At 42.8% G+C, this 144,179-nt stretch overlaps 1 protein-coding gene across 1 annotated transcript; it reads right to left on the reverse strand.

Annotated features, from left to right (window-relative positions):
• Window positions 1–1,826: 1,826 nt before the first annotated feature.
• Window positions 1,827–112,279, reverse strand: SIAH3 (siah E3 ubiquitin protein ligase family member 3). The gene is made up of 2 exons (XM_075591124.1): window positions 112,007–112,279; window positions 1,827–2,884 (listed from the first exon to the last, which is right to left on the reverse strand). Exons 1-2 carry the CDS (start codon window positions 112,139–112,141, stop codon window positions 2,294–2,296), a joined length of 726 nt encoding a protein of 241 aa, XP_075447239.1. The 5' UTR covers window positions 112,142–112,279; the 3' UTR covers window positions 1,827–2,293.
• Between the last annotated feature and the right edge of the window lie 31,900 nt (window positions 112,280–144,179).

Consider the following 144,179-nt stretch of genomic DNA (forward strand, 5'->3'; position numbering starts at 1 on the left):
TTGGCTCGTACACCCAGATATTCACCAGGTGGAGGAACTGAAACGCAAAAAGAATAAAGTACATACAGAGAACTACAAGACGTAGGGCCGAATAATACTTTACTCCTAGGATAAAGAATTCTGGACCGTTCAGTTCTAACGGTAAGGGGAAGGTATTGGAACTCATTGATGAATGGGTTGGAGGAGGTACCTTTATTATAAAAAATTAACCCCTTTCTTGCCCCCCACATCATTTCTACCTTGTGGGTTAGTGAGAGGTGCAATCATTGTTATCTAGTGGGTCACCGATCACTGTGGAAGCCCCATCTAGACTCCCAAATGCCGAGGCTATCTCTGTTGCCAGTGCTGAGCTTCTCCATGTCTCCCTCACTACTTAGTAAAAATAAGCCTTAACATTCTTCATGTGTCTCCATTCCACTCAATAAAAACAGTTATTCATTTAGTAGGGTTTGTATAATTATTTATTAAACTTTTATGTTTATCTGATTTTTCAGTTCAAAATTGGTCATGTAACAAAAGTATTACACAATACTGAGACATGAAATTGATATAAAAATAGAACATAATATGCATAACATATAGCAAATAACAACTTCATTGTACATCGAGCAATGCTTATGTCATTCCTTTTGTCAACTCTGGAGCCAATCTATTGCATCACGGTTTCTGAATGATGAATATCAATCCATGCTTCCAGAATAGTTTTTTTTAGAAGAACAAGTGTCACTTGAAGGATAAAAGTGCCAAAGAGCAAAGGGGTCACATAGTCGGAAACTGAACATAGGTTATTATGATAGTAGGATATTCGTTTTTAAGGAGGTTATTCATCAGTGTCTCCCTGCTGAAAATGTGGGAAACAACTGTACCAGATTAATCAAAGAAAAGGTTTTATTGATTTTAATATTATTCTTTTTTTTGTGTATAAATGTGGTACTATTTTGCACCAGTTTTGGAGCTGGGAGACTTTGATAAATAACTCTGTAAGGATAGAGGGGAGAGCATACACAATGTTCCACTGCTGTAACATTTTAGCATTAATTTTTCTGGTTGCACAATACTGTGCGAGCATTCAGTCCATGAATGGTGGTTGTTGATGTCATTCGTTTCAATGTTAAAGCACGGCTGCACCATGACAGTTTTAGAATGCTGACATTTGTTATTTGTGCAAGACACCACTGCAATTAACATTTTAATTGGACACTATTTTCCCCCTATTGTACTTGTGCAGACAATACATCTGTAAAATACTCATCCGTTTGTTTCTGTTCAAAGATTAATTTCCTTCTGAAGGGTTGAAATGTTAGTGGTGGTACAGTACTGTATGCATCATAATACAGGCTGAAACTGAACTGAGTATACCCTTGATTTCACCATTTTTTTCTACAAAAACACCACTGCATACACACGTGTGTGTGTGTATATATATATATATATATATATATATATATATATATATATATATATATATATATGATACTGTTTTTACACGAAATCAGAGGGCAGCACTCAGGTAAGTAGGCAAACCACCTTGAGAAAGGTCCCGTCGGTTTTTGTGTCATTCTCTAATACAAATAATTATTTGCCTACTTACCTGAATGCTGCCCTCTGATTTTGTGTAAAAACGGTATCCTATATCTTATTATTACTTTATGGGACAAGCACCTAACTATATATATATATATATATATATATATATATATATATATATATATATATATATATATATATATATATATATATCAGGAGCAAGGACAAATATTGTTTTTTAATCTAAACTGCAACAAATAAGTAAATCAGCTTTAAAGAAGGAAATGTGGTGTAAAAAATACTTAGCATCACCCAGTTAGTATTTATTTTAATATTATAAACTGTGTATATATATATATATATATATATATATATATATATACATCTGCGTGTGTTTATATATGATGTGTATCTCTCTCTCTCTCTCTCTCTCTCTCTCTCTCTCTCTCTCTCTATATATATATATATATATATATAGTGCAAGGTATAAAAATGATTTGAGTTTGCATTATTTAAAATCACTTCACAAAGTAGAACTGCCATTTCTGTTAATGTGAAAATTGATTTTTCATTAGTTCCTTTGATCCATTTCATAAAAAGTTGTCATGGCAACTAACTCTAAATACATTTTGAAGGAACTTCAATCACACATTTCTTACAGAATACCCCCAACTCTATGTACAAGCACTAAAAATCCCTGTCGACTCAAGTCCAAGCATAATAAAAGCCCATTCATTCGGGTCTTCATGGTTAGAGGTTAAAATCTTTACATTTCCGATTCAACAGCACAAAGTTTGCTTCCAGTTATTGCAATTCCAATAGCCAGACTCCCATTATCAGAAAAGAGCTGAGCCAGTGAGGCATTAAGCACAAGGCAATCACCATCTGCAATTATGGAGTCAACACAGTCTAAAACCGAGCGAGGAGTGGATTCCCATGTCAGTCTTCTCCGGTTTCTGTGCAGCTCCAGCTTGTAGTTAAAATTTTCTGCCTGTGCGGGTGTGCCAATCATCAACATGGTAGCGAAAAACTGTGGGTAGCCTTGATATTTTTCTTGCTTTCTGAGAACCAACAAAAAGTGGTGGTCCAGACAAGAATGTGTAACAAGCCAGTCCACTGGCGCTGGAAAGTGCATGTCAGTCGCTAGAAAGACAATTTCTGTTCCTTGCAGTATGCTAATTCTGTGGGCCTGTGTCAGATGAGAAACAACGACCTCCAAGTGACCCTCCCATTTGCAGGCATACAAAGGGCAAGTGCAAGAAGTTAGCTGTGGGTCATAGACCATTTCATGATGACTGTGATGTCGAGTGGTTTGTGGAGAGGAATCCTCAGGGACTTCACATTTCTCTGAAACATTCTAAAAGAGAGAGAGAAAGAGAAAATTACTGTACACAAAATAATATTTTGCTTTCATAATGTTCCTGACTACTGAACTAGCCCGAAAGACAAAAATATTCAATAAAACAGTGGGACAATCTGATGCCAATTCTGTAAAATATAAAAGCATGGAATGTACAGTAATTGATGGCAGTTTTGAAACACGTGGCTTATCTATGCCTAGTTTCCAAAGATTCTGTAATACACCTTTTCAAAAACCATATAGGTGATATAGAAATTCTGTAAAACCGCTGAATGGACCAATAGAGTTATTAGAAATGGTTGAAATTTTCAAAAAAGTGTGCAAAAAGGAAAACATGTGCCGATGTTCTGTGAAAAAATTACAGATTCACTTCCAAAACTTTGCAAGGTCATATTTGCATTGTTCTTTTTTTTGGGGGGGGGGGGGGGGAGTGAGCACATTTTTAAAATAAATTGCTAAATATTTTGAAATGTTGCTGTTTGTCAATAGAAAATAGAAATTTGGCTATATACACTGGCGACACACTTTATTCGAGCTCGGCTAGTCCCACGAATTCGGGTATACCCGGGTGTATTGAGGTTTGTGACTGTTTTCTGCCCGAGTATATTGGGTTATTTTCCAGGCAGGGATTGAAGCATTTTATTCCCGCTGGCTGCAATACTGCACAGTATATATATATATATACTGCATTACAATTCATGAATTTATGCCATCTGGTAGACACGCGAAGCATTGCAGCCTATTAAATCCTAATCATTATCATTTAACAGATCAGCCGCCCGTCAGCCAGGCATGAACCCAGGCTGGGAAGGCAAATGCAACGGGGCTTGTCAGAGGTGAGGAGCGGCGCATTCCAGGTATCTGCCAGGTACATACTGGGTATTTGCTCGAATAAAGTGTGTCGGTGCAGTATATATATATATATATATATATATATATAAAAAAAAGGAAATTTCCTGAAACTGCTAAATCTTGGTGCAAAAAAGTAAAACAATCACAAACTGGAAAGCGACAAGTTGGCACATCTCTAATTGTTATAGTGTAAAAGACTTTCAAAACTTCACATGTCTCATCTTCAGGGGTACTCAGAGGTAGACATGGAGAAGACTATTTGAGCAATTGAAGTAGAGACTTGTGACATTTCAGAAGCTTTATAAAAGTGTTAATGCTTTAAGCAACACTCTTGTTGGTCCATTGAAAGGTATCAAAGCCTACAAAAAGAATCTGCACTTTTCAATTCCTGTAATACATTTAACCCCATTTGGCACTTAACTTTTTAATTATTCAGAGCTCTATAAATCTATGTTAAAAAACAGTGGGGCTGATTCAATAAGCCAGTGTTTTCAACAGGGGTTAATAGGAACCCTTGAGTTCCCCGGGTGTCCCTAAAGGGATCCCTGTAATTTCATTTCATGTCATTTGAAAATTATACCAAATACTGAAGAATTTATAATGCATCTGATCTCAGACACGCTATTAGAGGGGGTTGGGGCTCCTTACAAAGCATCTGATCTCAGACTGGCTATTAGAGAGGGTTGGGGTTCCTTACACTGCAGCTGATCTCACACACACTATAAGAGAGGGTTGGGGTTCCTTACAATGTATCTGATCTCAGATGCGCTATTAGAGAGCATTGGGGTTCCTCAGAATTTCATTAGGGTTCCTTCACCAAAAAAAGGTTGGAAACTACTGCAGTAAGCTGAGATAATGCTGATCCGGTGCTATTGCACAGCAAGACAGGGCTGGCGCTAGGTTTTTAGGGGCCTATGTGAAAAAAAAGGAGGTAGGGCCACCATCGCTCACCACGCAACACGCCCTTTCCCTGCTCTGCCTCTGGACTTTCCCTCTGAACAGAGTTATAGGGAATTATTCTAGTAGCCCGATAAGTGACTTATCAAGCATTTTGGGCATTTCATGAATGAGTTTGCAAGTGTAGCTATTCAGAAAGCTTCGATAACATGCCAAACTCACGCGAGAAGTACTTCTTCCAGATTGGTAGCACTCCCACACAGACAAACCGTGCTGGAGCTCAAAACATTATTGAGCAATTCTAGTAGCACCAAGATGCACAGCGCGGATGCAACTCGCAAGCAACTCGCAGGTTCTCATCCGCAACGTGACTCTGAAGAATATTTTTTGACTGCTTCGGATTGAAGTCGGGAGTCTCTGGAGTGGACACACATTAATACCAGCTCCGGAGACCCCCAGCTTCAATCCTATGTAATAAAAATACATTTACAGGCAGTTTCATTACCTTAGCAGCTAACCGCTAAGGTAATGAAGGGGTTAAATACCAGTACACAGTTTATTGGGGGTAGAGGGGGTGGATGAAGGTGGTATTTGGCCCATGGTGGGAGTTTAAGTCTATCGGGGGGCTTGTGGGAGAAGTTAACCCCTTCATTACCTTAGCGGTTACTACAGCTATGGTAATGAAGGAGTTTACCACTCCCACTATCCACCGGTAGGCATAAACACCCACAATGGACCAAATACCACCTTTATCCACCCCCTCTACCTCCAATAAACATTAAAATACAATACATACACCAATGCTAGCCAATACACCCTTTGATTGTCAATGTGGTTATTTATGCCTTCATTGGGAGGAAAGATAACCCCAATGGCAATGAATGGGTACCCTACTATTACTCCCCCCTCTCCCTACTCTTACACATATAGTACAGTAATGGGCAAAATCCCTATTATCCAGATCTGGATAATAGCTCATTTGCCCATTAAAAAAAAAACATTATCCAGCCAACATAAAGTAAATTAAAGTTATACTTTCCCCCTGCCAGGATGAATGCTGCCCTCATCTTCCTCTGCATCCTTTGTGTCTACTGTGGGCAACAACATTAAAATAAAAAATGAACTAAAATGGGCCCCTAACCCCTTAATTACCTTAGCGGTTAGTAATCGCTATAGTAATTAAGGGGTCAACCCATACCCCTCCCCCCGACCCGATACCCAACCGGGATGCCTAACCACCCTCCTCGGGGCAACTACATGAACCCCCACCCCCTCACATACAAATGGGCAAAGGCACCAGTAGCCAAAAATGGCTAAAAGCATGTTTGCCCACTTGATTGCAAAACAAAATAAATACACAATAAAATAACATTGGCATAACAGTACACTTGCCAATAAACCCATTGATTGTTACTGTGGAAAACCATGACCACAATATGGGCTTGGATTGTCACAATGGCAATAAATGGGCAAACTAAAAATAAAAAGAACCACAAAATGAAATACATTACATTTAAATTAAAAAAAATTGTTTGTGTGCCGAGCACGCACATTTTAAGTGAAACTTCTTTGTCTTTTGTCACAGAAATTGCATTTGTGATGGTGATGTTTTTAATTAAAATCAAAACACAATTGCAGTGACATAACACAAAGAAGTTTCACTTACAACGCGCATGCTGGGCATACACCCCCTGTGTAGCTAATTGCACTTCTATATTTATAGTAATTGTCAATTCCTCGTGTTTGTGTGTATGTGACTCTCTATGTGTGTCACTGTTTGTGTGTGTCCCTATGTGTGTGTCACTATTTGTGTGTGTCACTGTGTGTGTGTGTTCGGTCTCTCTTGCGTGGCACACATGAGTAGAGTGTACAACTAGTTAGTATAAGGGTTTAACAGCCATAATGAGTTAACTGTTTGGGATCACTCAGGATACCCCCTACCCCCCATCATGTGATGCAGTATGACTATGCAGAAAGGGCTAGCCACTCCTTTGTATGTCTTGTGACCAGTGGTTTCACTATAGGGAGAAAGAAGAACATATAACTCCACTCAATGTTCAAGAAACAGATTCTTCAGAGTTCAGACTGAAGCCGCACTGCCCTGACAAGGGGCCACTTGAGATGGGTCATTATTGAAGCTAAGAAGATGGCCAATCTAACCAATACTAAGGAAAACAAGCATAAATACCTCCCCAGCGAAGGAGTAAGAGCTATCAGGGTAAGATGCACAGAGTAACCATATTGTTTGACACCAGTTACATATGAGCATTATGAACGGCTGTGAATAAAGCTCTTGATTGTGCTATAAAAGTTCCTGGTGCCTATCATTTTTCTACATACAGTAATTGTCCATGCCCAGTCAGCATGGATCCAGCATCCTGAAAAGGTATAAGAGACTGAGCACCATCATGTATATATCCAACTTGATGTAAACTCCTTTAGAGCAGAACAAGGAGCGTTACAAGTTTAAGGTTTCTGGTGCTGATAAAATGTGTTAGATTGTATTCACATATTAATGTATTTACATCTCATTTGACCTAAGTTTAACAAATGATCCTTTAATAATAAGGACAGGTAAATATCAACAGAAATACATAGCAGAATGACTCCATCTCTGCCATGCCCTAGATAGAAAAAAAAAATGTTGCTAAAATATGATTATTCTTTGCCTGCTTGGTAAGCATTGAAGATATGATTGATTTAACATCCTTGGTAAACAAAGCAGTGGCTGTAAACCACCAGAGATATTTTCAACTTCAAAATGTTAATAATGTCACAATATGAATGCCAATTCACACATCTAATAAACAGGCTGTAATTACTTACACTAACCAAACTCTTAATGCAACATTAACAATTATACTAATTAAAAATAATGAACTTTCGCAGGCATTCTACTAAACATCTTAGTGCAAGTCAAGGTACTTAAGCACTGTAGGAATATAAATGTTTCTATTAAAAGGCATATTTGGAAATGCTCTTTAAAATGATGTTGAACATTAGATTTGGAAATGTTATCTTCGATACATTAATCCTTTGAAAAAATGGATAGGATTCAAAATTCTCACTTAGGGAACCATTAAATATGTTAATAGATTCAGCATAATTCTTTAACCTACTGTATAACAGAGAAGCTAATTGTAAGTATTGACAAGGTAATACAGTACTTTGTTCAATGGTCGTTGCTTCAAAGTACTTTCTTAATACGGAATATTTGCAAATACATTTATGACATGAAAGAAATGTAGCATATCCTACCATATGTCATATTACTACTGTACATATATGTGTTATCTTAAAGCCGTAATCACATCAAAACAGAAATTCAATTCTTACAGTATTCAAACTGGGGGCTTCTCAGAAGCTTAACTGAGCTGTTAGGGACCCCCCAGTTACAGACATACTTAGTCTTAGGTGCCGGTGCACTTCCAAGGTATTTAAACATGGTGGCCGAGGTAATCCAAAAGGAAGCCACAATGTTGTCCATTGTAGGTTTCTATTGCCCCTGGTTTGGTATCTATTTTGTTTTGGAGAGAAGAACACTGGCACCTAAACAACTGTAAGTATCGGAACCAGGGGGTCCCTGTTACGGAACATAGTGAGGGTAGTGAGGGTCAACTCCAGAGGACCCCCGGAGCGAATACTGTAACAAAATAATATATATTAAAAAAGGGCAGTCAGGATTGCTTTTTTAACTTAAGATCAATTTATGAAGGTACAGTAAGTCAAGTTGGAAGTGCAGCTTTGAATAAACTGCATATACAGTATTATGCAATTATCATTTAATAATAATTATATTGATGGGTGCTAGTAGCCTTATTTGTCCTGGAAAGAGAAAGACACTTTGTGCGTTGGGATACTTTTGAATGGACCAATCAATCGTATAAAGGTTGTCTTGTGCATAAAAATTGGAGACTACAGATGTATGGGCAAATCTTTGCACAAAATGCCATCCAATTAATGGAGGTATTCATGAAACTGCAGTTGTGCCCATTTGGACACTATCGCACATAAACTTCCTTTGATGTCAATGGAGCTTCTGTTCAATAGTTCCTCCAGCAGCACTATAACATGTGAAAGAATAACCCCCAATGTATACTCTAAAACATCACCTTGTTGCCGTCTTTTTTTTATATATATATATATATAAAGGATCAAGGTCTAATCTGAATGTCAATTCCACTGAAACAATGTATGGAAAAGCAGACAGAGGATTGTAATTAATCTTAGGTATATATTCAAACCACAAAAGGACAATATCTAGACTTCCACATCATAAAGATAGAAAATATCTCATGGTCTCAATATAGAACTTTAAAATGCAGGATTTATTTTATCTGTATTATATGTCTGGATATTGTTCTGTGATTATATATATTTTTTCTACTTGAAATTAATTGTCATTCTTCGTAAGCTTTTTCATTCTTTCTTTTTAGAGAAAAGCAACATTTCATACTGTAACTACAAATAGAAAACCTTCAGATACATTAACCAGTTTATCATGTCCATTTGTACATCTCTACTGTATTGCTGGTCAGTAACATCTGAAAAAAAAAGAACTGATGTAAGCTAGAATGCTCATTTACAACATCTCTGTGTATATTTTGATGGACTTATGGGTGTACCTAAAAGGTGTCAGGTGTACCCTAACATGTTAATCCTTTTCAATATTTAAACCCAGATGACTGGCATTTGTGTCAGAAATGTTGTTTTTTGTTCTCTCTAATTTAGAAAACCTGAAATGGCTGTTAAGTATAAAATATAATATATGTCATTTATTAAACTTTTTTATTTCAGAGTGTTAGTGAACTTTTAGTTGGAACATATAGTCACTGTAGGACTCCGCTATAGTACAGTATATAGGAGTTATATGCTTAGAAGATTTTGTTTAGAAAGTATATTGTATTACTGTTTCTCCACATCTGGCAAACCTCTGGGCTCGCTTCAAATAAAAGAAGCAGCTCCACGTATACTTAATAAGGGCCATAGGCGGCCATTCATTAAACTGCTGATAGTGCCAATAGATTGCTAGTAATGTCTATCAGGGTGATATTGCACAGAAATGCTATAGTGCCCTGATCATCACTATCACAGTTTAATAACTAACCCCCATAGTTGCAGAGGAGCGGCTGCTACATTTCATCCTTGAGAGGCAATTTTTCAGCTTGGATTTTTAAGTTGGCAAAGTTGGTGGTAGATTGGAGATGGCTGGGCGTTCCAAAACTTGGATCATGCAAACAAAAATGCTTCCAGATGGGAGATGCAGAAGAGAGGAGCAGAAAGGGCATGCCTGGGCATAGTTCCGAAAATTGGCAGACTTTTAAGGACAGTGTAGAGATCAGATTGATTATTGACTAAATTCTTTCAGCTGCATAACTACAGTAAAGAAGTAAAACAAGTGCATCAGATTAACCTAATGGGATACATTTTCTTTGATAAATATGGTGAAATATTTTCACTGGTTTTGCCCCAATTTTTACACCAAAGAGAATTTAGTAAAAAAAAAAAACAACAATAATAATATCTAAAGATACTTATTGGTATCAGATTAAAACAACAAAACAAAAACATATACATCATACAGATGTATATTTTACAACCTTTTAATTTCATTGGTTCAATATGGCTTTACAAAGGGCTGCACCTTTACAAATTAAGGAAACACTTCTCTCAGGGGGTAATTCATTAGGCTCTGTTTGTACACTTAACTTGACATTTATCTAAGTTAACATCTCATATTTACTAAAGTCAGTACCATAATAGCCCTCGTAGGGCTAACCTCCCACCTCAAGGAAACCTACCCACACCCCCTACACCAACACCTCCTCTATAAGAATGGCTAACAGCCAAAGGTGGTTAATAGGACTGTAGGTCATTGTGCCAAATAAAAAAGATACACTACCGACACACTTTATTAAAGTGTGGCCGGTACCGCAAGCCGGGAGATTTCCCGGCTTGCTAGTGGCCGCCCCTCGGCGTGCCGCGCGTCATAGACGCGCGGTCACGCGTCTTCGGGAGCGTGCGCCCCCTGCACGCGCGTCCAGGGGCTCCCCGAGGGAGCCCTGGTGTCCCGCGATCGCGGGACAGCGGCAGGGGGTTCCGGGGGACCCGGCGGACCCGGCAGCGGTAGGGAGAGCGCCCCGATCGGAGGGCGCTCTTCCGCTGCTTCGGCACGCGCCCGTCACTCTCGGGCGCGCGCCAGGCTACTGCTGCGGCCAAGAACGGGCAAATGCTCGAATAAACTTGGCCGCAGCAGTAATATAAAATATATACATACTAATACATACATTAAAATCATTACAATATATAATTATATATATATATATATGAACTACCCCCCCTCCCCCTCCTTGGGGCTATTATATCATTTAATAGGTGTGTGCTCACTTAGGTTTCTTCTCTTCCTATCTCTTCCTATCATATGATATAGGATGACTATGGAAAAAGGATTGCCACTACCCAGTATGTCTTGTGATCAGGGATGTCACTATAGGGAGATAGAAGAGTATATATATATATATATATATATATATATATATATATATATATAGCTCTACCCAATGTTCTAGAGGTAGGTTCGTTCTGACTGGGGCCTCACTGGGAGTCCTGTAAATAAGTTTGTGTGATTGCTACTGCCGCGGCAGCTTTATTCTAACAAATCGCCGTTTTTTCCCTGGCTTTTTCATGGAATGCGATGCTCTTCACCTGGCGCATGCCGCGTTCATTTTGCGTTCCCAGCCACGGGTCATGCGCGGCTGACGTGCGGTTGATGCGTTTATTGAGAATGGTTCGGATTTAGTAGGTTGCAATTCTTCGCGTGTCCACCAGATGGCAGATATTCATGAATTGTAATGCGCATGCGCTTCAGTAATGTGTCGACTTGCTTGTGTTTCGTTTAAAAAAGATACCACAGTGTGCTATTGTAACTTGGCCTTGAGACTGAAGGAAGAGGTTGCAAAAATGTATCAATTTAGGCTTTTCATATTAAAGAAAGACAAAGACAGTTTCGGTTACAGTATTCTCCAGAGACCCACCCGCCATGAGTGTTCAAGTGCAGCCCGCTTTACAAAAACCCGACAGAAGTTACGCGTATTTGATATGGGCCGCGATTAATGCAACAGAGGATAAGATGGCAACAGTTGTTCAAATGTATCAGTATTTTATCGAAAACTATGACTTTTACAAATTTTCGTCAACTCCTCATACGTGGAAGCGTGCAATAAGGAAAAGGTTATGTAGTGATCCCTGTTTTTATCGTATTGAGCCACAATTTGTTGGAAGGTATTGGTGTGTATCACCGGCTTTTTCCTGTATCTATGATCATGATGACAGCAAAAGGCGAAGGGTTGTGTTAAAACCAACTAAGAAACGACAGTCGCTGCCAAGCAATGCACCAGCACCGGCTTCCAATGACGGTCCCGCCGTCAGTGACAACCCTGAGCCTGAGCCGTATTTCGCGTGCAGTTTCGATCAAGCTTGCATGTACCTAAGCAATTTCCAGCCTCATCAGCTGACTACAGGTGGACTGTACACTGCATCTTCTGGTGGAGGGGGTGCGCTTGGTGATGGAAGGAGGTCGAAGGTCCCATTCATCACATCCATGTCACCCCCCTGCTCCAGCGTCGGGGAAACAGCGGCATTAACACCGAGCAAATAATGTATGCCCGCTATGTCTGCCTCTATCTTCTCCATCCGTCGATCCATCCGTTGATCCATTTGTAGCATCCGTTGCTCCACATTTAGCATTGTCTCCAGAAGCAGATCTATCTTTGCTAGCACAATAGAATTCCCGGGGAGATCCACACTTATCCCATTCAGCAGCCGGTCTAACGAGCTGCTTCTTGTGCATGGCGTGTGAACATCTGGGGGAATGGGTGCAACGGAGGATGAGATGGGGGTTTCACGGAGAGAAGTGGCAGCGACATCGAAGAAGAGTGGAGGAGGTGACCTGTGGATATCCGGTAGAGGAGAAGCGGCAGCGTCGTCGAAGAGGGATGGAGAAAGTGACCTTTGGATTTCCAGGCGAGAAGCAGAGTCGTATAAGAGCAAAGGAGAAAGTGACTCGTGGATTTCAGAGGCAGCGTCGTCGGATAGAACTGGAGAAGATGGCCTGTTGGTTTCCGTGAGGGTGGCGGCAGCGTCAAGGACGAGGGGTGGAGAAGACGGGCTGAAGATTTCCGGGACAGCGGCGGCAGAGTCGTCGAAGCATATGTGAGGAAGTGGTCTGCGGGTTCGATGGGTTGGCTGCCAATCATTTTGCGTCGAGAGTTCATCACCGTATATCTTCTTGACATAATAAGGCTGACGTCTATGAAAACCCTTAGCCTTTGGGGTCAGCAGAAGGTTTTCTTTATTGGCCTTAGCCTGTCGCTTTTGCCATGGCGTGGAAACGGCAACCGCCTTTCGCTTTTTCTGCTTGACAGGCACGGCAGTGGCGAGTGGGTTCCTGCGTCCGTAGAATCGGGGTTGCTCCATGGAAGCAGGTGGCACAATGCAGTATCTGGACAAGGCCAAGTTCAGATAAAGATCATCGAGTGGTGGGCTATGCAAAGTGTGTAACCTTTTATGCATGGCGACCAGGTACAGGTGTTGAAAGTGGGCGTACTCTAATGTGAGTCATTACCGTATAAATACACCATCCATTTTGTGGATTCACTGCACATTGAATACACATCGACTAAACATCGAATATACATTCTTGTGTTTGTATTTCTTTCTACTCGCAGCAATGCCTGTTAAAAAGATTTCCAAGGAGCTCAGCATGCGAATTAAGGAGATGTACACGAGCAGACACCGAATTGCTGCTATCCAACGCTGGTTAACTACTTCTGGCATTGTTGTGCCAGCAACCACCGTGAGCTATCATGCACAAGGAAAAAACAGAGACTGCAAAAGGGCACCAAGGGTAACTAACGCGTAAGTATATTTATACAACTTTAAAATAAAATTAATTTTAATTTAAATCTAATAATTTTGTTATTTCTGTTGATTTATATTACAATAGTATATATATTTTGTATATTTATATTACAACATTATATATATTTTGTATATTTATATTTATATCAGTACAGTATATATATTTTGTATATTTATATTACAACAGTATATATACAGCTAAACCCCGTTATAACGCGCCTCGTTATACCGCGATTCGGTTATAACGCGGTTTTCCCGTGGCTCCCGTTTTAAAAAAAAAAAAAAAAAAATGTTAAAAATTTTTTTTTTACATTTTTTTTTTGCACACTGCACACACTGCACACACTCACTGCACACACACTGCTCATTGCTCACACTGCCACACTGCACACACACTGCACACTGCACACACACTGCTCATTGCTCACACTGACACACTGCACACACACTGCACACTGCACACACACTGCACACTGCACACACACTGCTCATTGCTCACACTGCACACACTGACACACTGCACACACACTGCACACACACTGCACACTGCACACACACACTGCACACACACTGCACATTGCTCACACTGACACACTGCACACACTGCACTGCACACTGCACACTGCACACACACTGCTCATTGCTCACACTGCACACACTGACACACTGCACACACACTGCACGCACACTGCACACTGCACACACACTGCACACACACTGCACACTGCTCATTGCTCACACTGCACACACTGACACACTGCACACACACTGCACACTGCACACACACTGCTCATTGCTCACACTGCACACACACTGCACACACACTGCACACACACTGCACACACACTGCACACACTGACACACTGCACACACACTGCACACACACTGCACACTGCACACACACTGCTCATTGCTCACACTGCACACACTGACACACTGCACACACACTGCACACACACTGCTCATTGGACACACTGCACACACACTGCACACTGCACACACACTGCTCATTGGACACACTGCACACACACTGCACACTGCACACACACTGCACACACACTGCTCATTGCTGACACTGCACACACTGACACACTGCACACACACTGCACACTGCACACTGCACACACACTGCTCATTGCTCACACTGCACACACTGACACACTGCACACACACTGCACACACACTGTACACTGCACACACACTGCTCATTGCTCACACTGCACACACTGCACACACTGACACACTGTACACACACTGCACACTGCACACAATTATTATATAGAAATAAACAGACAACTGCACTTTAACAGATGTATTTTGCCTGTCTTGTGACTTTTGTTTCACAAAGTTAAGGGGGTGGGAAGTCATTGTGCTGTGGGGGTTGGGGGGGTGGCGGGGCCCTGCGCTGCGCTGCGGCTACGGCGGTCCCTGTACTGCGGCGGGGGGGGGTTAGCGGTCTGTGTGTGTGAGTGCGAGTGCCTGTCTGTGTGTGTGTGTGAGTGCGTGAGTGCCTGCATGTGTGTGCGCGCGTGTGTGTGTATGAGTGCGTGAGTGCCTGTGTGTGTGTGTGTGTGTGTGTATGTGTGTATGTATGAGTGCTCCAGCCCGAGTCCGTGGAGGGAGGGGGGGGGGGGGGGAGAGTAGCGGGTCCCTCCTGCAGCCAGTGGAGGGAGGGACCCATAGAAATGAACAGCACTTGTGTTACCAAAAGATGAAGATGATCATCTTGGCAATGAGGCTAGGCAGATTTCTGTACCAAAGATAGATTACATGTCAGCAAGATTGTCATTTGTTGTTAAATACCCCACACGTTGCACATAGTGTTAGCATATTAAAGCGAGGCCTTTTTACCATGCTTAAGTTCTACATACCTGGTCCCTCCTGCAGTCCGGGGAGGGGGGGGAGAGTAGCAGCTCCCTCCTGCAGTCCGTGTAGGGAGGGGGGGGGGAGAGTAGCAGCTCCCTCCTGCAGTCCGTGGAGGGAGGGGGGGGAGAGTAGCGGGTCCCTCCGCTCAAGCCACGCCCCCCCTCCCTGTCAAACCTCCCACCTCCCGCTCCGGCTCTTACACTTACTTACACACACACTCAGACACTTACACACACTCACAGACACTTACACACACGCGAGGGCCCTGTGCTGCGGCGGGGGGGGGGGGGGGGTTAGCGGTCTTCCGGAGACTGCTTACCTGTCTCCAAAAGCAGCACACTTATGCAGGCACCCCTCACGTTCGCCGTGCGCATGCGCATGCGCCGTGCGGCTCGTGAGGAGTGGATGTTGCCTGCCAGTTCCCGCGGTGACAGGGGGAAGCGGGGACAGGAGGGACATCCCCGCTCCCATCTCCTGCCCCGCGGCCTGTCCCGCGGTGACAGGGGGAAGCGGGGACAGGAGGGACATCCCCGCTCCCATCTCCTGCCCCGCGGCCTGTCCCGCGGTGACAGGGGGAAGCGGGGAGCGGAGGGACATGCCCGCTCCCATCTCCTGTCCCGCGGGATGAATATGCGCTAAAGCGCGGCGGCCATTTTTTTTTCTCGCGACCCCGTTAGTAACGCGGTGGTCTCGGGGTGGACCCCGAGACCCGCGTTATAACGGGGTTTAGCTGTATTTTGTATATTTATATTTATATTACAACAGTATATATATTTTGTATATTTATATTTATATTACAACATTATATATATTTTGTATATTTATATTTATATCAGTACAATATATATATTTTGTATATTTATATTTATATTATATATTACAACAGTATATATATTTTGTATATACAGTATATAGTACAACAGTAAACAGTATATATATTTTGTATATTTATATTTATATATTAATTTTATATTGCTGCATATTAATAAAACAATATATTTTCTTTACATTGTAGGGAGACAACTCTTCTGGTGGACAAAATAAGTGAGGAGAATGATGAGAAGAGTGCATTAAGGGTCAAAAACACTTTGCAGGAAAAGCACAATCTGACTGTATCCGAGAGCAGCATAAAGAAGATGAAACGCAGCATTGGATGAAATATGGACGTGTGAGGTTAGTACTGGACAGTACAGGAGGTAAAAGTGTTGTTTAGGAAACTGTACTGTACCGCTAAAATTATTTATTCCTTGTCATTACAGAGCATACCCCACGATACGGGACGCAAACAAAATTAAAAGAGTGGTCCAGGCCCAGGCATGGATCGACAATGGGGAGACTTTCCAGGATTGCGTCTTCACTGATGAGTCTACTGTGTCGCTGGAGAGATTTGCAAGCATTGCATTCCACAAAAAAGGCCGCGTATCTTTTAAGCCGTGGCCAAAATACCCCGTGAAGCTGCATGTGTGGGGTGCCATCTCTAGGCGTGGACCAGGATGCATTGTCATCTTTGAAGGTAAAATATATCAACTATAATGTAGCCTTATGCACTGTACTTTACTAGTGTAACCTTACTGTATGCACTGTACTGTACTATTGTGCAGTTTTTTGAGGACTTTTCTTTTCTTGCTATAGGAATAATGAATAAAGCTTTCTTCCAAGACAACATTGTCCCTGAGATAGTGCAATATATCACACGCGAGTTCCCCAATGGTCACCGCTTCTACCAGGACAACGAACCGAAGCACACCGCGTCAACAGCGCATATCCTTGAGCGCGGTATCAACTGGGAAAGACGCCAGCGAAGTAAGTGCAGTAGACCGTGTCTCATTTTTGTCCCCACTGTTTTTACTGTGTACTGTATCTCTTAAAATAATTGTCCTTTTTTTCCAATGACAGATCGCCAGACTTCAATCCGATCGAAATGGTCTGGCATCAGCTGACGGACCATATCCGGAAAGTGGCGAAACCCTCCAAAAAGGATGAGTTGTTGAAAGGCATAATGAGTTTTTGGAACGATGTTCTCACCGTGGAACGCTGCAATAAATATATAGACCATATTGCCACTGTGTTGCCCATTGTCATCGCGCGTTATGGGCAAGCATCAGGAAAGTAGTACTGTGCTGTAGTATTGTAAGTACCGTATGATACAGGTAAGTATGGCACAGATTTTGTCTTTCCCAATAGTCAGAGTATACAGTAGTTACAGTTTTTTCTTTACAGAGAGAGCAGCATCAACATCAGGTTACAGTACACAGTATTTAACAGTAGTCAGAGTATACAGTAGTTCCAGTATAGACTAGTTTGACAGTACTACAGTAACTGCCTACTAACTGCTCAATTTTTTTCTTTCCAGAGAAAGTAGCACCTGGGGGGAGGTGGAGTTTTGTGTCCAGTCTAATCTGTTTTGTACAGTAAAATGTACAGTACATAAACAGCAGTATTGATGTACACAAAACCTCTCCTCTCTCATTGAACTACTGTACTGTACACGGAATGAGGAACAAGATAAAGGCGGAAAAAATAATATTACTATGTATACTATATATATATATATATATATATATATATATATATATATATATATATATATATATATATATAGTATATATATATATTATACATTACAGTATATATATTATTAAATAATATTCTTATAAATGTGCATAATTCATGTTTCTCCATGTTTTACAAATGTTTTGTAAATGTTTATCCAATTTCAATCTGCCAGAAGAACTGAATAAAGACTGCATTATGTTTTATTCATGATTATTTTTATATTTGTATTTTTTTGTTCCTGATGAAATAAAATAAATATTTATTCACATTCCTGGTAATCATAATCATTGACAACAACCACACCCCCTCCCCCTCCACATCTACAGTATAACAATGAATGACAAAACAACATGAATCAGTTAATGTTTTTTTTTACTCTCAATTCTCACAATGCTGTGCACATCAGATTTACATTTCAAATTCGAGAAGGGATTTTCCAAAGCGTTTCCATAAACAAAGCCTCAAAGGGTTTTGGGGGTTGGGTGAGTCATGTGCAGTAATCAGCTAGCTCCCATCTCAAAGAGGCTTAGAGTACACTCAGGCGCAGTGAGGCGATTGACGCTCGGCTGGGGACGGATTAAAAACACAATGACTAACTTCAGAAAATGAATGACTCTGTGGAGGTGTCTGTCGAATGACTCTGTGGAGATGGGGGGGTTGGGTGACTCATGCGCAGTAAGCAGCTACTGCTGCGACACACTTTATTCGAGCAAATACCCAGTATGTACCTGGCAGATACCTGGAATGCGCCGCTCCTCACCTCAGACAAGCCCCGTTGCGTTTGCCTTCCCAGCCATGGTTCATGCCTGGCTGACGGGCGGCTGATCTGTTAAATGATAATGATTAGGATTTAATAGGCTGCAATGCTTCGCGTGTCTACCAGATGGCATAAATTCATGAATTGTAATGCAGTATATATATATATACTGTGCAGTATTGCAGCCAGCGGGAATAAAATGCTTCAATCCCTGCCTGGAAAATAACGCAATGCACTCGGGCAGATAACAGTCACAAACCTCAATACACCCGAGTATACCCGAATTCGTGGGACTAGCCGAGCTCGAATAAAGTGTGTCGCCAGTGTAGCTCCCATCTCAAAGAGGCTTAGAGTACACGCAGGCGCAGTGAGGCGATTGACGCTCGGCTAGGGACGGGTTAAAAACACAATGACTAACTTCAGAAAATGAATGACTCTGTGGAGGTGTCTGTCGAAAAGAGTTTGTGTGTGCGTGGGGGAGGGATGAAGGATTAGTTGTGCTGCAGTTCAAAGAAATTACATACTGTAGAGTAGAGTACAGTAATTTCAAAAGGCAGTTCATCATAATAATTTGATCAATAAACCCCCAAATACAACCCCCAAATACAGTACTTAAAAAGCAAGTCACTTTATCTCCCTGTGCCTCAGGCGCCAAAAACATACAGTAGATTGTGAGCTCCACTGGACAGGGAGGGACCTGTGCCTGCAAAATGTCTCTGCAAAGCGCTACGTGTACTGTAACTAACAGCGCTATACAAAAACATGCTATTAATATTATTATAATATCAAGGTGATGCTCTGTGCAAATCAAATTCGAGAAGGGATTTTCCAAAACGATGCCGTAAACAAAGCCTCAAAGCTCCCGTCTCAAAGAGAATTACACGCAGGCGCAGTGAGGCTTTGAAGCTCGGCTATGGACGGATTAAGAACACAATGGCAAGATTCAAAAAATTAACGACTCTGTGGAGAGGGGGGGGGGGTTGGGTGACTCATGCGCAGTAAGCAGCTAAGCAGCTAAATAGCTCCCATCTGAAAAAGGATCACACGCAGGCGCAGTGAGGCTTTGAAGCTCGGCTATGGACGGATTAAGAACACAATGGCAAGATTCAGAAAATTAATGACTCTGTGGAGAGCGGGGGGTTGGGTGACTCATGCGCAGTAAGCAGCTAGCTCCCATCTCAAAGAGGCTTAGAGTACACGCAGGCGCAGTGAGGCTTTCAAGCTCGGCTATGGACGGATTCAAAACACAATGGCAAGATTCCAAAAATTAAAGACAGGCGCATGAAGTTCAAAGCTAAAGACATAATTTAATTTCAAAAGGCAGTTCATCATAATAATACACCCCAAATACAGTATGTAAAAAGCACACAAATCAACCATGTGCAGTCAAACGCACAGGGTCGCAGTCAAAAGCTACTGTACAGCACAGATTGAATATCGTAGTACAGTAAGATGGTTTTTGCAGGCTTGTGGAGAAAAAAAAATTACAATAATTTTTTTTCACTCACTCAAGCAAGCAGTGGTGGGCAAAGTTACAGGCGCATGCGCAGTAAATTCCTGCTGTCAAGCAGGAATGTGATTCAAACCAGACACACGTTCAAAAGAATGGTGTGGGAGAGATGTACTGCATTGCACAGAAGATAAGAAGTTGAAATACCCTGAAGTGCAGTTAATTATCCTGAGCGAGGGGAGAGCGCTGTATATGCCGAAATGTGACACTGTTACAGTACTGTACACGCCTATGCGTTTCAACAATTTTCAAATGAGACATACCGTACAGCAGCACAGCACTGCAAATGTATTTATACTTTAAATATGCAAATTTGGACGTCACGAGGAATGGCTGCCTGAGAGACTTGCTCCAGGGCCCCTCCAACGAATAACCTAAGACACAGCATTTAAATAAACAAATCCCCCCCCAAACCTTACAGCCCAGAACCCCAAAGACTAGCTGTGCACAGGACTCACCTCTCCCTGCGATTTGGAGTGGGTTTGCCGGTGCTCTGGGAGGCCTCCTGCGAGCCCCGACCCCCGGTGGAAGTCTCCCCCTGCCCCACACACAAAATCGGAGAAGCCGTCTGGAGAAGCGGAGCGGGAGGTAGGAGGGGCGGTGGAGCTAAGCTCCGGGTGTCCCACGGTGCCCGGTCTGACTGTGGTGTTCGGGGAAACCCCCCTTCCCCCGTGAGCAGTGCCTGCGGCAGCCTCCCGCAGCCCCGCGAGGAAGCCTGAGCAGCATCACTCCGCTGCGGTCCCCGCGTGCCCCCCCCCGAGACAATTAATCAATAAACCTAGCTTCATACCCCATCAGGCGATCCCGGCAGGGGAGAGCACTGGGAGAGTACCCTCTCACTGAAAGTACTGCTGGTCCCACCACGTGGCTGCAGAGGAGGAAGCGGCCATCTTAAAGGAACATCTCCCCTTAAAGGGGTACAATTGCTGTCCCAATTGCCAAGAATTTGGCCCTGCTGCCTGAGCCTCAGAGTGCCACAACCCTCCATCCTCCGTGAATGGACGGGTAAAAGGAGAGCTCCCGACACCCTCCCCAGAACGCTATTAGAACAGCACTCCAAACCGAACGAATTTCCCCCAAAAGTGTCTAACAGCCCACTCCCTATTGCCCTCCCCCCCCACCCCTCACTCCCCCCCCCACCCCTCACTCCCCCCCTCCTCCCCTATCCTAACCTTGTCCGCCCCGAGCCGAGCCGTCCGGAGCCCCAGCACAAGCCAGCAGATGACGGGCCTATCTCCGCTGAGATACCCCCCCTCATACTATTTCTCCCCCCCGGCCATTCATCCTGAAGGCCAAGAGACTCAGCACCGAGGCGCCCGCGTGGACAGGGCCGCCGGCCCCCTGAACTCCTTTTGGTCAAGGGAATCCTCCCCCTCTCCTCCCTCCCAAGCTGAAACCACCAAGAGACAGGTCGTATGAAAATAACACCCTCACCTTCTCCCCCCCACTCCTCCCCCCCGACAAATCCTAAAGGTACCGTGGATGTTCACCCAAGTGTCCCTCCCCCCCTGCCCCCCCGGATACACCTGGGACCCTAGAACTGCTGAGGCCCCGATTAATGGCAAGAACTCAATTAACCCCTCATGGGGTCGCGAACTGCCGCATATAGGAGATGCCCTAACAATGTGATATGCAAACCCAAATGTGTGACCAGATGTCTCCCCTTACCCCCCCCCCCCCCCGCCCCCTGAAAGAACAGAATTCGCAACCGATATAATGCCTAGTAATGGGCGACAAAGACCCACAGTTGGTTAAAGAATGAGTAATAAACACTCATAGCAAGGGTTTACAGCATTCACAAACGGCCAAAAAGATTTCCCACAAGTTGAAAAATTTACCTATGCCTAGAGAGATAAGCCAGCTCCCCCCCCCCACCTACCCCCCTCCCTTGCCTTTCCCCCCCCACCCCTTTCCCCCCCCACCTTTGCCCCCCCAAGAGCAACGGGCTCTTAAATACAGCATATGCACACCCATACCCGGTCAAAATGTATTTCTCAAATATTGTGAGATTGAAGTTCCTCTCTGACAAAAATCTGTAACCCCCAAAAACACAACGTAAAAACCTGTTTTTTTTTTTTTTTTTTTTCTGGTATGGCACACGCTGCACAAGGGACAATACACTAACCCCCAGGTTTCCTTCCCCATACCACCCCCCTCCAACCTCCTTCCCCCCCCCCGACTAACATGCCGCACAGAGAACCGATCTCTTTAAAGTTCCCTATGACCCCCCTTAGCTTATCTAGAGAAATAACGAGGGAATGAGAGTCTGGAGATAAACATGGTTGTGATTTTCCTTTCTGCGCTTACCTGTGTCTAGCAATGTAACCCAGTAGTCTGTATAGTGCACTGCAGTGAAATGTGTAGATGAAATGGAACAAGTTATTAAACCCCAAGCTCTCTCCTCCCCCCCCTCCAACCCCTTCCCCCCCTACCCCCCACCACCCCCCACCCAGCCCGCCTACTCCACATCCTCTCCCCCCTCCCTTCTCCCCCTCCCCCCCCGTCAACCTCCTTGCTGCTGCTTCCGCCTTCCGCGCATGCGCTCCGGTGGTGATACTGGCCAAATTGGGATTCCACTCTACTCCTCTGTATGGTGGCTTGTGAAGACCAAAAAGCCGTCAGACGCGTTTCGCTAAATGCTTCCTCAGTGACGTCACTGAGTAGAGTGGAATCCCAATTTGGCCAGTATCACCACCGGAGCGCATGCGCATGCGCGGAAGGCGGAAGCAGCAGCAAGGAGGTTGACGAACGGGAGAGAGACCAGGCTGTGCACAAGTCTGGGCAAACCACCCGATTTTCACCCACATCGCTGCACTACCATCCTACCAATTGGGACAGACTCCACGCGGACACCTAACCACCTGGGAGGAAGTCCGGCAGAGACTGAAAACTTCTCCTTTCTATGCCATTTTTTAATGGCCGCTTGTGAGTTGGCAATCTCTTTTTTAATCAATTTTGTTTAATAAACGGTATTATACTATGTTTTCCCTGTCTTCCCCCTTTTTCCTGAGGTCACACTAAGAAGCACACACTATACCCAAGGTGGATTCTGGTGTTTCAATGTAAGTGTGCCTCCTATACATCTCATTCCCAGTATACTACTGTGATTTAACCTTTCCTGATTGTGGTCCCTCTGTCTGTTTTATATTGCATGTGACTTGTAGCGGAGAGTTGGAAGGGCCCAGTGCACTGCTTTGTTCGGGGGTCTATAATGCTGTTAAGATGGCCCTGATGCAGACCATTATCCTATCTTAGTGGATAGGGCATTAGTTCAGGGCACATAACGTCCATGCTTTAGGTAATGTGCCCCACCTTTCATATAATTGCAGTGCTAGGGGTTAAATGGGAATTATTCGATTGGACAGGTGAATGTTCTACAACCCTTTGCTGCTAGAGGGGCCTGCCTCAAATTGGGCAGCAAAGGCATTAAGAAGTTCCCATGCAAGGCATACAAATATGTAAGAAACATGTTGTAAGTAATATAACATCTCCAGAAAATTACATTGCAATTAAAATGTAATATTTTTGCATAATATACTATTTGTACCATTTTTTGACAGTGCTATCCCCCTATATATTAAGTTCCTCACAAGTCATTCCTTTGGTTTTAGGATTTATGTGCTTTATAATTATGCTAATGTATTTTTGTTTTGTAATTAATTCCATCACTTTTGTCAATTAAGGGTGCAAATTCACAAAGCTATGGTGCGTTGTGATGCATATGCATTGATTTGAGATGCTTCACTCCATTTGTACCTTTTGTTTTTGCTGATGATTTCTTACTGGAGTGAATACATGAATCCAAATAGGCCCCATGTTATGTCTTGCTGCATTTAATGGATGAGTTGGTGCCTTTTAGTATAATGGAATGTAACTATATATCATATTGCTCCATTGAGTATAGTGGAGTAGAAAGAGACATTATTTTGTTTTAGCTGGGTTTAATGCATGAGTTTGCTTCACTGGATATAATGAAGTGTAAATAGACAATAATTTTCCCCATTAATTTTAATGGATGGCATTGCAGTATAGGTGTGTGTGTGTGTGTGTGTGTGTGTGTGTGTGTGTGTGTGTGTGTGTGTGTGTGTGTGTGTGTGTGTGTGTGTGTGTGTGTGTGTGTGTGTGTGTGTGTGTGTGTGTGTCTGAAAAAGAAAATAAATCAGCCCTACAGTGCTCACTAATATATTAAATGTAAAATGATGAATTTATGCGAAATAACAGATTGCTTGAGTGAAATAAATCACTTAAATATAAAAATATGTGCATACAAATTTTGATAACTTGCTAATGTAGCCATGCCTGGTTTGGCAACCAATGTGCTCTCCCTGACATGCAAGCCCTGGTAAGAGCAGGCAGTGTCAGGACCAATTATGGGTTTTCCCCACACAGGCAGCTCCCTTGAGTGACAGGGGAGGAGGTGGGACAAGGCCTGTGTTCTGCACAATGATGGGTTCAGACCGTGTGCCTTCCTCCCACTGTATTTAAGGAGTTGTGCCACCCAAATTTAGTAGTGTCTCTATCGTTGAGAGAAAGGTAACACACAGGATTGCTGTGGACTAGCATACCCTGGTCCTCTCTCCTTAGGGGGGAAGGGGGAAGGAGTGATTACTGTTCTCCTGGCCCTGCTAGAGGGTTAGGGAAGAGTAAGGACTGCTGCGGGGGCCCTTGACCCATAGTGTAGGTCCAGGGACCATCTGGACATTGGAGATCTACATTGAACTGCATTGGGCAGAGGCCCACGTTTTACTGTGTGTGTGCAAAAGAACAATAAACCAGTTCCAGTTGAATATACCTCCTGGCTAGAGTGTAATATTTCTGGGGGGAGAGGTAATCGTTTCTACCGTAGGAGATCGCCTCCATACATCTGGAGCCTGCGGCAGATGGAGGCGCTGTGTTCCCAGAGATAAGACTCTAAAATGTACCCCAGAAACCAGTCCTGTTCTCCCCAACAATATCGGCGGAGACTCAGATCTACTGTGAGTCAGCAGGTATGCACCAACCTAAACCATATAATGGCGACATCTCCCAAGGGGTGGAGGAAACAGCATTACACTAATAAACACAAATGTGAACGAAATAATAAAGATTACATTTTAATTAAACTGTGATAGAATCCTCCTTGCAATCAATGATTGAAAATAATTAATGCCAGCTCAAAAAGGAGTAAAATTGGAGACTTAGCAGCTTTCAAAGGAACCATGTTCCAAAATAATCTAAAACACAAAAGGAAAAGAAAGCACATGCCCAATATTAGAAATCAACATTAATTAGTGAAGTACCGGGTACCCGGTAATTATCCAGTACCTGGCCATATTTAAGCTACCTAGAAATTACCCAGATCCGGCCCAGGGCACTGGAATCTGGTGCCGGGTATTTTCGTCCTGCTCTGCTCCCTTGGTGGTCCTCCACAATCACCCCCCTTTTTCCAGGGCGGTGGGAGAACAGGATGGATAACGGCAGGAGCATGGCAGCAGAAGAGAAGGACAGCAGCCGGCGGTGGAGGGAGAGAAGAATGGCATCCTGCAGCGAAGGTCAGCAGCTGGCGGCATAGGGAGAGAAGAATAGCAGCGTGTGGCACTGGGAGAAGCAGACCATTTGAGCGTTACAGGAGCGGTACAGGAGGACAGCCGGAGAGGAGCGCAACCCAGTGGTCTGACCCAGAAGTCTTCTCTGACTTCCGGTGTCTGATGTTGCTACAGCGCAGCTCCTCCCAGGCTATCCTCCTGTGCCACTCCTGCGCCACTCACATGGTCCTCTTCTCCCTCCGCCACCGGCTTCCGTCCTTCTCTCTCTCTGCTGCTGGCTGCTGACCTTCGCTGCATGATGCCCCCCTCATTCCCAAAGATTACTAGTGCTTTCTGTTTTCTTTTACTACCCAGTGTGTCCTTTGTCTTTTCCTCGCCCTCTTTCCCTCCCTTTCCTCCCCCACCTTGTGTGTTCCCTTCCCCACAACCACCCCATCCCTCTCATTGATAACCATTGTGTCACTTTGTATATACACATTGTTTAGTGTTGTTTGCAATGCACAAGCTGTAAGGCATCTCTTTTTTTAATATATACAATATATTTCTTTATTCTTTGGGATAAACCTGTTGTTGTACCGTCGTTCATTTTGAGTGCTGGGAATCACCCCCCCCCCTCCTCCCCCCTGCCTCTGCTTTTCCTAGAATATGGTGTAGGAGGGTTAGGATTCTTCCATTATTCCCACGCACCCCTAGGACTTTTGGTGTGCCATATTTTGCCTTTATTGAGTGCTGTCTATACACCATACTTTTCATTACACTACGGGGATCCACCTCCAAAAATCAAATCTGCCTGATGCACAGTTGGAATCTCTGCTCCTGACAGCCTGCACAAACAGCTCCTTACCCTGTATCAAGCATTTATTTGGTAAGAAGAAACTGTCGCTGACTTGAAAAGGTTTCCACTTTGATCAAGTTGATGACTAAAATCAAACAGATCCGTCCATAGTGGCTACTCAACTGAGTGAATTTTGAAGGTCAGCTAGAAGAAGCTGATCAGACAAGGGGAATTAGTGCTCTGAGTCCCAGCTCTCAGGTCCTCTGTTTCAATCAGCAAAGATTGGTCACAGTGACAGCTGATGTAAAGCATTTCAAAGAGGAGTCACCTAACATAACCCTGAGGAAGGCGCAGAGTCGCGACGAAGCATGTTGGGTTTGGGACCCTACGTTCCTTTGCAAACTGTGAAAAGTTTTAATCCTGCTGGTGACTCCTGTGTTTTGGAGTGTACCTTTATCTGTTTAAACCCTCAAATACATTAATATTGATTTATAATATGGGGCATATGTTTTATGTGTGATTTATATGTAGCATAGCCTCCCGGCCGCTACTTATTTTCCTGGGCCCCAACAGTTTACATCCTGTTAGGTGCAGGCAGTGGATGGGTTAATTCCTTCAGAAAGCCTTGTGTGCTTTTACAGCCTTAGGCCTCGTCCATGGTAAGCGCTTGCTCGCTGAAGCGTACTGACGCGCGCTCATGCTTGGCACTGAGCCCCTACAGTCGCAATTAGAGCGGCTTTAGTAGAGGCTCACCTACGCTTCCGCAAGCGCGCGGAAGCGTAGGTCTTAGGTAATTTTAAAATCAAGCGCTTGCCGGAGCGCAGGGCCGGTCACGTGAGCGGTTCGCCCAATGAGGGCGAACCAGCTCTGTGACGTAACTGGCCCACCCCCGGCCCGCCCCCTGACTGCGCGCTGTTACGCCGGAGTAGCCCGCAGACCAGACCTGTCCCTAGAACTGAGGTGGCAGGTATGAATACACACACACCGACAGAGCGAGGGACGTGTCCGGGTTGTGGTATTAGATGGTGCCAGGCCAGATGGGGTGTATTGCGTGAATACTTGCCGGTACCATTTTCCTAGAAGAATGGTCGTTGCCGTTGCCGAGATCAGGGGTAGGAGACGTATGGAGGGATCGAGATGAGTGCCGTGGTCGAAGGGAGCCAGAAGGTACGTAAACAGGAACAATCCGAAGTCGAGAGCCAAAGGGGGTAGTCTGCCAAGCCGCGTCAAAACCGAGAGAATCAAAGAACAAGCACTGTGAAACACCCATACAAAAACTATGACGAGCGAGGAAGCACAGAACAGAGAGGGTATATAAAGCTGGAACAGCCAACCAGGAGAGGGGGAGTGTCTGGAGGAGCCTAGGGAGCTTCAGTGCATTGGATGCTGTTCTTAGAGCTCAGGTGACACTCAGCAAGAGCCAGATTGTAACCGTGCGGTGTTTGGGGGCGGAGCATGAGTGGGGATAAGTTCAAGGGCTTTTGTGTGTGCACTGTAAGTCCGACGTGTGCATGAGAGGAAGCAACGTGGGGTGCGCACGTGCGCGCGAGGCGGCGATTCTGCGCCGACCGCTGTGGCGCAGAGCGTGGAGGAAGTACCTCATGGAGGGTCCCACCATGCCGAGGGGTAAGTGATAAAGCTGAAGGGGGCTTGCGTGGTTGTAATGGAAGGGTCTGAGCAGTGTAAGGAGAGAACCGTGAGCCCCGCTTGAGGTGCTGTGTGCTCACATTCCTAACAGTACCCCCCTCTTCAGGATCGGCCTCAGGACGATCCAAGAACGGCTTGTCTGGAAATTTCCTCCTAAAAGTCTTCAGGAGGCTGGGCGCATGGATGTCTTTGAGCGGAACCCAAGACCTCTCCTCGGGTCCGAAACCCCTCCAGTGGACCAAAACTGAAGCTGCCCCCTGGAGATGCGGGAGTCCAGTAAGGCTTGTACCTCGTATTCCTCGTTATTGAGTACCGTGACTGGATCTGGCTTGCTGGTCTGTTTAGAAAAGAAACGATTGGCAATGTGGGGTTTTAATAGCGAGGCATAAAAAACGTCTGGGATCCTCATGGAGGGTGGTAGTTTAAGGCGAAACGCCACTGGGTTAATCTGCTCCACGACGGGAAAGGGTCCCAAAAACCTAGGAGCCAGTTTAGGGAAAGGGACTCTCAAGCGGATGTTTCTTGACGAGAGCCATACTAAATCCCCTGGCTTGTAGTTGGGTGCAGGCCGACGGTGGCAATTGGCCTGAAGTCTAGCAGTATCGGCGGCCTTGTGGAGAGACTTTTGTACCTTGGACCAAATGTCTTGGAGAGTGGAAATCCGTTCGTCTACCACCGGTACCCCAGAAGCAACATTGGAAATAGGTAGCCAGGGAGGGTGAAACCCATAATTGACAAAAAATGGAGATTCACGGGTGGATTCACTTCGGGCCGAATTGACCGCGTACTCTGCCCACGGGAGGAGTTGGGACCAATCGTCCTGGGAATCGGAGATGAAACATCTGAGGTATTTCTCCAGCGACTGGTTAGTTCTCTCTGTCTGTCCATTGGACTGGGGGTGGTATGCAGAGGAGAAGGAAGAGACAATTCCCAGTCTTTTAGTGAAGGTCCTCCAGAACTTGGAGACGAACTGGGATCCTCTGTCAGAGACAATGGAAGACGGAATGCCATGGATCCTAAAGATATGCTCGGAGAAAATGTCTGCTAGGGCGGGAGTGGAGGGCAGTCCCTTGAGGGGGATGAAGTGGGCCATCTTCGAAAACCTGTCTACGACAACTAAAATGGTGTTGAAGCCCCTAGACCTAGGGAGGTCGACTATGAAATCCATGGAGATATGGGACCATGGACGAGCAGGCACTGGCAATGGGAGGAGAAGTCCTTGAGGTCTCTGTGGAAGTGTCTTGTTCTGGGCGCATACAGGACAAGCGTGAGTATATTCCGCAATGTCTTTAGACATACTGGGCCAACCAAAGTTCCGACGAATTAAGTCTAACGTCCTTCTGAAGCCCGGGTGACCTGCAGGTTTAGAAGAGTGTCCCCAATCTAGGACCTCTGGAATTAATCTGGGCGAGATGAAGAGCCTGTTAGAGGGGATCGCCGTGTTTAAAGGGATATGTTGCTGGTCCCTTTTGATATTGTCTAGCGATTTGAAGGTGGAAGTAGCCAAAATTCTTTCGGGAGGTAGGATAGGTTCCAAAGTTGCCTCAGGCCTGTCTTCCGAGGAGTATTGTGTGGACAATGCATCTGCCTTCACGTTCTTCGTTCCCGGGATATAGGATAGGTGATAGTTGAAGCGAGAGAAGAAGAGTGCCCAGCGAGCTTGTCGAGGACCGAGGCGACGTGCTCCTTCTATATAAAGTAAATTTTTGTGGTCCGTTAAAATAGAAAATGGCTCCCTTGACCCTTCCAACAGATGTCTCCACTCTTGTAGTGCCATTTTAACGGCCAATAACTCTCTGTTGCCGACGTCGTAATTCCTCTCGGCTGATAATTTCTTGGAGAAATACGCACAAGGGTGAAGTTTATCCTGGGGCGAGTACCTCTGTGATAGTACAGCCCCTGCACCGCAGTCCGATGCGTCAACTTCTATTACAAAGGGAAGATCCGTGTTGGGGTGGCGCAGGATTGGTGCCATGACGAATGCCTCTTTAAGGGCCTGGAAGGCGGAGATAGCTTCGGTGGACCAGGCAGAAGGGTCAGCCCCTTTCCTAGTCAACGCCGTGATGGGGGCCACTAGAGTGGAGAAATTGCGAATGAACTTCCGATAGTAGTTCGCAAATCCTAAAAAGCGCTCACAGGTACGCACCACACCACAGTACAAATGGAGTAGCAGACCTAATCTCACTTAGGGTGGAGTAAAGGGGCTATATATATATTGTATATTATATTTTATATATGTGTGCATCAATCACCTAATGCTGCCTAGTAAAAATATGACTGTAATTAGTTTAATTTGGTCCAATTTTTGAGACTGCACCATTAAGGTAAGGATTTCTTTTTGATGATGACTTTAATGAGCAGTGGAAGATTCTGATGATGACTTGTAATGATGGTTCATGTTAATAGATTAAAAGAGATCCGTTCCACTTGATATTGTATAGAAGGGAGTTATTGTCCCCTGATCCAATGTGCACCACAGATATCTCAGGTTTGATAAAGTAACTCCATTCTATCTTTTTACCTTTTCAGTGAGACTAGTACAGTCAACAGAAGGATCTCTGGGGGAAGTCAGTTGAGGTGGGTAAGTGTGAACCTAAAGAAGACCGAGACATTGGGCCATATGTGCTAAGCAAGTTTCTGCAATAAAACACCCTCCAGTCCTGGAAGACATCTTAAACCCAATTGTATGGGGTGTAAGGTGTCGTTCAGCACTGGAAGGTGTCTTATAGCAGAAGGCTGCTTAGTACACATGGTTCATTGTCTAGAATAAGGTCTAAGGGTAACACTGTGGACTAGCCACGTGGCGATTGGCGACAGGATTGCCCAACTCGGATCTATGGTCTATGCCATTCTGCACATACACGTTCTGTATTGTAGACGTGATAATAGCATTTTCTTTAATCTTTCTGTGATATTAAACACGTAGATTTTGTCTCTATCAACTGAAACAATATATCCTGTGCATCTTTCTTTCATCCTTGAAAGAAAGTATGCAATACTTTTTACAGAGTTTATTAGGTCAATGCTACAAAATCATAATAGTATTGTAATTCTATTGTGTATTATGCTGAACATGCTATCAGAATTATTCAAAATAAACAGAAATATGTAGTCATATCATTAGGTGGACAGATAGCTGTTTTTGATTGACAATTTCACCCAAACACTTCTATGTACTGTATTTATATCTGGACTGTTAGTCTCTGGATGAGCAGGAGAGACCAAAATGTGTGTGACAAGCCAAGGTGAAATACAATCCTTACCTGCAATGATACATTTCCTATTATTCCGAATCATGGCACAAATCTGACAGCTACACTTACCTAGCAAAGCCAAGGCAAAACTGCTAAATCAATTTGCCTTAGATTCTGCAGGAAACTCAATGGAATAGTTGTCATCATAAAACCAACTATTCCCATTGCATTTATTATTCACACTGTCAAGTGGCTTCATTCTTTGCTGTGATTTTAAAGAGTAAATGTGGGATCTGGTTTCTATTATAAACTATTGGAATTTGAGGAAAGAGTACTACATACTGGACGCAGTGCATCTTGGTGTCCTCTTCAATATACTGCGAAGCCATATGACCCATGGTACATGCATATGAATGTGACCAAAATCTTGCCGCAAACGGATTTGGGTCGGTTTTAATCCGTGCAAATTAATCGAAACCCGTAATTGAATACAATCTGACGGATTTGCAGAATCCAATCCATGGAGTGTATTAAATATAATTTAGAAAATTGCAAAACGTGAATCGCCCTTTTTGAGATTGATCCACTGAAAGTCGTAGACTAAAAGAACTGGCCAATCCACTGTGGATCCAAATCTGGCCCAAAAATGTGTCTGGCTCTAGATGGTGGTGGTGGATGGTGGATTCTGATTTTGCAACTAGCAAAGGAGATTGGGAAGTGCCTGATATTGAAAGGCATATATCAGCTGGGATTAGTATATCAGCCTGCTGCAGCAAGGGAGATTACAAGGCAGGACTGGAGTTTCTACTCCCCCATACGACAAATACAGTCATAGCCTTTTTAAATAGAGTGTATAATGTGATCATTTCATATCTAGGCACTGATTCATGCACCTAGTCAAAGACACATTTGAAATCAAATTACCAGGCACCCTGACCACCTCTGAGAGAAATTGTCTCTATATTTCCTTTTTTATCATTGGCACGGCATTATTACAAGAATCCTCCATTCCTCTTTGTTTTCAAGACAATAATACCTACAGTAGATTATTGCAACCTTGGAATAAGTTGCAGCATTGTGTTCACAGCTTTTTATGATATTTAATCAGTATTTGCATGTGCTGCAGAAGCCGTTGTGAGGTTATCTGGAGCTAGGCTTTGGTTTCTATATTTGAAAGCTAATAAACATGTTTCATTAGAAAATGTGGATGAGGACAGTGTTATAGTATGTCATTTTATTTCAGCTCTAAATATTGTATAGTGCTAAGTAAAGGTGGACTCTTTCACTGACGTTCTCATTGTAAAAAGAACATTGTACAGTTTTTTTTTGTTTTTTTTTAAATGATGTTTCAAAAATTAGAATTCTAGTCAAGGTTTTTTTAAACTTTCAATATTTGCCCGAAATGTTGTTTTTTTTTTTTTCAAAAGGTTAAACCATTCTATTAAGAAAAACACATGTAAGCCCCTCTTGGGATTTACTATATTCACTAAAGGGGGTAAAGGACCCTAAAGAGAAAACTGTATGAGTAACTACAGTGTTGCAGTTTCTCATCCCATGTAGGGAGTTACCGGGCAGAAAACCCCAGCCACGCCTCCCTTCTAGAAAGTGTTGAGCAAGTCACCTAGAGTAGGGGGGGAGGGGTCTCGTCTGTAAAGGCTCCCTGATTGGAGGCCTGTGTCCCCTAGGGGTTACCCCAACCTGTAGCCCTGGGACTAGTCATAAAGAGCAATACCTATGCCTGTGGTGAGCATCCCCAAGGGAATAATGTGGGCCAGTTAAATGTGGGAGATTATCTCAGTCACCCCATGCAAGGAAGCACTATTGAGGGGATGGAGCAAAACAAAGTAAAATGTACCAGTTACCTTCAGAAGGAAGATGAAGGTAGCCCAAAAGTAGCTGTCATAAAGTACCACAAGGAGTGTTATCAGTAATGTATACTCAATCAATTATTCAACTGTGCATAGGATGTGCCTCTCCAGGGATGCAGTTATACTCCTGGAGAAGAAGCTGTTCATTCATGGATTGCAAATAAAACCTGTCCTGTTCATAACTATAAAGCTCCTGCCACCTATCATTACCACCTGCATACACACCCAGCCTGCGCGGATCTGCATCCCTGATAAAGGTAACCCATACTGAGAAGCCAATTATACCTACATCTGTGTAACCTCCCTAGGAGACGGGCTGGGAGGGTTACACACACACACAAAATCCCCCCAACACCCCCCAAAAAAAAAAACAACAGATAAACAAGCCTTTTTTTTTTTTTTTCATTTTAACTTGAATTTCCCTTAAATTCAAAATTTCAATCAGAAGTCCAACTTCAAATTGAACTCTGAATTTTTAAACTGCTCGACTAAGAATTCTAATCAAATGCATAATCTACAAGGTTTAGATTTCACGAACGTGGCCATCCTTAGTGTTACTGGAAGTAGGGCTGTATTTAGCTGTAAAGAGTCATACAGTCCATAAAGGTTATATAAAAGTCAGACACTTAACATCAGGTTTTAAGAAGCCAAATATTTCAAGGTAAAATACATTATAATAATACTTATTGGTGATGAAGAGCCATTCACAGACAATGACTGTGTGTGGTTATTATCGCTCAGATATTTTGTTCTTTAGCCATCATTTGATGACGAATCGCAAAATCCCTCTTGCTGAGCTGAATGAATACACAGGAAAACTTTTGTTGATGCACTGCACCATTTTCTGCTCAGTGGTATATCATATTTAGCAAGCTTGTTTCTCCAGTTACTTTATATCTAGCTTAGGTTTACTCCAACTTGCGAATTTTGTGAAGCAGATTGAAAGAAAAAAAGGTAAGACACAGAAACACACAATTTGATATACTGTATCTCATTGGAATCTGTGCATCATATAAGTCCTCGCTAACTTCTTACTTCTGACACTCCCAAAATCGCAAGCTGATGGACATGGGGCAAAATCTGGACCAAAATGTAAATTAAAAAATACAATTAACTAGCACTCACCTGGTCTACTATAATTGCGCTGCTACACTATACAAAAAACAAACTGGATCAGCACTCAAAAAGTACATTTAAAAAAATGAAGGACTTACATTTGCTTTTGGTCTCACCAAGTTTCTTTTTTAATGTATCCAAAAACCAGCAATACAGAAAAAAATCAGCACACACGGAAAGAAAATGGTAGCAGACACACACTGTTATATGTGCACAATATAAAAACATTTCAAGGCCCCCCAGCCCCTTCGTCAGGCTTGGTGACATCTACTTTTTGAGTGCTAATCCAGTATGGTTTTTCCAAAATTAAAATAATACTTTTTTTGCACCAATTTTGCTTTAATTAATAGGGCTTTATATATCAAAGGCCAAATTCCAGTGCACAATCAATATTTTGTTGCAACCCACACTAAAATATACCTGCGACAGACAGCATCCATGTAATCATCATGGTTGCTCCAGTTCCGGCGACTTCTGCATCTCTGCGACGACATGAGGCATTGATGGAGCAGGTGGGAGGAGTCAGGGCAGGGTTACATTTGAATATTGGAGCAGGTGTCTGTATTAAGGAATGTGCGTCTTGCAGAACTTTTCTTGATGGTTTTCTGCGTTTGTTATGTCCGTCACCTTAAAGGTGGTATGAGTCATTTTTTAGCGCAGAATAGTAAAGAATCATGCACCAAATTCTAAAACAGTAGCAATACACTTCATAAATATGTTGCCTTTTCAGACTGAAAAAAAGCTTTTTTTTTTAATGTAACTGTGTCAGCGCACACGTACCTCTTGATACATAGCGCGCATAGACTTCAGCATGTCTATTTTAATGTGACAACTGGAAAGGGCAGCATTTTATTAGAATAGCACATTACAGTTTATTTTTATTGAATGTAAGCAAAAGATAAGCTGTTGGAGTCCAGCTGAATCCCTAAGGCTAAGGATACGGCCCCGCTGCATGCACGTCTGCGAGGCTGGCGGCGTGTGCAGCCGATTTCCCCGGTCTGCAGTGAGCTGCAGGTGAAAAGACAGGGGGGGGGCGTGATGGGGGAGTGACGGGGAGCGGCCAAGACGTCACCCGGCAGGTTCGCCCTCATTGACTGAACCGCCGGGGGGGGGGGGGGGGCGTGGCCTAGCATTCCATCGCCCATGTCCATCTCAATTTTCGGGTCTGGAAGAATAACTCGCTGTGCAGCGTGGCGGCCCCCCCTCGCAGTGGGCCCAGCCCCATTGAGAGGTGGCTCTTGTCCCCACAGCGCCCGCCATAGCGAGCACTGCAGCAGCTAATGGGTACCAAGCCTAAGTTCCCGGTGGTGGCTGCCGCACCCGTCTGGCGTCGTGACGGCGCGTGCACAGCTTAAAACCGCGATCTGCGGTTTGTGCTGGAGCTGCAGGGGGAAAGACGGGGCGTAACGGGGGCGTGAACATAATATCAACCGGCTGGTTCACCCTCATTGGCTGAACCACCGGGGGGCGTGTCCAGCTCTCCGTCACCAGTTCTGAATACAATTTCCTAGTTTTCAGAAACTCAGGTCGTGCATCAAGGCGGCAAATTGCGCGCCAGGGCAGCTAGTGGGGCAGGCCCCATTGAGGGCCGGTTCTTGTCCCTGCAGCGCACGCCATAGCGCGCGCTGCAGCAGGCAATCTACTTATATAGAAGCACACATTGGAGGGCAATATGTGTACATATATGTAATATGCAATGTGTGTACAATATGTCTACAGTATGTCTGTTTTGGTTTAAAATAATTACTCCACATCCTAACACACAAGCACCGTACATTAAACAAATATTATTAAAGAAGCCATTTGTTTGGGGGTGGAATTTTTTATTGACTGCATCCATATAAAATGAATATACGTTAGTGTTCTGCCATCCTGAATATAACTGATTAATTTGACCATGTTCCTTATACTTGTAGTCTGGGTGCCGTAAACCCGGAAAATATTCCCAAAGCATTCCGGCGCATTTGTACATGACTCCCAACAGATCTCTATCCCCTTCTATAGAGAGCATGTGTCTGATACTTCTATTAGCATGTGTCAGAAAGCATGTTTGCAGAAAGGCTCTTTCACAGATGCAGTAGTAGCGCTGAAATATAGAGGCTTCTATACAACATATTGTGAAGTTGCCATTCTTGCCTGTGCTAGAAAATATTTTATTATCCCTATTATTATTCATATTAGCATTTATTTATAACACACCAACATATTCCATGGTGTACTGTAGCACAATGGAGAAGAAGACAATAACAGTAAAATGATAGGGCTGAAATAGTTGCTCAGTGAGTAAAGGCACTAACTCTGATAACAATGACTGGGTGTGAAGCAGAGTGAGTCTGCTTCACACTCAAGGACCATACAATCTAAAAAGAAAGAACATGTTTCTAAATGCTACTGCCCTGAAGAAAGAAGTTGGGTCAATATTAACGTTATAGTAGATGATGATAGGTCTGGTAAAAGCAGGAGGAAAGCATAAGCTTTCTTGAAGAAGTGAGTTTTAAGGTCACGTACAAATGTATGAAGGAGGGAAATACAAATGGTGAATTCTAGGTATGGAGAAACCTGGAAGGAGATTATGGGCTGAGCAGAGAGGACATGAGCAGGAGTATTTGGAGATGAGTTCTGAGATGTATGGAGAGCTTTATATGTGAGGACCACAGTCTTGAATTTGATTCTGGATGAGATTGGCAGCCTAGCATAGAGGAGAAGGAAGAAGGGTGTGTGAAAGAAAAATGTTTCTGGCAGTTGCATTTAGAACGGTATAGAAATGGGACAGACGGGGGAGGAAGACTAGCTAGGTGAAGATTAAAGAAGAATAATAGGAGGGAGTGGATTCAAGTTTTGATTGATTCTGGGATCAGCAATGGGTGGATTCCTGTAATGTTGTGGAGATTATAGCAGTGGGATTTGGTAAGTTAGAATAAAAAGAAGACACAGCGCACAACGCTCATAGTGCATTAAAATATATATAATGTGATACAAATAAAGGTGAGTATTAGGCGTACATTTAAGTAAGAAAAACAGGCATTGGAGGGTTATTGTTACCCATACACCACTCGGGACGACAGTGGAGAAGTCTTCAGTGTGCAGACACACCACTCCTGGCGTCACGGTCACTTGCACCCAGACTGGGTCTTGACTGGTAACCAGCTCCTGTTGTAGATAGCAGTTCAGCAGGGCTCACAATACACGCAATGTCCTCAGATAGAGCAATCTTTGCAGCAATACAAACCACGCTGTCCTTCACTCCGTCCGGTACTTCCGTATTGGTGACGTCACTCGGGAGCGTCAGCGCGTCGTAGCCCTTCCGGACAGCGTTATGGCCCGCAGGAGGATGTTATATAGTCCAAGAGTCCAAAAAGTTCTCAGAGCAGCTAGAGTTCTATTATCCAACGCGTTTCGAGACAGCTAGGTCTCTTCATCAGGGAATTTGGTAAGTATCTGGTGTGCTGCAGAGAAGAATAAATTGGGGTGTATAGAGGGGTAGGGGAAGATAGTGTCACAGGCATCAGGGAGACTCATTCATTTGAATGAAGCTGATATTTTCTACTGCATTGGTAGATTAAATAGGTGCCTTAATTTATATATAAATATATATATATATATATATATATATATAACTTACAGTTGCATTCAGTTGCATTCACTGAGTCTAAGTTAGAATCGAGTTCTAATAAAATAATTCCTTGCATTTATTCTGTCTATGCTATTTCCAATGAACTAATGTATGCAAATTGTATATAAAACAGAAGAGGCGAAAAAGACAAGCTGACATTGCAAATTACTGTCTCTCTTGCCTCCTACACTCCATTATTAAATCTAGCCCATAGAAGGGCTGTTTGATTATCTTGTAATATATGGATATAAAAATAAACCTCCGCAAAACTAGCCTACAATGGGCTTAATAACAAAGCAAGATAGCCTACTTTAAATTACTGCATCCAATTAATAGATTTCTGGACCCAATGAAACGAGTCTTGTATGTAACAGGCAGCAGAGTTGTTCCAAAGTTGTCAAACTATTCAGATTCAGGTAACATTACCTATGATATTTGATCAAACTTTTATTATTGCAAGGTGCTGCATTGAGTGTAACTCCTGCCTTGTCGTCAGCCACAGGAGATATATCTCTGTGAACCCCCCACTGGAATTAAAAAGAAAATAATCAAGTCCCATACACATTCTGATATTTCATTTTGATGTTTTGGCTGAGAACTAAAACACTTAACGCCTAAGAGAATTTCACATAGTAAATTGCCTTTTACTGTAAAGATACAAATTCATTCATCTATGCCAAGCTGTGAATGTGTTAGGTTATGTTATTACCAGCCTGTGAAATTTATCATCTCTCCATCATTTGCATAAGGTCCCTTTAGCGAAAGCATCTATCACCAAAAGCTGTATTGCTCCCAATAAGAATTCACCTCATAACTGTGCCCACAAGCTATAAACCCCACTTCTAAAACACATCTCCAGCCAACAGCAAAGACAATTCCCTGCTCTATATTCAGAGAGAAGAAATAAAAATAATTGTAATCTTTATGTTTATGTCTCACTTAGTATTTTTCCTGCATATGCTAATGGAATTTTGTAAAATCTCTTGGCTGAAGAAAATCTCTTTGACACATCCTTAGTATCCACATCTGAAATGAAGTTATCAAAACTAAGCCGCTGTGTGAGAGATTTACTAACATCGGGATCACATGAATCCTTTTAATTATGTAGAATACTTGTGAAGCTTAATTTAAGCGATGGAGTTACATCTGAGTGATGGCATTGGAAGATATTTCCACCATCACTGATCGTAGCTGAGGATAATTGTTGATCTCAGCTTGAAGTTGTAACCCAATATCACATTATCATGTACTGCACAGCTTTATTCGCTTGTGTTAACATTTGCATCTACTCTAATGATAGATAGATAGATAGATAGATAGATAGATAGATAGATAGATAGATAGATAGATAGATAGATAGATAGATAGAGACAGAGAGGTAATAAAATGGCTGGCTGGGTAATATAATGAAGCAGGTGAGAGCAGCTAAATACATTTTTCTTACGTCAGTATTTTTACGAAGCAGGATGTTTATTACTTTTAGACATACACACAATCTCAGCAAGCTCAAAACCCAGACCCACAATATTATATATTTATATCGATTGGAGCGTTTATTGCTTCAGTATTTACAAAAACTGTAGGAACAACTAAATTTGTTTAATGCTGTGGTGATAAAGCACAAATAACTTAAAAGCCTCAACAATGGTTGCAAGGAATGGTTATGTAAATTGTACTTCTATGTCATTCACTAGCATACATTTGGTCAATTGTCTTTTGATTAATTAACCTTAAGAAAGCAATCACAGGTATCCGTTTAGAGCTGAACAGTGTTGTTTTTAGTGCAGCAGATCCCCGGTTCCTGAGATTGTTACCTGTATAGTTATTGGGGTTAAAGCTCCATGAAGAGAAATTAAAATGGCCGCCAAAAATCTCTTGTGGGTTACGCAGATCAAAAGGAGGCTTCCTGTTGCAATGCCATTTAAATAGCTAAAAAATAACGCTGTTCAGTCCTGAGGTCCCCGTGATGCCAGTGCTGTAAAAGAAATTGTTATTTAGGCGGAATTGCTGTTTTAAGTGATTAAACCATCATTGGTCATCTCGGTTTCAGTCCTCTGCTGTGAATCAGCGGGTTCCATTACCGTCCCATACAGTGTTGTTTTGTACTTATAATATACTCACAGTACAGTAGATATTTGCAGTCAATAGTGGGGGTTTTGTAAATCCATTGGTTTTGTAATTACTCACCAAGTAGTTGAAGGGAAAGGGGGGAGGGGGGGAGGGGATCTGCATCGAAAGTGCCAGTCCATCAGTAAACTTTATTTTTATTTTAAACATAAGAAATCAAACAAAGTCCTATACTGATTCTGTATTTTTATTTTTTTCTGACTAAAAAAGCTAAAGGAGAGGGACACTACTCTTACAATAAGTACTGTTGATAGTCTTGAATAGCGTTTAAAGTCTCTCTCTTATTTTGTTGCCAACATCATTTATTCTGTGTTGACATTTGAGTTGTATCTCTGTGTTTTAATGGCTACTGGCATCTCTGATAGATTTGAAATGGAACACAAAGAGCATGAAATGAGGGGAGGTATAACAATCAAACTTTGGAAGAGGGAAAGGTGGTGTTTTCAAATGTAATAACGTGTTCATTCGATTAGGATTATTTTTCCATGAATACAGAGATTACAGACATTTTCAAATGCCATGAAGATACTGAATGCTCAGAGTACATGAATTGAAAAAATTCCAAACGAAAAGCTATAGAACAACGGATGATGCGTTGTAAGTAAAAATAAGTAAGTTAGTGTAAGTACAGTATGTATGGGGGGAAGGGGGTAGTGTTGTGCGTATGTATTTGGGCGGGTATACTACCCCTCCATTTAAAACACTGCTCCCCAAATACATGCATACAACACTATATCCCCCCAAATATGTATGAGGGGGGGGTAGTGTATGTATTTGGGGGGAAGGGTAGTGTATTTTAAGTATGTATTGGGGAGGGGGGTATTGTAAGTATGCATTGGGGGTATTCGTGTAAGTATGTATTTTGGGGTTTGGTGGTATTGTGAATGTATTTGGAGGGTGGCTGTGTAACTATGTATTTGGGGTGCTAGTGTAAGTACTATTTGGGGGGGATCATGCAAGTATGTATTTTGGGGTGTTAGGGCAAGTATGTATTGGGGTTAATGTAAGTATGCATGGGGGCTAGTGTAAGTATGTATTTGGTGGGATTAGTGTATGTATGTATTTGGGGGGGGTAGTGTTGTAAGTATGTATTTGGGGGAGGGTAATGTATGTAATTGTGGGGAGGGTTGTGTATGTATTTGGGGAGGGTAATGTTGTATGTATTTTGTGGGGGGATTGTGTGGGTATTGTAGGGGGTAATTATTGTGGGGGAAATTGTATGGGTATTGGGGGGAATTGTGTGTGTGGCCAGGGGGGAAGAAGGTAATGAGGGAGGAGGGGGGGATTGAGGGAACGGGATTGAGAGAGAGGGAGGTAATTGAGTGATAGTGGTGGGTGGAAAGTGAGAGGGGTTTTAAGACGAAATGAGGAAGAGAGGGAGGGGTGAGGGGGGTGGCAGAGAGTGAGTGAGTAAGGAAGAGAGGGTATCCTGTATTTATGTATCAACACTGTAGGGCATTCCCATATGTACAGTGAAATTATTCATCAAAAACGAGGTAGGACTCTCCAAAGTAGCTGTATACTTATGTGAGACGCTGGTGGAATGTATAGGCTCTTCTCAATGGCCTTATGCATTCAACATAGAAAGACATACTGTATCTCTTTTATTTAACTGCAACTTATTATTGCTGGGATTCTGTAAATAAGTGGTTCAATAGACAGATAATGTATTTACATTTAAAACCCAGATGTTGTTGGATCTAAGGATTTAAAAAAAAACCTTGACAAGATCGGCTATGTGGTCATTATCTGTTATCATCTTATGTTTCTATGACTTTTTGTTTTATTTATATGTGCACTGTGATATCCTCCAGCATTACTGGAATATAGTATGTTTTTCCTGCTGCTACTGTATGAAGTTTCATAGAGAAATTAAACTGATTTAGTCTTTGATTGTTATCGGACTTAATTTCCATTTCAGCTTCTTATATGAATGATCGCTGACCCGTGATACTTATTAGAGATGGTGCTGGGGTCACCTCATTTGTTGTTTTAACACAAGAAATTAAAGGCTGTGGCAGGCCTGTCATGGGAGCAGAATATATAAGGAGATAACATGTCATCTTTATGAGAAATGTCAGCGCAGTGTGAAAGAATTGTAGCTGCAGGGATTAATGCCATGAACTGTTTCTAGCATTATAATGTAGAGGATCAGTTTTAACTGGAAGCACAACTTTGTACTTTACATTTCCAAAACCTCAGGGCTAACAATACTCACTGACTATTATACACATTATGCTACAGTATGCATGCAAATATAAGTTACTCATTTGACAATATGTGTCAGAGGTCATTCTGTTTTACAAGGATTGTTGTAGACTTGCTGCCTTAAGATCAGTTACCAAAGCAAAACACTGTGAAGGTTAGAAATTTTAAATGCTGACTAGCGTGTTACTATGTGACTTACATTATTTATACATTTATACCAATGTATTTAACATGCTAAGTGTAACAGTGTTTCCCCCACCCGGTGGGAGATTTGGCCATTACGGATCGTGTGGTGCATGATACCTGCTGGTAACAGGAGGGCTGAGTTGTCCGCCGATGGTAGTGGGGACACAGGACTAGGCTTCTGGGGTTCATACCCTACATATCTCTTTAGCGCCTCCATCTGCGGTAGGCTCCAGGAAACTGAAGGTGATCTCCCATGGTAGAACGATAACCTCTCCCCCAGTAAGGTCACGTACTACGCAGTCTCTTCTGTACAGCACAGTAACAAGGCAGGCTTCTGCCGAAGCAGGACTTCTCAGCTACCACTGAAGGATGGTTCTTGGACTGTCACTTCAGGCCAAGGGCACCCGCAGCCATCCTAGCTCTTCCCTGCCTCCCTAGCAGAGACAGAGGTATGGTCCATACTCACTCTCCCGCGGAGGGAAGAGGACTGGAGAAGGCCCAATAATTAGCCTCTCCAATGTGTGACCTGCCTTCCTCAAGTGGGAAAAGGCACACTCTGTTACGCCGGAGTAGCCCGCAGACCAGACCTGTCCCTAGAACTGAGGTGGCAGGTATGAATACACACACCGACAAAGCGAGGGACGTGTTCGGGTTGTGGTATTAGATGGTGCCAGGCCAGATAGGGTGTATTGCGTGAATACTTGCCGGTACTGTTTTCCTAGGAGAATGGTCATTGCCGTTGCGAGATCAGGGGTAGGAGATGTATGGGAGGATCGAGATGAGTGCCGTGGTCGAAGGGAGCCAGAAGGTACGTAAACAGGAACAATCCGAAGTCGAGAGCCAAAGGGGGTAGTCTGCCAAGCCGCGTCAAAACCGAGAGAATCAAAGAACAAGCACTGTGAAACACCCATACAAAAACTATGACGAGCGAGGAAGCAAAGAACAAAGAGGGTATATAAAGCTGGAACAGCCAACCAGGAGAGGGGGCGTGCCTGGAGGAGCTCAGGGAGCTTCAGTGCATTGGATGCTGTTCTTAGAGCTCAGGTGACACTCATCAAGAGCCAGATTGTAACCGTGCAGTGTTTGGGGGCGGAGCCTGAGTAGGGATAAGTTCAAGGGCTTTTGTGTGTGCAATGTAAATCCGACGTGCGCATGAGAGGAAGCAACGTGGGCAGCGCATGTACGCACGGGGCGGTGATTCCGCGCCGACGGCTGCGGCGCAGAGCGTGGAGGAAGTACCTCGTGGAGCGTCCCACCATGCCGAGGGGTAAGTGCTGAAGCTGAAGGGGGTTTGCGTGGTTGTAGTGGAAGGGTCTGAGCAGTGTAAAGAGAGAGCCGTGAGCTCAGCCTGAGGCGCTGTGTGCTCACATTCCTAACAGTACCCCCCTCTTCAGGATCGGCCTCAGGATGATCCAAGAACGGCTTGTCCGGAAATTTCCTCCTAAAAGTCTTCAGGAGGCTGGGCGCATGGATGTCTTTGAGCGGAACCCAAGACCTCTCCTCGGGTCCGAAACCCCTCCAGTGGACCAAAAACTGAAGCTGCCCCCTGGAGATGCAGGAGTCCAGTAAGGCTTGTACCTCGTATTCCTCGTTATTGAGTACCGTGACTGGATCTGGCTTGCTGGTCTGTTTAGAAAAGAAACGATTGGCAATGTGGGGTTTTAATAGCAAGGCATGAAAAACGTCTGGGATCCTCATGGAGGCTGGTAGTTTAAGCGAAACGCCACTGGGTTAATCTGCTCCACGACGGGAAAGGGTCCCAAAAACCTAGGAGCCAGTTTAGGGGAAGAGACTCTCAAGCGGATGTTTCTTGACGAGAGCCATACTAAATCCCCTGGCTTGTAGTTGGGTGCCGGCTGACGGTGGCCATTGGCCTGAAGTCAAGCAGTATCGGCGGCCTTGTGGAGAGACTTTTGTACCTTGGACCAAATGTCGTGGAGAGTGGAAATCCATTCGTCTACCGCCGGTACCCCAGAAGCAACATTGGAAATAGGTAGGTAGGGAGGATGAAACCCATAATTGACAAAAAATGGAGATTCTCGAGTGGATTCACTTCGGGCCGAATTGACCGCGTGCTCTGCCCACGGGAGGAGTTGGGACCAATCGTCCTGGGAATCGGAGATGAAACAGCTGAGGTATTTCTCCAGCGACTGGTTAGTTCTCTCTGTCTGTCCATTGGACTGGGGGTGGTATGCAGAGGAGAAGGAAGAGACAATTCCCAGTCTTTTAGTGAATGTCCTCCAGAACTTGGAGACGAACTGGGATCCTCTGTCAGAGACAATGGAAGACGGAATGCCATGGATCCTAAAGATATGCTCGGAGAAAATGTCTGCTAGGGCGGAAGAGGAGGGCAGTCCCTTGAGGGGGAAGAAGTGGGCCATCTTCGAAAACCTGTCTACGACAACTAAAATGGTATTGAAGTCCCTAGACCTAGGGAGGTCGACTATGAAATCCATGGAGATATGGGACCATGAATGAGCAGGCACTGGCAATGGGAGGAGAAGTCCCTGAGGTCTCTGGGGAAGTGTCTTGTTCTGGGCGCATACAGGACAAGCGCGAGTGTATTCCGCAATGTCTTTAGACATACTGGGCCACCAAAAATTCCGACGAATTAAGTCTAACATCCTTCTGAAGCCCGGGTGACCTGCAGGTTTAGAAGAGTGTCCCCAATCTAGGACCTCTGGAATTAATCTGGGCGAGATGAAGAGCCTGTTAGAGGGGATCGCCGTGTTTGAAGGGATCTGTTGCTGGTCCCTTTTGATCTTGTCTAGCGATTTGAAGGTGGAAGTAGCCAAAATTCTTTCGGGAGGTAGGATAGGTTCCAAAGTTGCCTCAGGCCTGTCTTCCGAGGAGTATTGTCTGGACACGTTCTTCGTTCCCAGGATATAGGATAGGTGATAGTTGAAGCGAGAGAAGAAGAGTGCCCAGTGAGCTTGTCGAGGACCGAGGCGACGTGCTCCTTCAATATAAAGTAAATTTTTGTGGTCCGTTAAGATAGAAAATGGCTCCCTTGACCCATCCAACAGATGTGTCCACTCTTGTAGTGCCATTTTAACGGCCAATACCTCTCTGTTGCCAACGTCGTAATTCCTCTCGGCGGAGGAGAAATACGCACAAGGGTGAAGTTTATCCTTCTGCGAGTACCTCTGTGATAGTACAGCCCCTGCACCGCAGTCCGATGCGTCAACTTCTATTACAAAGGGAAGATCCGTGTTGGGGTGGCGCAGGATCGGTGCCGTGACGAATGCCTCTTTAAGGGCCTGGAAGGCGGAGATAGCTTCGGCGGAACAGGCAGAAGGGTCAACCCCTTTCCTAGTCAACGCCGTGATGGGGGCCACTAGAGTGGAGAAATTGCGAATGAACTTCCGATAGTAGTTCGCAAATCCTAAAAAGCACTGGATAGCCTTGAGAGTTTCTGGTCTGGGCCATTCCGTAACTGCCTGGAGTTTACCTGGATCATCAAAAAGCCTTCGTCCGAAATAATGTTGCCCAGAAATTGGGTAGAGCATTGATGGAAGGTACACTTCTCTAGTTTGGCGTACAGGTGATGTTTGAGTAGACGTGAGAGGACGTACGAGGTGTGACGAATGTGATCCTGGAGGTTTTTGGAGAAGATCAAAATGTCTTCTAAATAGACAATAGACAAATAGACAAATAGACAAATAGAGCACCTCACGAAATACATCATTAATAAAGTCCTGAAAGACAGCCGGGGCGTTACATAAACCAAAAGGCATGACAAGGTACTCATAATGCCCACAGCGGGTGTTGAAGGCCGTCTTCCACTCATCGCCCTGCCTGATGCGGACCAAGTTGTAAGCCCCACGGAGATCCAATTTGGAAAATATCTTAGCCCCACGCAGTTTATCGAAGAGCTCCGTGATCAAGGGGAGAGGATAGCGGTTCTTGATGGTGATAGCGTTCAAGCCCCGGTAATCAATACATGGCCTCAGAGTACCATCCTTTTTATTCACGAAGAAGAACCCTGCTCCCGCTGGGGAACTGGAGGGCCGTATGAATCCTTTCTCAAGATTCTCCTTTATGTAGTCTTCCATGGCTTGAGACTCAGGTATCGACAATGGGTAAGTCTTGGACTTGGGCAAGGTGTATCCTGGGACCAAATCAATGGGGCAATCGTAGTACCGATGAGGAAGCAATTGTTCTGAGCGGACCTTGTTAAAGACCTCGTGGAAAGGGTGGTACACAGGGGAAAGAATGGAGTCCTGAGTCGTGTTAGCCAAGAGTTTGGGAGACTTCCCTGACCTCGGTTTCCAGGTGATGGGGGTAGGTGAGACCCAGTCAATAGGAGGGTTGTTCTTCTGCAACAAAGGTAGGCCAAGGGTTACCGGCATACCTGGGGCTTGGATGGCGTCAAGGACCAGGGCCTCGCTGTGGGAGTAGGTAGATAGGAGGAGAGGTACGGTCTGTAGCGAGATAAAGGCTGGAGACAGCGAACGCCCATCAATCCCAACCAAGGCAATAGGTTGGGCCTTCTTCACCAAAGGTATCCGGTTCTGTTTGGCGAAATCGAGCTCTACAAAGTTTCCTCCAGCACCGGAGTCGATAAAGGCAGCAGTAGATGTGCGAAACTCAGCTCCTACGAGAGAAATAGGAATCGTAAGTTTCTTAGGCAGTGCCTCCTTGGGGAGGGGACGAGAAGAGATAACACCCAGTGAGAGCCCCTCCATACTCACTGAGTGTTCCCATTTCCGGCGTAGCGGTGTTGTTGTAGTGGATTCCGGATCTGTTGCACCCCTAATTGCAATGGCTTGGGAGGCTCCAGTGCCAGCTGCTGCGAAGGAGGCGGTCTAGGAACCAGAGGAGAGTTGGGGAAGGGTGCTTGGAAGGTTAGTGGCCGGGCATGCTGACGCTCCAAGCGTCGTACCTGGATGCGTTGATCAATGCGTACGGCCAAGTCGATGAGCACCTCCAATTGGTCTGGCCTGGGTTGCCGAGCAAGCTCGTCCTTGATGGACTCCGACAGACCTTTTGTGTATAAACTTATCAAAATGTGGCGCTCAGTGTATGTGGTTTAAATCAACATCAAATAAACCCACAGTGTTATAATAAATAAGAAAATAAACAGTGATACTTATAAAACCACGTGTATTCAATGCTGCTGTGACTTGATGCAGGACTGCTCTTTCAATCCTCGTAGACAAGTGAAGGGTGAAAATCATCAAGAAGCGCAAATCATGTGGAAAATAAAAGAAGACAACAAACTTATGGTGCAGTATTGTGTGAATTCTGTGTGATAAATGGCTTTAGTTAGGTGCTCAGAATACTCACAAACGTGAGAGGTATGTAGGCATATAAAGGTATCTTTAACCCATGGGATGAGGCCAAATGGTAAGATAGGAACCGCACTGCTAGTCAGGTACACTGTAGCGCTCTGGTACACTTTAACCAGCGGCCCCTTAGAAATAAAATGAACCGGACATAGTGCAGACTGTACATAGAATATTTATAAAAACAAGCAAAATCCAATCAACTCACATGGTGATGGAAAGAAACAAGCGTGTAGATCACAAAGTGGATCTCTGCAAGACCGGGAGAGTGGTATCTCGGTGAGACGCATCCGTGACACGCATACCTGAACAGAGGAACAGCAGAGATACCACTCTCCCGGTCTTGCAGAGATCCACTTTGTGATCTACACGCTTGTTTCTTTCCATCACCATGTGAGTTGATTGGATTTTGCTTGTTTTTATAAATATTCTATGTACAGTCTGCACTATGTCCGGTTCATTTTATTTCTAAGGGGCCGCTGGTTAAAGTGTACCAGAGCGCTACAGTGTACCTGACTAGCAGTGCGGTTCCTATCCTACCATTTGGCCTCATCCCATGGGTTAAAGATACCTTTATATGCCTACATACCTCTCACGTTTGTGAGTATTCTGAGCACCTAACTAAAGCCATTTATCACACAGAATTCACACAATACTGCACCATAAGTTTGTTGTCTTCTTTTATTTTCCACATGATTTGCGCTTCTTGATGATTTTCACCCTTCACTCCGACAGACCTTGCCAGAAGACGGAGATGAGCGGCTCTTGTCCCCAGTTCGTCTCAGCGGCGAGCGTGCCAAATTCCACCGAATACTGTGTCACCGATCTTCACCCCTGAGTTATCTGGAGGAGGGAAACAGACGCCATCTCCCGGCGTGCAGGGGAATCAAAGACTTGTTGGAACTCACCCTTGAAGGCTAGGTAGTCTTGTGTCAGGTCCGGGCGCAACTCCCAGACTGGCGAGGCCCATGCCAGCGCGCTGCCGTCAGTAGGTTGTACACGTAGGCTACCTTCTTCCGGCTGGTGTCGTACTGAAGGGGTGCCATTTCAAATTGAACCTTGCACTGGTTAAGGAAACCTCTGCACTCCAGCGGGTTGCCGGCGTACAGCTTGGGAGGCGGTATCTTCACGTCCTGACTGCTGGGTCTGACTGGTTCTGCAGCCTGTGGAGGAGAAAGAGGAACAGGTGCTTCCGGTACCAGACCCGAAAGTTTGGCCATTTGGCGTGCTAGGGCCACAATCTGATCTGCCATGGCCTGGTTTTGCTGTATCAGCGTAGAGATTGCTTGCCTCAGTTCGGCCTGGTCTGCGTCTTGTGGGCTCGTCATAATGTTACGCCGGAGTAGCACGCAGACCAGACCTGTCCCTAGAACTGAGGCGGCAGGTATGAATACACACACCGACAGAGCGATGGACGTGTCCGGGTTGTGGTATTAGATGGAGCCAGGCCAGATGGGGTGTTTTGCGTGAATACTTGCCGGTACCGTTTTCCTAGAAGAATGGTCGTTGCCGTTGCCGAGATCAGGGGTAGGAGATGTATGGAAGGATCAAGATGAGTGCCGTGGTCGAAGGGAGCCAGAAGGTACGTAAACAGGAACAATCCGAAGTTGAGAGCCAAAGGGGGTAGTCTGCCAAGCCGCGTCAAAACCGAGAGAATCAAAGAACAAGCACTGTGAAACACCCATACAAAAACTATGACGAGCGAGGAAGCACAGAACAGAGAGTGTATATAAAGCTGGAACAGCCAACCAGGAGAGGGGGCGTGCCTGGAGGAGCCCAGGGAGCTTCAGTGCATTGGATGCTGTTCTTAGAGCTCAGGTGACACTCAGCAAGAGCCAGATTGTAACCGTGCGGTGTTTGGTGGCAGAGCCTGAGTGGGGATAAGTTCAAGGGCTTTTGTGTGTGCACTGTAAGTCCGACTTGCGCATGAGAGGAAGCAACGTGGGGTGCGCACGTGCGCATGGGGCGGAGATTCCGCGCTGACGGCTGCGGCGCAGAGCGTGGAGGAAGTACCTCGTGAAGCATCCCACCATGCCGAGGGGTAAGTGCTGAAGCTGAAGGGGGCTTGCGTGGTTGTAGTGGAAGGGTCTGAGCAATGTAAGAATAGAGCCGTGAGCTCCGCCTGAGGTGCTGTGTGCTCACATTCCTAACACACTCGAATTTGGGCGGTAACTGCCCTTAAGTACAGCCAGGAGGAGGGCACCAGGTCTGTCACATGATTGGTCATGCCCAGGCCTGATGTCACCGCCTCCCGCTGTCACTCAAGTGCAGCTCCTAGGAGGGGGAAAACCACATATCTACTACTGGCAAGGCCTGCTTATACCAGGGCTTACTGCCAGTACAAGGGCAGGCTAGTAGTCAGAGATGGCATTGCTACATAAGCATAGTTGATTGCTTATCTGTTAGAAAGTAGGTTCATCTAAATCATAGTAGTCTTTAATTCTAGTATGAGTTATGCTTTTGTTCACAAAAGATACACCTTAACAGGCTACTCTATTTCCTTTCAATGTAATATCAATGTACAAATATAAATATTTTTAAATATTCCCATGAATCTTTCCATTCAAATAATAAAAACCCTTTGAATGCCACATTTCCATTAAAATATAATTACATAGTTACATTATAGATGAAGTTGAAAAAAGACGTATGTCCATCAGGTTCAATCTATGCTAAATTTAGACAACAGATACTTTATCATATATCTATACTTACTTGTTGATCCAAAGGAAGGCAAACAAAAAACCCCAGAGTCATATCATCCCATGATATCTCATAAGGGGAAAAATAAATTCCTTTCTGACTCCAAGAATTGGCAATCCGATTAATCCCTGGATCAACATCCTTCCCATGTATACTTATTTGGTACATCCCTGTATACCTTTCCTATCTAAAAAGATGTCTAACCTTTTTTTTTAACAAATCTATTGTATCTGCCATCACAGTCTCCATGGGTAATGAATTCCACATTTTAACTGCCCTTACTGTAAAGAAACCCTTTCCTTTGTTGCTGGTGAAATCTCCTTTCCTCCAACCTTAAGGGATGCCCCCGAGTCCTCTGTACTGCCCTTGGATGAATAGTTCTTTTGAAAGCTCCTTGTATTGTCCCCCGAATATATTTGTATATAGTTATCATATCCCCTCTTAGACGCCTCTTTTCTAATGTAAATAAATCTAATTTAGCTAGTCTCTCCTCATAAGTTAGATTGTCCATCCCCTTTATTAATTTGGTGGCTCTTCTTTGCACTCCCTCTAGTTCCATAATGTCTTTTCTTAGGATTGGTGCCCAAAATTGTACTCCATATTCAAGGTGTGGTCTTACTAATGCTTACTAATGCTTTGTAAAGGGGCATAATTATGTTTACTTCCCTTCCTTCTATTGCCTGTTTGATGCAAGATAAGATCTTGTTTGCCTTTGCAGCTACTGCATGACTTTGGGAACTATTGCTAAGCCTTCTGTCTACAAGCACTCCTAAATCCTTCTCCATCAAGGATTCCTCCAATATATCCCCATTTCATTTGTAATTCGCCTTTTTATTCTTGCATCCCAAATGCATAACCTTTATCTGTATTAAACCTCATCTGCCATTTACCTGCCCACGTTTCCAGTCTATCCAAGTCCTTCTGAAGAGAAATTATATCCTGCTCTGATTCTATTACCTTACACAATTTAGTACTACCAAGGGCTACGGGGCTCTTGGTTCCAAGTGCAGAGGGACAGACCATAGAGAAAGGCGAGGAGAGGCCAGAGCATCCAGCTCCTCTCCAGAGTCCTGAACTCACATGGACCAGTCAGTTCTTGTGGTCTCCCAAGCAGCTACACCGAGTGAAGTCCTGCTGAGAGCTCCACGTGGTGATGGCTGTAGAGACTGGAGAGTAAGGTAGTGACAATCATCCTCTGCTCCCTCTCGTCCTCCCCCCGTCACCCACTTCTCCCTCTGTCACTCACTGCCCACCACACCTTGTTCCTTCCTCATCCCCGTGTCACTCCACTTTCCTGCTTGTGTAACCCCCTTTTCCACCCCCCCCATGTTTTACTCCCTCTTATCCCTCCCCTATGTCACGTCCTCTTCCACCTTCCCATGTGTTACCTTCTCTTTCCCCTTCCACATTTGTTACCTCCCTTTCCCCTCGCACTTGTACTCTGTGTACGGTTATATACTCTGTGTCAGTGTTTAGTGCAGTCAGGTTAAGCGCTGTGACAGTGTATAGTGCCATCAGGTATATACTATATTCAGTATCAGTGTCTAGTGTGGTCTGGTTATACCCTATGTCAGTGTATGGGTTTTGCTGGAGTGGAAAGAGAGTTGTTTGAAGGTGTGTTTGAAGGGATATATATAGCACTTGGAACTTTAACAAAGAAAAGTCTCTCTCGCTCCATCTCCCTCCATTGCTCTCCATCTCCCTCCATTGCTCCCCATCTCCCTCCATTGCTCTCCATCTCCCTCCATTGCTCTCCATCTCCCTCCATTGCTCTCCATCTCTCTCCATTGCTCTCCATCTCTCCCCATTGCTCTCCATTGCTCTTCATCGCTCTCCATCTCCCTCCATTGCTCTCCATCTCTCCCCATTGCTCTCCATTGCTCTCCATCGCTCTACATCGCTCTCTCTCTCTCTCTCTCCATTTGCAAATAGTGGCCACCAGCGACATTGAATATATTCAAACACATTTTTAAAGACTTTTTAAAGGAGCAGTACCTTTAACAAAAAATATATTTCCCCTCAGGTTTGAAGCAGGGGATCACTGCTGAGCTGAACTGTGTTGATTTCAGTTCCGGGACACCCTGCTTCCCGAGATTCTAAGGCTGCGCTTATAGTGCCGGTGACAGCGACGCGACATTGCGGCAAAACAAATGCATTGCCGCCATCGCGTGTGCTTATAGTAAGCGTGACGCGGTGGTGCAATGGAGCGACGGGTTGTCGCGATCGCTGGAAGTTATCTCTATTTGAATTTCTAGCGACCGTTGCATGATCGTCGCTTCGCCGGCACTTTAAGCGTAGCCTTACAAGTAATGTTTAAAACTCCAGTGTCCGCGGATCAATTGGAAGTCACAAGGGATGACATTGGGGCTTCCAATTAAGAGCTTTAAACTGACATATTGGGCGCCCTGCCCGAGCTTCTACAGGGGGCACCTTCTCAGGTAAATATCTCGGGCAGCAGGGGGGTCCACAGAGCTGAAATTAATGCGTTTCAGATCTGGAGACCCCCTGCATCTTACCTGGTTAATAAAAAGAAAAAAAGAGACACCACTCCTTTAAGTTAGACGAATGAGCGAAAATTGATCAATACCCAAATATTTGCACTTGTGAATAAATGCCATATTCACGTCAAATTTGAATGTTGATGAATAATTTGCCAATCTCTAGATTTATCTAATTTCCCATTATTAAACAGAGAAAGGAAAAATGTAAGGAAGACTGAATCACAGAGCAGGCAAGGACCAATTTACTCAAGATGCACCAATAACTGTTTAATTAAACTTGAAAAAGAAAGGCAGAATGGCGCACTGAATGCAGATCCACCTAGTCAATTGATTGCTGCCTTTCTGCAGGTGATGTCTCATTCAGGGAGTGAACCCCTTACAATGAGGCATGTCTATTGGCTGCAGACGGATACATAACTGCACGGGCAGCACTATCACGTGTACTCCTGACGAAGCACTACATGCGAAATGCGTAGAGGTCACGTGAGGCTGCTCCGTAGATCTGCAGATTTTCCAGTTGGCGTCCATGAGAGTGAAGGTGTCTTCGTTGCGCTAATAGTAAGTTAAATTGGGTCAGGACCCTTTTGTTACTGCAGTTAGCTGACACCTTGATCTCTCCGTACCCCCTCTGCATGTGTTAAAGGACTCTTGTTAGTTTAAGTTTAAGTTTAGTCAATGTGTAGCTGTTAACTTTACTTTTCTGTATGTTGTGTTTATTTATAGTGATTTAGCTACTTATTGTATTTTTACATTTATCTTATACCCTAAGGGTTATATTAAACCTTAATAGCCATTCTGTGCGCCATTCTGCCTTTCTTTTTCTTGTTTGTGAGCTCCTGTAAGGGAGCTCACCCTTTCAGGGGGTGAGGAGTCCCTTAGACAGATGGCAGCAAGAGGGCTGACAGCATACAGTGGTATATACTAATAAGACAGCACCAGCGCGGAGCGACTGCTTTTTTCTTAATTAAACTTGGCCTGAATATAGAGACACTCTATAGTATTGCAGAAACATTGCTTTTCCTTTATTTATCCTTGTTAAGCACCAATAAGAAACAGCTGCAGTGACTTCTCCTGGATAAAGTGCTAATGTGTAAAAATTGAGAGCCACTTACTGTAGATCTAAGTGAAGCTCTGCCAGTTCACATTATCCCTGTATGAAAATAACAGTTAAGTAAGCAAAATCTAGAGCAGAACATACATCACTACTTGCATTTAAGTTCTCATTTTGCATGTCTCTTACTGTAATATAATTTTCAACCATTGATTTATTTTTCAATGTATTGCCCGGATTGCTTCTGTTATGGGAATTCTATTGATTTCTGGTCTTATGTGTGTTTCATTTATTTAACTTCCATTGAATTAGAAAGATATCCATAAAGAGCATTAGAATGCAAACAGATCGAAATCATCCATTTTTGCAACTCATCAAGAGTGATTCAAACTTGATGACTCTAGCTCATGTGTCGATCATTTTGATTAAGAAACCCATAGGGCTTATTAAATAACATCTACCTGTAGAAGTTTCACATTAAACCTCTGCACAGGTGGACAGCATTCTTGTTTTACTGTAGTTCCATGCTACTGGCGAACAGGTATGGTATAAGGTGATGTCAAAGAAGATCAGGGAGTGCAAAAACATGAAAATGGAAAACACATACAAATAGTGCAATATGTCTTGAACTGAGATTATGAAATCAAACTTCATTCATTCAATGGATTTTATACTCACAGATTTGCTCTGTGTTTATATGTATGTAAAGGTATCTTTCTGCTGCAGTTTTCTCCCATGTAGAAGAAGCAGCAGCAGCAGCATACAGCTTATGGTGGTACAGTGACGACCGCCTTTAGTCTAAATCGGCTAGATCCGCGATTTTCAGATTATCCCGGTTATGTGCGGTTTTGTGTCGTTTTCGCCCAGAGTGAACTGCGTTATTTTCGCGCTTGTGATATTAGCATTTTATTCTCGCTGTCTGCAATACTGCAGTGCCGTGTAAAAACTCAGGGGGGTGTTTGCGAGTTGTTGTCTTGGAAGTCTAATACCTTCGCGGTTCAACCTACGTCAGTACACAGTCTGTGTGTGCGCGCGCAGTAATTGTAAATTTGCATATTTAAAGTATGCATGCATTTGCGGTGCTGTGCTGTGCTGCTGTACAGTATGTCTCGTTTGAAAATTGTTGAAATGCATAGGCGTGTACAGTACTGTAACAGTGTCACATTTCTGCATATACAGCGCTCTTCCCTCGCTCAGGATAATTAACTGCACTGCAGGGTATTTCAACTTCTTATCTTCTGTGCAATGCAGTACATCCCTCGCACACCATTCCTTTGAACGTGTGTCTGGTTTCAATCACATTCCTGCTTGACAGCAGGAATTTACTGCGCATGCACCTGTAACTTCGCCCACCACTGCTTGCTTGCCTGAGTGAGTGACCAAAAATTTTTTTTATTGTAATTTTTTTTTCTCCTGCAAAAACCATCTTACTGTAGCTTTTGTCTGTGACTTTGTGCGTTTGACTGCACATGGTTGATTTGTGTGCTTTTTACGTACTGTTTTGGGGGTGTATTATTATGATGAACTGCCTTTTGAAATTAAAGTATGTCTTTAGCTTTGAACTTCATGCGGCTGTCTTTAATTTTTGGAATCTTGCCATTGTGTTTTTAATCCGTCCATAGCCGAGCTTCAAAGCCTCACTGCGCCTGCGTGTAATCCTTGTTCAGATGGGAGCTATTTAGCTGCTTAGCTGCTTACTGCGCATGAGTAACCCAACCCCCCCCACTCCAGTAATGTAATTCGACAGACACCTGCACAGAGTCATTCATTTTCTGAAGTTAGTCATTGTGTTTTTAATCTGTCCCTAGCCGAGCGTCAATCGCCTCACTGCGCCTGCGTGTACTCTAAGATTCTTTGAGATGGGAGCAAGCTGCTTACTGCGCATGAGTCACCCAACCCCCCCCCCCTCTCCACAGAGTCGTTAATTTTCTGAATCTTGCCATTGTGTTCTTAATCCGTCCATAGCCGAGCTTCAAAGCCTCACTGCGCCTGTGTGTGATCCTTTTTCAGATGGGAGCTATTTAGCTGCTTAGCTGCTTACTGCGCATGAGTCACCCAACCTCCCCCTCTCCACAGAGTCGTTAATTTTCTGAATCTTGCCATAGTGTTCTTAATCCGTCCATAGCCGAGCTACAGTACAGTACAAAGCCTCACTGCGCCTGCGTGTAATTCTCTTTGAGACAGGAGCTTTGAGTCTTTGTTTACGGCAACGTTTTGGAAAATCCCTTCTCGAATTTGATTTGCACAGAGCATCACCTTGATATAATAATAATAATAGCATGTTTTTGCATAGCGCTGTTAGTTACAGTATACATAACGCTTTCCAGAGACATTTTGCAGGCACAGGTTCCTCCCTGTCCCGTGGAGCTCACAATCTACTGTATGTTTTTGGTGCCTGAGGCACAGGGAGATAAAGTGACTTGCTTTTTATGTACTGTATTTGGGGGTTGTATTTGGGGGTTTATTGATCAAATTATTATGATGAACTGCCTTTTGAAATTACTGTACTCTACTCTACAGTATGTAATTTCTTTGAACTGCAGCACAACTAATCCTTCATCCCTCCCCCATGCACACACAAACTCTTTTCGACAGACACCTCCACAGAGTCATTAATTTTCTGAAGTTAGTCATTGTGTTTTTAACCCGTCCCTAGCCGAGCGTCAATCGCCTCACTGCGCCTGCGTGTACTCTAAGCCTCTTTAAGATGGGAGCTAGCTGTTACTGCGCATGAGTCACCAAACCCCCCCTCTCTACAGAGTTATTCAACAGACACCTCCACAGAGTCATTAATTTTCTGAAGTTAGTCATTGTGTTTTTAATCCGTCCCTAGCCGAGCGTCAATCGCTTCACTGCGCCTGTGTGTACTCTAAGCCTCTTTGAGATGGGAGCTAGCTGATTACTGCACATGACTCACCCAACCCCCGCCCCCCGCCCCCCCCCCCCAACCCCTTGAGGCTTTGTTTATGGTAACGCTTTGGAAAATCCCTTCTCGAATTTGAAATGTAAATCTGATTTGCACAGCATTGTGAGAATTGAGAGTAAAAAAAACCATTAACTGATTCATGTTGTTTTGACATTCATTCTTATACTGTGGGGGTGGGGGGGGTGTGGTTGTCAATGATTATGATTACCAGGAATGTGAATAAATATTTATTTTATTTCATCAGGAACAAAAAAATACAAATATAAAAATAATCATGAATAATACATAATGCAGTCTTTATTAAGTTCTTCTGGCAGATTGAAATTGGATAAACATATAGAAAACATTTGTAAAACATGGAGAAACATGAATTATGCACATTTATAAGAATATTATGTAATAATATATATACACTGTAATGTATAATATATGTATACTGTGTGTGTATATATATATATATATATATATATATATATATATATATATATATATATATATATATATATATATATATATATATATGAAAGAACAAAAATTGTAGCGCCAGAGTAGAACTGCAAGTGTTAATAACCTAATAAGTGACTAAAGTGTATAAAGTTAATTCTTGTGATTAATGTGCAAAAAATAAAAATACATATATATATATATATATCAATTTACAAAATGGTAAAACACAATAAACTTGGTATAAAAGATGTGCAAAAGTGCAAAGAAGGAAAAATAAAGCCCAACCAGTTCTTTTGATGTTAGTCCATGAATAAAGGTAAATGATGCTGATAAAGGGGTTCTCCGGCTGCTCTCACATGGGATAAACTACATCCAGGGATATCTAAAAACAGAAAAAGAGAGAGAGCGCACGCCCCATAGCATAAAACTGTGTTTTTAATATGAAAAGGGGAAGGGAAGGGGGGGGGGGAAGAAACACACTCACAAGAGTAAAATGTTAAAAAGGCAATTTGTGATTATATCACCACCATCCGGTTCTGTGCTGCAGAATGTCCGTCTTTGTAGGCTCCCTCAGGGCTGCCTGTGGAAGTCACAGCTCACCGGATGCCAGGGGTGCCGTTTGCCGACTGGATTCAGTCCACCGGAGTCCACGGACTTGCCTCTCCACTAAGAATGGCCGCCGTATGAATCCCACGCTGGATGTGGCCTCGTGCACGTGCGCAGCGTCGTAGTGACGTAATCGCGCTATCAGAGTCCCTGACGCGTTTCGTCACCGCTGGGTGACTTTCTCAAAGGGCTGATAGTGAATGGAATGGAGTCCTGTGTATTTATAGCCAGTTCGTCACTTAGCAACCCGAAATGAAATGATTGTTTAACCCATGATATGCTGGTAAAGCTGGGCTAACTATGTATACTACACAATATATAAATACATAAATAAATGACTAACTGGCTAAATGACAGGTTATGGATGAAATATAAACACATACTGAAGGAAGGATCTAAGAAAAAATCACACATATATTTACCACAATGGATACTTAAATTCATTACTAGTATTATTTAAAATCATTTAAAACTGATTCGAATTCATAATGTGAACAATTAATTAAATGAAAAAATAGAATTAAAATTAACCCCAGGTGTATACTAAATATAAAATATAAAAGAATATATAATAAATGATAAATTGCATTAGCTCCAAAACATAAAATACACAGGGGTGGAAATGAATTGAGATCCAATAATCATATGTGAAGCAATAAAGCAGTAAGAACTATAAAAACTCATCAATACAACATGCACATATAGACAAAATAATATACGCATACAAGATGAGCAACTATGAATTAAGTGAATTTACACTACTGTTCAAGTCAAAGTGTATAGATATTACATGTACAGTAATCTAGGCTGAAAATATATATATATATATATATATATATATATATATACAACATTAGCAAAAAGCACAAAAAAGCTCAAAAAACTGCACAATAGTACAATACAGTGCATACAGTAAGGTTACACTAGTAAAGTACAGTGCATAAAGCTACATTATATTTGATATATTTTACCTTCAAAGACGACAATGCATCCTGGTCCACGCCTACAGATGGCACCCCACACATGCAGCTTCACGGGGTGTTTTGGCCGCGGCTTCAAATATATGCGGCCTTTTTTGTGGAATGCAAAGCTTGCAAATCTCTCCAGCGACACAGTAGACTCATCAGTGAAGATGCAATCCTGGAAAGTCTCCCCACTGTCGATCCATGCCTGGGCCTGGACCACTCTTTTGATTTTGTTTACGTCCCGTATCATGAGGTACGCTCTGTAATGGCAAGGAATAAATAATTTTAGCGGTACAGTACAGTTTCCTAAACAACACTTTTATCTCCTGTACTGTCCAGTACTGACCTCACACGTCCATATTTCCATCCAATGCTGCGTCTCATCTTCTTTATGCTGGTCTCGGATACAGTCAGATTGTGCTTTTCCTGCAGCGTTTTTGACCCTTAATGCACTCTTCTCATCATTCTCCTCACTTATTTTGTCCACCAGAAGAGTTGTCTCCCTACAATGTAAAGAAAATATATTGTTTTATTAATATGCAGCAATATAAAATTTATATATAAATATACAAAATATATACTGTTGTAATATAAATATAAATATACAAAATATATACTGTATACTGCACTGATACAAATATAAATATACAAAATATATATATTGTTGTAATATAAATATAAATATACAAAATATATATACTGTACTGATATAAATATAAATATACAAAATATATATACTGTTGTAATATAAATATAAATATACAAAATATATACTGTATACTGTACTGATATAAATATAAATATACAAAATATATATACTGTACTGATATAAATATAAATATACAAAATATATATACTGTACTGATATAAATATAAATATACAAAATATATATACTGTACTGATATAAATATAAATATACAAAATATATATACTGTTGTAATATAAATCAACAGAAATAACAAAAATATTAGATTTAAATAAAAATGAATTTTATTTTTAAGTTGTATAAATATACTTACGCGTTAGTTACCCTTGGTGCCCTTTTGCGGTCTCTGTTTTTTCCGTGTGCATGATAGCTCACGGTGGTTGCTGGCACAACGATGCCAGAAATAGCTAGCCAGCGTTGGATAGCAGCAATTCGGTGTCCGCTCGTGTACATCTCCTTAATTCGCATGCTGAGCTCCTTGGAAATCTTTTTAACAGGCATTGCTGCGAGTAGAAAGAAATACAAACACAGGAATGTATATTCGATGTTTAGTCGATGTGTATTCAATGTGCAGTGAATCCACAAAATTGATGGTGTATTTATACGGTAATGACTCACATTAGAGTACGCCCACTTTCAACACCTGTACCTGGTCGCCATGCATAAAAGGTTACACACTTTGCATAGCCCACCACTCGATGATCTTTATCTGAACTTGCCCTTGTCCAGATACTGCATTGTGCCACCTGCTTCCATGGAGCAACCCCGATTCTACGGTCGCAGGAACCCACTCGCCTCTGCCATGCCTGTCAAGCAGAAAAAGCGAAAGGCGGTTGCGTTTCCACGCCAAGGCCAAAGCGACAGGCTAAGGCCAATAAAGAAAACCTTCTGCTGACTCCAAAGGCTAAGGGTTTTCATAGAAGTCAGCCTTATTATGTCAAGAAGATATACGATATATCTCGACGCAAAATGATTGTCAGCCGACCCATCGAACCCGCAGACCACTTCCTCACATACGCTTCAACGACTCTGCCGCCACTGTCCCGGAAATCTTCAGCCCGTCTTCTCCACCACTCGTCCTTGACGCTGCCGTCGCCCTCCCGGAAACCCACAGGCCATCTTCTCCAGTTCTATCTGACGACGTTGCCTCTGAAATCCATGGGGCACTTTCTCCTTTGCTCTTAGACGACTCTGCTTCTTGCCCGGAAATCCAAAGGTCACTTTCTCCATCCCTCTTCGACGTTGCTGCCGCTTCTCCTCTAAAGGATATCCACAGGTCACCTCCTCCACTCTTCTTCGACATCGCTGCCGCTTCTCTCCATGGAACCCCCATCTCATCCTCCGTTGCACCCATCCACCCAGATGTTCACACGCCATGCACAAGAAGCAGCTCGTTAGACCGGATGCTGAATGGGATAAGTGTGGATCTCCCCGGGAACTCTATTGTGCTAGCAAAGATAGATCTGCTTCTGGAGACAAATATAAATGTGGAGCAACGGATGCTACAAATGGATAAACGGATGATACATATGGATCAACGGATGCTAGATATGGATCAACGGATGCAACATATTGATCAAAGGATGGATCGACAGATGGAGAAGATAGAGGCTGACATAGCGGGCATACATTATTTGCTCGGTGTTAATGTCTCTGTTTCCACGATGCTGGAGCAGGGGGGTGACATGGATGTGATGAATGGTACCTTCGACCCCCTTCCATCATCAAGCACACCCTCTCCACCAGAAGATGTAGTGTACATGTATGCCGTTGAGGAGGACATGACAACCCGGTCAAGACCACGCCAGGAGACAACACAGCGACTAAGACCGGAGGAAAGCTTCCTCCCAGATAACCTACCGTCGCCCGTCGCCTCAAGCACACCCGCTCCCAAAAGACCTACAGTCGCTCGCATGGATACGGTGCCCGACATCACCCTGTGCGATCTGCCACCAGCGCTCAGGGAGAAGTATAGGGTGAAGAGTGCTGAGGCACCCCACAAGTATGCATTGTTACTTTTTAAGCACCATGTTCCCTACTCGTTGTACTGCGACTGGGCCTTCAAAGTGAACTACGACGGAAATCGCGTAAAAAAGGCGCTTCCTGCCAATTTAAGACGGAACATTCGGGATGAAATGCGGCGCTTTTATCCAATTACAGATCCTGTAATGAAAGGCGTTAGAGACTGCATTAATGGCTTTTTGCGCCATGCAAGGAATCGGCCATGGACGGACAATGTGGTGGACTTTCTGTAAGACCATACTATTGTGCTGAACTGTATTGTACTCTACATGATTTGACCTGCTGTACTTAAATAAAGGAGATGTCGTTGTGTGTTTTTTTTACTTGTATTTATACAGAAATGTTTTAACTTGCTGTTCACACACACAGGACATGAACAATTCCAGTCCCTGGGGGCCGCAAACAGGCACGGTTTTCAAAGGTTACCCTGAAAACCCACCCTGTTTGCTGCCCTCAAGGACTGTACTGGTGCAGACTGTTTTGCACACCATCCCACTGTACAGTATATGTTTTGACTTGTCGTTCTTTAATAAAGGAGATGTTGCGTTTTGCTTATTTTATGAATAAAGAATTTGTTTTTAAAACATGTGACTGTAAACCATACTGACTGACATAAATGTTTTCACAAATGTAGCAGTAAACCATACACGTGTTGATGTTTTGAATTGCTGTGCACTTAAAATGTTTCTACATTGTACAGTATTTGTAAATAAATGTTTTTGTACTTACTCCACCAATAAAAGAACATGTCGATTTGTTTTACATTGTTCCATTTGCTCCTTTGCTACTGTAACAAAATACAGTGTTTCTAGAATGTCGAGGCATACTGCACTGTATACTGTAGGCATGCTCAGTATAAGAGTATTAAAAAAAATAGAAGACACAAAATACATAGTTTTTATTTTTTCGGGTTTATTACACAGTATACTGTACTGTATATAAAAAAGTATTGTACAGTATACTGTACGGCCGGAAAACATCAGCATATTGTTTCAGGTACAGTATTCTATCCTAATCAATAACAACGGCCACTAAACTGTAGACTCCGGTACGTGGGTTTTTAAATCCGATTCAGCAGGCATTGTTACACAAAGCGATATTATCCATCGAAATCCCTCCATTAGCCGTTTTCTTTTCTGAGGAAAAACAAAAAGAAAAGTTTTACTGTAATGGTCAGCCCCCTAAAGAAGTTCCCAGCCAGTCCCACCAATAATTTTCTCGGGGGGTGTCTCCTGTTCACATGCGCATGCGCCTACCGTCGATGTAATGACACGCATACTGTATGCGTTTCAAGAAGGTTCCAATGCGCATGCGCCTAGCGTTCCACCAATAGTTCAGTATCTGCAGTACAGTACTGTAGAAGCCGCTCAGCCAATAATATTGCTTACAGGAGAATCGCTTGACTTTTGAATCGCACCGATATTGATACTGTATTGTCAAAATAAAAAAAACACAGAAAATAATACGGCAACAATACTCACCATAGAATTTCCCATTCAGCTGTCGCCGGCGCCGGTCCACTGCCAGTCCAGCATTCTTGATTATCTACGTCGATCGTTTGCACCGGGACTAGTCCACCTGTAGTCAGCTGATGAGGCTGGAAATTGCTTAGGTACATGCAAGCTTGATCAAAACTGCACGCGAAATCCGGCTCAGGCTCAGGGTTGTCACTGACGGCGGGACCGTCATTGGAACGCTGGTGCTGGTGCATTGCTTGGCAGCGACTGTCGTTTCTTAGTTGGTTTTAACACGACCCTTCGCCTTTTGCCATCATCATGATCATAGATACAGGAAAAAGCCGGTGATACACACCAATACCCTCCAACAAATTGTGGCTCAATACGATAAAAACAGGGATCGCTACATAACCTTTTCCTTATTGCACGCTTCCACGTATGAGGAGTTGGTGAAAATTTGTAAAAGTCATAGTTTTTGATAAAATACTGATAAATTTGAACAACTGTTGCCATCTTATCCTCTGTTGCATTAATCGCGGCCCATATCAAATACGCGTAACTTCTGTCGGGTTTTTGGAAAGCGGGCTGCACTTGAACACTCATGGTGGGCGGGTCTCTGGAGAATACTGTAACCGAAACTGGACTTTGTCTTTCTTTAATATGAAAAGCCTAAATTGATACATTTTTGCAACCTCTTCCTTCAGTCTCAAGGCCAAGTTACAATAGCACACTGTGGTATCTTTTTTAAACGAAACACCTGCAAGTCGACACATTACTGAAGCGCATGCGCATTACAATTCATGAATATCTGCCATCTGGCGGACACGCGAAGAATTGCAACCTATTAAATCCGAACCATTCTCAATAAACGCATCAACCGCGCGTCAGCCGCGCATGACCCGTGGCTGGGAATGCAAAATGAACACGGCATGCGCCAGGTGAAGAGCGTCGCATTCCAGGAAAAAGCCAGGGAAAAAACGGCGATTTGATAGAATAAAAGCTGCCGCAGCAGTATCTTCGCAGCTTTCAAAAATTAAATGACCAGAGTAACAGACATAGTGTAGATTGCAACATAAATTTTATATGCAGTTAAATGATACAAAATTCACTCACATGGTTTCAGAATAAAATGCGCGATTTGATCATCAGATCTACGCCAACAGTGGAGGTCCCAGAGCGGTCTCTCTGCTCGATACACTGAAGCAGTCACGTCTCTCGTCTCCCGCACTTACGGGTTCGTTCCCCGAACGGGAACTCTCGCGATGGCTCGGGACAGGTTATGCTGTGTAAAGTGCTGTGCTCTTAGTTTCATCTGAGCACTAGATGTGCTTTAAACTACGTGGATTAAGAAAGTAATCCCTAACAAAGGTTGAGCAGCATCTGACTACGTTGTTTGTATATATTTCATTTATTTGCACTGTATCACTTTCACTTTGTTTGAATTATTACAAAGCACTATAAAGTTTATTGATTTAAATCATTTGTAACACAGTATTCACTTTAATTTTAAGGTATCTTCACTTATAGGATCATAATTTAGATTTAAGCGCTATTGGATAACATCTGTTTTTCACTATGGTATAAGGTGAATCAATGATGCCGAAAGAAAATAACAAGAGCTATAAACGTTCTCAGAAAAGTTATGCTGACTGAATCCAATGTCATGATGGTTGAAGGCATCTCCTCTTAAATGAAATGGGCAGGTGCTAAAGTATAAATTGTGTGACAAACGGCTTACTCCGTCTGTCCGGGACTGTTAGAACACGGTCTTTTAGGGTAGGTTAAATGACGAGGCGTCACGTGCTGTTCCTTTAAACAAGCTATGCCTGGTTTATTCAGTCCCAGGCACTGAGACTGCCACAGTGCATACAACAGAAACACAAGCAAAACAAAAACCTGCTCACCTGAGCAATAACTTAACTTAGGTTTTCCCTGACTCAGGGTGGAAGTGGCTTTTCCACTTCCAACAACAAAATAAGGAACTTTGCAGTTTTAGACAAAAAGAACAGAATGATTTAACCTGTTTGCGGAGAGGCTTTTCCCCTCTCTGCTTCCAGCAGACTTCCTGCCTCCAGGCTCTTGAGGAGAGGGAAGAGGAACCAGGAAATCAGTCTTAAATACCTGATTTCTAATTAGCAGGACAGGTGACAGAAATCAGGCAGCAGAGAAACTCTGGTCTCGATCCCTCATCCCTCAGTTCCAGCACTTGACATACTGTGGGATGGAGTGCATGTATTATGAGGCTGCACTCCCAGGCCAAACAGGATAGAAACTGTTCAGTATCCTGGGAGCCCTATATATGGAATTTATTACCATCCCCTGGTTTCTGTCACACTTGTCACATCTCAATCCATCGGACCAGATTTTCGTTTAGCAAAGCCGTTATTAATATATTGGAATCTTCTGGTCTTGGTCGTTCTGAAATATGAGAGAAGTATCTTTTTTTTTAGGTCATACAGAAGATGCTTGTGAATACACTAAAAGTATATTTTTGGGGCGGATTGACTGTTCATTCTATGTTATAAGTGTTACCCTCCCTGCCCAGCTCTAAAGGAGTTTATATCGAATTGGATAGTTACTTGGCTGTGCTTAGTCTCTCATACCTGTTCAGGGTGCTGGGTCTGTGCAGACTGGGCGTGGATATGCAGAGAGAATAATGATTGGCGCCAACTTTATAGTACAAACAAGAGGTTTATTCACAGCCATTCACAAGGCTCACCGTATAACAGATAGGCTTCACTTCAGACATTAACTGATGTCAAACAATATGGTTACTCTGTGCTTTTCCCCCTGGTAGCTCTCACTCATATGCTGGGGAGGTACTTATGCTTGTTTCCCTTAGTATTATTTAGATTGGCATTCTGCTGCATAGCGTCTACAATGTCCTATCTCAGGTTTACCCTTGTCGGAGGACACAAACTATTCCCTGGGATCCCTCTTCGGTGCACGGCATTCTTAGTCTATACTCGTCGGATCGGGAGTTTACTCAGGACCTTCTGGTGGGGCCGATCGGATTGTGCTCCCGAACTTCCACTCTGAGGAGCACATGCCTGACTCCTCTACTGGCCAGAGAACAATCTTGGGCCATTACTATGGGCTCTAACTATATAGGGCATATTCCTTAACGGAAAACAGTAAATGGTGACAGGACATCCTTAATACACATATCTATACACACAAACCTATTTACAGGACTCATGGGGAGGTTTACGTCAGAACTCTGAGGAACCTGTTTCTAGAAAATCGGATAGATATATACATATACCCTTCTATCTCCCTATAGTGGCATTTGTGGTCACAAGGAATACCAAGAAGTGGCCTTTGAAGCAGGAGTCATACTACATCAGGTGGGGGAGGGGAGTAACCTGAGTGCTCCCACACAGATAACCCATTAGGGCTGTTAAACCCTTATATTTACTAGTAGTCTCCAAAGGGGGTTGGGGGGGCTAGATAAGTAACAAATGTATCATGTGATTGCTACTGCTGCAAAAAAAAAACACATTTCACAGCGGTGCAAAAATGTTTGTAAGAATGATGAGGTGTGTAACAGAAGATGAAGCTACTGACAGGTGGAATCAGAGATGGTTTTAACATCTGCACTTAATGGTGCAGTCCACCCTCTGAATCTGCATTTTCCATGGATGGGAAGCAAGGAGGCACCCATGCTAAACCATGTAAATTTCAGCTCCCGAGACAGCCGGGTTTCAGACATACATACAGTACCAGGAAAGGTAGCACCAATACTTCTGCATATTTAAATCCCCCTTGTCATGCGGACCAATAAGAAGCCGTGACCGATGACACCAACTCCCCCTCCGAAATCTATAGATCTCAGTCAAACTGAATGTGAGTCCGATCGATTGCCTTGAGTTTGAGGGAGAAACTAATGAAAACCTTGTTTCTGCCTCGGGTTCGAGTATCCACTTCCCACTTCGTAAAAATGACCCGCCAGACTTCCCCATTGTGGGTCCTTACCTCTTCCGGTGCAGCGGTAGGGTCAGCAGCTATAAATGGCAGTGATGGCTATCACATGTGTGCTTACAAAATATTTACATTGTCTGACTCCCCTGTATTATATGTACAGTATATAAATATGAGGATGTGCAGAGCCAAGTATAACGATGCTGGCCCAAACTCTTATTAACACTGAACGGGTCTGCAGGGAGGTTTGAGAAGCTCTTGTTCAATACATTGACACAAAAAGATCCATGTTAAAAAATTACTATTTTATTGTCAGTTTCATTTTATTGTCAGTTTTCCATAAAATGTACATTTCCTGAGCTTGGTTGGCACATTTTGTAGCATTGTGGTGCTTTACAATGCAGCACTTAGTAGGAGCTACAGTATGTGCTATTTCCAAGAGGCAGAACAATTGTGACTTAAGTGATTTGAGATACAGTATCTCCAAAACGTTTGTGATGTCACAATTGACATAATAGAAATTCTAGTGTGCAGGGTGTTCTTTCACTTTGCCTTTTCTATTTGTATTTAATAAATAAATGTTGTATTTTCCTGTCAGGCTTGTTCCTTTATTTGTCTCTCTTAAATTTATTGTACTCCAGTGCAGAACATATTGGCACATTATAAATAAATGTGATTAAAACTGGGATAGAAAAACAATGTCAACATACGCATATTTCAGTTATTTTGCATTTTGTTTTCTTTAGCATTTGAAAAAAAATACAGAAAATGGAATCAGCCATACAGGCACAGGTTTGTGTTTGTACACATACTTTTGCTCACGTGCAAAGAAGCAGAAACGTTCACGCATACACTGTACATAGACACACATTTTAACGCCCTTGCATTGATTTGTACAAGTGTGCATGGATAATTATAGGAACACTTGCATAAAACAGTGGAACAGTGCATAAAACATTTGATCAAAGTCTGACCAGATGCAAAACTGGGCAATACTGGTGCAGGAAACCAGATTGCAACTGGGTTCTGTTTTTAATAAATCTTGTGCTTTTTTCCCCACCATTTCTGCAGGCAGGTGAATTTAAAAAAAAACTTTCCATGGTTTCAAACACCTTGCAATGTTCTGTGTACAATTGCATACAATACATACAGTGATTCATTTTTGTGTTTCAGGCACATTGATAGCACACATACGAGAATTACTCAGTGTCCTTTTATATATTATTAAGTTTTGAGTTAGGAGAGAAGGGCAACCTTTTTACTGGAAGGTTTTTATTATGTGCACAATTGATTCTGCTCTACTCTAAGCATAAATATCAATAAAACTGAGGTTATGTCAGTGCCTAAAAGCAAGTAGTGATTTATGAGAACAATCATTTTCAGTTACAGTGAATTAATCTTAAGTACACTGAACTGGTGTGACTTTTTATCTATGTTGTGTATCATCTGTAGGTAAGTGGCAATAGGACATAGGTCAAAGCATAAAATACTGTCGTTTTCTTAGAAAACAACAAATTCAACTTTGTGCAGAATGTGATTTTCAATACAGTGGTGTTGCAAGAAGAGATGGGAGAGTCTGGGTATTTAAATCCAAACCCACCCGAACTCCTGTCATTTGGATAACTCTGCCCTGCAAAACCAGACTCTGCAAATTCTAGCTTCTGCTTCCTGTTTGTGAGAATGTGTCAAAGTGTACTGGCTGCAAAACTGAAGAAACAAGAGGTAATTCAAAAGGAAGAATTTGAATACCTTAAGTTTGGAGGAAAGGATATACCAGCAATACAGGAAAGGGTTCTTTACAGTAAGGGCAGTTAACATTGGAATTAATTACTCATGGAGACTGTGATGGCAGATACAATAGATATCTTCAAAAAAAGGTTGGACATCTGTAGCCCTGTTTCCTTCGGAATACAGTATGCTACCAATGCTGTCTAACTTGTTGGCTCGCAGGGCCTAAGCCTCCGCCACGGAGAGGCTGGGGCGATAACTATGTGTACAGATAATCTCTTACCAAGTGCAGCGCCTCCACCTGTGATGGCTCCCAGCAGAGCGGGAGTGGTTCATCACAGGACAACAATATAATACTACGCACACAGCATATAAAAGAAACAATGACTTTACTTCCGGTAACCATAACCTTGCATGTCATACATTAAGTGTCTCTCTTCTAGGAGACACAATAGCTAACGCGTCTCATAGGACGCGACCCTTCACCGTGTGCCCACACCTTGTCCAATTCCCACACACCACAACCCCACCCCCAAAGTAAGGTATGTGTGTGACTCCGCAGCCACTTATGTACTGATGTTATAGTTGGTGCAGGATGTTACCTGCTGAGCGCTCCTGCGCTCGGGCCTGCAAATAGACTTCGCAAAGGATCCGACGACGTAGATCGGCCTGAAGTACTGCCCGGGGCGATCCCACCCGATTGGCTGCTGCTGTGCTTGAAGAGGTCTGGTCCCAAACCTCTGGGATGGTGCCGTGACAGTCTCTGGGTCTTGACACTTCTCTCACTAATCTGACAGGTTCCTATTCTAGGGCCTGTCCCTGCATTAACTCTAACTGACTGTGACTCGGGGCGTATCTGGGCCTGGGGTATTGGGGCCTAGTGTAGAGGCTACTTGCCTCTCTACACACAGAGCTCCTACCTCTTCCCCTTCCCGGTCTTCTCTGACCAGCGTGCTCCCCTGCATAACCTCCTACCATGCTCCTGTTGCCCTATTGGCTCCCTGGCGTCACCTGGTCTGACTGAGGCCTCTGGGACTTGTAGTCCCCTGCTCTATACCTTCCCCGATTGGTCCGTGGTTCACACACTACCGCAACCCCTGGCTGCGCATGCGTGACTTCCTCTGTGGCCGTCACTTACGGGGCTCGCTGCGCAGGTGCAAATACCAAAATGGCGGCGCCCTGAACACTCGGGCTGCCGCAGAGCCTCCGGTGCACCGGAGCGCTACCTGCACTCGCTGTAACCTTCCCTTACTCTCCCTTGGCAGCGGAGATGAGGGTGAACCTGGGGGACCTGGCTACACATCTTTTGAGAAAGGAAAGGTACACAGGGATATACCAAAGAAATAAACATGGGAAGGATGTTGATCCAGGGAGAAGTCTGATTGCCATTATTTGGAGTCAGGAAGGAATTTATTTTCCCCTTATGAGACATCATTGGATAATGTTTCACTTGGGGTTTTTTGTTTGCCTTCTTCTGGATCCAAATATGGTCAATACAAAAGTAGCGCTGCTTCACCCCCCCCCCCCCCTTCTGGGAGATTAACTCTGGCTACTGGTCAGTGTGGTGCTAGATACACGCTTGATTCGGGAGAGGCTGAACTTCCGCGATGTTGTGGGGAAACAGGACAGGCTTTAGGCGGTTTCAGGCAGTAGTTCTTCTCATGGTGCTGCGCCTTCTGTGACAGTCCTCTGAACATACAACTACCCAATAGACTGTAGACTCAGTCAGGGGTATATGAAATGGGATCCTTTATTGAAACAGCCACTGCAGTTCTTGTTACAGCGGATGCATGATGTTACTAGCAGGATCCAGATTTTAAGATGGCCATAGGCCACACTGGTAGGCTGGAGGCCCGGCCAGGTGCCTCAACTCTTCCCCAGCCCATAACGGGGCTGGAGGCATAGGTCTCTACCCCCTGAATGGTGAACCTGGACAACTAACTTTACATGCTTCCTCCCTAAAGCACAGAAGGGGGAGGGCACTAGGTCTGCACCATGACTGGCTGTACATAGACCCAGTTCCACCTCCACACCAAGAGGCTACTGGAGGAGGGTAAACCTCAAATGACATGATCTATCAGGGCTTACATAGTCGGGGACAGTAGAATAGCCAACACCTTCCAATGGCTACACAGATATAGGATAAGTATCTGTCATCTAAATTTAGCATAGGTTGAACTTGATGGACATATGTATTTTTTTCAACCTCATCTACTATGCAACTATGTGTATGAATGTGGGTGATTCCTCTAGTGGTGATTGTAAACATGCATTTGGCAAATAGGCAGGGTGACCACATGTCCTGGTTTAGTCGGAGCAGTCCTGGATTGTCATTAAACGTCCTGGTGTCACGAACATTTACTCAATAATTTAAATGTTCCATTTTTTAGCTTTCCCTGTTTGGACGGTGGCAGCGGCAGCAGCAGAGGAGGGCAGCGGATGGCGGTGGAAGATGATTGTGGGGGTGTGGAAGATGATTGTGGGGGCAGTGGCAGAGGAGGATGGGGACACAACCCGTCCAGTGGCCAAACACGGAAGTCAGTCACAGGATGGAACCGCCAGGATGGAACCTCCCCTTGCTCCAAAGGCAGGGAATTTTAACAGAGAGGGATGGGGGAATGGCAGAGAGACTATGGGGGGAGTGAAAACGAAGGGATTGTGGGGGAGAGAGAGAAAGGAGGGAAAGAGAGAAAATGGAGGGATTGTGGGGGAGAGAGAGAGGAGGGAAAGAGAGAAAATGAAAGGAGGGAAAAGGGAGAGAGAATGGGAGGAAAGATAGGTAGATGTTATATTAGGAAACGGAAATAAATCAATAGTACAACATAAATGGGGCCGCTATTGGACAAATACCATTAAAATATTTATTATTAAGTGATCATTTGTTTTATAAATCATTTTTTTCATGTGTCCCGGTTTCTACTTTTGAAAATCTGGTCACCCTACAAATAGGCTGGGAATAGCCTTCCAAATTCCCTAACTCAGGGGAGCGCAAACGTTTTGACCTGCGCCCCCCTGCTAGCTCCCCCTCGCTCTCGTGCCCCCCCTTCGCTTGTGTACGGCGTCAAATGACGCCGCAGGGTCAAGTGATGTGATATCACGTGACCCCGTTTCCATGGAGATGGACGTGTGACGTCACCCCGCATGACACCGCAGCATCATTTGACACCACGTTGCCATGGCGACGCATCACAGCGTCTGAATCAAGGTACGTTTTATTGTTGCAGAGGCCTCACACGATCCCCTGGTATTTTATTTAAATGCCTCGAGGAAGAGCGCGGGCCTCTGCAAGCACCCACGCCATCCCCAAAAAAATCCAGCGCCCCCCACTTTGCGTACCGCTGCCCTAACTAACTGCAACTCCCCTTTGGGACTACTAATAAGTGTAAGGGGTTAACGGCCTCAATGGGTTAAATGGGTGGGATCACTCTGGTATTGCCCCTCCCCACCATGTGATGTAGAATGCCGTGGGAACAGTGATGTCACCATAGGGAGATAGACGGGTATATATAGCTTCACCCAATGTTTTAGAAACAGGTTCCTCGGAGTTCCGACTGAGGTCTCTCTGTTAGTCCTGTAAATATGTTTAAGTGTATAGATATATATTTTAAGAGTGTCCTGTCCCTGTTTATTGTTTCAGTTAAGGAACGTGCCCTATAAAGTTTGTGCCTATAGTAATGGATGCAGATCATTCTCATTTGGGAAGAGGAGTATGCCTGTGCTTAGCAGGAGTTCTGAGTCGTTGCTCTGGAGCATAACCAGAGAAGTTCCTTAGTAAACTCCTAATCCAATATGCTGATACCAGAAAGCAGAGTTTATTCCCAGCAAGGGCCCACTTGAAATGGGGCACCATTGATGCTATGCAGGAGATTTCCAATCTAACCATTACTAAGGGAAACAAGCATATGCACCTCCCCAGGGTAGGAGGGAGAGCTACCAGGGGAAGAAGCACAGAGTAACTTTATGATTTGTCACCAGTTAATATGTTTGACGTGAAGTATGTCCTTGTATGGCGAGCCTTTTAAATGGATGTGAATAAAGCTCTTCTTTGTACTATCTGCATATCAGCCCATTCTTTTTATGATAACTTTAAGTATAAACGATCTTGTTGTATTATGTGCCAACAAATCAATCTAGGAAATAATTTTATTTGTTTCTCTAAAGACACTTGTCATTTTGTCAAAGAACATATTGAATGTTTAACTGCACATGTTATTTACACATATTATTTACATGTGTAGTCCCTGGGGTATTCAATACATTGTGATGACTATTCGTCCTCTCAATGTTAGATTTTTGGAACATTGGAGGAATATTATTAAAGGTCTTTCTATAGTATGTGTGTCTAGACACTTCAGTCTGTATCACAATAAAATCCTAAACATCTCAAAATTATGGGACTTGAGCATATTCCCCTCTCTCATTTGGGGGTGAGAGGGGGGGGAGATAGTTTCAAGATCCTATGTATGAAAGAATCATACTGGATTTACATCTTGGGCTCTCTTTCCACTGCTGGTTTGATATCAGCACATCGTTTTGATGCATTATGTTCCCTCTCATCTAAATCTGCTGTCTTCTTTTTTTAGGTGAAGCCAGGTCCCCCATAGTCCCCTCTTACCTGCCGGACCGGCACATGCCAGGAAGCTGCGGAGGTGCGTGGGTGCTGCCTGCGAGGCGTGCAGACACCCGGCAAGTGCCGGGTGGCTAGGGAAGCTGCAGGCAACGTGACGGCTGGCAAGCGGGTCACCAGAGCTCTGCCGAGGGCACCGCCATCTTGCCAATTCACACGCATGTGCACTGAAGGTTCGAGCATGCGCAGGACACACAGAGTTGCGGTGGCCATTTTGTTACACCTCGCGCATGTGCTGGAGACATTGCTGAGCGGCGGCCATTACATAAAGGGCTCCGCAAGGGACTACAAGCTCCAGCAGCCGTAGGGGCTGGGAATAAAGGCGATGAAGAACATCCAATAGGACTGCAGCAATCCCCTGCCCTAAGATTGATACTTTTGGCGTGCCCAGACACCATGCCAGTCGGAGAAGGGACACAGAGGGGTAAGGTAGTGTCTTGATGGAGGTGGCATCCCAGACTAGGTCAGATACCCCCTTAGGCCCTAGATAGGCCCTGACTCACAGTGGGTTGTGGTTGCTACAGGGAAAGCCCGTAGCTAGAGATCTTTCCCCAGTAGCTGCTGATAGTCAGGGTATAGCACTGGTAAGACGCCACGCGGCCATTGTGGCCTGTGGTCTGGAACCAGACCACCGTCGCAGTAATAGACTTTCAAAGGTGAGACCTCCAACGGGAGTTCAACTCACGTAGAGGTGGACTCCTTCGTGGATGACGATGACGTTGGATCAGACGGATCCCTGTTTGTCATTCAGCAGTACCCGGGAGCTGGAGCCCCTGGCAGGTACCTCAACAAGTGCACGGCATAGCGCTATTCTACACACTTTTCGGTGGTCCCTGAAATTGGGAAAGGACATCAGGAATATTGGTGCCAAGCACCCTATGTACATTGGGGACACATCTAGTGGATTGGGATTGTGTGTGGGGCTATATACTGTAGGGTACAGGTTGATTATCCTGCGTTCAGTAAAACCAGTTATTATATACCCTGTGTGTGATTATTATTGGTATTGTTCCTGTGAGGGGCTTATCCCACCACGTTGGAATCCCTCGCAGGTGAAGGCACTGCATCGAGTTGAACGAGGTATCACCCCAGGCTCCCAGTGGTGGAAGCTCAGGCGTTCTAGTAGCCAAACAGGTAACAGCAGTACTGGAAGATCCTTCAGTGACAGGGGAAAATGTGCTACATAGGTAACATGTTTGGGTTGACTCTTGGTCTGCTCTAGAACCTTGCTCATATCATGGTTTGTCCCTATTCTAATGAGGCTTTCTGATTCTCCCTTTTCCCTATTACCCCATAGACTTTATCTGGCTGTGGGCTTATGGGATATATTCAATATATATTCTAATATTGTAATAATTTTAAAATACTATACAAATATTTGGGTTTTTAATATATCAAGTATACATTCAATTTCTTGTATTTTATACGCCTGAGGAATTTTCTCATGGTTCAATATTTTACCTATTGTTGTATTGAATTGAATTTCATATTCCCTTTGTATTCAATTTATATCCTGCACTTGATTTCTCCCTATACCTATGTACATTTGTGCTCTTAATTGTTGGTTTATTCTGTGCCCCCTCTCATTACTCATATTTTAAAGATGTAACTACTGTAGCTATTCAATACCCTAATGAAGTCACATGGACTGTGACAAAACGCATTGGGGTCCCTCTTTTTTCGTGTCACGTCACATACCAGCATGAGATGGGCAGCTCAGGTGAACGTTGCAGCTGATTGCTAGGTGTTCTTGTAAGGCCGTGCTGATAGTGACGTTGACGCAGATGCTGACGTCACGCTGCGGTCGCTGGAAAAATGAAATTGAAGTGACTTCCAGCGATCGCAACCAATCAGTCGCATCGCTCCTACTATAAGCGTACACGATGACATCAATACATTTGTTTTGACGTGACGTCGCATCGCTGTCGTCGTTGCCGGCAGTATAAGTGCGGCCTAAGACACTGCCTACCGGTCTCTTCAATCTTGCATGCTGTACTGAGTGAAAAAAAGAAGTGATACTGCGCTCAACGATTTGTGATAAATTTTGTAAAAATATCAATAACCTTAAAATAAAAGTGATTACTAAGTGATTAGTTCATACATCAATATAGTGATAATTTTACCAAAATAAAGTGCTGTGATAAAAACAAATCAATAATGTTAATTAAACCTGTTCCATTCAGGTTAAGTGATGATGAGGTAACTGCTGCTGTTCTCATGGATTGGCTCCACAAACCAGAACTAGAACAAAAACAAAAAGAGAGAACAGCGCAAGACCTCATAGTGTAGTATATAAATAATTTATATTGGCTCATTTAGCAGGTAAGTATATATATATATATATATATATATATATATATATATATATATATATATATATATATATATATATGCTGTACTGTATGTTCAATTATTTCTGTCAATGACTACAACGGGTACTGGCCATCGCAGATGACCATACTTGATGTTGATGCCATCCACTGTGTGAGATGACTGAACCTTTACCACCACCATTCCATCATGAGATTTTGGGGCCTATTAATAAAGCCGTGATAAGTGGTCGCACGGTCAATAAATGCCCGTCAGGGAGTAAGGGGAATAGTCTCCCACACCACTCCCCTGAGGGAGGGCCACAAAACCTGCCAGAGCCCTGGCAGCTTGCTGGGACAGACTAACCTCACTCATAGGCACTGCCTAAATTCCTGAAGTGCTGTGCACTAAATAGCTCCAATAGGCACCACCCCTGTGTCACTGTAATCGGACACAGAGCCTGATGACACTATCTTCACTGAATACTACACAACACATGGGGGTGGGGGAAAATCCCATGATTACTCCTGGCAAACCTGCCCTTACCAGGGATTATTGCACAGGAGGAGAAAGAACTATAAACCCAAAACTACACAGGGTTACACCATGTTATAATTGTAACGGGTATTCCCCCACCCAATCGCATATAGAGTGTATGTGAGGGGGAACCTATATGTTACCAGGTGTGGTGCGTATACCTGCAGGTTCACAGGAGGCCTGAGCCTCCGCTGATGGGAACCTGGGGTGCTTCTCTGGAACGTTTCTTCGGTCAGCGCCTCCACCTATGTAGGATTCTAGGAATGTAGAATGGCCCTACACAGGACCCACATATAGTAACCACATACACAGGAGTATAAGTATAACCGTTTACTATATGCAGAATCAAACATAACATAATACACATAGCAATAATAGCAACACAACCATGCCACCCTCTGCCACTAGCTGGCAGCTATAACCCTGTCCCTAACTGGGCTATACACTTACCCCTTACTCCTCTCCAGCACTGTGTACCCAGAGTCCCACGAGTCCTCTAAGAAACCCAAAACCTATAGGCGGGATCAGCGCCTGATGTACCGGTAGGTTGGTGCACTTAAAATACGATACCTGCCCCAGTGCTTGGGCACCTGGGGCTGCAGACACTTCACAAAGGATCCGCCGCTCTGCGATCTCCTCAGCGATGTCCTGTAACTCTGCCTGACGGTGGGTGGCTCCCGCATGGAGTGATCCACCTTTAGAAAGTCTCTTATCTCTGCAGCCGCAGAGAATGATTCCTTGTACACTGACCCTTCTTGTCAGAGCACACAGCACTGCAGCTGTGTCACTGACTCAACTGACTAAACTGACTGCTAAAAGGGCAAAGTCCCTACCTTTCCCTAAAGCAGTCACAAGCTGAAGGGGAGTGGGGTCTAGCTGGGGCCTAAGAGGAGACTTCCGGCCTAGTGCAGGAGGCTACTTTCCTCCCTGCACAAACACACCCTTCCCTCTCTGTGTCCCAGCTCCCAACTGACAATCCCTGTCTGCACACAACATTGTATCTTTTCCAACAGGAGAAGCTGCCAGCTCTATTGGCTGTCTGGCTGCCTGTGACCAGGGTGAAAGTGCAGTCCCCAGAGGCTGCTGGGAATTGTAGTCCTTGGTACAGCTCTTTCCTATGGGGACTGTGTGCGCGATCTTTACTGCGCATGTCTGAAGCTGTAATGGCCGCCGCTACTCTTAACTGAGCATGTGCAACTTCCAAGAGCTCTTGCACACATGTAATGGCCACCTCTATGCTTGCCAACCTCTGTGCATTGCACTGCACAGGCGCGAACTCCCGTGCCAACCTCAACATGGCCCCCGCGACTGCTCTGCTTACGCGCAAGCCTCCTCACATGCGCGAACACATTAAACATGGTGGCGTCCTGCCGCAACTGCCACAGGAGCCCCCGGAAACGCGCTCACCCCCGCAGCACACGCAAGGGGGAAAGAAACCGGCAGACAGGGGGAACGGAGGGACCCTGGCTACATAATGTTTCTTTATTTCTTTAATCTTATTAATGCTTTATGTGCTTCCATGAATGCCCACTCTTAACACTCAGAGGGAGGTATATATCTTAGTGGCTTAGCTTTCTAAGACCCGGGCTCCCTCTTTCTTCTGTTTGGGATACCCATCTGTATTATCCCAGTATTGCTAGACCCATTGGTACTCCTAGTGGGTCCTGTATAAGTGACCTGAATACCTTTTGTCGGTGCGGGAACTGCCACTTGCCTGCCGCCAGAGAGGACTGTTAATGCAGATCCACGGTTAGAGCCGATGCGTCGGCACACAGGAGTCATTGTTACTGAGGCCCGCGGTGGCATGCTGTTTGTATACAAAGCTTATATTGGACTCCCTTAATCATCTTTTGTGATCCAAACTTAGAGTACTTTCCTTATCTAAAACATAGTAAAAAAGGGGGGGCCAAGTCTGTGCTATTACTTTAGAAACATTACTTAATCTAACCTTCTCAAATTTCCCCCTTCCCTTATATAGTCTCTGTGATGTCATAATCCCATGACAACACTGGGTGGGGGTGGGGCCCGGCCCACGCTAACTATGCTAGTAACCCTTTAGAGGGGGAGGTTATATAAATAAAGGCTCTGTTGGGGGCTAAAACGTAGAGAATACATTTTCACCATATATACACATTTATATATATATTTATATATATATGTAACCCTGTTTCCTAATGAACACAGACCGCTACCATGTGCTGTATAACCTGTAGGCTCACAGGGCCTAAGCCTACGCCATGGAGAGTCTGGGGTACGTGTGACAATATGAGTAACCTCGAACTTGGTGCAGCGCCTCCACCTGCGATGGCTCCCACCAGAGGGGGAGAGGTTCCTCGCAGGACAATTGTATATCACTCCACACACACACAGCATGTAAAACAAATGAATGACTTTACTGAACTAGCATACTGTAGGCAATATACATCAACAGGTGCCCCTCCCTTGAGGAGACACTAACTACTGCGTCTCGCAGGACGCTACCCCCACCTCCACCGGGTGATCCCACCCCGTGTCCAGTAACCCCACACAATATGTCCCCCACCTTCAAGTGAGATATGTATGTGTGACTGCGCAGCCACTATGTCCTGTATGAATGGTGATATAGTTGGTGCACTTGTTGATTACCTGCCGGGCACTCCAGTACCCGGGCCTGCCAAGGATCTTCACAAAGGGTCAGATGTGATGTGTCTCCAACAATAGGCGTCCGGGCGATCCCACCCAGACAAACTGCAGCAACAATAGCAGGGTCTGAGCCCAGACCTCCTGCCAGATACACACTGTCTCTTTAAACGATGCTGAATGGCACAGTAAGGGAACCGGAACCTATCTAGGGCCAGTCTCTATCTACACACTACAGGAACTCAGGGCCTAACTGGGCCTGGGGTATAAGGCCTAGGTAGGGGCTGAATGCCACCCTACGCCGGAGCTCCGCCTCCTTCCTCCTCCCGCTAGCTCTGACAATGTGCGTGCCCCTCGACCCCTATATCCCCCCTTCCTTCCTGCCTTCCTCCCACCTGATTGGTCCTCGGGCGTCACGGGGTCCCGCGGAGCTGCTGGGACTCGTAGTTCCCTATGCTCCACCCTATGAGAGCTTCTCCTCCTTTGCGGGCTTTGGCTGCTATGCCCGCGCATGCGCAACCTCCTGCTCCACCTCTTCTGCGCCTGCGCCAACTCCCAACATGGCGGCGCCCTATTACGCGGAACCTCCGATATACCGGAGCGTTCCCTGCCCTGCTGCAACCCTCCCACCCGACAACAATAAATGTGGGCGAGGGGAGCCCGCTACATGAAGGGGCTCTGAGATGCCTCCGAAACATTGGATACCTATGCATTATATACCCTTTTTTCATCTTCCTGTAGTGCTGTGTCTCCTTTCCAGGACATTTGATTTTGGTGAAGTATCTTTTATTTATATACAGTATATATTGCACACACAGAAAACAGGAATGACTGCAGCACTCAAAAAAACATAAATAGATAATACTTAGCAGAGTGCATGTGGCAGGGCTAGGATCATCACGTCAGCCCAGCAATAGTATATAGAACAGAAAAATCCACAGCCCCCTCACAATTTTATGACTAAAGGTTCAGCTTTAAACCATCAGTATGCGGATAGATTAAAACGGAACTTTTATTCATAAAATTGTGAGGAGTGGTGTGGATTTTTTTCTGATGTATGTATGTATGTATGTATGTATGTATGTATGTATGTATGTATATTATACGCATACACATAATAAAGAATAAAGATGCTGGGTAATCTAACCATAAAACCATGTGCTCACGCCTGGGACAGTCTTCTCATTTTTTTTTCTGGTTTATACAGTACCATTCCAAAATGCATGAGCATGTAAATTAACTTACTGTAACATATGCTTGTAAAGTGCTTTAGTTAAGTGTGTTTGAAAATGAAATTATAATAACAAATATGACAGGAATGAAAGAAAGTCTAATTGCCCCTCCAGCTCTCAAGAAATTAATCATGGCTTCTTTCTGAGAATGGCACTAGACACTAAAAGGCTTTATTAGGTTTACCTAAGTGCTAATAATACTTATTATTATCCTATAACAATTCCCCAAACCAAATTTAATGCAACTTGAAAATATATATTTTTTTCAGAATGAGATTTGGGAGCAGTAATGCTGTTAGACCAATTTAATCATGATTGTTAAGTTTTTAGCACTTCAATAGGCAAAAAGAGGATATATATTTCATATAGGAATATACAACCATCAGATTAGTTTGGAGACAGTCATACAGATGTAGTAGGCATTATTAACCCCATTAACGTGGAATAATGCAAGAAATAAAACGGTCAATATTGCACGCTTTAAGGAGATAACGCTGGTGTTGCCATTGTTTTCAATAGGCCTCATGGTAAATCTTGCGGTAATAATGCAGTAGTGTTTTTTTTTAGACGCCCATTGATTGGCAATGTGCTTAACTATGCCCTATAGATATCCACATTGACAATCAATGCATTTTTGGGCTAATATTGGTTTTATATTTAATTATAATGTATTTTATTTTTTTAATGTTATTTTTTTTTAATGTTATTTTTTTTAATGTGGGGGGTTACTGGTGCTTTTAATGGTGGGCATTGGCCCTTCCATGTTCGTGAAGAAGAGGAGGAGGACGCCTTCATCCTTTCAGGGGTAAGTAAACACTTCTTAATTTAAATTATATGTTACTGTATATTTGAATGGGCAAAAGCGCTTTTAGCCATTTTTGGCTACTAGGGCATTTGCCCAAGCCTTTGTGTGGGGGGCAGAGGGGGTGAATGAAGGAAGTAGTTGCCCCCGGGGTGGGTGGTTAGGCCTCTCGGGTGAGTAGCGGAAAGGGTTAACCCCTCCCGCAACCCTCCCGGTTGGCCTAACAAGAAACACCCTCTACCCCAACAAACAAAGCTACCTCCATTTAACCTCTTCATCACCTTAGCGGTAAATGCAGAAGTTGAAAGTTGTATTGCGAGTTTCAGAGGCACTTTCTCCTTCTGGAAGCTGAGAACTTACAGCTGCGCCAGCCTTTGTTCTAAAGCCTCGCACGCCATACCGCTCTGAATATGGGTCATGACGCGCTATGTTTTCCAACCGTGTAGCAATTGACTCGGCTTTCTATCGGTTTTCTATCACGTGCAGAATCCATTTACTGAGCACTGAAAATTGCATTTTAGCGTTCTGCAATACCGTTTAGAAACTGAAGTGGGCGATCGCGAGCTGTTGTCTTAAAAGTCTAATAGCAATTCAAACTACACAGTACAGCCGTACAGTTCTGCAAGTCTGTGTGTGTGTGTACAGTAATTGTAATTTGAAGATTTATATTTGAAGCAGAGATTAACGTTACAAGTTCATACTGTATACAGTAGTCTGAGGCTCCTTAGCCATATCCATGAAAAATATGAGGACAAATACTGCACTGCATACAGGATACTAAAGGGAAAAGAAGTACAGTATTACAAAAATATAACATCGCGTCTTCTTTCGAATATAAAATATTTTTTCCGCTCATGCAGATTGGAACCTTGTTGAAACGCATATTTTATGCGTGTCATCACATTTCTATATGTATTATTTATTAATCAATACTTTTGCTAGGCTTGCTCTTCTTTTCCTGCTTTTTTTATTTTATGCGCATGCGTGTATGTCTCATTGGAACATTGTTGAAACGCATATGCGTGTTATCACATTTATGCGCATGCGTGTATGTCTCATTGGAACCTTGTTGAAACACATATGCGTGTCATCACATTTAGGCGCATGCGTGTATGACTTCTCATTCAATTTGAATTTCAAGTCTGAAAAAAAAAACTTTTTTTTCCGTTTCTCGACATGAGCTTGCATAACAATTCTTGATATTCTGAGAATCAATCACTACTGTAGCTTTTTAATTCTACACTAGTCATGTATGTACTTTATTAGGTGAGTGGCATGGGATTGACGAATCTTATTTGGATTTAACATGACCTTTCTCCTTTTAAAGTCTCCATGATCAAAGATACTGGAAAAATCTGGCACCACACACCAATACACTCCTCTAACTCATATACAGTAACTTCTTCTGCACCAAGGTCAATACACAATGGACCACTTAAACACCTGCAAGTCAACACATTACTGTAGCACATGTACAGTAGTGTACACATTAGAATTCAATACAATTCATGAATATCTGCCACTTGGCAGATCAACCATGAATCAACCGCAGTTCAACCGCGGGTGCCGGGCGGCGCGAATGCAGCATGAGCACAGGGGATGCACCATTTATGCCGCGGGGCATTCAGGACATGGAACCACAACGCCCCAGAGAAGTTTTAGAATAAAAGCTGGCGCAGCAGTAGGACCTCTAGGAATGTTGAGAGTTGACCTTTTAAATGTTAAGGAAAATATTTTCTTTAGGTAGAGAGGGATTGCACCGGAAATAAATGGAATCTCCGAAAGCACATTCTATTTAAATTCTTTTCAGTTCTGTAATACGTTTCAATAGAGCAAACACTATAACTATATATGTATGTTTTCATTAGCAATGATGAGGTACAGATAGAAAAAAATCCATCTTATTTTCTGAATCAAGAGCACCCGGTAAATCTCTACACCATAAAATGAGGTCACATTTGCAATAGAACTTGCAGTTGTAATATTGATGTTTCTTGGTTGATTTAGAGCTATAGTTGCTGTGTTGAAAATCAGCGCATGACAATTTTCCCTCTGATGTGCATTATGCATTATTCACTCAGGCTTTTGTTTACTTTGTTAAGAGAAAAACACGTTTAAATCAAATGTGTTGACCATTCAGATAAGCCATCTATATACTGGATGATTCACCAACACAAGGCCTGTCACGGTTTCTTTTCTACCATAGTTACTACTTCAAATACTGTCAACCTGATACATAGACAGTACATGTGGGCTTTATTCTGAAAATGCAAATAGTGGAAGTAAATGTTGCATTTAGTATGCAGTCAGTGACTGCACTGTGCTTTGTTACACAAAGTCAGCAGAAGTCTCACGAGCCTTTGCAATGAATTTAAGAGATTAGCCACATCGCTGTCAGTGGGTCCTGCAATGCATAGTGCATGCAATAAGTTCCATGCCAGTCTCTGGCACTTACAAAGTAATGTTGAGTGGTAGAGGTGTTTGTAACAACCTACAGTATGTATCAATTCAAAACTGGTAGCAGGTCACTTACAGCCATGAGGTGGTTCACAAATTAAGAGATGTGATCCCGTGAAAGAAAGCTGCTGAATTCTGCAGTGATATCTACATTATCTATGTGCAATTTTCAGAATCGGGTTAATCGGAGTACTTCTTTTTATAGAGTTTATTGTGTGAATATGCACATTTAATTGGTGCCACTGACCACAACAGTATCACAACACAGAATTGGAGATTGGGAATTTGCTTTCTCACTGCGACCAAGTCCCGCCGATGTCTAGCCGCAGTGTGACCCTCTGCCGCAGCAGCACCACCGCTGGACCCTCCCCCCTCGGGTTCTACAAGAAGGTAAGTTTTAGAGTAGGGGGTTAACTTTAGGGGTTTTAGCAGAGATGATGGCTGTTGCGGTCAGCGGTGGAGACTTGTGCTTGAGGGTGCTGCAGGGGTAGGCACGGCGGCACGGTCCTGAGTGGCTGCTGACTCACATGCTTGGCTGGGATTTTAGCTGTAGGGATCGCCCGATGGAGTAGAGAGACAGCAGTAGAGGTGGACGGCAGAAGGTAGAAAAGGTGGAATTTTATTTCGTGGTTTTTCAAACCACCGTGGATCAGGCGGTTTTTGGATCCGTGGATTTATTTGGGTTGGGTTTGGGCAGGGTAGCACGTTTTGGTCTAATTTGTGTGGTGGGACAGTTGTGGATTCCTGAATCCACTGGCGGATTGTCATCTGGATGGGAATCTGGTGCGGAATCAGCGGATTGGGGTTAGGAACATTAAGTGCGGATTCAGTCCACAGGCGGATTTTGTATGTATTGTACAGAGTTTGTGTGGATTTTGGCAGGGAGCGCGGATTTGTTAGTGGAAACTCTTGCGGATGGACATGGGGGTGGATTCCCGGTAAAATTTGCATCGATTGGACGCAAGGGCAGATTTCGGGTTAAAATCTTACGGTATTTAATTGCAAGAGCAGATTCAGGATAAAATCGGCATGGATTGGACACAATTGTGATTTTCAATCCACCCAAAATCCACGTAAATCCACGTGGAGTGTATGCAAGTGTGGGTTCCGTGGAAAATCCACACACAGATTTCGGGAAAATCCACTTGGATAGAGACTTCATGAAATCCGTTGGTGGATTTTGCACCGTTGAATTGATGTGGCGATAAAGGTTCAGAAAGCGGATTTTGATGCTTTTACCCATCTCTAGAAGCAGAGCGGGCTAAAGTGGTGGTGCATTCCCCAGTGGCATTGTAGGCCTAGATGAGGCCTGGCAGCATCAGGGCTGAGTTCATTCAGTCTCATACATCACCTGTCATACCTGCAGGGGTTTTTCGGTGAATAATGGGAATGACAGAATTGTGTAGTATACAGTATGCATCTTATGACAGGGCCAGGGATCAGGTAAGGGAGGCAAGACCGGGAGAATGGATGGCAAAGGCTGACATAGTCGGCATTCTGTGTACTGCCCGTGCACCTGGAATCCTTCCACCTGGGGGAGGAATTCGTTGTAGATCTATGTATCCCAATAGGGTGTTCAATCTCATGTTCGATCTCAAGTTTTTACAATGAGACGTTCAGCTCCTTCTTGGATTGGACATTAGGGGATGTATCAGAGTTGGGGGTGTCCTGCACTATTTGGATGACTTTCTATTCGTAGAAAGGGATGGGCCTAATGTGTGCAGGAGGATACGTGGAGAATTTCAGGAACTCATGGCACGTTTCCAGGTTCCTTTGGCTAAGACAACACAGAGGGCCCAGCGGTATACATCAGCTTTCTGGGGATTGAAATTGGTACGGTGAAGATGGAGTACCATCTCCTGCCCAGGAAGCTAGTAGAATGTATGGTGAGGCTACTAAAAAGCTCTAAACAGATAGTATAATGGGAGTCAAAAGGAAAGAATGTCCCATGAATACATGTAATATGATAATCTGTCTGGAAAAAACAGAAGCTTTACTGTGAGGGTAAGTATAGCGCTGGATCTGCAGAGAAGTCTGAAGGTAAATACAAGCAGGGTAAATGTCAGCCAGGTATTTAGAGTAAGAGCTGGTAAGGGTATATATCAAAAGAGGAATAATATTTGTTTTACCTCTATGTCCTAGTCCAGTATATACCTCTCCGTCCCGGGTGGCTGTGAATCCCTTTGCTGTGTAAGGCACTATTAAGACAAAGTGCCATCCTCCTGTAATCTTGAGCCCGTTGGAGCTCCCGAGTGTCGGAGCTGTTTGGAGATGAGTCCTAAGCTCCGCTCCGTCAACTGTTGTAATCTTGTGGTCCCACGTGGAGATGTCAGCGTCTTCCCGTTGTTCCTAGGGAGAGATCCATATGGCGCGCCCTCACCGCAACTGTGCGTCCGTCCAATAAAGAGAGTGAACACGAAGAAGAATCGATTGGTATAGGACAGCCGATTCTAGTAAAAAGAACCTTCAACTCGCCAGGTAGGTGAAAAAATTAAAAATCTTTATTGCACTACATTAAAAACGGACAAAAAACAGAACAGAAAAAACCTCCCACACATTTCGGGCTATACAGCCCTTTTTCAAGGAGTATGGTTAGGTCTGAGCATTGAACCCGTTAATATAGCCCCTCCTGTATACTCAAATGCACCTGACAGAATGAATTGCTTACAATTGATACCACTTTCACCTGATGCAGCAAATTGGGTGAGTCACATTGATCAAAAAATATGTTATCTCATTCACTATAATGAGTTTTAGTCATTAATGTATATCCTTAAACCTATAACATGAATTTTCAGTATATAGGTTAAACAGCTTTTAGAAGGAATAATTACTTATAAGACCTAGTGACTCTATATTCTTAAAATCTAATTATAGATTTTATATGGTACAGATGCCAAATAATGCATCAATAAGAATAAGAATAGAGAGGTCATAGGTATATAGTGATAAACGACTATGGACTCACACAACGACTGCACAGGTGATTGACATATAAAGGCATCTTAACAGAAACAGATTGAATAATATAGACCAAAAAAGAAAGGGAAGAAAGGGAGGGGAAGAAAGGAAGGAGGGGAAAGGGAGAGGAAGGGGGGGAAGGAAAAGGAGGGGGGGAAGAAAAGAAGGGGGGACAGAGAAGAGGGAGAAAGGAAAAAGGGGGGGGGAGGGAAAAGGAGGGGGGGGGTGGGGGGTGGTAATTGGCAAGTACCAATGCGAATCTTTTCATGGGTTGGTGGGAGGCATCCCACGTGTTTGGAGATGGGAACCCTTATCGACACCATATTCACTTTTACCATCGTTATATTTACGACCTCCTACTTATATGGGATGGTTCTGTTGAAGAGCTGAATTTGTTCATACAACATATTAATCAGAACATATTCAATTTATCAAACTAGAAGGGTATCACAACGCTCACCAAATTAGATCAATATTAGGTATATGGATTTGCCTATGTTGCCAAGATTGGCAACTGGTGCTACCTATGTGCTAAGATAATGTCGGTTTATCAGAAACTTTTTCGATTCACTTTTTCGATTTGAAACTTTTGTGGGTCTTGATCAATTAGTTCACATGGATATCTTCCGAAAAGAACATTCTAGGAACACACTTCTACATGCGAGCAGTGGACACAGTCAGAGTCTCTTCAAGGGTATAAAATATGGGCAATATATACGCCTTAGACGAAATTGCTCTAATTTGCAGGATTACCATTTGAGATCCAAGGAGTTAACTGATCGCTTTATGTGTAGGGGCTACTGTATGTCTATTGGATCCTATCAGAAGCACATTCAAATGCTCTCAAGTATACTAGAGAGGATCTTATATTCCAGGCCCTGGACCGCAGCGAGCAGAGGAGAGCCGAACAAACTTCATATAGATCTGACCTGGACCCTCCATACTTTATTACAACTTTTAGTAAACAAGCGTATGCCATCAGAAAAATCATAAATAAACATTGGTCCATTCCCACGATCAACCCTTATCTTAGAGATTTTACCACAATGAAACCGAAGTTTGTTTTCAAAAAAGCACAAACCCTAGGCAATATTGTTTCGCCAAGTATGGTTAGGAATGAAAGAATTCTAAATAAAAAAAAGAATTCTTCCCTAAACTGGTTGGTTGCTATTCCTGTGGGCGATGCAAAATTTGTAAATATATACTAAAAACAAAAACTTTCTCAAGTATGGAGGGTAGCAAGTCATATAAGATTACAACATTCATCAACTGTAAAACCAATCATGTAATATACATGTTGATATGCGGATGCAATATGAGATATATCGGCTTGACATCACGAATGTTTAAACTAAGAATTTTAGAACATATGAGACTTATCCTTAAAAAAGATGAAATACATCCAGTCTCTAGACATTTCAGTGATTGTCAAAATGGATCTCTTACTAATTTCAAATGTACTGTATTGCTATTGAACATGTACAGGTCCATTGCAGAGTTGGTGACAGAATTAAGGCTTTATACAAGAGGGAGGCGCATTGGATTTTCTCTTTGGACACTCTTATCCCTAAAGGATTAAATACAGAATGGGATCTGAAGTGTTTTCTTTGAGATCCAATGTTTTGCCTCACCTACACTTTATACAATTGTTTTTGATCTTACCACTTACCACCCCCCCCCCCTCTTACCCCCCTCATCTTCTCCCCCCCCCCTTTTCCTTTCCCCCTCTTCTCCGCCCCCCTCCTTTTCCGTCCCCCCCTCCCCTTCCCCTCCCTTTCCCCTCCTTCCCTTCCCTTTCTTTTTTGGTCTATATTATTCAATCTGTTTCTGTTAAGATGCCTTTATATGTCAATCACCTGTGCAGTCGTTGTGTGAGTCCATAGGCGTTTATCTCTATATACCTATGACCTCTCTATTCTTATTCTTATTGATGCATTATTTGGCATCTGTACCATATACAATCTATAATTAGATTTTAAGAATATAGAGTCACTAGGTCTTAGAAGTAATTATTCCTTCTAAAAACTGTTTAACCTATATACTGAAAATTCATGTTATAGGTTTAATTATATACATTAATGACTAAAACTCATTATAGTGAATGAGATAATATATTTTTTGATCAATGTGACTCTCCCAATTTGCTGCATCAGGTGAAGTGCTATCAATTGTAAGCACTTAATTCTGTCAGGTGCATTTGTGTATACAGGAGGGGCTATATTAACGTGTTCAATGCTCAGCCCTAACCATAGTCCTTGAGAAAGGGCTGTATAGCCCAAAACGCGTGGGAGGTTTTTTCTGTTCTGTTTTTTGTCCGTTTTTTGTTTTTAATGTAGTGCAATAAAGATTTTTAATTTTTTTATTACCTGGCGAGTTGAAGGTGCTTTTTACTGGACGCGTTGTCCTATACCAATCGATTCTTCTTCAGGAGGCTAGTAGAACTGAGGGCTTTTGGGGAGGGAGTTTATGGGGCTCAAGAAAGCCAATCTGAGACAGTTCCAATACCTGCTGGGTTATCTCAACTTCATAACAGACAATATGGGCATGGTGGCAGCCATGAACGGACTATCAGCAACATCTCCAGTAGTGGTCTGGCTACTCAGGTTGCTGGTCCTAAAGTGCCTGGATCATAATATATGATTCAAGCATGTCCCAGGTTTGGATAACAAGATAGTGGATGCCCTTTCTCATTTTCAGCTCACAGCGTTCTGGGAGTTGGTCCAGGGAACGGCTCCGATGGGAGAACCATGCCCGCAGCAGCTGTGGCAGGAAGCAGTTTGGGAGTGATCAAGCTGGTGAGGGCTTCTATAGCCCTGGGTATGTGGTCACAATAAACCAGGGCTTGGGAGGAATTGTGGGCTTGTTAAATGAAGATGGGGAAGAACACAGCTCTGAGTGCGTAATGATAAATGCAACTAGGGAGAACATTTTAAGGTTTCTGGTAAAGAAACAGGAATTGGGAGGATCAGCCTCAATGATAGCAGGTGACTCCTTCTTCTTAAAAGGTAGTGGCAGATTGGAAGAGGGTGGCAATGCTGGAAAAAAATTGTAGGGGCAACATGCGTAGCATGATTTTCTAATTATGAAGTGCAGCTATTTTGAGTAGCTTTTTGCATGGCCTTCTTTGGTGCCATACGTATTAGGGAGATTCTGAACACTTCAAAGAAAGGCAGGAGGGTTGGCAAAGAGAGGATGTAGTAAGGTGGGATGCAGGGTCTGTGAGGGTAAGGGGATCTAAACTGGACTAGGACCGGGAAAAGGAAAATGGGTCCTCCTAGGCCGTCATATATATTTTTATATATATATATCATTCTATTGTCTTTTTATTGTTATTTAATTTTAATGTAATTAGCATGTGTTTTCTTCTATTTCATAGGTATGTTTTATTATTCTTATTATTCTCTATTTTTTAATTATATGTATAATATTGTTATGTTTAGTCTAATAAAACCATTGTAATTTATTATATATTTTTCCTGTTCATAGAACATTTTTCACCTCCCCTTTTCTCTGTAGACAGAGGTTAGATATATCCCTAATCAAATATAAGTATGGGCTGTTCCTAAATCATTAGCAGCCAATCAGGAGAGGCTTCTGGCTATAAGTAACCACCAATGAGAACCCCAGATATTCCCTGACGAAGTCATTCTATGACGAAACGCGTTGGAAGGCGCGTTCCAGTGTCACTCTGATTGTTACTCTCTATGGACATTGAAGTCTATGCAAGAGCCTAGACCCCTCACGGACAATATCTATCTAGTCCTTTCCGGTCATACTTGCGACGGAACTCTGGTGACGTCATCAGTGGGCTGCTGTATACCGGAACTATACATCTAACGAGGGAGAGAGCGCTCTGAGACTGAAGCCAACACCTTAATTGCAGACCGCGACTTCCTACACCGGCTGAGATGAATTCGTGTGAGAGAGAAAGATCCACTCCCTCGATCGATCGGATTGTCGTGTGCTGTTGCGGTAGCAGTCTGGTAACATGTCCATAACATGCCATACTTTCTAATCATTGAATTGATGTACGTGAGATACTCACCTGCTGTTCAACAATATATATCATTATTTTAACACTACACTATGAGGTTTTGCGCTGTTTTTTCTTTTTGTTTTCATTTAGCACGTGTGGTTTGTGGAGCCAGTCCACGGAATACAGCAGCATACCTCCATCATACTGCTGCGACACACTTTATTCGAGCAAATACCCAGTATGTACCTGGCAGATACCTGGAATGCGCCGCTCCTCACCTCAGACAAGCCCCGTTGCGTTTGCCTTCCCAGCCATAGTTCATGCCTGGCTGACGGGCGGCTGATCTGTTAAATGATAATGATTAGGATTTAATAGGCTGCAATGCTTCGCGTGTCTACCAGATGGCATAAATTCATGAATTGTAATGCAGTATATATATATATATATATATATACTGTGCAGTATTGCAGCCAGCGGGAATAAAATGCTTCAATCCCTGCCTGGAAAATAACGCAATGCACTTGGGCAGAAAACAGTCACAAACCTCAATACACCCGAGTATACCCGAATTCGTGGGACTAGCCGAGCTCGAATAAAGTGTGTCGCCAGTGTATACCTAGTAACAGGTTCTAATTATTTTTGGTTAAACACAGCACTCCTAATATTGTTTAATTTAATCACATTGTGATATTCACTTCATTGGTATATTTAATACTTATCACTATTGTCACGGTCCTGAGCGCACTTTTTCTCTTTTTTTTGTCTTAAGGTCCTGAATGGCTAGATGAGCACGTGCTGAGGGTATCCCTCAAGCTCCGGTAGATGCGAGGGGAACAATCTGTCTTGGTCCTTAGTTGGGGATAAGTATGAGATATTTATCTGTTGTAATAAATAAAGCCGTGGCTGTTAATTTCTCCCAAGAAGCTGTATGGTGTGTTTAATGGGAATGTGAGAGGGGTCCAGTTCGAGGCGTGGGTAAGTCAAGAAATTGAGAGTTTACAATATAATATGGTTTGAATCTGTCCCATTTCGCCTGACAAAAGTTCCTTGAAATGTTCTAAGAAATTTGTGAAATAATGAAAAGTTTGTTTCATCAACTGCTGCATACTAAAATCACCCACATTTGCTTGAATCTTGGAGTCAAAGTTGCTTTCTTAATAAGATATACTTGCTTGGTGGTTTTTGGCAGAGTTTATTGTTGTGTGACTGTTTGCCAGCCACTGATATTCAATTTTTTTGTACATTTCCAGTCATTATCAACAGTAAAATATTACTGTATATTCCAGCCCCATTTTCATACTACTGTAGATACATGTTACATGGGTTTTAGAGCTTTAAACAACTGTATGGCTTAGAATTTAGCAGGAAAATGTAAAATCAGTGTATTATTCACCTTATGAGGTTTACCTTTGCATAGTAGGCCTTTAACTTAGTGGAAAATGTTACTAAGAACCCGTTGGAAGATGAGTAGAGAAAAACAGAGCACTATCCAAGGTGAAAAAACGGATCCAGACAGGGCTCACTCATAAAAAAAGAACAGACTTTATTGGACCATACAAAAGACCCCTAAAGAGGCAGCAAAACACAACGCGTTTTGCGCGCATAGCGCTTCATCACGGTGTAAGGTTGTAGTAAAAATCGGCATATTTAAATGATCTGGCGCGTGTATGATGTCAGATGCTAAGATACGCCCCCATTACGCTCCTCCGTAAGTTATAACGAACGCGGGTTCCCATTGGTTTACAGGGAATCAAAGCGAGCATATTATTGTTAATAACAGAATGGGTAAGAGAAAGCTCTCTGACGTCATACGGACTTGCGTATATGGTAACATGCCTCCTCCACATGGGTTCGTGACCATGGCCAGTTAATTCAAGGGACAACACTTTATTAATACAAAGAAACAGATGAATTAACCCCAAAAACGCCCAGATCTGCTGAAAATGGAAAGAAAGGTTTAAAAACAACAATCACATATTCATAAAAGCAGGACAGTTAATAATATACCACAATAATAATGCAAATAACATGTCAAAAAGAAAAAAGTAAAGAAAAAAAAAGAGAGAGAGAGAAGAAAACAAAACCAAGTAGAATGAGAAATCAAAAAGAAAAATAATAAATAATTGATGAAAACATGTAAATAAATATAAATGCAAAATATACAAACCCCAAAGGGTCACAATGATATGTCAAAACACCTCTATAGACAAGAGAACAGTATATGCATAACAATTGTATGAACAATTGCGGAGCTGATACAGAATAATATAAACATTAATCATATTTAAACAAGGATCTGATTTATAACAGCCCATAATAGCAATTGAGTAACAAAAGTACCATCAATAAACATTAATTATATATGTATGATGATAAATATAGATCTATGAATAAGCAATATTCACTATTAATTAAAAGAGTTATTCAGTATTAGGTGATACCTTTTTTATTTGGACTAACAATTTATGTCATAGGACAAGCTTTCGAGAGTTCTCCTCTCTCCTCAGGTCGGCAATACTGATTAACACAGGAATCTATGGCTAAAACAGTGTTTGGGAGAGCGGGGCGAGCGTGGGGAGGGGGGGGAACAAGAGAGATTACTGTAGATAAGGTAGGGTGAGTGTTTGAAGACATGGAAGGGTGACAAGAAGCAGCATGGAGAAGGAAGGGGATGCTGTGGGGGGGGGGGCGAAGGTGTGGATAAGAAAAGAGGCAGGCTGGATGAATTCAAATAATTGTGATAGTGTGTGAGAAACCCCATATCCGCATTAAGTCCTTTTGTTTTGGTGTTAAAGAGTCTTATCATTCTAGGTTCAAATATTTTCCGTTCTTCGGTGCGTTTAAACATTCCATTGAGGATTTTGATATTTAAATAATTTATGAAATTATCTGGTTGTGAGAAATGATATCCCACTGGTGAGCAGCATCTTCCTTCTTTGTGGTGGAGTATAGTGGTAACTGCATCTGTCTGTTCCCCATCCTTGTGGGGGATGTTGATGTAAAGGGATTCTACATCCATGGTAACTAGTAGTGTTACTGCAAACTACACACATCTGTATACAAGAAACCAACAGACAGATGCAGTTACCTCCACAACTCCAGCTTCCATCCCACTCATACAAAACAAGGTATCATACACAGCCAGGCTATAAGATACCACCGCATATGCTCTGACACTGAAGACAGAAACAGACATCTCACAACCCTGACCAAATCGTTGAGACAGAAGGGATACAAACCAAAGACCATTGCCAAAACTATTACATCTGCACTAAAAGCACCACGAGAACACCTGCTACAATACAGACATAACGAACCCACCACACGCATACCACTAGTGGCCACAAACATGCAACCCTACCCTAGAGGGAATCCGAAAAATAATCAAAGATCTGCAACCCATGCTGGCAGAGGATGTGACATTAAAATAAATCTTTCCCAAACCTCCCATTCTTGCGTTCTGGCAACCACCACACCTCAAACAGAAATTAGTCAACAAAAAACTTCATAACGAACTTAAAGACACTGATAATGGCACAAAACCGTGCAATAACACACGTTGCAAACTCTGCAAACATATGCCAAGATCCCACAGCCAGTCACAATCATAGAACACTCAATGTTAAAGGATCATACAGCTGCACATCCAGGAACGTGGTTTACAGTATATGATTCAGTGCAACAAATGTGACCAAGGATGCTACATTTGGAAAACTAGCCCAAAATTTCAAGGCACAATGAATATGCACAGACACTCTATACTCCACCACGAAGAAGGAAGATACTGCTCACCTGTAGGACATCATTTCTCACAACCAGATCATTCCATAAATGATTTAAAAATCAAAATCATCAATGGAATGTTTAAACGCACCCAAGAACGGAAAACATTTGAACTCAGAATGATAAGACTCCTTGACACCAAAACAAAAGGACTTAATGCGGATATGGGGTTTCTCACACACTATCACAATTGCAGATTGTACAGATGCAGCCACCAATATTAGATCACTTGCCTTGGAAAATCTGGGACAATCTCCCAATAAACTGCAACATTTCTGTGAGATTTCTGCAGCCAGACTAATGGCCCATCGGATTAACACAGTGGGGATCCCTGCAGTCCCAATCAAACTGAATGGAACTGCAGGGACCCCTGCTGTGTTAATCCGATGGACCATTAGTCTGGCAGTAGAATCTCACAGAAATGTTGAGGCATTTACTGTGACATGCCTTCATTTTTACCCAGGCAGGTGATCGGATACTGGTGGCTGCATCTGTATATAAAGCCCGGATTGCTGATTTAAAGGATTAGTTATTCATGCTATTATTTTCCTTTGCTGTTGCATTTACACTAACAACATTCTTATAGCAGAGGTCTCAAAAACATTGAGGTGAGCCATGTGGCAGCACCCTACACTTTTCTTACACTCAGCACACTATGATCCATTTATTGAAGCCAACTGAAACTATTATGGCATCTTACATGTTACAAAAATTTGAGGACAATTTACCATATACAGTACATATATACTAGGCTATCAAAGGGATTTAGCAGTGGTCTCTATGCAAGCTCTCTCGACAACCTTTTTGTATGTATATATTCCATGATGTGGCACAGCAGTTGTCTCCTGGGTGATTTTCCAGAGCTAAATTTAATTCAGCCAGCACTCCTACATATCAGGAGACAAAACTACTACAGGAGTTTGGAAATCTAGATTGGCTTCAAACCTTGTCCAATTAGTTCAGTATTACCCTGCCTGAAAGTTAATTTCAATACTTGTGTCAAACCCATGATAGCGATAACGTCACCTCGAGTCATCGTCTTCATTTGTTAGAGGCCGCTCACTGGTTCATAAACATTAAAAATGGATGGTTCGGCAGATATATTAGATAACATAACATGTACACTTATTGTGAGTGTTTCTCCTGTTTTAAAACTAATTTTGAAAGGTTATATCAGTGCTGTTATCTACATACATTAGGTAATGGAATGAATAAAATTACAATTAGGGAAGCCTACATTTAATACATAGATTCATTTTCATATGGGATTGCTTTCTAGTTGAATATATATATAATGCAGAATAAATGAGTTCTTCAGTATTCGGTGATACCTTTTTTATTGGACTAACAATTTATGTCATAGGACAAGCTTTCGAGAGTTATCCAAAGCTTGTCCTATGACATAAATTGTTAGTCCAATAAAAAAGGTATCACCGAATACTGAAGAACTCATTTATTCTGCACTATCGCAACTGGACTAACACGACTATTTTCTGCAATATATATATATATATATTTTTTATATATATATATATATATATATATAAAAACAGCAGATATTACCAGATCTTCATCCGGAAAGAAGAGACAGCACACAGCCAAGTTAAAATGACAATATATTGAGGTAACAAAAACCAAGGCACTACATCCGACGTTTCGGTCAGCTACATGTGACCTTGCCCGGGGCGAGAAAATGTATAGGTTTGTCGAACACTGTATATACACTGGCGACACAGTTTATTACACTGCGGCCAGATCCGCAAGCCGGGAGATTTCCCGGCTTGCTAGTGGCCGCCCCTCGGCGTGCCGCGCGTCATAGACGCGCGGTCACGCGTCTTCGGGAGCGTGCGCCCCCTGCACGCGCGTCCAGGGGCTCCCCGAGGGAGCCCTGGTGTCCCGCGATCGCGGGACAGCGGCAGGGGGTTCCGGGGGACCCGGCGGACCCGGCAGCGGTAGGGAGAGCGCCCCGATCGGAGGGCGCTCTTCCGCTGCTTCGGCGCGCGCCCGTCACTCTCGGGCGCGCGCCAGGCTACTGCTGCGGCACAGAACGGGCAAATGCTCGAATAAACTGTGCCGCAGCAGTATATATATATACACACACAAACACTATGCATGTTGTGTTACAAGTAGCTCATACATTTAAAAATAACATTTGTTTGTACTGGAAAAAAACTGATTTGCATGGGTTGCTATTCTACTAATTAGAAGTAGATAAACAAATGGCATGATTGCATCGATCTATCTAGAAATAAATAGGGAAATTGTCTGAGACTGAAAGAGATGCATGGAACATGAATACTTTCAATTAATTTGCTTTCTTGGGCAGAAAGATAATGTAATAATAAAAACACAAGCTTTAAAAAACTTGAATATCATGAGATGAAATTCAGGGGATTGACTGCAAGATGGTGCCCTGTTGCCACCTGGTTTGTGATAGAAATAAAGGATGTTATGTTCAGTTCAAATAATAACACTTGTTAATGAAAATCACGTACTGTAGTAGAAGACATGTCAAAGTTAAGACCCAATGTAGCATGAGGTCAGACTAGGAGGCAAACCAGTGCCCCGGGCAAAATACATACCGTTTCCTTATCACAAAAAGGGAAATGTAAAATCTTCCTAAAAAATACATCATGTGTGTTACAAAGCCTAAGAAGTTAAATTTCATCATCAGACTATGGGGGAAAAAAATATATAATCCAGAAAGAAAATATAAGGCTAATATAAAATGAGCTGACAATTGGTAGGTACAGCCGCGGCCCTTTTCATTCTAACACTTCACCGATAATTTCCGGTGACTTTTTCCGAATGCCATGCGCTTCGCCGCGTTCGTGCGGCGTTCATGCCGTATTCATGTCGCAATCGTGCTGGCGTCACCCGCGCTTGATCTGTTTAATGAGAATGTTTCGGATTTAATTGGTTGCAATTCTTCGCGTATCCGCCAGGTGGCAGATATTCATGAATTGTAATGCGCATGCGCTTCAGTAATGTGTCGACTTGCAGGTGTTTAAAAAATACCACAGTGGTCCTTTGTGAATTGACCTTGGTACTGAAGAAGTTGTACAACATTGTATCTATTTAGGCGTTTCATATTAAAAACTAAATGCAAAGTGTCTGGTGTTCTATTCCATTGTCCAGAGAGGTCCAGAGATGAATACACCACTGCAGTCCGTGCTCAATAAACCCAACATAACGTACGCTTATTTAATATGGTCAGCAATTAGTTCAGCAGATAAGATGGCCACAGTTGGTCAAATTTATCAATATTGTATCGAAAATTATGACTTTTACAAATTTTCACCAGATGCTCTGGGGTGGAAGCGTGCGATAAGGAAAAAATTATGTATCGATCCACGTTTTTTTCGTATTGCTCCTGCACCCGGAGTTACAGGAGGAGGGTATTGGTGTGTTGCCCCTGAATTTTCCATTATCTTTGATCATGGAGTGTTCAAAAGGCGAAAGATCATGGTAAAACCAACTATGAATCGTCAGTCCCAGGCAAGCAATGCGCCATCGCCAGCACCGGCTTCCAATAACGGTCCGACCATCTGTGAAAACCTGTTGACCGGGAACCCTTGCTATCAGCCGGACCTGGATACCTGCAGCCTGAGCAGGATTTCACGTACAGATACCAGCAAGATTGCATGTACCAAATCGATTTCCAGCTTCCTCAGCTGTCAACTACAGGTGTAGCAGGCCCGCTGTCACCTGTCAACTATGTGTATAATCAAGACTACGGGACTGGCAGTGGCTCGGCGCCAACCGAATGGCAAAGTTTATGGTGGGTACAGCTGCCGTATGTAATTATTTTTTTATCATATCAATATCAATGCACAGTAAAGCGATTCTCCTGTAATCAATCGCTTTGCTTATGGTTATTTAGTTCTTGTATAGAGTTCCCAGGGATATCGACACTTAACCCATTCAGCATGCGGTCTAACGAGCTGGATCTTGTGCATGGGGTGCTGTGGACATCTGGGTGGATGGGTGCATAAGAGGATGAGATGGGGTTTCCCTGGAGATAAGCGGCAGCGTCATCGAAGAGTGATGGAAAAGGTGCCCTGTGGATTTCCGGGAGAGAAGAGGCAGCGGCGGTGAGGAGTGATGGAGAAGGTGTCCTCTGGGTTTCCAGGAGAGAAGTGTCAGCGGCGGCGAGGGCTGATGCAGAAGGTGACCATTTGTTTTGCTTTGAGTGTACATCACTGAATTTCTTCTTTACATAATAAGGCTTTTCTAAAGCCTTACCTGTAGCCTTTGGAGTCGTCAGAAGGTTTTCTTTATTAGCCTTAGCCTTTCGCTTTGGCCTTGGCTCGGAAACGGCTGCCGCCTTTCGCTTTTTCTGCATGACAGGCACGGCAGAGGCAAGTGTGTTCCTGCATCCGTAGAATCGGTGTTGATCCATGGAAGCAGATGGCACAATGCAGTATCTGGACAAGGACAAGTTCAGATACAGATCATCGAGTGGGAGGCTATGCAATGTGTGTCACCTTTTATGTATGGCGATGAGGTGCAGGTGTTAAAAGTGGGCATATTCTAATGTGACTCATTAAAGTATAAATACACCATCCATTTTGTGGATTCACTGCACATTGAATATACATCGACTAAACATCGAATATACATTCTTGTGCTTGTATTTCTTTCGACACGCAGTGATGCCTGTTAAAAAGATTTCTAAGGATATCAGCATGAGAATAAAGGAGATGTACACGAGACGACAACGAATTGCGGATATTCAACGCTGGCTAAGTACTTCTGGCCTCGTTGTGCCAGCAGCAACCGTGAGCTATCATGCCCACAGTAAGACCAAACAAGTAAAGAGGACACCAACGGTAACTACCGCGTAAGTACTGTACTGTACTGTATCTATCTATTATTATTGTTATCGCTGTATATTTATATAACTCTATTATATACAGTATCTATCTATTATTATTGTTATTGCTGTATATTTATATAACTCTATTCTATACAGTATCTATCTATTATTATTGTTATCGCTGTATATTTATACAGTATAACTATTCTATTAAAGTAATATCTATATTTGGCCATACTGTAGGCCTGAGCACAAAAGTACCTTTACTTGTGGCCCACTGTAACGTATTGTTGTTTTTCCTTTAAACTGTAGGGAGACAACTGTTCTGGTTGACAGAATAAGTGAAGAGAATGATGAGAAGAGTGCCTTAAGGGTCAAAGACACCCTGCAGAAAAATCACAATCTAACCGTATCAGAGACCAGCATTAAGAAGATGAGACGCAGAATTGGATGGAAATATGGACATGTGAGGTTAGTACTGGACAGTACAGGAAGTGAAAAGTGTGGTTTAATAAACTGTACTGTACTTATAAAATTATTCCTTGTTATTACAGAGCGTACCCTATGATAAGGGACGTCAACAAGATAAAGAGAGTGGTCCAGGCACAGGCATGGATCGACAGTGGCGAAACTTTTCAGGATTGCATCTTTACTGACGAGTCTACTGTATCTCTGGAGAGATTTGCCACCTTTGCATTTCACATAAAAGGATGCATATCTATGAAGCCGCGTCCAAAACACCCAGTGAAGATGCATGTGTGGGGTGCCATCTCTAGACGTGGACAAGGATGCATCGTCATCTTTGATGGTACAGTATAATAATGCACAAAGTCACATGCTGTAGCCTTAAACACCGTACTATACTACTATAGTGTGCATTTTTTTGAGCACTTTTCTTGTTACAGAAATCATGAATAAAGCTTTTTTCCAAGAGCAAATAGTACCTGAGATTGTGGAATACATCACACGTGATTTCCCAGATGGTCACCGTTTCTACCAGGACAACGATCCGAAACACACAGCGTCAACTGCGCATATTCTTGCCTGCGGTATCAACTGGGTGAAGACGCCAGCGGAGTAAGTACAGTAACAGTGTCTCGTTTTTTCACACGGTTTACTGTGTATCTCTTTAACTAATTCTCCTTTTTCCCCCCTCCAATGACAGATCGCCAGACTTAAATCCTATTGAAATGGTCCAATATGGAGTAGTTTTATTGTACACAATGCAAATATATGCACTTACAGTAACTGCACTAATTTTTTCTTTCCTTTTCAGAGAGAGCTGGCTGCACTACAAAAGGACGGGTGGGGGGAGGGGGAGTATCATGTGTAAATTGTGTGAACTGTGTGTATTGTGTATCTATAGTCATGATTTACACAACCACCCCCCCCCCCTCTCTCAATAAACTACAGAATGCAATGTGGCCATGACGAACAAGATAAAGACTAAAAATTTGTATTACTGTTTTTATTATTATAAATGGGCATTATTCATGATTATTTGTATTTTTCATTCTTCCATGATTATGCACCGGCCCTCAAATTTCAACTGACAGAAGAACTACAGTAAACTACTGTACGTGTACAAAGAAGATAATCACTGAAAATGATTATTTGTATTTTTTATTCCTGACAAAATAAAATAAATATTTAATGACATTTACATTTTTTTTCTTTGAACTTTAAATTCACTGACAATGTATGAGGAAAGGGATTCTTCAAGAAGGCTATAATTTTTATTCATTGGTTACATTTTTATTCATTGGTTACATAATCAGATTAACATATTCAATTCGAGAAGGGTTTATCACAAGTGCGCATGCGTTACCGTAAACAAAGCCTCAAAGGGTTGGGGGGGGGGAGTCATCATAATGGATTAGCATAAGGGATTAGCCAAGCATTTGAAAATGATTGTGAAGTTATACACGCATGCGCATTAATCATCAACTAGGTCCCTTCCCAAAGAGGATTACACGCAGGCGCAGATATGTGACGCTCGGCTTGGGACGATTAAAAACACAAAGCCAAGCTTTTAAAATGAATGGTTTTCGAGAGGTGTCGATAAGAAGTTGAAATCCTTGAGCCTTGTGTGTGTCTGTGGGGGGAGGGGGTAAAGCTGCATGAAGGATTAGCAGTACTGTAGTTCAAAGACATATTTTCAACAGGTCAACATAATGTTTTGATCCCACACCCACAAATCAATAAAAATTACATAAAGCATGTGAATGACCAGTGTCACATTAAAAAGCTACAGTAGTGATAGAATATCAGAATAACAAGAATTTTTATGCAGACACACGTCTGGAAACGAAACATAAAAAAAAAAATATATTTTTTTTTTTTTCCAGACTTGAACTTCCACATGATTGTGAAGTTATACACACATGCACATTAATCATCAACTAGGTCCCTTCCCAAACAGGATTACACGCAGGCGCAGAGATGTGATGCTCGGCTCGGGACGATTAAAAGCACAAAGCCAAGCTTTTGAAAATGAATGAATTACCCCTGCTTTTTAACTTGTTTATTAATGACCTTGAGGTTGGGATCGAGAGCAAAGTCTCCATCTTTGCTGATGATACTAAATTGTGTAAGGTAATAGAATCAGAGCAGGATGTAATTTCTCTTCAGAAGGACTTGGAGAGACTGGAAACGTGGGCAGGTAAATGGCAAATGAGGTTTAATACAGATAAATGTAAGGTTATGCATTTGGGATGCAAGAATAAAAAGGCGACTTACAAATTAAATGGAGATATATTGGGGGAATCCTTGATGGAGAAGGATTAGGAGTGCTTGTAAACTGCAGGCTTAGCAATAGTGCCCAATGTTATGCAGTAGCTGCAAAGGCAAACAAGATCTTATCTTGCATCAAACGGGCAATGGATGGAAGGGAAGTAAACATAATTATGCCCCTTTACAAAGCACTAGTAAGACCACACCTTGAATATGGATACAATTTTGGGCACCAATCCTAAGAAAAGACATTATGGAACTAGAGAGAGTGCAGACAAGAGCCACCAAATTAATAAAGGGGATGGACAATCTAACTTATGAGAGGCTAGCTAAATTAGATTTATTTACATTAGAAAAGAGTTGTCTAAGAGGGGATATGATAACTATACACTTATATTCAGGGACAATACAAGGAGCTTTCAAAAGAACTATTCATCCCACGGGCAGTACTAAGGACTCGGGGCCATCCCTTAAGGTTGGAGGAAAGGAAATTTCACCAGCAACAAAGGAAAGGGTTCTTTACAGTAAGGGCAGTTAAAATGTGGAGTTCATTACCCATGGAGACTGTGATGGCAGATACAATAAATTTGTTTAAAAAAAGGTTGGACATCTTTTTAGATGGGTAAGGTATACAGGGATATACCAAATAAGTATACATGGGAAGGATGTTGATCCAGGGATTAATCCAATGCCAATTCTTGGAGTCAGGAAGCAATTAGTTTTTTGTTTGCCTTCCTCTGGATCAATAAGTAAGTATAGATATAGGATAAAGTATCTGTTGTCTAAATTTAGCATAGGTTGAACTTGATGGACCTATGTCTTTTTTCAACCTCATCTACTATGTAACTATGCAACTATGTAATGGTTTTCGAGAGGTGTCGATAGGAAGTTGAAATCCTTGAGCCTTGTGTGTGTCTACGGGGAGGAGGGGGGTAAAGCTGCATGAAGGATTAGCAGTACTGTAGTTCAAAGACATATTTTCAACAGGTCATCATAATGTTTTGATCCCCACACCCGCAAATCAATAAAAATTACATAAAGCATGTGAATGACCAGTGTCACATTAAAAAGCTACAGTACCGATAGAATATCAGAATAACAAGAATTTTTATGCAGGCACACATGTCTGGAAACGAAGCATAAAAAAAAAATTCCAGACTTGAAATTCCACATGATTGTGAAGTTATACACGCATGCGCATTAATCATCAACTAGGTCCCTTCCCAAAGAGGATTACACGCAGGCACTGAAATGTGCTTCCCAAAGAGGATTACACACAGGTGCTGAAATGTGACACCAGGCTCTGTACATTATACACGCAGGAATGTGATGACAGGTTCGGGATGATTGAAGCCAGAAAGCCATCTGGCTGGGAGAGGTGTACTGAACTGTAGATAAGAAGTTGAAATAGTACTTTAGCCGTGTGTGTGCGGGGGCGAGAGGGAGAGCTCTGTATGCGCCAAAATGTGATACTGTAACACGCCTATGCGTTTCAACAATGTTCAAATGAGACATACTGTACAGTACTGTACGGTACACGCATAATATAAAAAGAGTATGAAAACAAGTAAAAGTACTGATTACAAAATACTGTAATACAGTACATACAATACTGTATAGAAATGTGATAATTTTATATTCGAAGAAGACGCTACGCTATATTTTTGTAATACTGTATACTGTAAATCCTCCATTTTACAAATACTGCGCACGCACACACACAGACATAATGCATTAGAAATGCATTAGACTTATTAGACTTTTAAGACAACAGCTCGCAAACGCCCACCTGTGTTTTTAGACGGTATTGCAGTATAGCGGACAGCGCTAAAAATGCGAGCGCTAACATACCGGAAAGCGCTACGGAAAAACAGAAAATATACCGCATCTGGCCGTGGTTAGCAGAGCACCGCGGATCCGGCCGCATTAGGATAAAGGCAGCCGCAGCTGTATCTTTTTAATAAATACTTACTAAGCAGCAAAGGCCTTTAGTACATTTCAGTGAAAGGACACAGATTTTAGCTGATTGGTTTAATCCTTTTGCTGATGGAGGGGCCTGCAACATATTGCAGCAGCACAAACTATTAAAAAACACTAGGGTTACCACCAGGTGATCACCTGGTCCAGGTTCTGAAATTGGAATGGTTGATGTCAAACCGGCTCACCCTACTCACTGAGAAAATAAATAGAGTTGGGGTTATACATATATATTTCTACTTTCAATACCAGCCCTTGATGGGCTGATGATAAGAATCTAAGTGATAAACCAGGAAAACATACACTTTTGTAACTCTGTCTAGTCCTCAAAAAGTTGAAGGCCCCGCATGTCTCCAAAGTTACTCTGAGATCCAATGACAAATCTATTTATAATTACTAAGACATTGCTACCAACTATAGTGCAAATGATCTCTCTGAAAATATATTGGTTGGGATTCCACTTCAGTAGATAGAAGTATATGGTAGTCTGTCGGACTATAAAAAGGTTGATTTCTGTGTTCATTTTCTTTTCCAAAATTGTCTTCCTAAGTTCGCGCTTATAGTGCTGGCGACGGCGACGTGACCGATGACGTCACCCGTCACTGTCGCCACCAGCGAAAGTTGTAATTTGATTTGAAGCGACTGTCGCCAGCGACGTCATCAAAGGGGGCGGGCCGTGGTCTCTGATTGGTTTAGAGACAGTCACATGTGGCGACTGTCTCTAAACAATCAAATAGACCTGGCTACCAAGTTTTTTGCGCTCCTTCGCTCCGACGGAGTCAATTGATTTGTTTTGGGTTGACGTCGCATCTTCGTCGCAAGCCACTATAAGTGCAGCCTTAGATTGCTTTGGAGAGATAAAGAACCCACATTTATGTTTCTGCTGAGAGTGTTACCCATGAGTAAAATGTAACCTAATTTTTTCTCTGAAAATACTTGGCTCCAGTAAGAGAGCCTCCCAAGATTACCTCAGCCATAGCCCCCGCAAAGTTCTTAGCACTAAACCCCAAACCTCACAGACACTACTACACATGGATTGGGGGGGAAATAGCCACAGCTTTTATAATTGAAGACCTGCATAATTAGAACCTATAGATCCAGTGACCCAACAACAATTTCCAAGAGCCAACAGAGTCTAGTGGACTCAGCCTGGGTGTGCCGAGGCTACGCAATGAGGAGGGTGCCCTTGGGGTGAACTGTCTTAGCCAAGCAAGCAGCCCCTCTTCCTCCTTCCTGGTGCTTGCACAACTTGCTGTATTAGCCACAACTTACCTCAAACCTCTGCTGGACAATGGGAACCTGCAAACCAAGTACCAACATAAAGGTAACTCCAACCCCTCCCTTTCTTATTATCTATAAGGATGGCTGGTGGATGGGACACATCTGAAGAAAAGGTATTGTGGCAAACCGCTCCCTGTATGTAGCGCTACCGCTTGCCCAGGCTCTTCCTGACACAGTCTTCTAGGGTTTGTTTTGTATAAAAGGGGGACAAACGTGTATACACAGAAGGGGCACTCAGCCCTCAACCTCCAGCAGTTTATTTCTCCTTCAGTGACACTACACATATTTAAACACTGTCACTTTAAATCAAAACAAACTCATAAAAATAACATCTACTCCTGTCAGGAGTCTAACTCACATGCATATCTCTATCTGCAATATTGGCTGGATAAGCCAGTTACCAACTTAAAAATAACACACAGATAGAATAACATTGAGTCCTTAACTGTGAGATTGGGACAGCGTCCCATTAGATGCTGCAGTATGTGAAGGGGGCGTCCTCCCCGAACTGGATGCAGGGGAGCTGCGATACCCCCAGCCTCCAGGCTCTAGGTGAGAGACTGAAAAAGCAACCCTCTCTGCTCTAAATACTTGTTCTAGTAATTAGGAAAGCAGGTGAGGGAAACCAGCACAATTAATCTCTGGCCTGGAATTTCTATCCCACAGTCTCAGCAAATGTGAAACTGTGGAATTGATCATTGTTTCCCTTTTTTTCCACTTTCTGCCTTAAAAATCGGAACGACTGCTGCCTAATATTCTGGGACTATGTCACAGTATGTTCCCACCAAATAATATACAGAGATAAGATGTCTGACAGAATATTCCCAGGGTTTAGAAACCTGAAACACTGTTATTGTGCTACATAAAAAGGGACATCAGGCTTTCTTTTCATTGCTCATAAAATTACCCGAAGCATTTCATTAAAAAAAAAAAACAGATACTTGTTCCTTACTCTTACTCTGATCTAATCAGTCAAACTAAAATTGGGCATAATGTGTTGATGACACATTAGTTAGATGTTAGAAAAATGTTGAGTTACTGAAGAAATGGGAAGGTCATCTAGCCAGAGAAATGTCAGAAGTAGGACCCCATTTACACAAACGTGTCCACACTACAGTACTGTCTTAGAACAAACAAGACTACAGTAAGTCACATTATTAGACCAATTTATTTGCAGATAAAAGCAATATCTGCAGAACTTGTGAGGTTAGGTTTAATGACACATGGTGTTCTGTTCAAGAGCTGTTTGCTTTAGGTAACTTTTTGTGTCTCTTAGATAGCAGGTGACATAACTATAGACTTGTCTTAAAGCAGTCTCGGCACTAATTGGAAAAACTGTGTTCACCTCTACAATGCCATAAATGCATACAAGCATATTTATGCATGCAAGTGAAGACTAATATTTGCATCATAGGTTACCATGGAATTGAAAAGGTTGTACATGGTAGAAGCATCAGAACACATGATTAATGATACCATTCTATTGCGAGAAGTTGACATTTTCCTTAAGCCAGTACCCACATGCTAATTATCTTTCTGTACTAACAGACTAAACTGAGGAGTTTTGATCTATAAAGTATAGTGTTAGAATATGAAATAAATTGATTCAAGAAAACACATTTCCAAGCTACTAAAATGATTGATATTGACATTTCACTGCAATTTTGTTCTATTTGCTCAAAAAAAAAAAGATTTATTTCCATTATTTGCATGTATGTTTTTCACTTTTGTACACGTGTACAACAAGGAATAGAAAGCTGGTAGATTAAATAAGAACTACAGTACCTGTATGTACGTGAGAGACTGCTGAAAAATTAGTAAAGTACCAAGTCTCCCATTTGGTTGGAAAATCAAATATGCAACAAGGTCAAAGCTTCACGATGTAGTAGGATTATCATTTATAGATAATTGTGATGTCCTTTATTTTAATGTACTTTAATGAGTGACATTGTACAGAAAATGAGTTGTTGGAATGTCTTCAACTTAGTCACGCCCCCCCCCCCGCCTATAATTTAGAAACATATAATTTGATGGCAGATACAGTAAGAACCATTGGGGGCCTGAGACATTCTGGGGGGTGGGGGTGCGGCAGTTACAGGGGCCCCGCACACTTCCCCAAAGCATTAAAATTAAATGGCGGGGAGCACGCACGAGGCCTCTGTAATTTCTCTTACCTGGCCTCCGGTGGCTTCCAGCAATGAGTCACCATAGTAACGTGGCGTCAAATGACACCACAGGGTCACATGATGTCACGTTGCCATGGCAACACATTGTCAGAAGACGCCGGACACCAGGTGGGAGGGTGGGGGGTGGAGAGCAGGCACAGGGGTGCAGACTGGAAAGTTTTTTGGGGCCCCCCTGCTCTTTAAGATCCTTAGCTTTATTTCATTTTAGTAATAAAATGGGCTCAGTATCACACCAAGAGCCAACGCCCTCTCAACACCATCTTGAAGACCCAGATTGAAAATATCCAGCCGTATATCTATCAAGTGGACTCCATCCTTCCTCAACAAATCCCTATTATCCCTTTTCAACGCCTTGTGTCTGACAACAACACTGCCAACTTTTCTAACAAATTTGAAAACAGCTGCATTGACTCCAAATTGCTCCTAGCATTCCTTCAAAATATTCTAGCAATCATTTCCAACCATACCAACCAAATATCACTAAACAGGGCCAACATCCTTGAAAAATCGTATTCTATGACATTAGTTAACTTCACCATTTTTAACTGCCCCAAATTATTTTCCCCTGCATGTATTACCACAATAACGAGGCCTCTTGTTAAACTCCTCATCTCTATCATTTCCAGCAGAAGGGTCCAGATTAAACGTCTAATCCCAAGCCATTTTATACTGATTGATCCCAGCCCCAGGTTCCTACCAAATGGCCACAATCCACACCACCGAAACGGGCTTCTCTACTTGAAACATAAAAATAAACAGAACATTAACTATTCATTTCAGGACATATATAACCCTTATGGTGCCTTGATTACCAATGCCCGATTTTCATTACTTCCTTTTCCGTTATTGGCCAGCCTAGCAGCCTCTGTTGTGGCCCCAATACAAAAAGAAGGTGTACCAAAACCTTTAGCACACACCCCAATTTTGACAAACCCATTTTAAATACCCTATTAAACTAGTATCTCGTTAATGACAAACCATTTCGTCTATCAACAATGAACCTTCACACATACTGTATGCCTAACCTTCCGAAACAACTTCAACAATTGTGAGCAGCATCCCTCACCTATCGCAAAAAGAGATACCCAAACTCCTTTACAATCAATATTCGACATCGATCTGCAAATTAAAAACGGTTTATTCTGAAAAAACTCATGTCCCTCATTTGAATTTCCCCTAGCTTCCGTTTGCCTGTGGATACCAACTTGCTAATCCCTATTGCTCCACCGAACATAAACCCGAAAGCAGCCTGGAACAAAGACACTTCAAAATCCAAATAACAAACTTTTATGAGCACAAACAACAAACTTTCAATAAACTAACCATCACTGGCCTTTACATATCCTGACATACTGACCCTTCCTTCCATTCCTTCAAAAATGTTCTGATCAAAAATGTCTGTGTTACGTCTTTGCAACCTACCAGCTTTATAAGGACATCAAACCCTGCCAACTTCCTATCTACCGCACAACCAGATACCCCTTTTTCCCGTAACACGAGACTTCATTATCTAAGACCCTGAGCTGCCAAGTTAAAGTTAACCAATCCTCCCAAGCTTTACTGTACTCTGACCATTTGCCTGGAACTAACAAATCCTGCACCAGGCTTACCACACCTGAAGCCAGGTACCACAAAAATTCCGGGCCACACTGGCCCTCCAGAGCTGCTGTTGGACACAACCTCCGAAAATCCGACCACCTAAAATGAGATAAACAATGGATTTCTCCACAGCTGGCACATGTTTAGCTGAAAACCGCTAAACAGCTCCAAATATCAGAGTACCAAACACTTCAAAAACCTAACAACCTGGAGCTTGCCAATGAACCGTTAATCACTTGCACCATTCCCATTTTATCCAAACAGAACACCTTCCTCCAAAATTCTACTGCCACAATGGCTGCCAAATTCTTTGTAAAACCCAACTCAGTCCAACCCTGCCTCTATGCCGCCACACACCAATCTCCTGCAAAAGAAGGCATCAAAGCCTAATGAATCTGCTGCACCTGTAAACAATTTTTGTTCTGTATTCAACATTTCGTCCACTCGCCAACAAGATCTGCCATTGTAATTCTGCAAAACAGACAGCCAAACACCCAAATCCTCCTTCAATGGCTTTGTCATTTGAATAAAATGTTGTGGATTCTTAGCCCATTTTATAGCTAGAGATAAACGACTTCAGATCATTGGCATAAACATACATGCAAAAAAAACAAATGGCCCAAGAGGCATTGTAATAGCTTCAAAGTTACCTTATTTGACCCCTTCACTTTTCCCACTAGCTCTCCCAGCTTGTTGAATTTTTCTTCAGGCAACCTAAAAACCATTTCCCTCGTATCAATTTTGATACCCAAAAAGGACAATATTGTACTACTGTATGCACTTCGGGCTTCTCCTTTGCCAACGGTACCCCAAAATGCCTTTCCACCTCATGGAAAGCACACAACAAATTAAAACAAAGCTCACTCTGTTCCGGACCTACAAAAAGAAAATCATCCAAGTAGTACAGCACCACATTATTTTCGGCCTACTGGCACACCACCCACTCCACTCCAAATAACAACATGAACATGTACAACCCATTGGTAAACATTTATTTACAAAAAGCTTCTTATTAAACTAACAACCAAAGAAGTAATTGAGCCGCAAAAATCGGAAAGCGATTGACTCAATGAAAGTCTTTTCCATAAGACTTCTACCTTTATTAATTGCCACACTAAGTTAGTGTGTGTACTTACATGCGGTTGCGGCAAACATTAAGTAGGCCGAAACCACTTGATCCTTAAAAATCAGGATTATGGAGCATGTTCGGCTGATTATACAAAATGATACGTACCATCCAGTATCTACAAATAATTGGGAAATCCAGGGCACTACGGATTGGAAATTAAGATTTATTCTGTCAAAGGCACGACGTTTCGAACAACACAGAGTTCTTTATCAAGTGACTGGCCAGAAAAAAACTGTGATGGGGACAAAGCTGTCACTCACCACTTTGCGTCCAAAAGTCCCATCCCACAATTACTTTGGTAGTGCAAGAGTATGCAGGACATTTTGGTGCGGGACGTTGGAATTGGCAGTTCTGCCATTAATGCGGTTCTTCGGCAACCACAGTTTGTTTCAAGTGCTTATCAACCCTCATTTTTCATTTGTCCTAGAAAAGTGGCTTTTTGGAGACCTGGCACCTACTGTTATGTATACATTTACTGTGCAGCAGTGCACTGTTGTGGGTTAGCAGTTTGTCCACTTTCACAGCAAGCTCTGCCCAGTAAATCTCAAATATGAAGTTAATTGCACAGTGTGACTTACTAATGTCAAATGCCTCCATGTCTATAAATATATGTTGTTTCAATTTTAATCACAAATAAACATATAATGTACATTATATCCAATGGGAAAATAAAATGAAAGCAATTGTATAGGAGTGTATAGAGAAAATATGTAGAACATTTTTTTAATTACCTGTCTTGCATATGAAAACAATACAAATCTGAGTGCACATTTCCAAGGGAAAAAGAAGCTGCATGTATATACTGTATGAGAGTCGAATCAAAGTGATTTTTGTTATTGCCTGTACCATGCATGCTTGTTCATTCCACATCTGTACAGTATGCATACATTCCCTTGATACTTCCCATGCCTTTGGGTTCTCACTAACCCACAGATTTAATTGAAGTCTCAAATAAAAAGGAATGATCAATACCAATGTTATTTTGTGATACACAAAATATAGCAATGTCCCTATAACAATACACCATGCAATATCCATAGCTGCTAAACCCTATGCACACAGTGTCAAAATTAAAAGGGATTTAAACAATTATTTCCATTTTCCTATTTGTTTTTATATATTTTTTAGGAAATATGTTTGGTATAATAATGAGTACTGCAATGCAAGTCGTTTTAAACTAGCCTTTTAATAGTAGGAAAAAAATGCAATTACTGTACCAATGTATTATTGATTAATTACAAATATTATAGCAGCCATTTATGTATCTGACTCTCTTTTTATGAGCTTTTCTTGTTACATTTATTCCAAATGTGCCAATTTCAATGAATAAGACTAATAATTGTTTATAATACATTCATCCTTTTTTATTTTTTTATTTAATTTGTGGTAGAAAGGAAGGGAATAAATAGTGCTCTTTTTGGTTATCTTTTTCTAACACCTATGTACGCTTCAATATAACGGCACACAATTAATAATGTACATAGATCATTAACCCACTAATGCCCATAACTGGTCAAAGTTACACAATAGGTAACAATCATGTTATTACCACTACTTACTGCAGCAAAATACTGTACTTTTGACCACTATTATTTCTGTAAATTCTAAAATCCATCTTAAAATAGACAGAAGCCTTACATTCAAAGTCAAAAGCAGTCAAAAGTCAACGCAGCAACTTAATAACAATTGCCAGAGAACACTCATTAACATTTCTTCATATTCACAGCATCATCATTGTATTGCTTATAACTGTAGTAACAGATGCAATATGTGTTTGAAGATTGCAAGATAAGCCCAGCAAAACAAGCAATAATATAATGCAATTTAATCACATGCTTTGCATGTAAACAAATCGGCACTACCGCATCAGGGAAATGTCATGTAATTGCTTTGCCACATTAAAACACATTTGCCCTGCAGTTACACTTTACATGCAAATCAAATTATGATTCATATTAATGATGCTTTGGAAATCACATCCTTAGCATCTGACATAATAAAACTAGCAGAAGTAGCGAGTCGATGAAAAACAGTGAATCAACAGAGTACAATCGAGCAGATTATGATGGGGGAAAATGCAAGTGGATACAAATCGTACACACTGTATCCCCCTGTCTCCTCTGTGTATTCTGTAGCACTCCTACAAAACTCACCTTTAAGTTTTGTGTTGGGTTAACCACACAGACCAGTTGTCCTGCAGATGAGAACACTCTCTTAGCCTGGCAGTGCTGAAATCTGAGGTTGATAAGATCTAACACAGCCCCAAAGCACTGAGTGAAGAAAAGCATCACAACTTTCTTATTTTTCCCCTCTCTTCTTCAGGGAAAGAATACAAAGGCTGGCAGTCCTTAAGACCTAGAGGGAGTGTAGCTGTGTGAGCACTACACTCCTGCACAGTTTAGCATGCCTTCATATTTATCATCAAAATAAGATGGTTAGAATCTTGCAGCAGTGGGCTGACCAATCAAAAGAACGGGAATGTTATCCTTGAGGACCAGAGACAGCCAATACCAAATGCCTCCCCCTACTGAAGCTCCCTGATGAATTGAGGCTGCTGGGGAATGTACTACTGAACATTACAATACATCAGCACATTGCATTTATCTTCTGATTACAGTCTACCTTACCCAGCGCTATAGATAAGCCAGCAAGAATTGATTGCTTAATGTCTTCGTTTATTAATTGACTTACTTTATTCTGAAAGCTCTTTTTAGCTTGAGGGACAAATCTAAGGCATAGAAAAAACAGTAAAAGTAAAAAAAATATATATATATAGGTTAATCAGCTGTGGTTTTCACTTCTAAAAAGCAGCTCTGGCAGAAATCAAATATTTCTGGCAGACCTTTAACGTCAACATGGTGATGGGAATGTGATAGTAGCTGCTAAATTAGATTTATGTTTCAATTACACTTTATGTGATCATCTTGATGTCTTAGCAATCTTATTTCAAACTACTTTGCAAAAAAATGCAATCCATGCAGAGTAATGCACCAAAATACAAGCAAGGGCTCTATAATTTGATGCAGAGACCAGAGCTCATCATAATTAGGGATTCCGGTTTTAGTTTTTAACCGAAAAACACAGAAAAAATCACCGCCGACTGATCAACTTGCACTTTCGGTTAAAACCGATAAATACCGTAAATTAAGCACCCTTCCAACCTTTCGTCGCAGCCCAAAGGAGATAAAGGCATCACGGGGGCTATAGAAACAGAAACAAGTGCACAAATAAACACCAAATTCAAACGCGTGTCAATTTTTTTTCACTGTTCACACAGATAAAAACATAAAATGAAAACACCAGGAAAAAACAAACACTGATTTTATCAAAAACCTAACACTGAAAACTGGAATCCCTAAATATATTGTACAGAGTTTTGCATTTAAAAATATAATTCAGAGCATGATATATGATGACTTCCTAAACACAGCGCCCTGCATGCTATGAATAAGTGTCTTGTGAATCAAACACAATAGCCACTTATTTGCATATTAGCAGGCAGAAAATTGCTGTTTAAACACTACATTGTTCCAGACATATAAGAGGATCACAGGTTCAGACATAATCATTTATTTTCTTTCATTATGGCTAAACTATGCTTAGAAATAGCTGCTATGGAAGAACTTGAGTTAAAACACTTGCTACATTATAAGATATATACAGTAGGAGGAATCAGCGGTGCTACTTTTGATTGTTGGAGATAAGTGTTTGTGGTAGGTAGAGATGCAGCCACCAGTATTAGAACACTTACCTGGGAAATTCTGGGAGATTTTGGGGCAGTCTCACAGTAAATGCCTCAACATTTCTGTGAGATTCTTAATGGCCCATCGGATTAACACAGCAGGGGTACCTGCAGTCCCATTAAAACTGAATGGGACTACAGGGACCCCCCTGCTGTGTTAATCCGATGGGCCATTAAGAATCTCACAGAAATGTTGAGGCAATGTTCAGACAATGTTGAGGCATTTACTGCGAGACTGCCCCAGAATTTCCCAGGCAAGCGTTCTAATACTTGTGGCTGCATCTGTAGTATGCAAGTATTGTTATATAGTGCTGACTGCCTACACATTGCTGTAAATAACAGAATGCAATGACTCAGTCAGCCTGCATTCCATTTTTCATTCCTGGGGTTTCACAGAGGCATAAAGGGAGATTTTCTAAGCAGTGCAAACAGAGCTTGAGGATAAACCATGGGTCCAAAACGTTGCTCGTGTAAGTTTGTACCAGCGTGTCAGGTTATAACATAATAAAAGAGCATTGTTTTTAACACTCATTTACATTGTGCTTGGGACCTAATTTGTATCTCACTAAGCAGTGCTAAGCCATACATCACTCTATGTTGCCGTACGACATGTAATAGCCCATTTACTTGAAAAAGAATCGTAAGCTGTCTTATTGCTTAGCACCACTTTGTACATAAAGCCACCGGTTACTTGTCTATGGTCACTGAAAAACAAACTAGTATGATGCACTTAAAAGACACAGGGGCTTATGCAGAGAGGTACGTACCGGAAAGGCATAAATTCGCCACAGGATTGGCTTTTATTTTAGTCCTATGCAGGGTACTCCGGTAGCCCGGTGTGCATTAAATTGTTAATTTGGCGAGTTTCACTTGGCGTGAAACTCGACATTCTGAGGTGCGCGTTATTTGGACACAATAAAGCCAACTTTTGTTGGCGGGCAAAATGTCACCCAAACGCGCCATATAGTAGCTCCGATTGGCGCGTTCATGCGCTTCAGAGCTACTGGAATTGTGCGTGTTTTAACAATGGCGAACTCACGCTTCTCGCCACCCGTCTGGCGAATTTGACTTGTCCCGCCACGTTCTCGCCACTAACTCTTTTAATGCGGACATTTTTGCCGCAAACCTGCCGAATTTGTCCTTTCCGTACCTTTCTGAATAAGCCCCACAGGCATTGTAACTTCTCCATCTCTCTCCATTTGTTTAGGACAAGAAAGCCCAGTTTCAAATGTAAGTTTAACATTTTTTCTCATTTTCCTTATTTATTATACTTGTTTTAAGACTATTCCATCCCATAAAAAGAAAAAGAGTATCAAAGTAATAATTGAGGGCCAAAAGAGCAAAAACGTGTTTCAAAGCTTAATACAGTAAATAACCAACATTAGTTACTGAAGCCAAGGACTAATTTAATTACGTCTTGAATAAGCCTTTTCTAGCACAAAATCAATATAGGAAACAGAGGAAAGCATTGGATTATATTATTTAATATGGTGATCTTTTTATTGAGTTCAGAAGAAATAACCTCAAAAAGACCTTTCAACGGAGATAGCCTTGGGATAAAGATTTTGCTCAGCTCAGGACAGGAGAGGAAGCTCATTACATGGTTCAGTTTGTCATTGCTTTGTTACAATGACTGGTGCCTTCATGCAAATCAATATAGCAAAACGTATGTTTTCAAAAGATTAAGAAAATCCCCATAAGAAGCTTAGAATCTATCCATACTTGTAATATGTGATCAGCACCACACTGAGCACATTTCCTGTCAATTGGGTAAAGTTTGATCGTGTCGACAGGGCATTACTACACAGAAACTCCCATTCACTTGAATGGAGATTACGGTCAGTAGTGACCAGATCTGCACTATCACACTTTAATGAATAACTCCCTATGTACATCAGCTCGTCATGGAGAGGGCAGAGTCCCAATTGTCATTACACTAGAGCTTTTTTACATCTGCTGTCTTCTTAGCACCCCAATTTAATGCGGTTTAAGTTGTTCATTTCCCCACCTTATTACATAAGTGCCCTAAACTTCAATAAGGTCCCAATTTTATACACAATGGTGGATTCCTCAGACCTCATTAGGTTCACTTCCAACCTCTCCATGTCTCTGAATCAATATAGCACATATTAACACACAGCAAATGAAGCAGTAACCTCCGTTCACTGGAATAGAAAACACACAGCAAATTAAGCAGTAACCTCCGTTCACTGGAATAGAAATGTATGCATTGTTAAATATGCATTACCCCACTTCTCAGCCTATTGAACAGGATCATTTGAAACAGATGACCTATTTTTAGAATTTATAATTGTCCAATTATAAGGGATTAAAAAATAACACAAATTAAATCTTGGGTTGATTTGCGAAAGTTCAATTTCAAACATTTTCAAAGCTTAATTCACACACTCAAATAAATACTTTTTACATAATGTATGGAATAATTAGTAAGATTCACAAGCAATCTGTTGTTTAACGTGTGACTGAAACCTGATGGTGGGGTGTTAATATTTCATACATTAAAGAGATTGTTTTCATCTCCTTGCTTCCAAATATTGTTGGTATATTTCTGATGGCAGCCAGAAAATCACATGTGTATTATTGGATTAGTACCCGAGCTCCTACTATAAGCCACCTTGAGAGAATTTCCTTTTATCTCACATCATATGCTATATTCGACTCAAACCAGTATGTGAGAAAGAAGTTAGATCTGGCAGAATTCTCTTGAAGTAAAGGTATTTTCTTGATGACCCTTCAAGCCCTCAATACAATAGGTTAAAGCTGATTGACTCCTTCTATTTGAGTCTCCCTGACTCTCTTGGTCAATATGTGGCCTCTATATGGATGAGTTGAAAGACAATGCCATTGATGTAAAATTCTGTGGCCTAGAGTCATCAAAGTTTAATATGGGAAAAATGCGTTATTACTGTGAAACAAAACATTTATTATTTTTATCATGCCAATCATCGTTGTTTACAGCGCTAAAAGAGCACATTTTTAATGGGCCTGTAACAGGGATTTATCACTGTTTGAGAGAAACTGCCTCTAAACACAGGCAATCAACCAGACTCCCCCTGGATGATTAGGACTCTTAGAAAAGCCTGATGTGAGAAACAAGAGAGAGATTTCTTAGCTCACATTTGGGCTGACATAAGAAGAAAGTGGACTGCAGAGATTTCCTTAGCCCACGACTGGGCTGACCTGAGGAAAATATGATGTCTTGATGCACACAAAGGACTGTATGCTGACAGCAAGACAAGGGGACAATACCTATACCTGGACACAGAGAGTGCTATAGTACACAAGGATGCTGACCCAGAAGAACAGAGAGGCTTTCCCCTAGAGCTGCAACAACAGAAACAGATTAGTCTTTCTTATTGGACTGTTGTGTGTGTGTGTGTGTGTGTGTGTGTGTGTGTGTGTGTGTGTGTGTGTGTGTGTATGTATATATATATATATATATATATATATATATATATATATATATAAAGTAGATTTTACCAGATTGGAGTCCGGAAAAAACGAGACAGCACACAGTCCAGTAGTTCCAATGAAGCTGTATTCAGAGTAACATGGCACCACCTCCAACGTGTCGATCACACAAGCGTGACCTTCCTCAGGCACGTCCCTGAGGAAGGTCACGCTTGTGTGATCGAAACGTTGGAGGTGGTGCCATGTTACTCTGAATACAGCTTCATTGGAACTACTGGACTGTGTGCTTTCTCGTTTTTTCCGGACTCCAATCTGGTAAAATCTACTTTTTACATGTGCATATGGGACAAGCATCAGCATTTTTCATTTGTTTACAGTGTGCCAACTGAGTGTGATTTTTTCATATATATATATATATATATATATATATATATATATATATATATATATCACACAAAAGGAGAAGTTGCTCAACACATAATATATAAAGTTAACTCAAGCCCTTTAATAAAACTAACTATAAGGGTAAAATAAAATATATACCCCAATTAAAGTCAGTATATAAATTAAATAGGACCTGATGGTGCTAGGGGATAGTGAAAACTATATAAGACACACAGATGAAAAGAACATAGACAATCCCCTTAGTAGCACTCTAAATTACACCTAAATTAATCTATAAGATAAAGATGGTTAAAAAGAAACAGATGCTCCGCCAATTCAGAAAAAATGAACAAAATTTTATTAATTAAACAACAAGACACACTAACTTAAAAACATAAAAATACTAAAGACAGCCTATGAAAATATATATGTATCAAAAATATAAAGAGAGGACTACTAATCAAACACTTTCAGTATTACAAAGAGGAAAAAAAAAAAACTAAAATGTGTCTAAATAAAGTTTGAATAATGACAACAAAGTAGTTTAGTCTAACATAATAGGCAATACAAAATATATTCCCACTGACATATGCATGAAAGAATAATAAATCATTGCGTTGGAAAAAGTATATAGTCAATGACCCAGTATATAGCCAGGAAAAATTAGTATGTATACCAAAAACAGAGGGGGAAAAAAGAGATAAAGCAACCAGGGAAAAATAATATAACAATAATAATAGTTATACCCTGAACAGCATTTCCCCAAAATGAAATCAATGAGAACTGATGCAGCAAATAAAGAAAAATATGACTAATAAAGACATATTAGCAAACAGAGTCATACATATTGAAAACACCACAAAGTGCAGCACTGCAAGGACAGGTAATGCCCAAACAGTAAGAGGAGGGTAATACTCAGCTGCAGCTAGATTGTGTAGAGTTTGTGTCCATATTGATTGTACAGGATGTGTTTCCAAAGTCTGCTTATAACAGGAACAAAAAATAAAGTCCAAAATGCTGCATCAGATCCATCATAAGTCCCTCAGAATAGAAGATTACATAAAGGCTGTAGTAAAGTAAACACTCAACATGTTTCACCCGTGAGTGGGCTTCTTCCTGGAGTGGTAAAATTTAAAGTGAAGGCGTGCAGTGTTTTATAGATGGTAAAGTAATTAGTTCCAGCTTTGTTCTTATTTTCCTGTCCAATTAAAGCTACCTGCTAAATTGAGCTGCGTCACACACACCAGTGCAAGCAATATTGTAATCATTTCAGGCAGAGCTTCAAATTAAGCCCATATATTTGCACTGGTGTGTATGAAAATAACAACTTCACAGCACAAAAAGTGACAGCTTGCAAGTATATAGATAGCTATGGTTTTGTAACAAACATCTCTCCCCAAAAAGACCGTGGTGCAGCTACAGACAAAAAAATCAGCAGCACCGTTTTTCTTTTGCATCTCTAGAAATGCAAACAGCATCATTTTGCACAAAATCAGGAATAAAATGCAGCATGAAGTAGTTTAAAGTATATTAATACAACTTTAAAGATCTAGTTTTATCCAGTTACTACTAGTCATCATTGTAATTATACCAATAATACTAAACTAACAATATTATTCGCTGACATAGTCTTAAATCATAGACACACTTTAGCAATCGAAGCATAAATACAGAAACCAAAAAAATCTGTGTAGATGGTATTTCCATCAATACTATGGTTCTGAAGCAAGGATTATGCTGAAGCAGACGTCATTGGTGATGTATTAAATGACGTCACTAGCAGATCATATCAGAGACTGGTGCAATGGGAGGTATGAATTCATTTACCAAAGCATTTTATAGTCCAAGCAAAAATACAGAAACCAAGGAATCTGTATAGGAGATGTTTCCATAGATGCTGTGATTCTGACGCAAGGGTTATGCTGAAGCAGACGTCATAGGTAATGTATTAGATGACGTCACTAGCAGATCATATCAAGGACTGGTGCAGTTGGATGGAATCAATTCATTTGCCAATGCACTGACAAAGCAAAGACATATATGTTAATAACATAGAACAATAGTATATTTAGAGTTAGTATTGAGAACATGAGAAAATTAATGAAGAGAATTGTATATTTATAAAAGAGTAGAAGATGACATTATATCAGAAAATAATTATGAAATTTTGTTAAAAAAGTTAAATAGTAAAACAGAGAGGAACGAAATAATACATATTTATGCAAAATTAATTTCAAAAGAAAGGGGGCCACGCGTCTTCACAAGGTAATGAAGTTAAATTGGAACACAATATTGCATATATGTACAGATGTCAATTATAAACTATAAAAACATAGCAAACCCTAAAGAATCATTTAGTCCCATGGGCTGCATGGTATTGAGAAGAACTATCCAGCGACACTCCTTTTTAAGGAGAGCTTTCTCCAAATCCCCACCCCTTATGCCTAGGGCCACTTTATCAAAGGCAAATGCTGTTAGACACGTACTGTCTGAAGCATGATGTTGAAGGAAATGTCTAGCTACAGATGTAATTTTTTTGAATGAATCCAAATCCCGTTGTGCCGTTTTGATATTTCTTGTGTGTTCTAAGACCCTAAAGCGGACTTCTCGTGTAGTCATGCCAATATATTTAAGGTCACAGGGACAAGTTAAACAGTATATCACCCCCTTGGTCTTACAGTTAAGGGTGTACCCAATATTATATTCTTTAGTGTGTTTACTGTTCAAAAATGTGTCCGTCTGTACCATATACCTACAGGCAGAGCAGCTGAGGGACTTATGATGGATCTGATGCAGCATTTTGGACTTTATTTTTTGTTCCTGTTATAAGCAGACTTTGGAAACACATCCTGTACAATCAATATGGACACAAACTCTACACAATCTAGCTGCAGCTGAGTATTACCCTCCTCTTACTGTTTGGGCATTACCTGTCCTTGCAGTGCTGCACTTTGTGGTGTTTTCAATATGTATGACTCTGTTTGCTAATATGTCTTTATTAGTCATATTTTTCTTTATTTGCTGCATCAGTTCTCATTGATTTCATTTTGGGGAAATGCTGTTCAGGGTATAACTATTATTATTGTTATATTATTTTTCCCTGGTTGCTTTATCTCTTTTTTCCCCCTCTGTTTTTGGTATACATACTAATTTTTCCTGGCTATATACTGGGTCATTGACTATATACTTTTTCCAACGCAATGATTTATTATTCTTTCATGCATATGTCAGTGGGAATATATTTTGTATTGCCTATTATGTTAGACTAAACTACTTTGTTGTCATTATTCAAACTTTATTTAGACACATTTTATTTTTATTTTTTTTCCTCTTTGTAATACTGAAAGTGTTTGATTAGTAGTCCTCTCTTTATATTTTTGATACATATATATTTTCATAGGCTGTCTTTAGTATTTTTATGTTTTTAAGTTAGTGTGTCTTGTTGTTTAATTAATAAAATCTTGTTCATTTTTTCTGAATTGGCGGAGCATCTGTTTCTTTTTAACCATCTTTATCTTATAGATTAATTTAGGTGTAATTTAGAGTGCTACTAAGGGGATTGTCTATGTTCTTTTCATCTGTGTGTCTTATATATATATATATATATATATATATATATATACCGCTAAGGTAATGAAGGGGTTAACCCCTCCAGCTACCCACCCGGTAGACCTAAACACCCATCCTTGGGGCTAATACCCCCTTCACCCACCCTCGCTACTCACAATACAAAAAATCACACAACAGCCCTACTACCCACCTCCTAGGCCCCCAATAAACCATTACAATATCTAATAAACACCAATACACAACCCACCCCCTGTGCCCCCACATACTGTAAAACCAATATATTTTTTTTACACACGATTAATAACACAGGCCTCTGGTGGTCCCGGGTGGTCACGATGGGTGTCTGCAGGCCCCACAGTGCACACCGGGGTACCCACAGTTGTCTGGGGGCCTTCATGTAGTCCCCGCTAGGCTCTGTGGGTCTCCAGGTGGTTCCCAGGGGTGTCCGTGGGTCCCAATGGAGTCCCTGCGTCATCCACATGGGTGTCTGGGGGCCCTCGGGTGGTTCCCATGGGGGTCTGAGGACCCTCGGGTGGTCCCTGCGGGTTTTTGGGGGCCCAATAGGGGTCCCCGGTTCCTCCCCGCAGTTGTCCGTGGGTCCTCAGGTGGTCCCTGTGGGGCGTCCGGGGGTCCTCGGGTGGTCCCCATGGGTCCCCGCTGGCCTGCAGTACCATTCCTGTATTTAAAAAACCAAAAACGTCCTACATTTCAATAAATACACTCCCCCCCCAAACACATACAGTACAGTAATGGATAATAGATTATTTGCCCATTATTAAACACAACATTAGCCAGGCAGCATAAATAAAGTAAATAAAAACAGTTCTACTTACCCGTTGCAATGTGAAGGGTGTCCTCGTCAGCTTACTGAAGGGCCATGTCCTCCATTGTCAGCAAGTATACATAATATATACAATCTAATGGCCCCTAATCCCTGATGAAGTAATATTGCTGAAATTAATATACTGTTGAAATGACTGAATAGGACTGGGAGTTTATGGAGAGGAAATTGTTAGCAGTGTGCAGAATCCATCTTGTCTTTATGTGTGTTATATGTTAGTATGAGTGTTAATGCAAGAATTAACTTTGCTCCAGAGGGGGGGATATGGACTGTGCCTTGTTGCTCGAATACTCAAGTGTTTTGGTCAGCTAAAAGGAACCAGTTTTGGGTAGATGAATTGATCTTTGGAGTTAGTCTGGGATAGATAAGAAGACCTGTAACTTGATTGGGTTAGCAGAGGATTATCCCCTCGTGTACAGGGAATGCTGTGATGTGATGTCATTATATTCTGCCTAGTAACCTATGTTAAACAAAGGAATCTAAAATGTATTAAAAGCCTGCTTGGGCCCTCCCCTGCTGATATCCGCTAAGGTAATGAAGCTGCTCTAATGTAATTTGTATTAATAGCGTGTATGAGCAGGGGGTCTCCTGAGCTGAACCGCTTTGATTTCAGCCTCAGGGACCCCTTGCTTCCCAAGTTACAGGCCCTGGTACAGGGCATCGGGTGTCGGTACTGCCGCCATTTTTAAAGTGTCTGCATGAAATAACCAGGGGATTTAAATACCAGAGTAGTGAAGCGTGCCTTCAGGGTAATTGGAGCCCTTTCATAGGTTTGTACTGCTCAATTGCTAATTCCCAGTGCCCTCTTGTCCTTTTATTGTTAATGTGAGGTCAATGTGCTTGAGCACCATTTCTCTCCACTGTAGATTTAAATACCAGAGCCTGTAACTCGGCAAGCAGGGTGTTCCCGAGGCTGAAATCAAAGCGGTTCAGCTCAGGAGACCCCCTGCTCCCACACACTATTAATACAAATTACAATAAAGCAGCTTCATTACAATAGCAGATAGCCGCTATTGTAACGAATCTTTAAATTGTTTAAATTTGTGTTTTAATACTAGTGAAGATGAGCAGGGGGACTCCGGAACAGAACCGCATTGATTTGAGGTCCGGGGACCCCCTGCTTCCAGAGCTACAGGCCCTGTTATGGGGGTGCCGGTATCTCCTATGCATTTAAATGTCCCGTGTCACGTGACCGTGAAATCCAAAGCATAGGAGATACCGGCACCGCAGAACGGGGCCTGTATCTCAGGAAGCAGGGGGTCCCCGGACCTGAAGCCAACGGGGTTCTGCTCCTGGGACCCCTGCTCATCTACACTATTATTAAAATTGTAATGAAAAATACCTGGCGAGATTTGCGCAGGTAGAGACGGCTCTCTCTGTGTAGCAGATAGAACTCACCGGGTAAGGCCTTTTCGGAGGGCAGATCCTATCGCCACCGGCTACTCGCCATTTCTATAAATGTTGTTATCACTGGTATTCGGGCCTTTCTGTATACCGTGATAGCAACGCTGCCAAAAATGGCGATTTTGTTTCCGGCCTTTACTGCATGAGGCCCTTGATCAGAACCTGATTAGGAGCACAAATACTGCATTTTTTTTTTATCACTGAGTTCATGTTGACATTAGGCTGGAATTAATTTATTTATTGGCACATTTAAAACCAGGGGAAGAGAGTAGAAATTCTGTGCATCGCCATATTTTAGCTGTTTCTAATTGCATTAATTGGACTAGAGCACACCAATGGAACTTGTGACGGCAGGGATTCCGTGAGTATTTCTATATGTCGAATCTGAGGTGATATAGAAATGGTGATATTTGATTTTACAGATACTGTACATGAACTTTGGAAGACTACAGGCTACTGATGTACGGGGTACCGGGAAATTACCCGGTACCCGGCCATATTTTCAGTACCCGTAAATTTCCCGGACCTAATAGGATCTAATAAAATTTCCAATCTGCTCTGCTCCCTCCTTTCTCCTCTTGGAGAATGGCAGAAGCAGAGCAGCAGAAGACTTACCTGCAGCCTGTGGCGGAGGGTGAGGAGGACCACGGCGACATCCTGGTGGCAGTGGGAGCAGCGGAAGACATCCACCAGGTGGTGGCAAAAGAGGACGTCACTCTTCAGCCGGTGATAGCAGCTGAAAGCATCCTTCATAGTCAGTGCCGGTAGGAGCAGAGGAACATGTGCAGGAGCCGGGGAGCAGCTGAACCGGAACTCGGACGTCTTGCTCCTCCCCGACTGTCCAATAGTAACACTCCTGCTCTGGTCACATGTTCCTCTGCTCCCACTGGCACCAGATGTGATTGCGTATAGATACCAGTTCATGATTAGAGTCAGAATACATGGACATGCAGAGTGGTAGCAAAGCTGGGGACTCAGGCACAGGCTATATACTGTAAGCCTGTCGGAAGGCCACAAGATGCATGGGATTTTCTCTGTAGTAGTTACAGAGTATAAAGTAAGAAGAACAGACGGTTGGTCAGAATCATAAGGTAAAAGTTCTAGTGGAGAAATTATATTACTCTGATCAGTATGTAAAAGTTAATGAAAATGTTCAGCCACAGGTTGAATCCAGTCAAAGTACAGCATGGATAGAGACTGCGGGGGCCCAATGTAAGGCGCGGATATAATCCTCAAGTCTAGTCCAGTTACACACAGCCACTTATCTGTGACAGTTGAGGTGCCGAAGTAGTTCTCTGCCGTTGGATTGGTCATCAGGAGGAGGCCAGAACCTTTTAGCAGGTGGACATTGGAATGCATCAATACAGATGCCAGGGAATCTGTGAGCAGTAAACTTGTCTTGGACATGGGAGCATGGGAATCTGCCATAGACACATCTGGCTCTACAAGAGAATCGGTGTGCAGAAAACTTGTCTTTGCAGTGTGGGTCATAGAATCAGCAGAGGAAGCATCAGATAGAAGTGCGCTTGTCTTCACTGCGGAAGTATAGGAACCAGCAACTGGTACATCAGGCACTGTAGGGAAATCCAAGAGACGTGTGCTTATCTTTGAAGTAGGCAACATAAAATCAGCAAAGGGCACATCAGGCTCTGCACGGAAATCAGTGAGCAGTAAATCTGTCTTTAAAGCAGGGTCCTTTGAATTAGTAAGGATTATATCAGGTACTGCAAGAAAATCAGTGAGGTAAACCTGTCTTTGAAGTGGAAGCCTTAGAGTCAGTAATGGATACCTCATACACTGCAGAAGAATCAGCTAGACATAGCCCTGTTTTAGGAGTGGGAGACCCAGAATCAAGAGTTACATAAGGTACTGTAGGGAAATTATAGAAAGATATGCTTGTCTCTGAATTGGGAGTCTGAGAATAAGCAGTGGTTATACCAGATACTGCAGAGATATCAGAGAAAGATATGATCGTATCTGAAGTGGTAGCCAGAAATTCAGTACTAGGTATACCAAATACTGTGGGTAACAAGAGCCTTGGAATAAAGGATAAGGGTATCAAACATTGCAGGGAACCCAGCCGTAAGGGAACTTGTCTTTAAAACAGGAGTCTTAGAATCAATAAACATCAAACACTGCAGGGAAATCAGACAGAGAGTAATTTGACTTTAAATCTAGAGCTTTGAAACCAGCAAAGGTGACTGAAGGTACTGCAGAGGAAACAGGGAGAGATATACTTGTACCTGAAGTGGGAGACTGAGAATCATTAATAGATACAGTAGGGCTTCACTCGTATGGTGGGTTCTGTTCCCTGGTGCCGCCGCAAAGCGAAAATCAATGAAAAGTGGAACCGCCGATTTTTGGCTTCTGCGCATGCACAGACTTGCAGTCCCCCCGTCTGCGCATGCGTGAAATTGCCCGCTCCCCGTTCTGCGCATGCGCGACTTCGGCCGTCCCCGTTTTGCGCATGCGCAGACATGGCAGCCCCATTCTCGGTACCGCCGTATTGGCAGATCGCCGAGAAGCAAAATGCTGAGAAGTGGGGCCCTACTGTATACCAAATATTCTAGGAAACTCTAAGGCAAAAGCCTTAGAATCAAGGATAGGGATATCACACATTGCAGGGAACCCAGTGGTAGAAATCTTGTCTTTAAAATCGTTATTTTAGAATCAATAATAGGTATTTCAAACACTGCAGGCGAGTCAGAGAAAGGGAAACTTGACTTTAAAGAAGGAGCCTTAGAATTAGTAATTGATATATCAAACACTGCAGGAAAGTCATATAAAAAGCCTTTAAATCTAAGGGGCCTATTCTAGTAGCTTTTATAACCAACTCATCGAGTATTTTGAACTATTCTCGTAATATTTTGCAAGGTAGCTATTCAGAAATCCTTGATGAGTTGGTTAAATCGGTCGGGGAATGCCTTTTCTCGTGATTTTTGGCTCCCAGCCAAAAACATCGTGCGGGAGCTGGCGAGTAGCCCAAAATCTCTATTTTGATAAAATCGTGCAATTCTAGTAGCCTCTGTAATCTCATCAGGACTCTGGAATTGCAATTTTATCAAAAATTCTTCTCGCCAGCTTTTGGTAGCAAGAAGCTGGTGAGAAGGGGTGTGAGAGAGGGACTAAGAAAAAAAATGCATTTTCCTGCATCAGATTGATGCCGGGGATCTCCGGAGCTGATACACATTAATACCATTACCGGAGACCCCGGAATCAATCCGATGCAGTAAAAATGCATTTACAGGCAGCATCATTACCTTTGTGGCTTTTTGTGGGTAGTGGGGGGAGGTGAGGGAGGGGGTGAAGGTGGTATTTGGCCCACGGTAGGTGTTTAGGCCTTGCGGGCGGGTTGTGGGGGGGAGTTAACCCTTTCATTACCTTAGCGGTTAATACCTTCCTTTCTCAGCGGGGTCCATGTCTGGTCCGAGCCTAATACAACGATGTTCGTCTCAAGACAGTTAAGGGCCTGCAGGGTTGAGGTAGGATATGAAACCACCGACCTGAACCATGAGACAGAGTCCTGAAATGAGTACATAGTAGTCGGGGTGACAGGCTGGGGTCGAGGCAGGCAGCAACAGAGCAAGGTTACAGGCTGGGGTCGGCTACAGGGAGTCAACAGGGAGTCAACAGGGTACAGGGCACCGGAACAGGGAACAGGAATAAATGGGGTTGGAGAACACATGGAACAGAAAACAATGCTCGGGCAGGTGCTGGGAGTAGCTTCCTGCTATTTAAAACCAGGGGACAGGTGCAACCCGTTACTGACTCCAGGAAGGAGTTTACTAGGAACCAAGATGCTGCAATGGCCACATAAGAGCAACTTCCAGGAAAATCCTGGATCGGAACCTGACACCTCTGTAGGGGATCGCCGCTCAGGAGTGCATCTAGGTGCCTATGTTGTGTTTGGGGTGCAGGAAAACTGAGGTGCCAACTTGCAGCCAGTAACGATGGGTCAGAAACTCACCCAAGGACTGAGGGACTCAGGTGCTACAGTTGCCCTGGTGCAGCCAGGGGTGATGCAACCTGAGGAAATCATTCCTGAAAGGACTCTGAATTTGGGGGTGGCAGGAGGGTGCCACCAAGATTTTCCGGTGGCAAAGGTATACTTGAATTGGAGTACTGGGAAGGGAAAGCAGGAGGTGGGAAAATTTGATAATATTCCCGCTAATGTGTTGTTAGGTAGTGATCTTGGAAGCTCAGGAACCCACTGCACAATTCCAGATACTGATGCACACTGAAGACCGGTGAAGTGTAACTGATAGGGGTTGTACAGAAGTGGGTGGTCATTGAGTTCTTCCAGTACAATTTATCACCACCATCCAGAAGTCACAGGGCGCCCGAGGAGCTGATTGAGAGGGTGTACCAAAGTGGGGGACAGAGAGAGCTTCTTATTACAGTTCATTATCACAGGGGGCCATGATGGGGTTAGTGAGGGGGTTGTACCAAAGTGGGGGTCGAGATAGTTTCCCATTACAGCCCGTCATCACAAGTGACCCCAAGGAGAAGATTGAGGGAAGTACCAAAGTGGGGGGCATGGAAAGCTTCCCATTACAGCCATCATCTCAAGAGGACGTTTATGAGAAGGTTTTACCAAAGTAGGGGACCGGGAACTCTTCCAATTACAGCCCATCACCTATACAGCCAATCTGACAGTATTAAGGACCTGAGGAATAGTGATAGACTGAAGGAGAGGCAGAGAAAGAGACAGTAAGAGAAAGAGGAACTGCCAGAGAGAACAGGCCCAAGAGAGAGCAAGAGGGACAGTCAGTAAGAAAGCGAGGCTGTCCGATAGAGAGAGAGAGAGCCTAAGAGACAGCCATAGAGAGGTAGAGAGACAGTAAAAAAGAGAGAAAGGTCATCAGAAAGAAAGAGTGAGCTTCAGAAAAAGCCAGAGTGTAAAAGAGAGATCAAAAGATTGCCAGATAGAGAGCTAGAAAGTGATAGCCAGTAGTGATGTGGGCTCGTGACTGAGATGCTATGGAAAGCTTATCACATCAGAAGAGATGGGATATCCTTGTTATCCCAGAAACTGGCTTGTAAGCAAGCCTCGTTTACTAATTTTGAGGAGAGAGCTTTAATGATAATATTATGAAATATTCAGTATTTTAATAAATCTAGCACATAAGAGGTTAATCTTACTTGCAAATTGTCTTCAAAATACATGAATTATTTTTATGGTCAAACCACTGACCATGCCTAGTTTTATGTGGTTGTCCAGAAAATTAGGTTATCTGGAGTCAACGCCTGGCTTTGCAAGTGGTGGGATCGAAAAATGGCATCATAATTCTTCTCTGACAGTAGACATAAGCAAAAACCCTTGTAGTATAACTTGAAAGGGATGTCTTTGTTCTGGACATAAAAGGGGTGTGGCCAGGACAATAGTCCAAACAATTGTGGAGATTTACTAAATATAAAGTTATCATGGGTCTGACAGCAATTCGCAAGAATAACAAATAGATTTTTGTAACATTTACGATCAGCCAAATCAAATAATACCAAACATTTAATGTACAGTATATGAGAATGCATATGTGATATATAAATTTGTCAATCAGACTTCTGAGTAAGCCAGACAATAATAGTCGTTATGTGGTAAATTTGCCCGAACATATTAATGAATCATATTATTCCAAGTATTATAGGAATATTATAGGACATTTGATATATCCAGGCAACGTTTTTAAGTTCTTACATACCTTAAGTCATAAAAGTGTAATGAGAGATTGATGAGAGTAAGGTGGGCTTATCAAGTTTGCAAGGCAGAAGGATTCTTGGATAAAAAGCTTGCATTTGTGAAAATAAAATTGGAATTAAACAGAGGTGTGTCTGATGTTAACAAGATACTTGAATTCTCATCGTCAATGCTCCAAGTTACTTATTTGGAAAAGATTAGATATATGTTATGTGGAAACATATAGGAATCTTACTTTTTCCTTTTTTATTTTAAGAAACGGTCTGCAATTATTGTATTGCATGTTCTTGTAATAATATTTTTCAGTAACCTACTGTAAGTAATACCCTATTTGTCAACAATCAAATAAATGCTATACATATTTCTACATTGAGCTAGGAAACACGTGATTATTAATTATATGCAGTATGTGTGCTAGACAAGGAAGGTGTGTCAATCATGCAGTATGTTGCCTTGTTTAATTGCTAAACCTAATTTATAACCATTAACCCCCATCATATACAACCCTCTAGTGACCTGGGACTGGGAGGGAGAGTGGGAGCTAGTAACCACTTTATCACATTATGTGATTTTTTAAATATAACATCAGGAGCTGTAGGGGTCATTTTTTATCAAAACTATACATCCATACATTTTCATGTCTAATGAACGTGTTGCTGATGCAGACGCTGACAGTCTCTTTTTTACATAAGTCACAGACATTATATAATTGGTGGGTGGCTGCCAGATGACAATTGTCAATTCTGACAGATATGTTAAGAAAGGGCATAGCACTGCCTGCCTGGCACAGCACAGACGGCACTTAAAGGGCTGGCTTATTTGGGACACCACTACTACTGGCTATTCAACATTTAAATAGGACTAAAATATTGCCAAAATTGCTTGTTTTGACAACAAAATAATGATGTGGATGATGGTATGATCGGTGGTGAATCATCATATGACACTACAGGGTAAGATCACATAAGTAACTGTAGACTAGCCAAGAAGATAATTAACTCTGCATTGTGTGGTGCCAGCTGCCCCGGTAATTCCAGCTCAATTGGTGTTTATTAAAACCAGGTAGTAATTATACACTCAAACTCGTGTCGGCCATCCCCAGGGATTACCTAAAAGCCTTCCATAGCAGGTCAGCATTTTCTATTGAGATTGATCCATGGAAATCCGTCGACCAAAGGAACTGGCCGATCTGGGGCAGATCCAAATTCGCCAAAAAAACAACTTTGCCCATCTCTATTCCTAATTAGCAACCTATAGTTATAGCCAACTGTATGATTTGAATGGCTGTGGATGAAATGCAGAAAAGCTGGGGTTATGGGAGTGGGGGCTTCTACAATGGTGCTGCGGGGCTCCATTCTTTTCAATGGGAGCTCCCACAGTGTTATTTCTTCCCGGCCGAATTCGGCATTGTCACAGGACCTCGAGTGGTGGTCGTCCTCATGCAAACTTTAAGGTTGGCTATGTCAAGGGAGACCAGCACTTTTAACACCTTTTTACCTTACTGGGATCATTCACTAGGTAGAACAAGATTGTTGAATAAATTGGGTTTATTCGGGCAGGCCCGCAGACATACATAATTGCACAAAATACAGTAAATACATACCAACTGGAGGTCTGGGGGAGAAAACTAGCCTCAAGTAGGTGCAGGGTGCCTGCTTCAGAAGGCGTACCCTGACCAGAACCTCATCCCGGGCTTTCTGGTACTCTTTTTGGGGAGAATACCCAGCTGTGACCGCTATGTTCTATTCTAAGAACTTGGGGCCTCATGCAGTAAGCACCGAAAAAGCACTCTCGGCAGGGGTTCAATATCGGCATGATTTTGGCGATTTGCCCTCGCAGTATTCAGGAAGGGCCGAATCCCTGGCAAATCACTGCGAAAGCAACACGCCGAGTAGCCGGTGGCGAGACAGTCTGTCTGCTGATAACCTGGCATTACGCCGTCCCCTGCCGAGATGTGACTGTAGCAGAGAGAGATCCGCCGCTCTCTCTGCGCAAACCTCGGCAAAATAAAAAAAAATTCTAATCAAATTTTATTCATAGTGTACATGTGCAGGGGGTCTCCGGAGCTGAACCGCATTGGTTTCAGGTCCGGGGACCCCCTACTTCCCGAGATACAGGCCCCTTAATAAGGTGCCGGTATCCCTCTGCATTTAAATGTCCCGATCACGTGACCGCGGAATGTAAACAAAGCAGAGGGATACCGGCACCCCATAAAGGGGCCTGTATCTCGGGAAGCAGGGGGTCCCTGGATCTAAAACCAAAGCGGTTCAGCTCCGGAGACCCTCTGCACATCTACACTATGAGAAAAACACACATATAAATAAACAATCATTCCTTACCTTTGCGGCTATCTGCTATGGTAATGAAGCAGCATTAATGTATTTTTAATAATAGTGTACGGGAGCAGGGGGTCTCCTGAGCTGAACCGCATTGATTTGTGGATCAGGGACCCCCTGCTTCCTGGGTTACAGGCCCCGGTATGGGTCATCGGGTGCCATGGGTCATCGGGCGCCGCCATCTTTATAGCATCCCATACGCTATAAATATGGCGTTGACACTGGCACCGATGCCCCATACCGGGGTCTGTAACTCGGGAAGCAGAGGTCCCTGAGCCAGAAATCAATGTGGTTCAGCTCAGGGGACCCCCTGCTCCTGCACAATATTATTAAAATATATGAATGCTGCTTCATTACCATAGCGGATAGCTGCTAAGGCAATGAAGTGGTTAAGGCATAATAGCATGTTTATTGGGGACAATTGCCCCCAATAAACATTGCAATAAACAACATACACCCCCTGTGCCCCCAACAACCCCTATACCCCCATTACATAAATCACATTTTTGGGATACACAGCAATGATACTATAGGCCGGCGGTGGCCCTCGGGTGTTCTCCGCAGGCCTGCAGTACCAATTCAGTGCACCCCAAAAAAAATTACAACACATAAATACACCACCCTTAACACATACAGTATAGTAATGTGCAAAATTAATATTATCCACATATGGATAATAGTGAATTTGCCCATTTAAAATACAAAAAGAACAATAAATACAATAAATACATATTGCACTCACCCATGTGCTGGCACGATGAAGGCCATCCTCATCTTCATCACCGTCCATGCCCCCTCCGATGCTGCAAAACATAAACAAGAATAAAAACAGCCAATGTAATGTCCCCTAACCCCTTAATCACCATAGCAGTTATTAACCGCTTCAGGCGCTGTGGTCCACCAGGTGGTTTCCGCGGGTCACCATGGGCCACAATGTGGTCCCCACGGGTAGGCCCGCGGCTGTCTGGGGGGCCCCGGGTCAGACCCACAGGTGTCTGAGGGGCCTCGGCTGGTTCCCACGGGGGTCTGGGGGCCCTTGGGTGGTCCCTACGGGTCCGCAGTGCCCCCACAGATGTGGGCCCACCGGTTCTTCACCGCAGATTATTTGCCCATTATTAAACACATTAACTAGCATAATAAAATAAATAAAGTTCTACTGACCTCATCAATAAGAAGCCCCTCGCCAGCAAAATCTGTGTCCTCCGTTGCCAACAAAATACATAGCCAATACATTGCAATTACATGCTGATATCACTTAACCCCTTAATCACCTTATCGGATAATAACCGCAAAGGTAATTAAGGGGTTAAGCCACCCTGGCACGATACCCACCCTTCACCCATTCATTTGTACAGTGGCTTCATCATGCATATATACATACATACATACATACTACTTATACATACATACATATATATACATATATATATATATATATATATATATATATATATATATATATATATATATATATATATATATACACATATATACATACACACACACATGATGAACCAATATACAAAGACATGTTTAAGGGTTAACAAAAACATGTACAAATAAAAACACCACTACTCCATATCAGCCACAGTCAAACAAAATCCTATTTCCTAATAAAATCATTCTCATCTGCCAATCAAAAGCATCAAATGCCAATCAAAACATTGAATTTACATTGTATACATGATGCATAAAATCTGTGCACCATGTACACTCTGCCAATCAATGTTAACAATAAAATATTCAAAAGAAAATACAATGAAATCCAAACAAGTATACTATTTAAACCAAGCAAGCAGCTAATGGTAAGTTAACAAAAGAAATGTAATTTTTTTTAACTTTAACTGTTTTTTGTAATTTTTTATATGTGATACAATTTTTTTCAATTATCATTTCTTGCCACTGTATGTATGTATGTCTCTATCGATATATACATACAGGGTAAGAAATGATTTGGTTGGGAATGCTTGTTTTGCACTATGTAAATGTATTTTGATATGCTGCTATTCTTAAATGTGTGTAATGTAATTATTAATTAGTTAGATGTAATTTTTGGTGTGTTGTATGCTGTATTTTTGGTCAGGGTGAGGCTTGCTTTTTTATAGGGGTTTTTTTTGGTACTACTATTTTGTCAGATGTTAACTTTGTTGGATAATGGGTTTGTTTAACGATTTAAAGAGTTAATTGTGTAATTGATTTGGATGGTATTTTAATTGTTTTGGGATTTGATTAATTAATGGTAATTTATTTTGGTTGCCTTGCTTGGTTTAAATAGTATACTTGTTTGGATTTCATTGTATTTTTTGTATATTGATGAACCAATATACAAAAATGTTTAAGGGTTAATAAAAACATGCACAAATAAAAACACCACTTCTCCATTTCAGCCACAGTCAAACAAATACCTATTTCCTAATAAAATCATTCTCATCTGCCAATCAAAAGCATCAAATGCCAAACAAAACATTGAATTTACATTGTATACATGATGCATAAAATCTGTGCACCATGTGCACCCTGCCAATCAATGTTAACAATAAAATATTCAAAAGAAAATACAATGAAATCCAAACAAGTCGGTGGTTTGGGGCATAAGTCCCAATCACAGTGCTCAATCCAATTCTGAACCTTTAGACAATAATGAGTATAAGTCCACATATCATGGTGACAGGAACCTGTATCAGCCAGCAGGTAGAATAATGAGACCCAGTGCTATATGAATGCAGCAAGAAGACACTCAGTGTAATGGCAATAGTCCATGTGTCATAATAAAATGAAGGGATAACATACCGTTGTTATATGGGACTCGGCCATACCAAACCCTTAAGCTGCAGCAATCTTTGGATTTCAACCCCTACGAAATCCAAACAAGTATACTATTTAAACCAAGCAAGGCAACCAAAATAAATTACCATTAATTAATCAATTCCCAAAACAATTAAAATACCATCCAAATCAATAACCGCAAAGGTAATTAAGGGGTTAAGCCAACTTGGCCCGATACCGTTGGATAATAACCGCAAAGGTAATTAAGGGGTTAAGCCAACTTGGCCCGATACCCACCCTTCATCCATTCATTTGTACAGTGGCTTCATGATGCAACTATATATATATATATAGCGTTCCGATTTGTCTTATTTGTTTAGTATATAAGCAGGGCTGTTAGTAGAGATACATTGAGCCTATTAGATTCATGTTTGGGCTGTGATGTTTTTGATCCCCTCCCCTTTTGGGACTATTTAAGCAAGAGTCACTGCCACGTATCCCTACACCCCTGAAGAAGTCCATACCTTGGATGAAACGCGTAGGGTTTTCCTGTGCGCTCAGACCTTGTTGAAGCAGTCAGTTCTTTCTGTGGACTCTGCTGTGATAGCTGTTTCACTGCTGCGCCCTCCCGCTTGGATATCCTGTGTTGAAAAAACAGAAAAAACCTCATTGTGCAATGTATAAACAATATTGTATTTAAAAGACAGGTTAGTATCGCACGTACATCTATGAAATCAATATCAGGCAAGACATATTAGGACATGTTACCACTCTGTGCTCCACCGGCTTGTGGCGGCTGTTGCATCGACTACACCGGACTTGGCAAAGGCAGAGGGAATCCCCCTTCTGCGGTGAACAAGACCGGAGCGAAGTTTCCTTCTGCGGTGGCAGCTACAGCGCCTATACCACACTCAGCAGAGGTTTGAGACTGCTTACCAAAGAGGTCTGCATCGATCCTACGGAGCCTGCGGGAGGAGAGTTGATCCCGGTGGAGCACAGAGTGGTAACATGTCCATAACATGTCTTGCCTGATATTGATTTCATAGATGTACGTGCGATACTAACCTGTCTTTTAAATACAATATTGTTTATACATTGCACAATGAGGTTTTTTTGCGCTGTCTTTTTTCTGTTTTTGCACTAGTTTGGTCTGTGGAGCTACACCACGAGACAGCAGCATCACCTCAGTTTTGTTAACAGGTTTTTTTCTTGTTTATTAATCACAAGGGTATGGTTATTTAATCACTTTTTGCACAATTATCACGATTTATGAGCGCAGATCACTTTCTTTTCTATCATATCCTGTGTTGGGCTGACTACCACGGGGCCAGATGATCCTCCCCCACTGCTGGATAACTGAGGGAGCCGGTCCATGACGTCTGACGCCGATTGAATGCAGAAGCAGAGGACGTGTAACAGCTGACTGGAGTCCACCACACAGCGTCTGAACCCAGAGTGGTTAAACTGCTTTTATTTATTCGGGAACATGTGAGTGTGTTGGAGCCTCCTTGCTCAACTGTATTTTATAATTAAATTGTGTTGCACTTGTTTTCTTTCTTTTTCTTTACATATGCTGCCCATTTGAGATTCCTTGTGCTATTTCCACCTTGGAGAGGAAGTTTTTTGCGCTTTGTGTTCTCCCCCCAGAAGTTACTTTGAGTGATTGCGAAATCTCTCACACCAGCTGCATCTCCTCTTGGTGATATTTATTTGTTTCTGTTTATATATATATTTAAGGTTTGCGCTCACTTTCCTTGCACCACAAATGAATGGGTGAAGGGTGGGTATCGGGCCAAGTTGGCCTAACCCCTTAATTACCTTTGCGGTTATTATCCGATAAGGTGATTAAGGGGTTAATTGATATCAGAATGTAATTGCAATGTATTGGCTATGTATTTTGTTGGCAACGGAGGACACGGATTTTGCTGGCGAGGGGCTTCTTATTGATGAGGTCAGTAGAACTTTATTTATTTTATTATGTTAGTTAATGTGTTTAATAATGGGCAAATAATCTGCGGTGAAGAACCAGTGGGCCCACATCTGTGGGGGCACCGCGGACCCGTAGGGACCACCCGAGGGCCCCAGACCCCCGTGGGAACCACCTGAGGCCCCACAGACACCTGTGGGTCTGACCCAGGGCCCCCCAGACAGCCGCGGGCCTACTGTGGGGACCACATTGTGGCCCATGGTGACCCGCAGAGACCACCTGGTGGACCACGGCGCCTGGCGGGGACCACCCGTAGGCCTCCAGACCGTGTTTGAAACATGGTACTGGGCTACTGTAGGTCTGTGAGGTGACCCGTCAGACCCACTGGAGACTCCCGTGGGCCTGGGGTATTAACCCTGTATGTAAAATAATAAATCATGTATTTATGTGGGGGCACAGGGGGTGGGTTACGTATTTAATAAATATAATGATGTTTATTGTGGGGCTGTGTATTGTTTTTATTGTGGGTACTGGGGGTGGGGGAAGGGGGTATTGGCCCCAAGGGTATGTGGGTAGGCCTCCCGGCTGGGATGGTGGTTAGGCCTCACGGGGTGGGGGGGAAGTGGGGGAGGGTATGTAGGCCTCCCGAGTGATGGGTGAGGGTGGATTAACCCCTTAATGACTGTAGCGGTTAATAACTGCTATGGTGATTAAGGGGTTAGGGGACATTACATTGGCTGTTTTTATTCTTGTTTATGTTTTGCAGCATCAGAGGGGGCATGGATGGTGATGAAGATGAGGATGGCCTTCATCGTGGCAGCCGGACAAGGGTGAGTGCAATATGTATTTAATGTATTTATTGTTCTTTATGTATTTTAAATGTGCAAATGCACTATTATCCATTTGTGGATAATAGTAATTGTGCCCATTACTATACTGTATGTATTAGGGGGGGGTTATTTCTTTATAGGTATGTATGTGTTTTTAAATTAATTTGGGGGGGCACAGAATTGGTACTGCAGGCCCGCGTGTAACACCCGAGGGCCCCCACCGGCCTATAGTATCATTGCTGTGCATATATGTACTGTATGTTAGGGGGGTATAGGGGATATATATATATATATATATATAGATATATATATATATATATATCTATATATATATATATATCTATATATATATATATATAGATATATATATATAAATATATATATAGATATTTATATATATATATATATATATATATATATATATATATATATATATATATATATATATAGATATTTATTTATTTATTTAGTGTGGGGCTGTTGTGTGTGTATTTTTTTTATTGTGGGTAGTGGGGGTGGGTGGAGTGGGTATTAGCCTCAACGGTGGTTGTTTAGGGCTTGCAGGTGGGTAGCGGGAGGGCTTAACCCTTTCATGACCGTAGCGGTATTAACCGCTAAGGTCATGAAAGGGTTAAGTCCATTAGCAACCGCCCCACATCCCCTAAACAGCCACCAAGGGCCAAATACCCCCTTCACCCACCCCCGCTACACAAATAAACCTGGCACGGCTGGTTAACCCCTTCATTGCCTTGGCGATTAGCCGCTAAGGTAATGAAGTGGGCTTTAAATGCATTTTTCCTGCCTCGGATGCATGCCGGGGGGCTCCGGTGCGGGTATTAATGGGTATCAGCTCCGGAGACCCCCGGCATCAATCCCAGGCAGGAAAAAGGCCTGATTTTTTCTAATGTCGACCTTGTCGATGCTTCTCCACCAGCAACTTGCCAACTTTAGTTGGCGGGCTGGATTGCCTTCAAAATCTCAATTCTAGAGTGCCGATCAGCAGCGAAAAGCCGATCGGGGCTACTAGAATTCAGCCGGTTTCAGAAAGTGCCGATATGTGTCGAAAAGTGGCTTATCGGCACCCGGCTGCCGAAAAGTTTTTTTTCGGCTAAAAAAAATGCCGATTTTTGGAGCTTATCGGCGCTTACTGAATCTGAAAGGCAATATTGGCGAAAAAATGGTGAAAAACGTTTTTTTGGCGCTTACTGCATAGAGCCCTTGGTCCTCGAGTCTGACTTAGTCTCAGCTAGGCAGGCTTTCCTAATCAGACAGTCTCCTTACATAGACTCCGCTGAGCTATCTTTCCTATGGAAGACAGACTGGCGACCAATCAGAGAGGGGGTTTGTCCACAATCATGAGCCGAGGTCTCGTCCGGCTCTATCCAATCAAAGGAGGGGGTGTGCTTAGGTTCAGGATGCCGGGAAAGTGGGAAGTATGAATTGGCCAATGGAAAACTTACCTACGAGCAGTATCTTTCCCCAGCCAACCCATTGCCGTCTGCTTTGCAAGCTACTCCAGCAGGGCTGTCAGTCCAAGAGATGCCCCAGCAGGGTGCCCTTGTTCTTTGGACCTGGTACTCCACCCCTCCCCGCCTGCCAACTGTTGTGACACTTTTCCCATCCGTTCCTTTGATCCGCCATTGCCATGCAGACCCCCCGGCTAATCCGAGAACTTTGACCCTAAAACTTGGACCCTGCAATGGGGTTTTAAAACTGGCTCCTGCACGGTTTTAAACCCCGCTTGCAGAACTTGCTGACGGGGCAAAGAAATCCCATAGAGGTACATTAGACTTCCATACTCACAGCGTCTTTATGTACAGACGTGTACCCGCAAATCATACACGATTTGCGGGTAAAATATCAGTACTCCGTTGTCTCCGGTCTGTAAAACTTTACACAGATTTTAACCCTCTTTTCCCCTCAACATCGACCTTTAGCCTCCTGCTCCCAAAGTCCCATTTCTGCAGTTCTTGCCTATAAGGGACCATAACCACACATGGCATCCCTAGCTTATAATTCTGCAGGGCACAATATCATGGAAACAGAGTTACAGGGAAACACAATAATGTACAACAGTAGACCCCAGAGCTGACACTCTCAGCTCTTAACCCATGTTTTTTAGGGGCAGCCAACCAGGCGTCACCTTTATTATGAAGGCCGACTACCCCCTACCATCACAGGCTACATCTGTAATCTCAATGACCATTCTGAACCACATTGCCTAACCCAAGCCACCCTCCACCCGTTTAGAAGGTTAAACTAGCCTGCTCATCCTCAGCACCCTGAAAAAGGGGAGCTGCATTAAAAATTCTTATGTTGTAGTGGCATGAACACACAAAACATCTGCTGACCTAAGCAAATCTTCAAATATATCCACAATAATTGGCCTCCTCCCATCTCCTGTAGCAGACAACCTTTGAAGACCCAGCAAGACCCTTTGGAACATAACATTATTTGTAACAGCCACCATGCCAAACAACTTTAAGAAAAAGCTGACTCCGGACAGCCTCTTTTCCACCAAACTACCCGATAACTACTGCAAAGGCAAGTGCAACAGGTACACAATAACTAACCCATAACTGTTTATGCCTTATAATATATAGAACTTATATTTCTTTTGCTAAAACCTACTACTCCCTCTTTGCTGATACGTACACCGACAACATAGCAGGGGAGGGAAGGGCAACTAACACAAGCACTAAATTCCTTAGCGGTCAGCACACAGAGACCATAGTAACGGCAGGCATAATGTCGTCTGTCTTGAGTAAGACCTAGCTGTTGGCTGGCCTGTCCCCCACTCTACAGGAGATAGATCAAGTTGCTCCCTACCCAGACTGCCAGCCAATGCTCCGCACATAATGATCCCTTAAAATATGAACCAAAAGAATCTGACACTAATGCATCAGCATAGAGTTCAATCTCCATATTCAACACACCCATCCACCTCCACAAAGTCCTACTGTTATAAGCAGTGGTCGACAAATCACGCAAAAATCTACTCGCCGAACAAAAAAATCTACTCAACACCTAGTCCCGCCCCGCTTTAAAAAATAAATAAATTTAATAAATTCCTAGTAAGAACAACATTCGTTTTTGACATACGTTTATTTATTGTATTACATTATACTACAGAAGACAGGGGTGCCCAATGCTACATCACATTGACAAAACATATATGGTAATGAGTATAAAGTTTAAATACTTGCGCAGAGGTATGCAAGGGAGACTTGTTAAGGTGAAATCAAATAAGGCTTTTATTGTGCCTGTTGCTTTAAACACAGCAAAAAGCAACATAAGGGAAATAGGGAGCCAAACAAAACCTGCTCCACTTTGGCATATAGACAGGGTTAAGGGATTGTATCCCTATGAACGGGTCTCAGCTGTCACAGGGTAGAGTGTATATAAGAGGATAATGACCTCTATACACAAGGTATAAGAGCAAATATGAGTGCTGTGGAAACTCAGATAAACCATGTGTAATGGTACATGTAATGGTATATGTGTACTGATGGCGCTGTGTGGCTAGCTCAGGTCTCTATATATGCCATAAAGGTCCCAATCAGGCCCCAACAGAACCAAATAGTACATACCAGAATGATCTTTGTTGTATTCAGTTGGAGTCCCTTTTTCCCGCACAGCTCTTTTCTTGTGGTGGGTGCATCACGTCAGGAGGAGTAAGCAGAAAGGTAGTCCCAGGAGGGGCACAGACGGAGCACTACCGAATCAGAGAAGGAGGAAGGGGGCTGCATCCAGTGGTGTTAAAAAGTAATTTATTTAGTGGTCAAAAAGTACTAGTTCACTTTGACGCGTTTCGGGAAATAACTTCCCTTTATCAAAAAGTGCATCTTTTTGATAAAGGGAAGTTATTTCCCGAAACACGTCAAAGTGAACATGTACTTTTTGACCACTAAATAAATTACTTTTTAACACCACTGGATGCAGCCCCCTTCCTCCTTCTCTGATTCGGTAGTGCTCCGTCTGTGCCCCTCCGGGGACTACCTTTCCACTTTGGCATATAAGTATCCTTATATTCCAGCCCTTTTTAACTGGGTGGCTACCCAAGCTATTCATCAGCCCAAGTTATATATATATATATATATATATATATATATATATATATATATACAACAGTCATTGGAAAATAAAGTCTTATCTGTTTGCTGGGTTGCTGCCTTTTCTCCGGGTAATCAGCATCCAGGTTTAGAAGTCTTATTTGTCAGCTCCAGACATCTGTGTTCTCTCGGTCAGTCTCACCTGGGAGACTCAAGAACCTCTGCTCTGTTTCCTAGTTCAGCTCACATTTGAGCTAAGGAGTCTCTCTTCCTGACTCAGAGGCAGGCTTTTTTTAACCAGTACACTGCTGGATTAGAGGCAAGTTTTCTGAACAGGGTAAGTCCCCTGTTACACAGGTCCTAACACTAAAACTGTGACCCCTTCCTGTTACCTCTGTGTTACAGGGGAGTTATCCCTGTTCAGGTAATGTGCCTCTAATCCAGCAGTGTGGTGGTTAACTGCTGGTAGTCAATTAACAAAGACCACCTGCCTGATTAGATTGCTTAGAAAAGCCTGTCTTTTGAGAAAGGAAGTGAGACTCCTTAGCTCACACCTGAGCTGAACTTGGAGACAGAGCAGAGATTCCTTAGTCCACAACTGGGCTGAACCAAGGAAGGACAGATGTCTTGAGCGACAAGCTGACCACAAGACCAAGGGAACAAGATTCTAACCTGGAGCCTGACATTTCCTGTGCACACAAGGGTGCGGTTCCAAGAGAGCAGAGAAGCTTCCCCTACAGCAGCCCAGCTAACAGATAAGACTTTCATTTATAAGACTTTTTATATCTATTCATTTCATGCTACAGTAGCGACAAAGCCTATTCTAACATGGCTGGAGCCGCAACCCGCGTGAAGACGCGGGTTTGTCATTTTTTTTTTCACTCCCGAAGGGAGTCCTGCTAAGGGAGATGTGGGGATGGCGGTAGGGGGCCCGGGGGACCCGGTGGACCCGGAGAAGCAGAGGGGAGAGGCATCGATCGGAGGATCGATCTGAGAGGCTCCGGCTGGCGCACGGGAAAATTCGGCACCAGCACGGAATCTGCCGCGGGACAAACCGGGTAAGTGTTAGAATAAGCTTGGTCGCTGCTGTATATGTTTGGGGCTGGGAGACATGCTTATCTAAAGGGAGTTGTGGATTGCATAGTATTTCACTAGAAATACTCCCAAGTGAATAGAAGCTTTGTTTACCCCTTGTTTGGATGGTTTCCTAATGTTAAGGAAACAGGCGCAATAAAAGCCTTATTTAATTTCACCATAACCAGTCTCCCTTGCATACCTCTGTGAGCGTCCGCCTACACTCTGTATGAGGGGAAGGAACTGCAGTTCCTTCCCCTCATACAGAGGTAACAGGAAGGGTTCACAGTTTTAGTGTTAGGACCTGCATTTTTGGTTTACCTTGACGTTGGTATGCAGGCTTACGACGCTTTGGCCAAAGGGTTTAACTAAAAAAACAAGTAATTACTATTATTATTCAAGTATTTAAACTTTATACTCATTACCATATATGTTTTGTCAATTTGATGTAGCATTGGGCACCCCTGTCTTCTGTTGTATACAGTTGCCACGCTCAGTAGCACTCATTTTGGCATAAATATATATTCATGATGTGGTGGATGTAGGAGTTTGAGCTATCTGGGAATATGTGTGTTAATTACATAATACTACAATTAGTCTTGGTTACGTGTGTGTGTGTGTGTGTGTGTGTGTGTATGTGTGTGTAAATGTCGGATTTACAAAAAAAAAAGTCAGATGTGAATGACTAGTTTCCTGCACCCTTTATCCAGTGTCTGAATGCCCCCACTTCACAATATCTAAAGCAGCAATCGCACCTGGGATCTTACCTGATCCGCAGTCCCTCAATGTCCAGGTACCTCATTCCCGCAATGTTATAAGTTGGAGGGGAGGTGTTCTCTACCTGTCTTCTGGGTTAGGGGAGATTCCGATGTCTCCTGTCTGAAGCTTGAGAGTCAAATCTGGAAGAAAGCAGTATAGGTTATTTCGGTGTAGTATAGGACAGTTAAGATATATAGGGTAAATAAGATATCCAGATAGAGAGAGAAGAGAGAGAGACGAGAGAGAGAAGAGAGAGAGGGAGAGAGACAGAGACAGAGACAGAGAGAGAGAGAGAGAGAGAGAGAGAGGAGAGAGAGAGAGAGAGAGAGACAGAGACAGAGAGAGAGAGAGGGGGGAGACAGGGAGAGGGAGAGAGAGAGAGAGAGAGAGAGAGAGAGAGAGAGAGAGAGAGAGAGAGAGAGGGGAGAGAGACAGACTGAGAGGGGAGAGAGACAGACAGAGAGGGGAGAGAGATGAGAGAAAGAGAGAGGGGAGACAGGGGAGAGAAAGAGAGAAGGGAGACAGGGGAGAGAAAGAGTGAGGGGAGAGAGACGAGACAGGGGAGAGAGACCAGAGAGGGGAGACGGGGGAGACCAGAGAGAGAGAGATGGGGAGACCAGAGAGAGAGAGACGGGGTGACTGACTGGGGGGTGACTGACTGACTGGGGGGGTGACTGACTGACTGGGGGTGTGACTGGGGGGGTGACTGACTGGGGGGTAACTGACTGACTGGGGGGTGACTGACTGACTGGGGGGGTGACTGACTGACGGGGGGTGACTGACTGACTGGGGGGGTGACTGACTGACTGGGGGGGTGACTGACTGGGGGGGTGACTGACTGACTAGGGGGGGTGACTGACTGACTGACTGGGGGGGTGACTGACTGGGGGGGGGGTGACTGACTGGGGGGGGTGACTGATTGGGGGGGTACCTCTGGTGTCACACACAAACTCCCATACACACACACACACATCTTCCACCCTGCAGTCTGACACGGGGACAGGGGGGAACATCCCCGCTCCCATCTCCCACCCCGCAGGCTGACACGGGGACCGGGGGGAAGCGGGGACCTGAGGGGACATCCCTGCTCCCATCTCCCGCCCCGCGGGCTGACATGGGGACCGGGGGAAGCAGGGACCCAAGGGGACATCCCCGCTCCCATCTCCCACCCCGCGGGCTGACACGGAGACTGGGGGGGGGGGGAAGCGGGGACCTGGGGGACACACAGCACTGAGACGGCTGTGGCTCAGCCCACCGCAGCCTCCCGGCCCGGGATAGCTACCTCGGCTCTGCAGGGGGTGGTGTGCTCTTGTGTCCGCGTGTGCCCCCCTTCCCCCGGTACCTGGTCCGTTGCTGCTTACTTCGCCTCATGTTGGCATCAGGAGCACTCTCCCTCCAGGCCCCGCAACACTCCAGGTGGCTCCTGTCTGGTTCCCGCCCCTCCCACGCTCCTGTAGGATGAGGCTAAGGGGGGAGGGGGATGACACTGCTCATGTGGCACGCTGCTTTAGCCA

The sequence above is a fragment of the Ascaphus truei genome, chromosome 3, assembly GCF_040206685.1.
Source record: "Ascaphus truei isolate aAscTru1 chromosome 3, aAscTru1.hap1, whole genome shotgun sequence".
Classification (NCBI taxonomy): domain Eukaryota; kingdom Metazoa; phylum Chordata; class Amphibia; order Anura; family Ascaphidae; genus Ascaphus; species Ascaphus truei.

Coding starts and splice junctions, on each gene's coding strand:
- SIAH3 (XM_075591124.1), bottom strand. CDS start 112,141: ATGCTTTTCTTCACTCAGTGCTTTGGGGCTGTGTTAGATCTTATCAAC. Junction 2,885..112,006: donor ACCCAACACAAAACTTAAAG/GTGAGTTTTGTA, acceptor TCTCTCTTTTAG/AATGTTTCAGAGAAATGTGA.